General features: G+C 52.5%; 3 protein-coding genes across 9 annotated transcripts in view; 1 reads left to right on the top strand and 2 right to left on the bottom strand.

The window, feature by feature from the left end:
* Positions 1–3,236, bottom strand: part of BANF2 (BANF family member 2) — a 4,330-nt gene extending 1,094 nt beyond the window's left edge. The window contains exons 1-2 of one of the 2 annotated variants that reach the window (XM_075925750.2): positions 3,099–3,236; positions 1,580–1,708 (exon numbers count right to left, since the gene is read on the bottom strand). In XM_075925750.2, coding sequence (XP_075781865.1) covers positions 1,580–1,705 — 126 coding nt within the window. In that variant the 5' untranslated portion in view covers positions 1,706–1,708; positions 3,099–3,236. Of the gene's footprint in view, positions 1–1,579; positions 1,709–3,029 lie in introns of both variants that reach the window. The other variant, XM_075925751.2, reaches the window with a different exon arrangement.
* Positions 3,237–18,794: 15,558 nt separating this feature from the next.
* RRBP1 (ribosome binding protein 1) lies at positions 18,795–84,593 on the top strand. 6 transcript variants are annotated; one of them, XM_075925745.2, is made up of 26 exons: positions 18,796–19,121; positions 20,854–20,968; positions 33,313–33,993; positions 44,291–44,436; positions 47,473–47,595; positions 50,399–50,551; positions 51,945–52,063; positions 55,533–55,686; positions 59,758–59,896; positions 60,872–61,059; positions 61,233–61,270; positions 62,894–62,984; positions 63,681–63,776; positions 65,310–65,402; positions 65,519–65,599; positions 66,199–66,288; positions 67,214–67,306; positions 70,045–70,116; positions 70,321–70,416; positions 72,596–72,679; positions 76,559–76,651; positions 78,368–78,451; positions 80,196–80,294; positions 81,758–81,901; positions 83,900–84,002; positions 84,106–84,593. In XM_075925745.2, exons 3-25 carry the CDS (start codon positions 33,333–33,335, stop codon positions 83,978–83,980), a joined length of 3,018 nt encoding a protein of 1,005 aa, XP_075781860.2. In that variant the 5' UTR covers positions 18,796–19,121; positions 20,854–20,968; positions 33,313–33,332; the 3' UTR covers positions 83,981–84,002; positions 84,106–84,593. The 6 variants fall into 6 exon arrangements, with proteins under 6 accessions (XP_075781864.2, XP_075781860.2, XP_075781859.2 ...); XM_075925744.2 differs by lacking the exon at positions 20,854–20,968 and having other exon boundaries at positions 18,797–19,121; XM_075925746.2 differs by lacking the exon at positions 20,854–20,968 and having other exon boundaries at positions 18,799–19,121; positions 63,684–63,776.
* An 8,512-nt stretch (positions 84,594–93,105) lies between these two features.
* On the bottom strand, positions 93,106–108,980 carry DSTN (destrin, actin depolymerizing factor). Its single transcript, XM_075925742.2, has 4 exons — positions 108,822–108,980; positions 96,457–96,764; positions 96,015–96,091; positions 93,106–93,401 (listed from the first exon to the last, which is right to left on the bottom strand). Exons 1-4 carry the CDS (start codon positions 108,822–108,824, stop codon positions 93,292–93,294), a joined length of 498 nt encoding a protein of 165 aa, XP_075781857.1. The 5' UTR covers positions 108,825–108,980; the 3' UTR covers positions 93,106–93,291.
* Between the last annotated feature and the right edge of the window lie 30,785 nt (positions 108,981–139,765).

Here is a 139,765-nt window from a genome sequence, read left to right as displayed (position 1 = left end):
TTCGCAGGGTGTGAACCATTCGACCCCCGCTTCAATTCACGCTGTCAGTTTTGGGTTGCAACTTGGATTTTTAGCGACTGTACAGAGCCAGGACAGGCTCAGGGGTGTTGGGCCTAACGGGTGACCTGCCTTGCCAGTCACGGCCTGCTGAAAGAGTCAGCAGCGGCGTTTGCTCACAACTTCTCTAAGGGTACGTCTAAACTACATGGCTCCGTCGACGGAGCCATGTAGATTTGTTTTTTTGGCAAAGGGAAATGAAGCCGCGATTTAAATAATCGCGGCTTCATTTAAATTTACATGGCTGCCGCGTTGAGCCGACAAACAGCTGATCAGCTGTTTGTCGGCTCAGCGCGCTAGTCTGGATGCTCCCCTGCCGACATGAAAGCCCTTTATTGACCTCTCCGGTAAACCTCATCCTACGAGGCAAAACGGGGAGGTCGATAAAGGGCTTTCAGGTCGGCACGGGAGCGTCCAGACTAGCGCGCTGAGCCGACAAACAGCTGTTTGTCGGCCCAACGCGGCAGCCATGTAAATTTAAATGAAGCGACGATTATTTAAATCGCGGCTTCATTTCCCTTTGCCGATCAGCCTAATCTACATGGCTCCATCGATGGAGCCATGTAGTTTAGACACACCCTAGTTGTCCTATTAATACTCCCATAGGAAACGGAGTGGGCAGGAGGAAGTGCCCAAGACCCTAGATCAGCCGCAGATCTCACACCCCTGGTGCCGACCGTTTAACAAAATAAGATGGGGGACCCTGTTGCTGTCTGACTTGCTTCCTGTGCCGTGCCACGGTTACCACGGCAATGCCCGGGTTCAAGGAGGAGCGACGCCCATGTGTGCAGTGACCATAGAGTCTGTTCTCTGCTCACTACTTCACTTGCTTTGTGGAAATGCTACTGGTGATTTGTGACACCAAACTCCTCCCCAGCGCAGGCAGGTGGAACAGAGTTTGCTCTCCTTGAAATCTACACCAATCTCTTCCCACGTCCCTTCTGTTCGCTTCCTTTCAACCGCCCCGTACGAAAGGTTAACCGGCCTAGCAGCGGCATCATTTTTTCCCTTCGGGGTGGATGGTTCATTGGCAGGTAAGGAAGGTAGCAAGAAAGCAGAGGCATTAACGGAATTTTCCAAGCCTCCACTAGAAACTTAACAGCTCCGCTTTCTTTAGCTTTGCTGCCGCCAGTTTTATTACAATGAATGCATGATATATTTCTATATTTAATTCCATAGTCTCACCTTCCAACCAGTCCTTGCAGACTTTGTGGAAAAAAAGCCACAACTGGGGGAGAGAGACGGGGGAGGGGCGGGGGGGGGGTGGGGCGAGAAAGGGATTTAAAAACCTGAGGCCTGGTCTGAATGTTTCTGGTTGAACCGTAAAGAATTGTCAAGGTGCGTTCGTTTGAAGAGGGAAGAGATTTGGCCTTGCCCCTTTGAACACATTCGATCAATGTAGGGTGACTTTAGGAGAAGAAAAACTGTTCCCAGAGCAAAGTCACCAGAAGATGAGGTTCTTAAAAGATCCTGGCAGATCTGCTCCGTGGTTGGGAAGAGGGTGGGAGGAAAAGATGGTTACCTTGTCAAAACCCTTTGCAGCTAATTTTAGTCCAAGCTCGTCGTTCACGCCATCCACAGCGGTGACGTCCTTATCGCCCATCGGCTCAGACACAAACACTTCGAACTTTGGGGTTCTGGTCTCCATGATCTGTCACAGCAGCAGCAGTCGGGGTGATGAACGGGAGGCAAAGAACAAAGGCCAATGCGGAAATCGCCCTTGGGAGAGTGTCTTTCACCTAACCGTCCCTCCCTCCTCTTCATCCCAAAGATCTCTCCCCCCCGCCGTGCCACACAACTCAGCTCCCTCCCCCTGCCTCCAGCTTTGGCTGCTGAGGGTTAGTAACATCAGCAATAACTAAATTAGGAACAAAATACAGGACTATGTAGCACTTTAAAGACTAACAAGATGGTTTATTAGCTGATGAGCTTTCATGGGCCAGACCCACTTCTTCAGATCAAATAGTGGAAAAAAATAGTCACAACCATATATACCAAAGGATACAATTAAAAAAAAAAAGTGAACACATATGAAAAGGACAAATCACATTTCACAACAGAAGGTGAATGCAGGGGGAGGAGATTCTGAAATGTGATTTGTCCTTTTCATGTGTGTTCACTTTTTTTTTTAAATTGTATCCTTTGGTATATATGATTGTGACTATTTTCTTCCACTGTTTGATCTGAGGAAGTGGGTCTGGCCCACGAAAGCTCATCACCTAATAAACCATCTTGTTAGTCTTTAAAGTGCTACATAGTCCTGTATTTTGTTTCAGCTACACCAGACTAACACGGCTACATTTAAATCAGGAACCTAGGTTAGAGAGTTGGATGCTAACGCTGCATCGCGCAGAGACACCTGCGTGCTCCTCGTTTGGGTACCAGCGGAGCATGAAGAACGCCTCATACCCCTCTGGGATAAGACTCCCTGGTTCCCGTGCCATCTTTGTCTTGCATAAACGTCATGTTCTAGAATCGAGCCCATTAAAAAAAGACTCTCGTTTACACCTCGCGTGAGAGCCAAGTGGTAATAGCTTATTGCCCACGCGTCCGGCGCGGCAGATCTCTGAGATCAAGGCAGCCCACGCAGGGCCACGTTTGAGACTTTTGGCTTCCATCAAGACACAGCCTAATGTATCTACCCTAGGAAAACAAACACCTCTTTCCCAGCCACGATGCAGTAGCATTGCCGCCACCAGCGGTGTAGACAGGGCTTATGCATTTACACCACCCCCTCCCGAGAAGAGGCTGAGAGGCGGGTAACATCAGCGGAGCTGCACACGGCGGCTGATAAACTGGTACCGATTCCCGCCTCGCGCAGGCAAGTGCAACATCGAAGGAGCGGCAGAGAAGATGGCAGAGTCCTAGCCTCGCCCATGTCCCACGGCAGAACCAACACACCCACGGCAGTTGTTTTTCCCAGTCCATCAGTCCCCTCCCCCTGCCCAGCTGGTAGGAGGGAGATAAGCCACCTGCAGAAAGGGGATGGTGGAGAAAGCAAGCCAAGGAGACTGGGGCCACTTCTGTATCTTCTCACAGACCTGGGGCTTTGGAGGCCTCTAGGGGGAAGCAGCAACAGTGGGCGGTTCCCAGGCCTGCCTGGCGGGATCACACCCAAACGTCAGGCTGGTGCCTATGCCTCCTTCCCCACCATGGTCTGGGCTGGAAATGCTCTGGAGGACTTCAACTGCTGCCAGCTTCTGGAACCCCTTTCCCTGTGACATCACCGCCGCTCGCCGTGGGAAGCGGCCCCGTGGGAGGCTGGTGCATCAGCTGCCGGGCTAGGGCCTTCGAGCCTGCAAGTTTCTCCACTGAGAATGCATCGGGCGAAGGGGGGGTCTTTGCCCACGACAGCTGATGCCCTAATAAAGCTGTTGGTCTCTAAGTGCCACAGGGCTCTGTGTTTTTACAGATACAGACCGACACGGCTCCCCCCGGAGATACTTCCCCACCGAGAGAGTCCCCCGCGGGGTCTGGCAGGAAAAGTGGCTGTGGGTTCCCAGGTGGAAGCGCATCTGCTAGGAACGCTTCTGTAGTATAAACGTTGTGCAGTGCGCGCAATAGAAATCAAACCCATCCAGGCAGCTAGTGCAGGAGCCGTGCTGGTGCCTACCCACAGAAAGGGGCTGTTTTCAGGGAACAAAGTAGCCCATCCCTATTGTCATTCGCCCTCCAGGGCTGGACTGCAGTGTGTGCTCGGCACTTCAGAACATCAGGCACAGTTTCCAGCCAGCTGTGGCAGCTGCAGGCGGGGCGGGTTCTTGAGGGATTGCCAGTTAGGCTCCTCGGTCAGTTACAGTGCAGTGGCCACGCCCCCCTCCCTTGCAGTGCAGTAGCCACGCCCCCTCCCTTCCAGCATGGTGGGGGCCTGAGCAACGTGGAAAGTTGGGCTCCGACTGTGCCAATCCAGGGCTCTGTCTTACCCCCACTCACTCGCGTCGACCTCACGTGCAAGGCCAGGCCCAAATTCCCATGTGTCCAAGGGAACAAATGCAGGCCTGGAACAGAGGAGCAAGAGCCAGGTTGGAGAGCTAGGCCACCCTTAACAGCAGCTGGTAGGAGTTTCTACTGCCCTTGTGGAACAGCCACTTCTTAAACCAAAACCCATCAACCCCTTGCAAAACACACCAGGGCCGTGTCCAGACTCAGGGGTTTTTTCGGGAAAAGTAGCCTTTTCCCGAAAAAACTTCCCCTGCGTCCAGACTCAAGCCGCGTTCTTTCGAAATTATTTCGAAAGAACGCGGCTTTTCTTTCGATGGCGGTAAACCTTGTTTCACGAGGAAGAACGCCTTCTTTCGAAAGTTCCTCTTTCGAAAGAAGGCGTTCTTTGAAAGAGAGCATCCAGACTCGCTGGGTGCTCTCTTTCGAAAAAGCGGATTTCTCTTTCGAAAGATCCGCCTGCAGTCTAGACGCGATCTTTTGAAAGAGGCTCTTTCGAAAGATGCTTTCGAAAGAAGCCTGCAGTCTAGACATAGCCCAGGAGCCAGAGAGCAGATGGAGCAGCCAACCAGCAAGCATGGAAATGGCACTAATCCATAAGGGGCAGGGAGCACTGATAGGGTTGCCAGATGGAGTCACACAAAATACTGAACATCCCCTCCCCCCCCAAAAAAAACACCGTGAAAAAATTCTCTTGAGCAAAAAAAAGGGGGGGCGGAGACCAAAGTTACTGAGGAAAAAAAAAAAAAGGGGGGGGGCGCTGCACCTTTAAATGGTCCCTCACTTCTTACTCCCCTGCCCCTTCCAGATGTGGCAGGGGGAAATTGTCCCTGCCAGGCTTCAGTCTCTCAGTCTGAGGGAAACAGGAAATACCGGACATTTCACATGGCAACCCTAAGCACTGACTGGCTACAGGAGCGTCAAAGGACAAACCAGGGAAGTTAAGTGCAATAGGATGTATCCTTTCAACTCCTGTGCATTGTGCCTGTAGGATTATAGCCTTGTAGGTAATGGATCTGCCTGTCTCTGACTAAAACAGGCATTTGCATCCTACCAACGTTGCTTGTGTTAAAGTTTATGCTAAGTTTTATTAGCAATTATTTGTTTTATGAATGTATTTCTATAGTGGCCAAACCGTGGCCAGAGAGATTAATAGAGCTAGGCCCTTGCCCCAGGCAGGTCTCATTTTACACCCTGGCTGTGTCTAGACTGCATCCCTTTTGCGGAAAAGGGATGCAGATTAGACACAGCGCGATTGCAAATGAAGCGGGGATTTAAATCTCCCTCGCTTCATTTGCATGAACATGGCGGCCGCTTTCTTCCGGCTCGGGGCTTTGCCGGCAAAAAGCACCAGTCTAGACGGGGATCTTTCGGAAAATAAAGCCGTTTCCGAAAGATCCCTTATTCCTGATTTTAAGAGGAATAAGGGATCTTCCGGAAAAGGCTTTATTTTCTGAAAGATCCCCGTCTAGACTGGCGCTTTTTGCCAGCAAAGCCCCGAGCCGGAAAAAAGCGGCCGCCATGTTCATGCAAATGAAGCGAGGGAGATTTAAATCCCCGCTTCATTTGCAATCGCGCTGTGTCTAATCTGCATCCCTTTTCCGCAAAAGGGGTGCAGTCTAGACACAGCCCCTGTGTTCCAGGATTGCTCCAGATCTTTGCCATATTAAAACACAAGGTTTGTAAGACAGGCTCCCATGTGAGAAAAGAAACACCGAGGGGCTGGACTGGGCAGGATGCTGCTTCGTGTGTAACTCATGTGGGGTCCGCAGCCCCTATCCCACAACAAAACCCACCGGGGCAACCCCCCCAAATCTCCATAGAGCCTCCCTCATTGCAAGAGGAGGCCTAAAAGTACCTCCTTTGAGACCTGCATGGTTGGAAGTAAAAGAATCAATCCAGTGGAGAGAGCTGGAAATGCACCAGCACTAAAAGGGCTTGCCAAAGGCTTCCTTGCTAGCATCTTGAGACTATAAAATAATGTATCCTGCTTTAACTTCCTCATTGTGCAAAGCTGTATTTATTTACTCACCTGAGCCTATTCCTCCTTCCTTCCCTCCCCAGCTGCGTGGGGAAATGCAGAACAGCCGCCGCCTCCAAGGCAGCTGTTGACCACTCAACAGGGGCTGCTTTGAACATAGACGTGCAGTTGTGTGGTTGATGCCTGTGCGAGGCGGACGAAATAATCTCCGGGGTATGTCGGAGGGTGAGTTCACTCCCTGGGGTATCTGCGACCCGATTTTAGCTCTTTGCTTGAAGTCCCATTGCAGCTTTCAAGGGAGCATCCATCCCCCATGAGGGCAGGGGACTGGACTTGACCTCTCGTGGTCCCTTCCAGTTCTAGTGCTCTATGGTTCCTCCCTGCCCCAGGATCTGGGTCCGGGTGGGAGTTACTGCCCCATCCTGCAGGGATCCTTGACTCTTCAGAGGCCCAGAGTACTGAGATGGAAAGAAAGCTGGACTCTTCGGCTAGGTCTACACTACGGCTGCGTCTACACTGGCATGGATGCTTTTGCGCAAAATATATCTTGCCAGTGTAGACGCTCTCTTGCGCAAGACAGCTCCAATGGCCATTTTAGCCATCGGGCTTTCTTGCGCAGGAAATTAACGTGGCTGTCTACACTGGCCCTCTTGTGCAGGAATACTAGGCGGGTGTGTTGGAGTATTTACGCAAGAACCACTGATTTTGTACATTACAAAGTCGGTGTTCTTGTGCAAATTCTCATGGCCAGTGTAGACAGGCAGCAAGATTTTGCGCAAAAGCAGCTGCTTTTGTGCAAAATCTTGCCAATGTAGACACAACCTACAAATTTTCTTGGCAAAAAATATGCTAATGATGGGCTCATTTGCATGAGTTGCGATCTCATTTGCATATTTTCTGCCGATCCATTTTTGCGCTAGGGGTTTTTGCACAAAAACAAGCAGTGCAGACATTTTCTTTTTGCGCAAAACCCTCTAGGCAAGATCCCTATGCCTCAGGTATACCGAGTGTGTGGAAAAAGGGGGTTTTGAGCAAAAAGAAAACATCCACGCTGCTTGTTTTTGCACAAAAAAACCCAGCGCAAAAGCAGATCAGCAGAAAATATGCAAATGAGATTGCAACTCATGCAAATAAGTCCCTCATTAGCATATTTTTTGCCGAGAAAACTCTCAGTGTAGAGGTAGCCTTCTGGTCAGTGTCCCTATTGCCAGAGCTATGCCTGAGGGAGGCATAGACGGACTGCTGGTCATTTGCTAAGGCCACCATGGGTACGTCTAAACTACATGCCTCCGTCGACGGAGGCATGTAGATTAGCCAGATCGGCAGAGGGAAATGAAGCCGCGATTAAAATAATCGCGGCTTCATTTAAATTTAAATGGCTGCCCCGCTCTGCCGATCTGCTGTTTGTCGGCAGATCAGGGCAGTCTGGACGCGCCGCGCCGACAAAGAAGCCTTTCTTGATCGGCACAGGTAAACCTGGTTTCACGAGGCATACCTGTGCCAATCAAGAAAGGCTTCTTTGTCGACGCAGCGCGTCCAGACTGCCCCGATCTGCCGACAAACAGCTGATCGGCAGAGCGGGGCAGCCATTTAAATTTAAATGTAGCCGTGATTATTTTAATCGCGGCTTCATTTCCCTCAGCCGATCTGGCTAATCTACATGCCTCTGTCGATGGAGGCATGTAGTCTAGACACACCCCATCTGACCACGATCCCATAGCCCCCAGGGGTTCCCCCAGAGGCATGGATCTGCTTGTATTAATGGGACCTAACCTTTTGCTGCCTTCTCATGCGGCGTCTGATGCTGTCGGCTCAGGTGCCTTGGCTCTAATGACTGGATCTGACATCTCTGCAAGGACATTGATTTCTACTCTCCACATTTCCTAACTACCCAGGTGCACCCAGCTCTGACACCTTTCATTTCCTCCTCCGATGCCGCAAACCTCCCCCTCATGCCATCGCGTCAGGCGCCCAGCGCGGGGGCGTGCCATCGCCGCCGCTTGGTTACACACCAGGGTTGGTTTTCTGCCCACTTTTTCAGGGGTCTGGCTGGGAGCGTTCAGTGCCACTTTTCCCATGGAGAAATATCTCCTCCCTTTCACTCTTCTTCTTTGGTTGAGCTGCGGAGCTGCATGACTTCACAGATCAGGGCCCTTCTCTGGTCTGCTAGGTCTGTTTTCACAGGCCTGAGGCTGAATTCTTTTCCCTTGACGTTGTTGTCCTAGGTACAGGAACAAACATTGTCGGCTGGCAGCAGCGTCAGCCTTAAGCCATTTGGGCACTCCACCTCTCTAGCTTGCTGCCAGTTAAATCTTCTTCGGGGATAATTCTGGGGTAGCTTAATGAGAGTGTCACTCGCAAAATACAGCGATATAAACATATTTCATCCTACACCCTCGAAAGGTTGTATGTGTAAGCTGCTTGTTCTGTGTTTGTACAGCACCTTGCACAATGGAGCCATGGCGGGGGCTCCTAGATGCTACCACAGTGCAGATGAATAACAATAATATAATCATTAATGAATGTCACGCAGTTTCAGACTAGAGGGCCATCTAATACAAACTGCTTCCAGGGAAGGTCCAAGAAATCCTGCAGGAGATAGTAATGGGATAATTTGCCCCCAGAGAAAGTTTCCTCCTGACTCCCATTAGCTAGAGGTTGGGTAAGCCCTGAAGCAAGAGGGTTTATAGTCAGCCAAAATTCTTGAGTTTTTGGTTATGAATTGTTATAACCCTATTCTTTTTAATCCTATAATAATAATAATAATAATAATAATAATAACAACAACACTTATCAAATGTTTTTCATTCACAGATCTCAAAGTGTGTCACATAAGAGGTCAGTAACATTATTACCATTTTACAGATGGGGAAACTGAGGCACTTGCAAAGGCAGTGACTTGCCCAAAGTCACCTAGCAGGCCAGTGTTAAAGCTAGAAACATTGTCCAGTTCTTCTGTGTTCCAGTCCAGTGCTCTATGCACTAGTCAACACTGCCTTTCCAATCCCTTTTTCGTCCCTTTCTTGGTTTCAACAATATCTTGTGGCAGTGAGTTCCCCAGGCTAGTTATGCATTATGTGAAAGAAGTATTTCTCTCTTGGCACTGATCCATGTTTGGGACAACCGATTGGAGACTATTATCACTATCACGGGGGACTTGTCTGATAATGGAGAGCATCAAGAAACTCTTGGTAGGGATTTATTTGTCCAGACCCTTAAAGAAAGTGAAACATCAAATGAAAATTCAGTCTGTGCATGTTGCTGTCCTGGGGCAGCAGGTGGGATGTACAGGTCACATGTGCCAAGAGGACAGGGAAAAGGTTCCTGCAGGGCAGGAGTGGCAGTGAGGGTGTGTGTGGGTGGGTGGGGGAGGGGAGGGGAGGGGCTCAGTTAAACCTATGGCCAGGGACCTGGGCATTAAATTAAATCAGGATCTTACATGGGGTGAACAACGGGAGAAAATCAATCTCCCCTTTTGACCCTCCCCCCCATCAAGGTGTTTTTTAAAGGGACAGCATGAAGTGCTGGGAGTCTGCCACAAGATGCAGCTTTCATGCAGTGTCCTGAAGGCGATAGCCTGATCTATCCCCGTGAGTGTTAACCAGCTAGTTTCCTCGATGCTCCGCCGGAGCGAACCTGATTTACACCGGGGGTGTCCTTGCATCCAGCTTGGAACAGCCCTGCTGCCGTGGCTGAGTGACGGCAACGATTCACTTTGCTGGCCATGGTCCCAGAGCAGCTCATGTTGGGTCTGGCTCCTATTTGAACAACGGGCCAGCTGATAGGGACGAACGTGCCAAAGGTAATTAGCGCAATCAAGCCGGAGCGTGGTGCTCTGCCAGCAGGGAAATGGAACCGAAGAGGAGCTGGTGGAGGATGTGATGGCCCAGAGCGCCCCAGGAGATACCTTCCAGAGGGAGCCGGGTTAGTCAGCAAAAACAACAAGGAGTCCGGTAGCACCTTAGACACACACAATGTGAGTAGGGCATAAGTTGCAACTCCCGAAAGCTGATGCCAAAATAAAATTGTTGGCCTTTAAGGTGCCCCTGGACTCCTTGTTGTATTTGCAGCGAGAGACCCGGAAGAGAAAGGAAACAGAGATGAGAAGCAACAGAGGTGTAGAGAAAAGCAGAGGGATGTTAATGTAACAGTGTGAAAATAACCCCACAGTGGGAGCTTTCTGTAGTGGAATGGGATAGGGGTCCTCTTCCTCTGGCCCGCCAGAGATCAAACACCGTGTGGCGAGGGGAAGGCTTCTGCCTGAGAACTCTGGCCCTGCCATGCTACGAGCGTTGGTTTATAGATGAGGTGTAAATCAGAGGCCTGGACAACTTGTGGCTAATATAGATCTCAGGACATTTTTGTTATGCAAAATCAGGAGGTGGCCTGGCAGCATGCAAGGAGAGTTAATGCTACATATCTGCAGGTTCTCCGCTGGGGTCAGGGAACGCAGTGTTCTGCCTGCTGGGCACAGTTGTATGGTGTTGCTGCCCGCTGCTTCCGGGGAAACTGCACTGCAGTGTTGAGTGAAGAGATGTTTTATGCCTTAGGGGTCCCTTACTTCTGTGATATCAGTATGCTGCCTAGGCATAGCCTAACATAGAACATGCCCAATGTTCCCTCTAATTTTTTCCCAGTTATGTGGAATAAATTTTGTTGCGTGCACCAAGGCCTGTGCAGATGTGCACCACCAGTAGAAACACATGCTGCCGGCTGTGGGCGCTTGGCTAATCAGCTGGGTGGCACCCTTACTTCTCTGTGCCCAAGCGCTCAGGGCACAGGGAACACTGTGACCTGGGGTAGAGCAATTTCTGTAGGTGAAAGGCACTAAGCTAGGGTGGCCACCTGCCCAGTTTTCACCCCGACAGTCCGGGTTTTGGCTTATACGTCCGCATGCCATTTGACAAGCCTTGGTGTCCAAGATTTTTTATTTGGAGGGCAAAGGGTGATTTAGCTGCAGGTCTCCCAGCTAAATGGGTTACCAGCCATTATTATTACTTTGCAAAGCTGGGAGAATATTCAGGGCAGGGCAAAAGGATTGAACCGTTTACAATCCACTACTATTAATGGGTGAGCTGCAGCTAGATCACCTGCCACTGTCCTGGACGTGAGATTTGTTAATACTTGCATGATTGTAGCATCTAGGGGTAGTAGGCACCGTACGAAATCACAGGCAGCCCATGCTCCCAACTTGCTTCCAGTCTGAGCCCACTGACCGGTCCCATCTCACTGAGGGGAAACTGAGGCACACACAGGTTAAGGGACTTGCTCAAGGTCACACAGGAATCTTATTGCAGAGGCAGCCATGGAACCCAGCTCACCTTCATCCCAAGGAGATGGGCTACATGTAAGACCTGGTTTTCTCTCCACTTTTTCTTTATGATTGTGCCTGGACATTACAGCCTGGGGGAGTGTATGGTGGGAGAGTGGGGGAAGAACAGGTCCGGTGTGGTTCTCTATATGGCCCAGCATTCGTACCCGCTAAAGCTCTGGGGGAAGCAGATTTCCAACTCCCCTGGACTGGATGGGGCGTTAACATTTACTGTAGTGATCAGGCAACCAAAATGATGAGGGAGATGTAGGAGATGTAATGATGTAGGAGAGGCTGAGGGATTTGGGTTTGTTTAGTCTGCAGAAGAGAAGAGGGAGGAGGGATTTGATAGCAGCCTTCAACTATCTGAAGGGGGGTTCCAATGGAGAGAGGCTGTTCTCAGTGGTGGCAGATGGCAGAGCGAGGAGCATTGGGCTCAAGTTGCAGTGGGGAAGGTCTAGGTTGGATACTAGGACAAACTATTTCACTAGGCGGGTGGGGAAGCGCTGGGATGGGCTCCCTAGGGAGGTGGTGGAGTCTCCATCCCTGGAGGTTTTCAAGTCCCAGCTGACAAAGCCCTGGCTGGGATGATTGAGTTGGGTTGGTCCTGCCTTGGGCAGGGGGCTGGACTCGATGACCCTAAGGTCTCTTCCAGCCCCAGGATTCTAGGAACGTGACGTCCAGTCTGGGAGAGTCGGCAACCTGGAACAGGGCTGGGGGGGAGGCGCGGGCCGGAAGAGCAGCAATCGGCCGCATAGCCAGCCGGAGAAAGCAGCTGCCCCCCTGCTCAGTCCTCCAGCGCACAAGGGCCGCTCGCCTCCACCTGGTGAGCAGGGGCTGGGACCTGAGTGGTGGGAAGGGGTGGTCGGGGTAGGATGGGGGGCTGCATAGACTGGTACTGAGTGGGAATGGGGCGGCCAGAGTCCATAGGCAGCACGTGGCTGCATAAGACACCGTGAAATATGGGGCAATTTGATGCCCCAGATTTTGCGGTGCCCAACTCTGCTGTGTGTTTTGCTTATCAGTAAGGACAGCCCCGGGGGAGAGCAGCCCCAGTCTCATAAGGCCCTGGTGTCCAGGCTGGCTGGGGTATCCAGGGAAAACATGAAAGCCCTGGAGTCTTTTGCAGGCACTGAGAATAGAGCGACTATTTTGGGACACCAGGCAGAGGCAGCATTACCATAATTAGCAGAAAGTGTTCTCCATTAGCATATTTTTTTCACTTCTTTCATCGCATCTGTTGGTGCAAAACAGCCGCTCATTCCCCTCTCCCCGGCAGTGAGATGGGCCAGGCAATCACAGAGACCCCCTGACCTTTGTCAGCACCACTTCAATAGCAGGGCTTGTTGGCTCAGCCCTAAGGCAAAGCGGTCTGGCCAGATCCTCAACTGGTGTAAACCAGTGTAATGCCACTGACATCACTGCGGATTTACATCTGCTGAGGATTTGCCCTCCCCCTCCCAAATGGCCACGACGTTTACAAATTATTTTTCTTCCCCAAGAGCTGCCCTGAAATCTTGACATCGGTTCTGCAAAAATATTGAATTTGCCGCCTCGCCAATCGTAGCTCAACCAAAAGCAGCATGACTGAAAACTCGGGAAGGGACAGGTCCTGCCGTTCCCCATCTGTTTCTCAATCTCATTTCCTCCCCGGCGGTTTGATAAGGAAGGAGCATTTTCTCCCCGTTCAACGTCCAGCTGGCTGGTTGCTTTGTGAGGTGGCTATGAACAGCAACCGGTGAAGAGGTTTGTGAGGTGGCTATGAACAGCAACTGGTGAAGAGGTTTGTGAGGTGGCTAGGAACAGCAACCGGTGAAGAGGTTTGTGAGGTGGCTATGAACAGCAACTGGTGAAGAGGTTTGTGAGGTGGCTATGAACAGCAACCGGTGAAGAGGTTTGTGAGGTGGCTATGAACAGCAACTGGTGAAGAGGTTTGTGAGGTGGCTAGGAACAGCAACCGGTGAAGAGGTTTGTGAGGTGGCTAGGAACAGCAACCGGTGAAGAGGTTTGTGAGGTGGCTAGGAACAGCAACCGGTGAAGAGGTTTGTGAGGTGGCTATGAACAGCAACCGGTGAAGAGGTTTGTGAGGTGGCTATGAACAGCAGCCGGTGAAGAGGTTTGTGAGGTGGCTATGAACAGCAACCGGTGAAGAGGTTTGTGAGGTGGCTATGAACAGCAACTGGTGAAGAGGTTTGTGAGGTGGCTATGAACAGCAGCCGGTGAAGAGGTTTGTGAGGTGGCTATGAACAGCAACCGGTGAAGAGGTTTGTGAGGTGGCTATGAACAGCAACTGGTGAAGAGGTTTGTGAGGTGGCTAGGAACAGCAACCGGTGAAGAGGTTTTTGGCAGAAAAGCAAGAGAAAGCAGGGTTTTGGGGTTAGGACACAATTCTTCAGTTCTTACCTCTGCATAGACCTTCTATGCACAAGGCAGGTAACCACTGTGGGCCCCATTGGGCGGATAGCACCTTCTTTCTGTCCCATCTGTTTAAACTGTAATCCAGGATTGGGCAATAATTTTCACGGGAGGCCACTTAATACATTTTGCTACATGGTCACGGGCTGGCACCATGCCCAGAAGGGGCGGAGCCTGGACAGAAGGGGCGGGGCTAGGGCCTAGTCTTCCCCCAGAGTTGCCTGGGGCTGGAGGTTTTGACTTAAAAACACAGAAAAGGGCAGGCAGCTCTTGGCCCTGCCGCTACCATATTGCCTGGCAACCGCCCCGAGTTGCCGCAGCTATTGAAACGCTTGGTCATGTCTCTGGCCCCTGCCAGTAGCACCATGACCATGAGCCAGCTGCCAATTTAATAGGATCCTGCTGCCTGAGCCACCACCTGGAAATTTGGTGGCACAGGCAGCAGGATATTAATAGAAAGTGGCCAGATGCAGCCTGCAGGCCGGAGCAAAGTGTTAAGCAGGCCGGACGTGGCCCCCGGGCTGCCTCTTGCTCGGTCCTGCTGTAATTTCACCGGGAGGGACCGTCTCTCATGATGAGTTTACAGAGCACCGACGGCCACGGAGCCTCATCGCTAACTGCTCCTGTGAAACAAACGGTCGTACTGGAACATGTGTGGACGTAGCCGTCAGCGACTCACTATCAAAACTGCTTTTTCTCTTTGATCTCAGACAGTAAATGCTGCCAGGAGCTAACCCAGTTACGAGACTGTGAGCGAACCGTTGCCTCTCAGGCTTTACTCTGGTGAGATGCTACAGCGCTGATTGGAGAGGTGTGTCATGCTCCTTAGGCCATTCTGGTTCATGGAGGTTAGGTCCATCAATGGCAATTAGCCAGGATGGGTAGGAATGGTCCCTTGCCTCTGTTTGTCAGGGGCTGGAAATGGATGACAGGAGAGGGATCACGTGATGCTGCCCTGTTGTGTTCCCTCCCTCTGGGGCCTCTGGCATTGACCACTGTCGGCAGACAGGACACTGGACTCGATGGACCTTTGGTCTGCCCCTGTACGGCTGTTCTTATGTTATGTTCTTATGCCTGAAGGTTTAACCGAGCATTTAGTTAGAAGCGTATTTTTCCAGCCCCGTGACAGGACGTGACCGCAGCTGGGCATTGGGTCCACAAGTCAAGAAGAGTGTTGATAACTTGGAGAGAGTTCAGAGAAGAGCCACGTGAAGGGTTCAAATTTAGGAAACCTGCCTTATACTGGTGGGCTCAGGGAGCTAAATCTATGGAGCTTGACAAAGAGAAGGTCCGGGGCGACTGGATCACAGCCGGTAAAGAGGAACAGATCCGTGGGAATGGACTCTTCGGGCTAGCAAAGAAAGATCTAACACAGCGGGCTGGACGCTGACAGGTTATGACAGGAAAGAAGGCAGAAGGTTTTACCAGCGAGGGCAACTGGCTTTTGGAACAGTTCGGCCAGGGTCGTGGTGGAGTCTCCATCACCGACCACTTCTAAATCCAGAGGAGACGGTCCGGGTGATTGGCTCTAGGGATTATTTTGGGGAAGCTCTCTGGCCCGGGTTATGCAGCGGGCCAGATGATGAAATCAAGAGTGAATTTCTGAGGAAGAGCAGGGGGTTGGAAGAGAGAGAAGAGTCTTGTTGCAAGGTGAGTTTTCAACCAAAAAACCTGGACAGCAGTTGGAAACTCCTAAATAAAAAAGTCTAGTAAGCTGTTTCACAGGACGAAATGCAAGCACAAAAGGACACTTGAAGAAATGGGAAATCATGCGCATTGTGAAACAGATCAAAGGCAGCACTCTTCACACAATGCACAATTAGACTGTGGAACTCATTGCCCCATGATATCACACAGGCCAAGAGCAGGATTCACAAAAGGTCTAGACATGGGTAACAATATGGAGAATTATCACAGGAAAAAGTGTGTGTGTGTGGGGGGGGGGGAGATATTTTGGAAGAGGTACAAATTGGCTTTGAAAAATTAGATTTTTATTGGTAAATGTTGATAAATGTCAATTTAACTATACACGTGTAAGCCAGTGAAACAATATTTCCATCTATAGTCATCAAAATGTAGACAGATAAAACAAGAAAACTGTTGCTTTGCGAACTTTTTGAAGTTTATTTAAGGCTATTTGCTTTGTCGGCATCATACGTCAAAATAACCATCTTGGAACATGGCATGGTTCCAACGTTTTATCTTTGGGAACATCAGCATCTACTGTCATTAAATAATTATTGCCCAACACCCACCTCCCAAGGTCTAGCCCAGCATAAGTTTGTGCAACTGTGGAAATTTAAAGTGATAAAAACTGGGGAAAAGAGCTTTAGAATAAACATGGAGCTCCTCTCTCAACGTGGTACAAAAAATCAATCAAATTCTGGCCATGCGTAGAGATAAATGCTTACCTGCCAGAAATGCTAAGGGTACGCCTACCCTGCATATGGAGGTGTGAATTGCAGCTTACTAAGTTAGTGCCCCAGCAACAGCTGTGTAATCAGGAGGGTTGGGGGAACCACTCAGTATCTTGGATTCCTTGGTGGGCTTGTATTCAAGGGGGCTAGCCCATCCTGCTGCCTTCACAGCTGTGCCTGCACTACTATTTATAGCAGCTACATTGATCAAAGCTGGCCTGCATGAGGGAGTGTCGATGTTTCCTAAGAGACAATTACCAGGCAATGGAAGGAGAAGGAAGGACATGGGTATTTGGAGGGGGGCAGGGAGTGGGAAAGGGGGAACATTGCAGGGAGAAAGGGAGGCGGAATGCTGAAAACAAGCATTTCAGGGCTTGTCATTCATTCTCCCATGCTGAAGGGCTGAGAGATGGAACATTATGAAGGTCCACCCGAGGGCTTCAGCCCACAAACCGGCACGTCAGCTGGGTCCCAAAGCCTCGTGCTCTTTTTGGGCGCTGCATGGGATTGTTTTCTACTGGCCTTTCAGGGGAAAATGCCTTTTCAAGCCTTCCAGCGCATCACCAGGCGCACACAACCACATCATTTGCGTCAACGGGTATGTCCAGGAGAGCGGCTGCCTGTGTCTGCCCGTTTCATCCAGGAGATGCTTTGCCTTCTGCCTTGAGCTCGGTTGTTTTACATTGCTTGCAATCGAGTGATGAAAAGGACAGTGTGCTGCTGGGAATCAAACAACAGCCATGTTTCCTAGAGAAGGTCCACAGACCACAAGTGGTCCACGACGCCATTTGTACCGAGATTTGTGGGCAGGAAAGGAGGCAGAGTCTTTTATGCCATGCTCCCCACCTCCTGGCCAAATTGGAGAATGGCTGTTGCAAAGGAATATGCTGAGGTATCCCACCACAGCCTCCAGCTGCTGCAGGAGGTGCTAACTTTCCTGCTGTGCACTTGTATCAACTTGTTGGGACATACACAGCCCAGGGAATGGAAGGGCAGTGCTGAGTTGAGAGTGGGAGATCTCTCTCCCTGCAGGAGTTTTTGTGTCCTGCTGAGCATGTCTGCTGAAGAGCAGAGGGTGGAGCTGCAGGAGAAGAGCAGTTTCCTGCACCAGGCTGGGGAAATTCAATTTTTTTCCAGTTGGCTTCTCTTCTTCCTCTGTCTCTGCCCCCAATGTGAACAGGCTGCCAGGGTAGTGATGTCATCCAGCTAGAGTGCCCCGTGTCCTTCCATTCCTTCACTGTAGTGTTCTGTTTCTTTGGTACTCGAGTTCTTAAAATGCTGGGCCTCTAGGGCAGGGAACCTGCTATTTGCCCACCACGGTTCTCCCATTGCACAGGCTGGCCCTACGGTGCTAACCACTCAGTGCCACTGCTAGCCAGCTCTTCCCCACCAGGCCCCACTGGGAATGTAAGCAGTCTTTGAGACTCCTGACTAAGCACCCACTGAAATCAATGGTCATCTTCCCATTGACTTCAATGGGCCCTTCCTCAGGGTATCTCCTGCTCCCCCTAGACATTAAATGTTATGGCCAAATTGTCAGCTCAAAAGGTAGGTCGGCCCCTCCCTCTCTTTGGTCCTGATTCAGCAAGGTTCTTAAGCAGATGCATCACTTTCAACGCATGAGGAGTCCCATTGGCTCCGGTAGACTCATGTGCTTGCTAAACCAGGCACACACTTCCAGAGTCCATGGCAGGGCAGAATTCACTGCAGGCTCAGGGCTTTAGAGGGTTCATACTGGAAGGTCTCACTGTATTCTGAATCAGTCACAACAGCTGGAGGGCTGTGGGAGGATTTGAACCTATACACAGTATTTTGCAAACATTTTAATGAACTGTGACAATGCATAGTTGAGTTTTGGGGGTTTGGGAAGCATTAGGGAAATTAAAGCAGACAGGTCAAAGTCAAATTTTTAAGTGTCCAATAATTTTGGGTGACCGACTTGAGAAACCAGGTCTGATCTTTCAGAGCAGCCGGGTCTGAACAGAAAGCCCTTAACTTTCTCAGAGAAGTAGCCTCTCCTTGTGAATAGATATGACTTGTGGGCAAGTCTGACAAGTCTACTTATTACCGTAATGAGGAATGTTTCACTATTTACCTTGCTCTACCTCCAGTTGTTTGTTTTATCCACCTGCTGTCTTGCTGTATACAAGTACAGACTTTAAATACTCAGGATGATTTATAATACGTGTGCACAGAGCTTAATAGTGACGTGCCTTGATCCCCAAACAGGACCTAATGGCACTTCTGAAGTAGTGTTCCAGTGTTTGACCAAATTGAACATTCCAGACAAAATAACGCCTATGATCCCAAACTTTCAGCCCTTTTTTAGATCCTAGCTATGCCACCATTTAAGCACATGCTTATCTTGATCAAGCACTTAGGGTATGTCTACACTACAATGTTAATTTGAAATAACAGCAGTTATTTGGAATTAACTTTAATAGCATCTACACAGCCAAACCGCTATTTTGAAATAAATTCGAAATAGTGGAGCACTTATTTCCAATTTGGTAAACCTCATTCTAGGAGGAGTAACACCAAATTCGAAATAGCTAATCTCCCAGCCAAAGCCTGCAGCTGGCAAACTACAACTCCCACAATTCCACTCGCCTCCAGCTGCTCTATTGGTCTCCCCGCTCATCCACTCGCAGGAGTCCTGGAGCCCTCCCCCCAGCTGTCTCCTCTCTCACTGGGCTGCCTCAGGCTTGACTGGCGGGCCTGGCACCAACCGCAGCAGGCTCATGCTGCGCCGCGGGGGCGGAGTGGAGGGAAGCCTTGGGAAAGGCTCCGTGCCAGCGTAGAGGAAAAAGTGCCACGACTCCACAGAGGCGGCGAGCGGCGGAGGGGTGCTGGGGGGCTGCGGGCATCGGTCGGGGCAAGGGCAGCAGGACGCATCCGCCAGCCAGCGGCGCTGTCTCCTCCAGCCGGGGCTCGTGGACGTTGCATTGGCCGCTGTAGAGCTTGGACGGGGCGCGAGAGCGAAGTCTGAGGATCCAGGCAGGTGAGGAACTGGAGCCCCCAAAGCCAGCTCCCTCCCCCCCCCCCCCCAGCTCCGGCTTGCAGCGGGGCCGATCGCAGGGAACCTCCGCCTTCCAGCGCCAGCGGCAGCCTTCCGAACGTCGGGGCGCCCCGCGTTCCACCGCGCCCGGGCCAGCGTTCCAAAGGGTCCCGCAGCGTTCCGAAAAGTTCCTCCAGCGTTCCAAAGAACGCCGGGCGGGGACACCCCAGGGGGGTGGCGGGGACGGAGGGGAGCGGTACCGTCCCGCCTGCGGATCTCAGGGAATCTCCCTCTCGGCTGTGGAAAGCGCGCTGCCCTCCGTGCCTGCAGCATCCCTCTGCCCCTCTCGGTCGCGAGCGCTCCGTTTCCCCGGGGATGCGCCGGGCGACTCCGGCCACGTTCCCAGCTGGAGCAGGAAAAGGTTACGCGGCAGCCCAGCTGACGTTGCTCGGCTGGAAGGCTCCAGGGGCTGAAATGCCTCGCGGAAGCCTTACGCCAGGGCTGGATCGTTGCATGGAGCGGGTTGGGGGGGAGCCGCGGGGAGGCGGCCCCCTGGAGGAGGGCGCTGGACGGTGGGCACTGGTGCGGCTGCTGGCTGTCAGGCGGGGAGAGGACGTGCCCCGGCCCAGCGTGCACGCCTCCCCCTGTCGTGGGCTCCCGGGGGGAGGCGGCCGGCCGGGCATTAAAACGTGGCGGGGGAGTTTGCAGAGCAATTGAAGGCGGAGTTTTCGCCTCCCTCCCCGGGGCGATCCGTGCCCGGGCTGCGGAGCCGCCGCTTTCCTACGCGGTTGGGTCTGGGACGAGATCGCGGGGTGGGGGGCAGTCCCTGGGACCGTGCTGCGCCCCGGGCGGTGCGGAATGGCGACGTGTGCAGTCGGGCCGGGGAGAGGCGCAGTGGTCCGGACCCAGGGCACGGCGGACGGAGCCTCCTCCATCCTCTGCCTGCCCGGGGGCAGCCTCCTGCTCGCTCCCCCGTCTCTGGGCTGCTGGGGAGCTGCTCCCGCCACGCCTTGGGCTCCCACTCGTGTCCCTCGTTGGGGAACCCGCTGGAGGCTGCTGCCCAGATCCGGGGGAGCGCTGAGTAGCAATCGCCGCTGGCTTTGGCTGCAGCTTCCGGATGGATTAGTGTTTGACCCAGCTGGGAAAGGGGAAGGGGGGGCATGTGCGGGCCCTACGGCTGCCGAGCCCTGGCCGCAGCTCGCTCTTAATGCACTCAAGGCTGCAGCAAGCAAAGACCTAAGTATATCTTCGGGGAAACTGAGGCACGCCTGCATTTCGCGCAGACGGAAGCTTAACGGGGGGAGGGAGGGGGGGATCAGGGTTATTCCCAGGGAGCAGTCCCACCAAAACCAATCTTTGCTTATCAGCTAGGGGTTAGCTAGGATGTGTGTCAGTTCTGGGTTGCCTCTCCTGCAGCTGGTTTTATGAAATCCGGGCAGGGGGTGGTGGATGGGGAGTGTTCTCTTTCTCTGTCACACCCAACAAGGAGTTACCACTGGACATCCGGCTGTCCTCCCTGCCAGGGCTGGCTCTGAAATAGTTTGTCCTCAGACCTACCCACCTCCCCCCACCGCCACAGTAACGGCAAACTTTTCACGGGCCCATCTGTTGCAAATATTTGGAACAAATTCCTTTGACCATAGTTGGAGCTGGTCTGGTGGAATTCTGTAATCTGATTAAATACAGTTATAAGGGGTCACAACCATGACAGGATTTCTTCTTTTTCTTTTCAAAGCCTTCCTTACAGCTGTGTTAACCCATACACTGAGTCATTGACTGGTGCAGAATTGAAGGCTCCCAGCCAGACAGAGATGGTGCTAGAGATGTGAAAGCTGGGGAAATTATACACGGTAAAATAACCACTACGTCTCTGAGTCGGTTACTGACGGCATGAGCAGACCGAGGTTTGCCTTGCACGCTGTCAGTTGTGTGATTGGACAAGGCAGGAAACTGGACTGAAGCACAGATCTGTGTTTTCTTCCTACCTCTCTTAGTAGCCTGCTCGGGTGACCGGGGGTAAGCGGGGTCACTTTTCTGCCTCAGTTTCCACATGCCATAAAATATGTATGATACCCCTTGTAACGTGCGTGGAAAGGAAAGTGCTGAAGAGGAGTTGGGTGGTAGGTGCGCCCAATGCATCTGGGTGGTGGCGAGGAAGAACCAAGTCTACAGGAAGGAGCAAAGTTCTAGTGACAGGCCGGAGAGAGGGGACGGTATCTCTGAGCTTAGAGTGAGAGGTCCCTTTGGAGTAGGTATACACAGAACTCTCATATCCATAGGATGGTTCAGGGCCCACGGCAACCACCCCAATTGTCCTATGGAGGAGACAGACCCCCATATTTGATATTAGCCAGTGGGGCCCACGGCAGCCTGGGGATTACCTGGGCAGTGTTTCCCAAATAGTGCCCCACGGAACCCCCGGGTTCTGCGAAGTGAAAGTAAGGGTTCTGCGAGAACCTGATCGCTCCCCCACCCCCGCGATCTGGTCTTAGGGGCAAGCCAGCTTGCTTGCTGCTTTTTTTTTTTTTTGCTTGACAGCCCCCCCCCTTTTTTTCTTTTCTTTGGGTCGACCATTTTTCCCCTGCTTTTTTTTTTTTTTTTAAAGGGTTCCATGGCTAAATAAAATTGGGAAACACTGACCTAGGGGCCTGGCACGGGGCAGCAGCAGAGTTCTCCCCCCTTCTCCAGCACTCGTAGTGACAGGAGCTGCAGCAAACAGAGGCACGCAGCAGCGTGCTTCCCCCCACGATCATCTGCCAGCTGGATCGCTCCACTTCCCTATGGCAATGGGAAGCAGGGGAGGGCTCCTGAAGCAGAGGGGGGGTTGCCCCAGGCCCCGCACCCCGCCTGGGGCCGGCCCTGGGTATACATAACGTAGAAGCAAAATAAGACTCGCACCAGGCAGCTCTGGTGTAACTCCTGGCGTATGGGTCTCTTCTGAAATAAGGTGACCAGAACTGATCTCTTCAAATCAGAACAAGATAAAAAAAAAAGGCAGGTAGAAGTGGAGCATAAAACCTTCATAACCCTTATCTGGAACACCCTGCAAGTCACCTGAAGCTACCAATGCATGAAGGGCCTAGCCTAGAAGGAGGGAGATGGATAATGTAGGCTAGTCCCAGGCTGTGTATTAGAGGACTTTAGGCGACTAGAGCAAACTTTTTAACAGTATCTACTGGGAGAGTCCTACCCAGGGAGACATGGAAAATTCCATTGCTTGGTGTCCTTAACTGTGGACCAGTGGTTTTCAACCTGTGGTATGTGGGCCTCTGGAAGCCTGCAGACTGTGTCTAACATTTCCAGAGGCCTCTGTATCCCCATCTGAATTGTTTTTAGGAATCTGCAAATGAGAAAAGGTTGAAAACCACTGTGCCAGACTCAGCAAAACTCTCCCAGGTATGTAAGGGGGGAAGTGTCCGGCCTTGACAGAGAGGAGTCTAGATCTAAGTCGCTTTGTAACCCTCAACTTCCACGGCTGTTTGAAATCTAAACTTTTACTTGTACAAATCCTGTTGCTAAGTACACTACAGTCTTTGGAACTCCTTCCAGTGAATGCTTAGGCAAACCTCCTGTCCTTGTAACACCCAGAGACGAACGCAAGTACAGCTTGCTGAAACAAACACAGCAAAGGGATATTTTTGCAACTGGATTGCAGACTGTTTTCTTGCCAAAAATCATTTGCTTAAGACAGTGGAGGGGCTGCCTGTGGGAGCCACCATTGAAACACTATCTTTTTTTGGAGGGGGGGGGGGGCGGATATCAAGGACTCTGTAAACGTGACAAAAATAGGCAACATTTTAAGCCCCTAACAGTGGCCTCTTAAACTCCTTTTAGTAAAAGTTCCAAAAATCTATCCAGGGAAAATACAGTGTAAAGATCCTACTGTACAGCTGCCCAGCCTTGTGATGGCTCATTACAAGTGCCTACGCAAGCTTAAATAACTTATAACCATGGTACGGGGGTGGGGTGTCTTGCCTCAAAGACAATTGTCTCATTGTCAATACTGAACAATATTAAGTACCTCTGTGGAATGTTAGCGCTGAACAATGGAGGAGACGGGAGAGAAGTGCCCGCTCTTCTCAAACCCTGGCACGACTCCCTTCCGGAAGGCTGTGCAGCGGGGTAAGGCGCTGTCAGAGGCAACATCTGGGCCTTACGAAATCACTGCGGCCTCGTTTTCTGGCGTATGGTGCAGTCAGAATCCCCCGGAAGTACCTGCCTGCAGGATCAGCCCCTAACGTCGTAATTCCATCGCGCCCACTTCTCTTCTTTGAAGAGGCTCCGTGATGTTAATGGGACAATGGTAAAAGACGAGGGCTAGAGCGACGGCCCTTTTGAATGCTGGAGGCTTGGGCTTTTTGAACCATATCCCTGCCTCCTTTGTTTGGTGTCCTGTGGGAGTCCGCAATGGGGTAGAAATTGCTGTGCGGACTTGGGTGTTCGCTCGGCATCCGCTTCCAGGGATCTGCGTGAAATGCGTTTTCTAAGCCGTGTGGCTGACGGAGCCAACTTACAGGAGCCTCTGTTGCCTGCAGTCATGCGTGGCTGTGGAGCGGGACAGAGTTACTCTGGTAGCTCAAGTGTAACTTCTCTTTTTTTTTTTCCCTTGCGTACTTTAACTTCAAAAGCTTTTGCGGGAGGAGGCTGCATCCTCGCCCAACGGAGGGGGAGAATAAAGCGAAGCATGGAGGGTGTGCTCTAGGAGATGTGACTTTCTCTGCAGTGAAGATCCCTCCTCACCCCTTGTGCTGATTAAGTGGATTTTGCTCACGAAAGCATTTGCCCTAATTCATCTGTTAGTCTCTAAAGGACTGCAGGACTCCTCATTGTTTTTTCAAAATGTGGGTTGTTTTAAATTGACCAGGCTAGGCAGCTTCTATTTCAAAAACTAATAGAACAGGGTTGGAGTTAAGGATGGTAAATATTGACTATTTGATTAGTGGATGGGTGCCTCTGCCTTTGAAGTGTAGGCAGCCCTAGGGCTGTTGCTACACTTCAAAGGTGAAAGCACGGTGTGGAGCCCAGGGTCACCTGTGGACTCCCCTGCTGACCCTGGGCTCCATGTGTTGCTACTGCTTTGAAATGCCATGAGGAGCCTGACACTGGGACTCCCCAGCTGATCCCGGACTCCATGTGGCGCTGCCACTTTGAAACGCCACATGTAGCCTGGGGACACCCCAGCTGGCCCTGCGCTGCACGTGGTGTTTCAGAGCAGCAGTGCTGTGTGGAGCCTGGGGTCTGGCTCCAAGCAGCCCCGGGCTCCAAGAAGCACTGCCCCTTTGAAGTACCCCCTACTTTCCACCCACCCCTTGCTGCCTCTTTCTGACAGTCGACTAGCCTGTTGACTATCCAATAAGCATTCGCTTACTGGATAGTCGACTAGTTCTCCGCATCCCTCGTTGGCGTTCAGTCGCGCTTCTTGTTGTGGAAGTTGGTGTAGCTGTTTGCTTCTTGTTCTGGAGTTGTCGGTTTTCTCACGAATCGCTGTTGTCCTGCTACTGCAAACTCACTCGCACAAAGGGGTTTACCTCTTGTGTGCATTCTCCGCAGGCTTTAATGGACCGACTCTCGTCAGCCCCGGCTACCATTGTGAGCACAGTTCTGCAGGGCCAGGTCCTAGGCTAAGTCAACACTGGCACTTGACAGCGCTGTAACTTTCTGGTGCGGGGGTATGAGCAAATACCTCCCCCTAAGCACAGCAAGTTACAGCGTTGTGAAAGCACCAGGTGACCCAGGCTGCAGCGCTGGGAGCACAGATCTGCACCTCTATAAATCGGGACTCTTTGGTCTGGCAATATCCGTGGTCCAGCAGGATTATGGATGTTCCGAGATCAGAGAGTCCTGGTGCATTGCTGGCGTAGGGGCACAGAGCCTGGCGTGATGCGGGGTGGGATGGCAGGAGCCCGGCACATGGCCCAGCTGGGCTGCGGGATGGGGGAGAAGGGGCAGGAACTAGGAAGCTTGGAAGTGGGGTGACCGAGCAAGGGGTGGGGCTGGCAGCCGTGGGGCTAGAAACTACCTCCCCTGGTTTGGCAAAACCCCACATCTGGGACCAGTCAGGCCCTGAGGGTGCCGGACCAGGGAGGTCCGACCTGTCGCTCGGAAGGCTCCATCTGGAATTTTTGTGTCTTACTTTCTGGTGTCACTAGAACTCTGTGAATTCTGGCTCCATCTGTGCTATTACAAAGCAGCTCCTTCATCATGGGTGTTCGTGCATCAGCCCCCGCCTCCCATGCTGCGATACTGGAGACTGTATCGGCTCCCGCTCCCACTCCAGGGAATAGCGGCCGTCTCACAACTACGGCTCTCGGGGAGCCATGGATCACGTCACCCAGAATTTGTGTATTTGTGTGATAGTTATGAAAGTCGGTTACTCCTGGAAACTTACCTTGTTCTGTATTAAAAAGCCATGGAGCTTTTCACCGTGACCGAGGGATCTTCAGAAAGGCAAAGACAATGCTTCCAAATTCACACCGGTCTTTGAAAGAGCTGGTATTGGGATAAGCCCAGTGGTCCTGAGGTCACCATCATCAGGTAGGTAGAATCCTGGTGCCTTTCCTAAAACTATAGGTCCTAGAGACTCGATGGTTCAGTGGGGATGGTAGATTTCCTGCACTGAATTACATTAAGTCCTCGGAAACGCTTATTAAGGGTTTAATGCACATGTTGAATGCTAACGTCTTAATATTAAAACCATCTCCTTTTTTGTAACTAGAAATCATACCTGCTAGGCTAGTTCTTACTCAGGCAAATCTTCTCTGTGCACTAAAATAATTTTTGTAGGTACACTCAACAATACGTACCAAAAAATCCTTCCCAAGAAGAAAATAGATAGGTGAAATTCTAGCACTCGATGTGTGGCTGTGATCTTGGGCCGGAGTTGTACGCGTTTTGGGGAGAAAAGTGATGTAGCTGTGCTCGTGTGTAGGGATATGGACGGTTGTGAATTTGTGTAAATGTGTAACCGCTAGAAATATTTGTGGTTACACGTTCACATGGGGGGGGTGGAGTTGGCTTTTAAGATGGTTCTTCCCTAGCACCACTCCCTTCTGCCCCCCCACTTCTTCGCAGGGGCGGGGGAGACAGGCATCTCCTGTGCATATCGGTTCTCACCTTCCCCCCCCCTTTCTTGCTACCTCTGATACAGAGGCAGCAAGGGTGGGGGCGGTACATGTAGTCATTAGGATTAACCAATAAGCCCAGGCTTATTGGTTAATCGTGTAATTGACTACACACTAATATCCCTACTCTGGTGTGGTAGATGTGAAACTAGTCTCTCACAAATCTAGTATCAGTCCTATCCATCTTGATGCCCATGTGTTCTCTCTCTTCCACAAGAACACACGTTATGTTGTTTAATATTAAAATAAACATGGCTCTTGAGGAGCATGGAAGTCACTTTTATGGCTCAAATTGCCATGTGAAATAAAAGCTTGAAGTTTATACTGTTGAGAGAACCTTTGTTATTGCTTGACTTGTTCTTAGTCATGCAACCTTCAGAGTATCCACGGTTTTATCCCAGCCCCCTTGCAATAATCTTAATTATGCCGTTTCAGCCTACCTGCTCACGCTAGGGTACCGTGCAGTTTTGCTCAGATGAATCCGTAGCATCGATTTTAACAGTCATAATAGCACAGCACATCTGTACTGGCTCAGGGCCAGGTTTTGCAAAGCCTTCTCCAAAGTTACTCGTGAGATTATGTCTACACCCTGCAATAAAACTCCTGTGGCCACAAGAGTCGGAGCCCGGGCTCCCTGGGCAGTGGTGGAAAAAGGACCCCAAAAAGTTACTTGAGTAAAAGTACTGCTACTTTGAAAAAGTCCTTCGAAGTCTCTGCTGGACTTGGTCCATTGCCTTTGTGTGCTGGAGAGAACAAACCGTAAGGCTGGCATTTGTAATACTCCCTAGTCAACAGCCGTATATCTGTCTTCTCAAGGAGCCGGTCTGGCCTCCGTGGGGGTATCCGTGTAACTCAGCTGGCTGTGTGTAAGTATCTTACGTGTTCTGCAGCAAGGCAGCAGCAGCTTCCTAATTAAGGTTGCCTCTGACTAGCTTAAAGCAGGAGTAAAATGTGTGTGTTCAACTCTACGGGCTGGTTTATCTTGGTAACGCTTGTGACAAAAGTTTTCCTTTCTACCCCCTTGGGCCTGTCTTTCCAATGAAAAGGTTCCCTCCTCCCAAACTTATCTTGCAAATGTCTGTGCGTCAAAGTCACTGCAAAATCCCAGTTAAACTGTTTGTAGAATTAGAGGAGATGACCCTTCTGGGCTTTTTTAACCATTTGATCCCACGGGAGACAGAGCGGGACTATTATATTGCAGTGACATCAGGACAGCGCTCTGTTGTGCTAGGCACTGTACGCGTGGGCTATGTTCTTATGGGTGGTTAGCAGATGTGGTTTTTAAATAGCAAGATAACTAGTGCCTATTTAGAGTCAGGTCTGCCCACCCCACACTAGGCCTGGGGGGGTAACGACAGCCCATGGGGGCAGTCAGCCATGTCCTTGTAGGTGTCAGGCTGGGTAGGAGTTCAAAGAGCAGAACTTGGCTCTGTGAGGCCCCGACCAGCCCGGTCTCGTTCTGTTGGGGGGTGAGGGAGAAGCGTGGCTTGGGTCAGGGAGCTGAAGTGGGCGAGAGCCGGGGTGGAGAAACGTATCCTGGCAGTCGGGAAGCAAAGTGGCAGGAAGTGAGCCTGCCCCCTGCTGGACGGGGCCTGCAGGGAGACTCCTGCTGAGTCAGGGACTGCTCTGAGGGGAAAGGGAAGAAATGCTACCGCCACAGAGCCAGCTGGGTGGCAGATGGCACCGTAGGAAGCCTGGGGAAGAGGCTGCCAGTGGGGCTGATGTGCTGGAAGTCCCGGAAGAAGCTGGAGCAAAGGCCCAAGAAAGGGCAAGGAAGACCGTGGTCCTGGGAAGGCAGCAACACGCCTGCGACCCAGGGAGGGCTTGGCTTCTCCTACAAGCCCTGCAAACCCGTTTTGGTAATGAAGACTTTGCTGTGTAGCAAGAGGTTCTTGCCCTCGAGAGTTTATGACCTAAATAGACAAGGCACAGGGCTGTGAGGGAAACTGAGGCCCGGGGAGGTGGGAAGTGATTCGTGCTGGGTCACCTAGCCGTAGGGTTGCCAGATGGTTGAAACAAAAATACCGAACACCCCGCCCCCCTCAAAAAAAACAAAAAAAAAAAGGGGAAAAATTCTGTTGAAGAAAAAAAAAGGGGGGGAGACCAAAGTTGTTGGCAAAAAACCCCAAAAGACTTATTAAGCAAACAAAAATACAAAAAAACCAACAAAAAATTAAAATAAAACAGCATTAAAACAGCATGTCCCCTTTAAGAGTGAGTGCAGGGATAGGAACAGGGGAGCGGTTGAGCACTAAGACCCAGGGGAGCCATTGCTTCCCCTTGGTCTTTTTGCCAGCAGCCATTTGGTTTTGCTGACAGCCTTGTTGAACCAGGTAAGCATGGGGTCGGGGGGCTGGGTGTGTTGGGGACTCGAGGGAGGCTGGGCACTGAGTGTCTGTAGGGTTGCCAGGTGCCTGGCATTTTCACCTCCTGGACGGGGAAAAAAATCAGAAAATACCGGACATCTTAGGTGTCTGGTATTTTCTGAATTTTTTTTTTACCAGACAGGAGGTGAAAATACCGGACTGTCTGGGTTAATACCAGACGCCTGGCAACCCTAACTAGTCGGTTGCTAGCAGAAGCTGTGAAATGAAGAGATTCTAACCAAACAGTTGCCCATCCGCTTCCCCACGAGAACTGTCATGAGCTTTGACCCAGTCCAAGCAGGATGGAAAATAACTCCCCCCCCACTCCCAAAGATGTAAAGCACAATGGCTGTGCGGTGTTTATACACATCTCTCCCTCATGGGTATCCTAGCTTGTTCTGTCCGGAACCAAATCTGTTATATCTTGAAGGCACAGAAGGTTTCAAGTGGTCTCGATTGGATATTAGGACAAACTATTTCCCTAGGAGGATGGGGAAGCACTGGGACGGGTTCCCTAGGGAGGTGGTGGAGTCTCCATCCCTAGAGACTTTGAAGTCTCGGCTGGACAAAGCCCTGGCTGGGATGATTGAGTTGGGATCGGTCCTGCCTTGGGCAGGGGGCTGGACTCCGTGACCTCTGAGGTCTTGTCCAGCCCTAGGATTCTAGGAAAATGCATTTGATGAACTCTGAGTTACCCACCTAACCAACCTGCTGGATAGGGAAAGACTGCCAGGTTTTATTTAAATAAATGAAAAGTAAGTATTTTAAAAATCATAACATGAATATCTAGTAACCAGGGTATCTATGCAACACGGTACTAAACAATACAGTGGACTGATTTTTTTTTTTTAAACCATCAAGGAAGAAACCTTGACTGAGATACTGCGCTTGTATGTTCTAGTTATTTTCCAAAAAGGAGTCCCATTCTCATTGGTTTGACAAATATAATTTGGTCTAATCACAACCGGATATATCCTTTATACAAAGTGTGTTACTTCTGCTTGCTAGCAGTGTGGTTACACTGTACAACTGCTTAAATGTGCGTGGAAATAGTGTCACGCCCACTTCTTCTGGTTTCTTTGGTTAAAGACTGGTGAATGGCACACTTGTTTGACTAGATTGCTTGGTTTGGGTCAGGCTGCACTGGAATGGAAGTTGGAATTCATTTAAAAAATGTAGCAAAATGATTTAAAATGTTGTTGTTTTTTTTTTTTAAGCCTATCCCAAACCGGGACTTTAAACTGGACAGATGGGTACAGGATGTCCAGTGTCACTGTCATGTCGGTATCACTGCCCTGTGGGGCACTGGGGACACCCTTTTTAGGGGGTGTGGTTTAGTCCCCACCGGTATGACTTTGCATGCACCATGTGAACACGGTCATGCTGGCGGAGGTGGAGCTGCGGGCTCTGAAAAATGGCCGCCTCTATGCAGGTCCCAGGAGTCTTGCAATGTCCGTTTTTCTGGGGGTGCGGGCGTGGCCATTCTAATCAGGGTGGTCTCTGTGCTCCTTCGTAATGCTCTGTAGTGACTCAAATGGAGAATGATTCAGTGACTGGAATGCTGGGGTCGGTGCTTTAGAAAGGGTACTGAGAACATAAGAACGACCATACTGAGTCAAAGCAAAAGTCCATCTAGCCCAGTATCCTGTCTGCTGACAGAGCCCAATGCCAGATGCCTCAGAGGGAGGGAACACAACAAGTAATCCTCATATGATCCCTCTCCTGTCACCCATTTCCAGACAAACAGAGGCCAGGGACACCATTCCTACCCATCCTGGCTAATAGCCATCGATGGACCTAAACTCCATGGCTGTGTCTACACTGGGCCACTTATTCCGGAAAATCAGTCGCTTTTCCGGAATAAGCTGCGAGCTGTCTACACTGGCCCTTGAATTTCCGGAAAAGCAATGATGCTCTACTGTACAAAATCAGCCGCTATTCCGGAAAAATATTCTGCTCCCGCTCGGGGATAAGTCCTTATTCCGGAACACTGTTCCGGAAAAGGACCAGTGTAGACAGCCCAGTAGTCTTTTCCGGAAAAAAGCCCCGATCGCGAAAATGGCGATCGGGGCTCTTTTCTGGAAAAGCGTGTCTACATTGGCCACAGATGCTTTTCCGGAAAAAGGGCTTTTCCGGAAAAGCAGCCTGCCAATGTAGATGCTCCTTTTCCAGAAAAACTGAAAACGGAATAGTGTTCCGTTTTAAGCATTTACGGAAATTCATGCCAGTGTAGACACAGCCCATGAATTTATCTAGCTCTTTTTTGAACCCTGTTAAAGTCCTGGTCTTCATAACATCCTTTGGCAAGGAGTTCCACAGGTTGACAGTGTGCTGCATGAAGAAAAGGCTAATCCTAGTGAACTGTGTTCGGCTCATGGGTGGTTATTGTCCACAGTTGTGCTCGAGAAATTGAATAAACTAACATATTATGGCAGAGGGGTGTTGATATGTCCCTTATTTTAAAAAAAGATTGGGTTGGAGAGAGGTAGAGTAATAAGCAAGAATATGGGCTGGTGTCTCCGCTTTGCACTGATAGACTTGGTAAGTTTGGAGTCAGATGTCTATTTTATACGCATGCGGTTTCATGCCTGTAGACTGGCTCTATCCACAGAGAAAACATGGTCTCGAATAACTCGGACTTGCACTGTATTTTTTTTGTCTAATACAAGTGTCAAGCATCAGATTGTCATGGAAGGACAAGCTCTGATGTGCATAGTGTGCAGGCAATAATTTTTGCTGTATGCTGTGACTACCCACTTGGCTGTAACAGGGAGCATGAAGAAGTCTTCATATTGGTGTGTTATCAAGTAATGTCAGTGTCATCACATGCATTAAGGGCTGTAAGAAGGGGGACAGCGATCAATTGTTCTCCACGTCTACAGGAGGTAGGACAGGAAGAAAATGGCTTAATCTGAAGCGAGGGAGGTTTATGTTAGATAATAGAAAGCTTCCCTCACTATAAGGCTAGTTAAGCCCTGGAACAGGTTCCAAAGCGGGGTTGTGAAACCCACTCCAATTCATCTGATGAGTGGGTTTTGCCCACAGAAGCTTGATTCTGTATATTTTTTCTTAGTCTCTTAAGGTGTCACTGGACTACTCATTGCTTTTTATCATTGGAGGCGTTTAAGAACAGGCTGGACTAGGGATGTTAAATTTAGTTTAATCAACTAATCGACTAGTCGATGGATTTTCCATCGACTAGTCGATAAGCGGGGAAGCCGCAGCGGGGTTAGCTCCTGGCCCTGTCCGCTTTTAATACACTTAAAAGACTGAATTGCAACAGGAGGGATCCAACGAGAGCAGAGACAGCTGACTCCTGGCTTGCACAGGGCCCCCTCCTGCTGTGCACCAGCCTTTTAAAAAGCAGAGGTGCCATGTCTGAGACTGGGTGTCAGCTGGGAATCAGCTGATTCCTAGCTCGCGCCCGGTCTTTCTACCCCCGCCATCCCTGTACCCTGCAGAGACGGGGCTGGGGGGAACCAGCTTTTAAGCCAGCTCCCCCCCCCCGCAGCACCAGCTTCTGTTTTCCCCCCCCACCCACCCACCCACCCACCCATTGCCTCTGATAGATGTAAAAGCTTTTGCTTTTGCTTATCAGATAGTTGACTGGTCGCTTACATCTTTAGGCTGGACAAACGGTTCTCGGGAATGACCTAATCAACTTAGCACTGCCTCAGAAGAGAGATGTGTCTGTGTGAAGGGAGGGAAGGAAGGGGTGGTGGTGGAATGGACTAGAAATGACATCCAGAGGTCTCGTCCCACCCCACGTGTCTATGAGTACGTATGTTCATACGGTCCCATTCCATTGCTAAAGTATGACGTGAAAAAAAAAATTACCTGGTTGCAAATGGGTATTTCCCTTGAGCATCTGAAATGATGAACATGTTTCTGGGCTCGCCAGAGCTGGAAGGGAAAGAATCCAAGACTCAAGGTGACTCATGTCCTGGTTTTATCTTGTTATACACCCTCTGGGATTCTGGAGAATGAATGAGCTTCTCTAAAACTTCTAGCTCCAGTGACTGGCTTTAGCCTAAGAAATCAACTCCTTTCTGCTGTTCCTCACCACATCCTTTCCAGTCCGGTACGCACCTTGTGGTGGCTAGTTTGTGGCTTGCTTGGATATGGGTTTTCTTTTGTACAGTGCCTAGAAGGGTGTGTCTAGACTACATGCCTCCGTCGACGGAGGCATGTAGATTAGCCAGATCGGCAGAGGGAAATGAAGCCGCGATTAAAATAATCGCGACTTCATTTAAATTTAAATGGCTGCCCCGCTCTGCCGAGCAGCTGTTTGTCGGCAGATCGGGGCAGTCTGGACGCGCCGCGCCGACAAAGAAGACTTTCTTGATCGGCACAGGCAAACCTGGTTTCACGAGGCATACCTGTGCCGATCAAAAAAGGCTTCTTTGTCGGCGCGGCGCGTCCAGACTGCCCCGATCTGCCGACAAACAGCTGATCGGCAGAGCGGGGCAGCCATTTAAATTTAAACGAAGCCGCGATTATTTTAATCGCGGCTTCATTTCCCTCTGCCGATCTGGCTAATCTACATGCCTCCGTCGACGGAGGCATGTAGTCTAGACGTACCCGAATAATGGAGCCCTTCTGCAATAAAAGCAAGTGTTAATTGTGCGCATCTAGCCCTCCCACTGCAACAGATGCAGTGCTGCAAGACTGTATCTTGGCACTAACTCTTGTTCCGGTGTCTTGCAGGTAGCGAAAAGTGAGCCAGCATGGATTTGTACGACCCGCAGACGCTGGGGGTTATGGTCTTTGGAGGCTTCATGGTGATTTCAGCAATTGGGATCTTCCTGGTGTCTACCTTCTCCATGAAGGAGACTTCTTACGAGGAAGCCCTGGCGAAGCAACGCAAGGAGCTCGAGAGAACCCAGCAGCACAAAGCGGAGAAGAAGAAGAAAGAGAAACCCGTTGAGAAGAAAGGAAAGGCCAAGAAAAAGGAGGAGAAGCCGAATGGGAAAATTCCAGAGCAGGAGCTGGTTCTAGAGGACGTCGACCTTGAACCTGTTGCATTGTCTGAGCCAGTGATTATCGAGTCTTCCATTCCGGCGGTTTCCGCTCTCCCTCAGGAGAAGGAGAAACCTGCCCCCTCCCCTAAAGACAAGAAGAAGAAGGAAAAGAAAGTGGCCAAGGTGGAGCCAGCTCCCCCGCTTGCGGCTGCCCTGTCGGTCGTGGTCTCGAAATCTTCTCCCGTCTTGGAGGTCGCTGCCAAGGAAGTGCCTGTTGTGGCCGTCCCGCCGGTCGGCACGCTACAGAGCGCCCCAGTCGTTAATGCCGCTGCTGTCAAAAAAGCAGAGGCGCCGGTTGGCCTAGAGGAGCCCAAGCACGACGGGGCTGCCAAGAAGAAGGCCGTGTCCAAGAAGAAGAGTGAGCTAAGTAAGTCTTTCTCTCCGGCGTGTGTCCTTGTGGCACGTCCCCGGGGCCACCAACTGGGTTATGTTTGAGCATTGGTGTGTGGCATGAGGAGCAGAGGGGGGAACCCCCCTTCTGTGCTGTGGACTTGCCTAGAAATGCCCCAGGAGGGGGTCTTTTCAAGGGCTGATTACATGGGTGTGGCTCTTGTTGGACTGGGAGAGCTTCAGAGGCGTGGGGTCCTTTCTGTGAGACTCGACCGCAGCCCCCCTCTTGGATTCAGCCCCCTCTTTGATATGTTGCCTCGTGTGCCGGGTGCGTCTGGGAGCCTAGCGCTGGCTTCTCACCCGGATTGGGTTTTTCCTGTTTGTTTGGGCGGGTGCTCAGGCCAGGAGGTTCAGGGAAGGAGGCTGGGGGGTTAGGCAGGGACTTACTGGGGCCACGCATGGTGGCAAATGTGGTGTTGCTGCAATGGTGGCTTCTCCTGAAGGGGGGGACTGTGGCTATGCTGCCCCAGCAGCTCCTCACAAGGGGGGCTGCCTACCTCCTTGCAGGGGGGGCAGGAGCTTCTGTCTGGCGGGTCGGGGGCGGGGCTTGGAGGTATGGAGGCCAATGAACCTGGGCCGGTGTCCAGCAATATGGAGAGCTCCAACCCCAGCTGGCCACTCTCTTCCTGGGCCACTCTCTTCCACAGGACCATTAAGGGAGGAGATGACGGAACACACCAAGTGTCTAAGTTTTAACGCTTTATTGATAAAATAATAAAACAACAGCGGAGAGTGATGGGTGCTTCCCACGTCACTCAGAGGAAGGAAGAAAGCGTTCGTGCCCCGAGCCCTAACCCGCTTTCATACTCACACGCTCACTGCCCGAGGCTGGCCAGGCCTGGGTGTAACGTAAGAAGAGGGGGAAGGGAGTTCGGTCCTATGCGCACAGGTCATCCAGGGTCCGCTGTGATCTCTCAATTGCTCCAGCTCTCAGGAGGGTTTTACGTCCTGGGCTCCTTTGGGGGTGTCCCATCTGCGACCTCTGTTCCTGGCGCTCTTTGTGCCAGTCCAAACCGGCTTTCTGTGGTCTCCTTGATTTTTCCCAAAACACACCGGCGAGACTCTGTTATTCTCTTTGCTTTCCTCCGTGCTGGTTTGCTTGTCTTGCTTGTTATGGGCTGGCTGTGCAGATCGGTTCAGCTGAATGTCTCTCTGATGGCTGGTTGGTGGATTCCGGGCCCCCCTCTTTCTTGGCCGGCAGCCGAGAGTCAGATGTGTGCTGTGGCCTTGAGCTGGCGGGAGCCAACGTCTTATCTTTGGGTCTAGCAGAAGTGTGGAGTTAACCCGTTCTCTGCTCTCTTCATCCCTCCTCCCCGCTTTTGGCCTCTCACGACCTGTAAGGGAATCCTTCATTCGTTCCACACTCACACCTTTGACCCTTCCCAAAATGCCCTGCGATGCATGCAACAGCGTTAGCAATATACAATGCTGACCTGCCTCCCCAGGGGGACACCTTCAGGGAGGGGCCATTGGGGTGTGACAGCACGCTGCCCCCTGTGGTCATTGCAGAACATAACTGTCCCTCCTATCAGCCCCCTCCCTGTCCATGTTATGGAAACCAATTACATTCTAGGCACGTCCCATTGTCCTGGCACAACCAAACCCTGGACAATGGGATGTGCTATTGTCCAGGGTTTGGTTGTGCTTTACGTTAAATTTGGGCGACCTAACTCTTACTGGTAGGAGGAGTTCTTGGGCAAATGGACTCAGATGCACAAACTCTCTAATATCTAGGTAGATTTCCTTGGTTCTGAATATCTGAATCTTTCACCTTAAGACAGCGATGGGCAACCCAGGCTAGTGAGTGGGCTGCATGAGTGGGCGTCCTTCATCTCCATGGACTGCAACCGACACAGTCTTCTGGGACAGGGTAGTTTTGCTCACTATGCTTGCGCACCTAGAATGTGCAGACTGTGCCGACTAAACTGTAGCAGCGCTGTGATTGTGCGAGCCATACGTTCCCTCTGCATCCAATGTTGTGCCCTATCAACGTGCATCTCCTGTCCGTGCCCTCGCTGGATGTGCGTGTCACTTAGTGATACCGGTAAGAAAAAAACCGATATGGGTAAAAACCAGCAGAATCTGGCCACCCTGCATGTGGGCGGCAGGCAACGAAACGTCTTGCGGGCCCGCACATAGAGCCCTGATGGACCGCAGGTTGCCCACCACTGGCTTAAGTCACCTTATTATTTGTAACCTGCTTATCACAGGTCTCTGAGCAGTGGTTAAGGGTGTGTCTAGACTACCTAGTTTTGTCGACAAATTGGACTTTTGTCGACAAAACTATACCAGCGTCTACACTACCGCTGAGTTCTGTCGACATAACGTCGACAGAACTCAGCAGTTTTGTCGACGCTGGTAAACCTCATTTTACGAGGCATAACACCGTCTGTCGACAGAGTTCTGTCGACAGAAGGTGTTATTGCCTTTAGGGTTGTGTCTAGACTACAGCTTGCTTTGTCGACAGAACTCAATGTGTCTGGACGCTGTATGTCGACAGAAGTTTTGTCGACAGTATCTGTCGACAAAACTTCTGTCGACAAAACCCGGTAGTCTAGACGTACCCTAAGGCAGTGCTTGAAGGGTAGACTTGTAGTTTCTCTTCTGTCTATCCCAGGAAAGGGGGAGACCGCTGTCTAAACACTGAGCCATCTTGGCGGAATCACGCATAAAGGTAGAGCGCACGCATGGATTGCTTCTGACTGGTCCTCGTCGGGGAAAGATGGCAGTGGAATTTTTTATCCTGAAAGTGACCAGGAGTAGTTGGTTGTCAGCCTCTTCAATGAAAGCGACCCTACTAAAGTGGACCTGCCCCCATGACAGCGGAGTGCCGCTCGCAGCCTGCTAGATGTAGCTAAAGGAGAAGCACCGTATCCTTCTGCCTCCCGAAAGCAAGCTAGTTGTCATAGAGGACCAGTGCCTTGCATTTGGTTACCATTCAGCTAGTCAGGTGCTCTGCAGATCTCCTCTAAATAAGCTGTAATGAGAGGGAAGAAAACGTGCGGGTGCTTTGGAGAGGCAGGACGTTAGAACTTCTAGAAATCCTTATTGGATTACTGCTTTGCCTTCAGATTATTTTGGCGTCTCCTGAGCCTGCTCCGGGAAGGATAGCTTGGAGAATTCTGTCTCCCGAGGATGGTGACTGCAGTAAGCGTTCAGGAATGCTTGTCTTGAGGAAGGACCGAAGAAGAAATACACCAGAGACTAGGAGCAAAGTGCGCTCGTGTTGCATGCACACAGATAGTTTTGTTTCCCTTTTTCTGGTTTAGCCAGTAAGAAATTGCACCCAAAGCAGACTAAAGGCTCGTGCACACGCCCAGCATAACAGTTTGGCTGTTGGAATCTTAACGTTGATGCTTCCCGACTTCCTCTGAAACCGAAGATTGATGCTATATTTGGGTGCATCTGCTAGTCTGACGTGTAAGACGGCTGCGAAACTACGGGGAGGGGAAAAATCACGTCTTCTGTGTCTGAGAACCAGGCTTGTGGCAAATCGAATACACAAAGATGTCTCTCTGTCGTAGGCATCTTCTCCCTCTCTTGCGGCCACGGAGGGCGCCTTTCTCAGCTGAGTGGCTGGTCTGCAGAGACTCTTACCCCATGGTGGCCACACCAAAGCCAGGATTCCAGGTCTGTGCCCTAAGCACATGGAAACCCGGCAGCTTTCTCTAGAAATACAAGCCTGGAAGGTTGCAGGTGGCAGCAGAGTTTGCGATTGCGTCCATGTTACTCTCCCACAAAGGAGTCTCCAGGAAATCTGCATATAAACTAGGGATGTGAAATCCCTTTAATTGGTTAGCTGGTGGCTAAGCATTCTGTTTAACCAATTAAAGGGGGCGCAGGCCCCGACCACCGGAGCAGCCCCTCTCCGTGGTGGCTGTCTTGAAACCTTTCCCCAGCTCTGTGGAACGCCGGGGCTTTGTCTAAGAACAGTCAGCGTCAGTTCCTTGGGTGGGGAGGCTACTGGTGAGGATCCCTCTGTCCCGTGCAGACTTCGGCATGGGTGTCTCCCCGGCCTTAAAGCCGAAAATGAACAAAAGCCGCGCGCTCGGCTCCAGCGAGGCTGCGTGCCCGAAGGAGTAGCCACGCGCAGGAGGATCCCGGTGGACAGAGGATGGTCCCGTCTTCCCGCCGCCTTGTAAAAGAAGATTTCCGCAGGCTGCCAAGGGTGCGTTGCGAAGTGACGCCGAAAGTGGAAGAGTTGGAAGGGGCCTGAGCTCGCCGGCTTGAAGCAAAGCGGGGAGGGTCAAGAACCGTCGCTCGCCAGTGCGAGGGGAAGAAGAGATGTTACGGGCTAGTCCGAGGGTTTTAAAATGATTTGAGTTAAATTTAAAGCTGGGGGGAGGCAGGGAAAATGGAGAGAGGGTGGCCCAGGGATTAGTGCACTGGCATAAGACGTAAGACCTGGGTGCCAATCCCTCCTCTGCCACAGGTTTCTTGTGGGACCTTGGGTGCATCACATAAGCCTGATCTGCAACTACCACTTAGGCTGAGCGAGCTGCAAGGCTCGAGGCTGTGAGATTTCACAGCCGGCCAGGTCTGCTTTGTGTGCAACACACCCATGCCGAGCCAGTGATTACAGGAGGTCATGCTGAGCTCCCCCCGGCCTTCCCCGGAATGCGTGTCTGCCTGGATCCTTGCGCTCTCCCTTCCCAGCAGGTGCTTGTGCTGGCTGGGGCTCTGCTGTGGGGGTCACCGGTTAATTTCCGTGCTCCTGGTGGGGCTGACATGTCCTGTGGGGGATCTCTGCAGGCATCCCTGCCTCTGGCTCCCACGGCCCTCCTGCCCCAGCTGCTCCAAGCTCTGCCGGGAGGGCTCAGGGGAGAGAGAGCGTGGCAGGGAACGAGACCAGCTGCACAGAGCCGGGGCAACTCACGTTTCAGGAGTCAGGGGAGAAGAGCATCCAAACGAGAGCTCAGGGGAGGGCTGGCTCACTCTGGTCAGGATAATGCCCTGCCTCTGGCTCCTTCCCATCCTCTCTTCCCAAGTCCCCGCCAATGTCCCCTCTAACTTTTTTACATCCACGTGCAGAATAAATTTGTATGCACGGAAGCACATGCAGATGTGCACCACATCAGAGCGCCCCCTGCATGTGTTTCTAATCAGCTGGGTGGCATTGGAATCACTCCTGGGTGACTGCCCAAGCGCTCAGCTTACAGGGACCATTGTCAATGCTTGTGTCTCTTCCCCCTCCCCCCGCCCTCCCACCCTGCAGATGACCCTTGGGGCCCAACACTACCTTTTTTTTGCTCCCACCATTCCTGCATCCATGGGCATCCCAACCCCAGCACCCCCATCCTGTGCTCCCTCCACCACTCCCCCTGCATTGTGCCCCTCTGCCCCCCTCATCTGCACAGCTCCCCCTTCGTCCCAACCCCGGCCCAATCCCATCAAAAAGTGTAGTAATTTGTAAAGCATAAAAAAATGAACATGTTCTCCCTCCCCGTTGGCTCATTCTGCCGGTGCAAGCTAATGACATTCCGAAAACGAATTCAGGGATAATCACCAGAAAATTGCAACCTGCTCTTTCTTCTTTTTTCACATTACTACACGGTGCCTAGTGCATAAGCTAATGATTGGTTCTATTTCTTACAATAGCTGCAAGCTTTCGACCCTCTGTGAATCCTAGAAAAGTCCCTTTTCATATGTCGTCCTCAACAGCCTATGGGTTTAGCATCAATACAAAAGAATCGATATTCATTGAGAAATGTTTGTTGCCGATACGCTGGGCAAATTTTGAGTTGTGTGTGAGTGAGCGAAATTCTGTATTTGTGCATTTGGTTTTCTTCCTTGAAGGTGGCACCTTGCACTTGTCCTTGCTGACTTTCTGATCGCTACCCCCGTTCTCGAATGTATCAAGATTCCTTTGCATTTGAGTTCTGACCTTCACGGTATTTGCAACCCCGGCCAGCTTTGTATCCATTGCACATTTGATCAATGTGCTCTCATGCCTACATCCAGGGCATGGCTAAAGGTAATAAACACCCCTTAGCCCCAGAACCTCACTAGAGACTTCCTTCTAATCTGACATTGTCCCATTAATAGCTACGTTTGCCAAACTCTAGGGCTGTGTCTACACTGGCAAGTTATTCTGGAAAATCAGCCGCTTTTCCGGAAAAACTTGCCAGCTGTCTACACTGGCTGCTTGAATTTCCGGAAAAGCACTGACGATCTCATGTAAAATCATCACTGCTTTTCTGGAAAAACTATGCTGCTCCCGTTTGGGCAAAAGTCATTTTACGGAAAACTGTCCCGGAAAAGGGCCAGTGTAGACAGCGCAATAGTGTTTTCCACAAAAAAGCCCCGATCGCGAAAATGACGATCGGGGCTTTTTTGTGGAAAAGCGCGTCTAGATTGGCCATGGACGCTTTTCCGGAAAAGCGTCCTGCCAATCTAGACACGCTTCTCCGAAAATGCTTTTAATGGAAAACTTTTCTGTTAAAAGCATTTCCGGAAAATCATGCTAGTGTAGACGTAGCCTAGCACGTTCCGCAGTTCCTATCAGTTGGCACATGGTGTTACCTGTTCTAGCGCCGTCATCTCATGCCCATGGGTAACCTACGGCAAACATTGTTTTTTTTTTTAAACGGGGACCATTGTAACAGAGACGAGAGCCATGTCTTCTCCACCAAGAGCGACGAAGGGCATGAGGCTGCCGACAGAAAGCGCCGCTTGCTACACAACTGCAGACTCCCGCCCGCGGCTGGTGAAGTAAATTGGGATCTCATCCAAGGGAACGAACCAGAGCACCGTGTTCTGTAGTCGATGCTTCTGCCAAGAGGGGTCCTGGTTGGGGTTTTAAGTGCTTGAGGGGCCCAGTTCTGGTGGCTTGGTGGGTTGGCTCTTGCTCCTAGGCTAGAGGCTCTCTGTGGTGTTCCTGAACCTCACCTTTCATTCAAAAATACAAAAGCTCTTGCCTCCATTATTGCCAAGAGACCCTTCCAAAATAAACCACATGTTGAACCTCCCTGGTCTGGCGCCCTTGGGACCTGAGTGGACCTGGACCAGGGAATTTGCCGGGCCAGGGGAGGTCAATGCAGCCAGGTCTACTCATTTCCTTCTGGCTGCCCACTGCTGCCTGGGGCTCTACTCTCCCCTCCCCATGGGATTACGGTTAGGCTCTGCTACCCCCCGTCCTCCCATGGCTCCACTGTCACCCAGGGCTTCGCTTTCCCCCTGGCTCTGCTGTTGCCTGGGAGGGCTCCACCACACGCCACCAGGACCTCTCCCCAGCAGCCCTGCTGCAGCCCAGGACTCCCACGCTCTGCCTGACTGTGTGAGCACCTGCACCGTGGCCCCGGCTGCCATCTTGGAACACTGGTCAGCCACCCGCCACACGGCCCGCCCTCAGGAGCAGCTGGGGTCGTGGCTGCTGGGGCCGGGACCGCAGTACTAAAAGTAGCACCTCGGCCCTGGTCCCAGCACCTGCCGTGCAGCCGTGGCTCTAGCTGTTCCCGGGGGCATGGCCGCATGGCCGGCAGCTGCCCCAGATGCTGGGACTGAAGCTAGGGGCGTGGCCTGTGGCAGGACTGCAGCCACCCACCACATGGCCCCGACCCGAAGTGCAGCTGCGGCTCTGCTGAGGAAGTGGGAGGGGCTGAAATTTTTGGTGTGCAGGCGTGCACCTTCGAGGGAACCCTGGCTGTGACTGAAATGGGCGAGTGGCCTTCTCCCAGGGACACCTGTCCCATCGTACCAACTGGCGTTCCTGCTGGCGTGGCAAGGCAATTCTGTCACCTTCCTAACTGCTCACGGGGGCAGCATTGTAACTTTCTGTACTCTCGCCTGGCCCGGGAAGCAAGTTGCTGACACTAACATTCGCGTTCCGTTTCCGGTGCCCAGTTGCTTGAGATGACCAGGCACCATCTCTACAAGACGTCGGAGCCACCGTTCACCTCCACTGTAGGCGCGAGTGGGGATTGTGCCTGACACAGGACTCCCCCTTTGGGCTCCCCCAAATTGCTTTTTGAAACCCCTAAGGAACTGGCAGGGAGTGACTAACTCTGCGGTCCCTCTCCTTATGAAAGGCTTCGGGGCTGTGGTCATTCTGCTGCAATTAAACACTTGGATCCCAAGCTGTTTGCTGCCACACTCCTGTCTAAAAAAAGTCTCCAGTGCTTTCCCAGCTGAACTAGTGGTGTGGCTCCAACGCTTGGTGAAGGCCCTTCCTTTGATCCAACTGCATCAACAAAATATCAAGCCAAAAAACCCCTTTGTTTGTCTGCTAACCCGTCAGGCCAGAATCAGTTTCGCTTGCCCCATTGGTTAGATGCTTGTGTGATGCCGAGAGGCGGAACCGAACCGGGGATCTCAGGATCTTCATGCAGGAGCCGTTACAGCTTGAGCTAAAAGCCAGCAAGCTGCCCGCAGAAGTTGTAGAGCAAACTCCTCCTTTCTCTCTGTGAGGGGTCTCCGTGCCACTGCATGGGACAGAACCACACCGGAAGGTGTGTGGGTTACACGTACGTTTTCAGAACAAGTGAATGCAGGCAAAGTACAACAAGTCGGCACTTTAGCTGGGGGTGTGGTGGGGGTGCAATGCCAGCCAGTTCAAGCAATAAACATGGCCTCATACAGTCCCTGGTGCTTGCTAGGGTGCTAACCCTGCTGGAGTCCTGAGCCCCCCAGGACCTAAAACTGAAGGCCAATGGAAGCAGTCTGAGACCCTCACCCCTTGCAGCGGGAATCAGCCGCTGTGGGGATGAACAGAGCCGTATTTCTCTTGGCGGCGCTTACATACACCCCAGAATCTAGTCCTTGTGGCAGCACTGAACTTGGAAAACGGGACTGGTGTGTAAACCCGTGCAGCGATGCAAGAGATGAACTGCCCCAGCTCTTCACGGTTCTGAAACATAAAGCGAATGGGCAGAGGTTCGTTCACACTGGAGAATTGAATGGAGCAGCTATTCCAGAACGTCTAGCCGGGGAGTTATTCCGGACAAGCTGTTGTGCTTTACATTTGCACCCTGCCTTATTCTGGAGTAACTTCCCGCGTGTAGACAAATCCGTGAGGTGCCTATTGAAACCATGGAGGCAACGTTAAAATATGCTCTCTAACCGTATAGGTCCTGCTCTGACTATTATTCCTTACACTAGTTAATCCTCTGAAAACCTTTGTTCTTGAAACTTACATAAGATTGCTCCGGCTCTTCAGAGCGAGGTTTCTGCAGGATACAAGACAGGGCGGCAATAGCTGGTTATCTTAATCTGTCTAAACTAGAGTCCAACCCCCTAACAGACTTATAAACCGTGATTTCCTCCACGCCCTGCAGACCTCTGTCACAACAGGGTTATACAACTGGTTGCTACACCACTGGAATGATGCTGAAACAGCTGACTCCGGAAGTGAGGCTGCTCCAGATGGAGCTTGAGAACTGGTGGGGGTTTTTTTTTTCACAATGTAGTTTTTCCATCTCTGCTATGTCTGAAAAATCGTGCGCCAGCATTATTCCTGGAGAAAACCGTGTGTCTGAAATTCCAGCGCTCTGGCACACAAGACTGTCCCTGGAAATAGCCCACTCTTGGTGACTTTGCCATGCGTTATGTGCAGACGAGTTGAAAGTGCTGATTTCCAGATGGTTTCTAAATGATTAAGTCGCACTCGAATCCCAGACCTGCAGTAAAACTAACTTAGATTGGGTGTGTCCAAAATGCATTCAATTCTAATCGATGAACCTTCACTTTATAAAATTGTGGTCAGTGAGGTTTGGACTAGAAAAATGTGTCCTCAAGAAAGAAGACCATGCACCAAAGACGACTGTTACGCTTTGTGCTATCAGGTAATATTCTATATGGTGCATGGGCACTCTGATGAACCAGTTTAACAGTATATTGAGAAATGCATGTGCCGTCGGTCTTCCTGGTTGCTAATTTTCACTGTAACGTGAAGCGATTTTGTTTTTAATTAGAAAAAACGTAGTTAAACCCATGCAAAAAGCTGGTGCATGGAGATGAAGACAGACTTACTTTGGTGGAGCTGAAGAAGAGGTTTCAGCTAGTGAAATAGGAGACTCTTGAATCAAAATACGTGATGTAAGATCTGGTTTAATTGGTTAACCGGTTACACGTATTTAACTAGTTAACCGATTAAACAGAGCAGGCGCGTCTGCTCCAACCCCCATAGATTAACTATAATCGGTAAGCATAACCGGTTAAGCAGTCACATCCCTAGTCGGCTCAGGGACTCACACCCGTTTAGCTAAATCAGTGCAAGTTTGCATGTGAGATCCCCCTAGTGCCCAGCCATGGATAATGACGCCCTTCTCCCTCTCTAGTTCCTACAGATGCTGATGGCCCCCTGTACTTGCCCTACAAGAGCCTGGTATCCACCATCAGCAGCATGGTTTTCAGCGAGGGGGAGGCGCAGCAGCTCCTCGAGATCCTGACGGACAAATCAGGCACTCAGGACACCTGGCACACGGTACCGTACCGCTAAGGCGGGCTGCTGGCGCGTGAAGGGAGACCCAGCGGGCGCAGCCTGGCTCTGCGCGTCTCGACCTCCGTTCCCCGGACGCGTTACACTCTCGTGGGGGTGGCCGGTGGCTCACAGCGGGCGCGAGGAACGGAGCCGCGGTGGCTGACGCCGGCGGAGGAGCAGGCCTCCGGCTGTGAATCAGTCGGGTGCCACTCGCAGGCAGAGCAGAGTGCGTTTCTCAGCATTGGCTGGCGCTGGCTGCTCGGAGCACCCGTCTGTTCCAGACACTGGCTGGGGGGGTCCCTGATCTCCAGGGTGACGTAGCATTAAAGCCTCGGTCTCGTGAAGACTCCTGCATTAGCACAGACCCCGCCCTGGGCCGAGGCGACAGACTCCTGGGTTCCAGAGGAACCGCACTGGGAGAACTCCTCATGTCCCTCAGCCCTGCCCACGTGCCTGGAGATCTTCTGGCGAAAAGTGCGCCGGCAGCGCCGGGTTTGATTCCCGCTTGCCTTGGTGCCTGCAGTTCTAAAGTCCTGCCGGAAAATCCAGCGTGTAGGGCGGGCTCTCTAGCACCCTGCGGGTGACTTCAGCGGAGTCTCGCCAGCCGAGGACCTGGCTCTTGGTTTTCGGCTGTGCGGTGTGGCTGTCCAAATGACCAGCCTTCTGGAAGGGTGAGAAGATGAAGCGAGGGTCCTCTATAAACCACTTTCTGCATGCTCTGCCCACCCAAGTGTTTGCATTAAGAACATAAGAACGGCCAGACTGGGTCAGACTAAAGGTCCATCCAGCCCAGTATCCTGTCTGCCGACAGTGGCCAGCACCAGGTGCCTCAGAAGGAGTGAACAGAACAGAGAATCAAGTGATCCCTCCCCTGTCACCCATGCCCATCCTCTGACAGAGGCTAGGGACCATTCCTACCCATCCTGGCTAATAGCCATTGAGGGACTTAACCTCCATGCATTTATCTAGCTCTGTTTTAAACCCTGTCCAAGTCCTGGTCTTTGCAACATCCTCTGGCAAGGAGTTCCACAGGTTGACTATGTGCTGCATGAAGAAAAACTTCCTTTTGTTTGTGTTACCTGTTAATTTCATTTGGTGACCCCTAGTTCTTATGGGAACAAGTAAATAACTTAGGGTATGTCTACACTAGCCCCCTAGGTTGAACTAGGGAGGCTAATGTAGGCATTTGAAGTTGCAAATGAAGCCCGGGATTTAAATATCCTGGGATTTATTTGCATTTTCCCGTCTGGTCGCCATTTTTAAATGCCACTAGTCCAGACTAACTGCCCGTGGCTACACGCGGCAATCAAACGTTAACTCAAACTAAGTCCTTAGTTTGAGTTAACTGTTACACCTCGTGGAATGAGGAGTAACAGTAGTTCGAATTAGGATCTTTAATTTGAACTACCTACTTTGTGCCACGTGTAGCCGCGGGCACAGAGTTTGGACTAAGGGGGATTTTAAAATGACGGCACCCGGGAACATGCAAATGAAGCCCGGGATATTTAAATCCCGGGTTTCATTTGCAACTCCGCTTGCCCTAATTACCCTACCTAGCTCAAACTAACGAGCTAGTGTAGACGTACCCTAAGATAGTCTCTGTCTCATTCTCTATCCCTTTTTTAATGATTCCTAACACTGTTTGCTTTTTTGACTGCCGCTGTGCGTTCTTACTGTGTCTGCTTCTCCACGGTTGCACTTGGCAGTTTGGGCCCAAATTCCTGCTAATCTTTCCTGTGCTGAGGGAAGATCATAGAATCATAGAGTACTAGGACTGGAAGGGACCTCGAGAGGTCATTGAGTCCAGTCCCCTGCCCTCATGGCAGGACTAAATACTGTCTAGACCATCCCTGATAGACATTTATCTAACCTACTCTTAAATATCTCCACAGATGGGGATTCCACAACCTCCCTGGGCAATTCATTCCAGTGTTTGACCACCCTGACAGGAACTTTTTCCTATCGTCCAACCTAAACCTCCCTTGCTGCAGTTTAAGCCCATTGCTTCTTGTTCTATCCTCAGAGGCCAAGATGAACAAGTTTTCTCCCTCCTCCTTATGACACCCTTTTCGATACCTGAAAACTGCCATCATGTTCCCCCTCAATCTTCTCTTTTCCAAACTAAACAAACCCAATTCTTTCAGCCTTCCCTCATAGGTCATGTTCTCTAGACCTTTCATCATTCTCGTTGCTCTTCTCTGGACCCTCTCCAATTTCTCCACATCCTTCTTGAAATGCGGCATCCAGAACTGGACACAATCCTCCAACTGAGGCCTAACCAGCGCAGAGTAGAGTGGAAGAATGACTTCTCGTGTCTTGCTCACGACACTCCTGTTAATGCCTCCCAGAATCATGTTTGCTTTTTTTGCAACAGCATCACACTGCTGACTCATATTCAGCTTGTGGTCCACTATAACCCCTAGGTCCCTTTCTGCAGTACTCCTTCCTAGACCGTCGCTTCCCATTCTGTATGTGTGAAACTGATTGTTCCTTCCTAAGTGGAGTACTTTGCATTTGTCCTTATTAAACTTCATCCTGTTTACCTCAAACCATTTCTCCAATTTGTCCAGATCATTTTGAATTATGACCCTATCCTCCAACCCCGCCCAGCTTAATATCATCCTCAAACTTAATAAGTGTACTTTTTATACCAATATCTAAATCATTGATGAAGATATTGAACAGAGCCGGTCCCAATACAGACCCCTGTGGAACCCCACTTGTTATACCTTTCCAGCAGGATTGTGAACCATTAATAATTACTCTCTGAGTATGGTTTTCCAGACAGTTATGCACTCACCTTATAGTAGCCCCAGCTAAGTTGTATTTGCCTAGTTTATTGATAAGAATATCATGCGAGACCGTATCAAACGCCTTACTAAAGTCTAGGTATACCACATCCACCACTTACCGCTTCTCCCTTATCCACAAGACTCATTATCCTATCAAAGAAAGCGATCAGATTGGTTTGACATGATTTGACATGAGATAGGCTTACGAGGTGGCTCGTATCGCTGACACGTGGTCTCTTCTTCACAGGCCACTCAGAAAGGGGACCCAGTTACTGCTTTGAAGCGTCAGTTGGAAGAGAGAGAGAAGCAACTTGCTGCGGAACAAGAGGATGCATCTGCTGCCAAAAACAAACTGAGGGAGCTAAGTAAGGTGAGGACAGGTCAGTCTCCTACCCTCCCTGGGCCTGGACTGCTGGCTTTCTCCAGCTTCCTCTGTAGGGCTCCCCTGCTGCCTGAGTTCCACGGCAGGATCGCAGATTCTTCAGAGCTTGTTTCTGGTGTCGACGCGGCTTCTGTGCGAGGCACGTGGCTGGGGTGGATGCTGCTTCTGTGCGAGGCACGTGGCTGGTGTGGACGCTGCTTCTGTGCGAGGCACATGGCTGGTGTGGACGCTGCTTCTGTGCGAGGCACGTGGCTGGGGTGGACGCTGCTTCTGTGCGAGGCACGTGGCTGGGGTGGATGCTGGTTCTGTGCGAGGCACGTGGCTGGTGTGGATGCTGCTTCTGTGCGAGGCACATGGCTGGTGTGGACGCTGCTTCTGTGCGAGGCACGTGGCTGGGGTGGACGCTGCTTCTGTGCGAGGCACGTGGCTGGTGTGGATGCTGCTTCTGTGCGAGGCACGTGGCTGGTGTGGACGCTGCTTCTGTGCGAGGCACGTGGCTGGGGTGGATGCTGGTTCTGTGCGAGGCACGTGGCTGGTGTGGATTCTGGTTCTGTGCGAGGCACGTGGCTGGTTTGGATGCTGGTTCTGTGTGAGGTACGTGGCTGGTGTGGATGCTGCTTCTGTGCGAGGCACGTGGCTGGGGTGGATGCTGCTCCTGTGCGAGGCACGTTTCTGAGCTGCACTGTGGTAGTGCCAAGGGAAAGGGAGTGGGATCCCATTGTGCTCGGTGCTGTACAAGCCGAACAAAAACACGTTCACCGTGGAAGTCTGTGTAACGGAGCTCTGGGGAGCCAGAAAAAGGCCGTCTGCAAAATTCCCATCGATGTTGTGGGGAAATTCTTCCGTGGATCCAAGGCCGCTTTGTGAATGATCAGTGTAAAACTACTGAGTGCACCCTTGGCCTTTTTCCCTGGAGGGAGGCTGCTTTTTAAATCCAAGTGAGTTGAAGTCATTTGGTTAAGCTGACTTGCATGGAAGCCTCCCTCCGCAATCCAGCCGTGATCGAAAATTCTAGCGGTGGCTTTTGATGCAGATATTTTCCGAGGCTGTGCAGTTGATGGGGACCAGAACACGTCCAATCCGGTCACCTCTCCTAGGCTCTAAAAGTTGCACTATGTAATAGCAAGGCAGGTTATTGGCCAGAAGGGGAAAAGGGTGTGTGTGGGGGTTGGGGGGAATGGAACACGTCTGTGTCCATCTTAATCTCTTTTTTGGCAAAAGGTGCACATGAGAATTTCAGTGAGTGTCTTCATTGTCATGTGCTGGGGGGAAGGGGGAAGTGTCCCTCTGATGTCACGCTACCCTCACTGGGACTAAACACCAACTCCTCCTGCCCCAATTCATGCTGACAGCCGTTGAGTGACCCTTTACACCCCGTCTGCAGGCTAAAACGTGATCTGGAGCTGGCTTAAGTGTGGGGAACTCCAGAAATCACATGAGCGACAATTCTCCTCTTTGGTTGTCCTTCATTAGCTGCTCACCATGCAAAGACTCTCTTATCCCATCCTAGATGAGGTCATTCATCTGACTGTCACCTGTGTGAATTAATGGAGCACAATGTTAGGCCTCAGTTGGAGTGTTGTGTCCGGTTCTGAGCACCACTTTGCAAGAAAGATGTGGAGAAATTGGAGACGGTCCAGAGAAGAGCAACAAAAATGATCTACGAAACATGAGTTGTGAGGCAAGGCTGAAAGCAGTGGGCTTGTTTAGTTTACAAAAGAGAAGACTGAGAGGGAACATGAGCAGTTTTCAAGTATCTAAAAGGGTGTTCCAAGGAAGAGAGAGAAACATTTGTTCTCCTTGGCCTCTGAGGATAGGACAAGAAGCAAAGGGCTTTTGCAGAAAGGGAGGTTCAGGTTGGACATTAGGAAAAACTTCCTAACTGCCAGGGTGGTTAAACACTGGAATAAATTTCCCAGGGAGGTTGTGGAATCTCCATCCCTGGAGATATTTAAGAGCAGGTTGGACAGGCATCTATCAGGGATGATATAGATGGTGCTTGGTCCTGCCATGAGGGCAGGGGACTGGACTCGATGACCTCTCGAGGTCCCTTCCTGTTCTAGTGTTCTATGATTCTATGACAATGGTGTATTGAAATAACAAAAGAACACTTGTGCTGTCTTCTGGCGTGGCTTTCCTGCTCTCTCTCTCTCTCTCTCTCTCTCTCTCTCTCTGTGTGTGTGTGTGTGTGTGTGTGTGTGTGTGTGTGTGTGTGTGTGTGTGTGTGTGTGTGTGTGTGTTCTGGAAAAATTCTAGGGTGTCTTACTCCTCTCTCTTAGCTGATCAAATGCTGAACAATAGTGTTATCCAGCGGCCACAGCACTCAAAACAAAAATCAGAATCAAATGTTAAGTTTTTGTTGGAGCTGAATAATTCAGATCGGCCATGCTGGCGAGGGCTGTGTTAGCACGGAAATGCTCTGTCCTTTCACAATATAATTGTGGAATGTGGGACTTGTCGACACTACATGGGGGATCGATACTGCAGCGATCGATCCACCAGCTGTCGATTGATTATGTCTGCTTAGACGCGATAAATCGACTTCCGAGCGCTCTCCCGTCGACACTGATGCTCCACCCTGACGAGAAGGGTAGCCGGCATCAACGGGAGAGCACCCCCCGCAGCCCTGACCGCACTCAAGACGCTGCAGGAAGTCTGCTAGCCCCCACCGTCGCTCGAGTCTACGTGACTTCCGCTGCGATGGCAGGGGTCAGAATAGACCATGGTTGGGACGGATCTTTGAAACAAACAAAAAGTTGCCGATCATGAAAAGCGTCTCCTCTTCCTGAAGGAGCTTGCGGCGGAGAAGGCGAAGACCGTGGCTGTTGAAACCAAGTGGAAAGAGCAGCTGCTGGTGCGTGACCAAGAGATGATCGCCGTGCAAGCCCGCATGCAGACGAGTTACCAGGACCATGTGAATGAAACCCAGCAGTTGCAAGGGAAGGTAGGAGACTGCCGTTTATGCTTCTGAACGCAGATGCCTAGTGGATGTAGTCTGGCAGCACCGGGAGCAGAGCTGGGCTTGCAGGGCTGTTTCCTTGGCGGCGTAAAGTAAACTTAATTCCAAACCCCAGAGGGACCCGACTCCCTGGGCGGTGGGCAGTGTAGGCAAAGGAAGGCACAGCCTTCCCAAAACTGTCTGCATGCCCCGGCCACCGGGGGGGATGGGGCAGTGGTGCGGCAGCCCTGCTCCCTGGCTGCTGGGGAGTGCTGGAGGTGGGGATCACAAAATGGCAGCCCCAGCCCTCTAGGTGGCCAGGAAGGATCGGGCTGGAAGTGGGCGGGGTTTGGCTCCAGGGGCGGAGCCTCAGGTGGAAGGGGCGGGGCTGGGGCTTGCCTTCCCCCGCCAGCCACGCCCAACTCCACCTCCTTCGGTGTGGCTGAAGCGGTGACCGCGTTGTGCGCCAGGCTTAGAGGGAGCGACCAGCTGAGCGTTGTCGGGAATGTGCTTCGAGGGGAGTGCCCTGCCGCTCCCTCGTGGATTTCGGGATGAACCGATTTGGAGGCCGGAAGGGACCAACGTAACTTTATAAAGCTCTGAAGCTGGAGAAAGTGGCGTCCCGTTGTCCCTCCTGCCACCTCCAAAAATAGCCTTCCCCGTCAATGAATGGGGGCGGAGAGGTGACTCGCAGGGACTGTCTAAGAGGGGGATCTGGTCATGGCATTTCCCCCTCCTCCATGGTGTCGGGGCATGTCCCCCGCTTTCTCAGATGCTGCCTTTTGGGCTCTGCGTTGGGTTCTAAGCCGTCTGGTGCAAGGTGCAATACAAAGGGAAGTCTCTTTAAGAGGGCCGGGTGTAGCGGTGGGGAGAGGGCACGTCTGCATGAAGCCAGGCTTTTGCCATAGTGTGCAAGGGGGAAAAAATCATGTGTGTGACTTTAAATAAAGGACAGTTGTTGCTGGAGCCTTGCTGGAGCCTGCCTGCCCTGCAGACCAGGGGTGGGCATTAATTTTTGCAGGGGGGCCACTTCATAAATTGTGGAGTGGTCGATGGCCAGCTCCGCCCCCAGAAAGGGCGGAGCCTTGGGCAGGAGGGGCGGGACCTTGGCAGAAGAGGGGGTTCCCTCTAGGCACTGTGTGCCCTTGGTGGGGGAAGGAGACTTGGCGTGCTCCCCCACCCCCAGACCAGTTGGCATGTGACACCTAGAGGGAGCCGCCAGCTGTTTTAAACAACGAATGACTTGGTGAGCTCCCCCGCCCTCAGGGCTCCATTGGCCTGGGGACGGGGGCGTGGCAGGGCAGCCGTGGGCCGGGTCAAACGGTGTGGCGGGCCGGATCCAGCCCGTGAGCCGTATCTTGCCCACCCCTGCCGTAGACTGACTCTCTCACTCTTCCAGATACGGACTCTTCAGGAGCAGCTCGAGAACGGCCCCAGCACCCAGCTCGCTCGCTTGCAGCAGGAGAACTCCATCCTACGGGACGCTCTGAACCAAGCCACCAGCCAGACGGAGAGCAAGTAAGAGCATGTGTGTTGGTGACTCCACGGGTCGTTCCAGGTAGCTTTTCTACACCGTCTTCCTCCTCGCTCCCAAAAACCCACCCCTCCACCACCCCACGGCACAGCCAGTTCCCAGGAAAGTAAGGCACGCTCCAAGCTCCCCCTTCCCCCTTTGCAGATGATACCAAACTGGGTGGGGTTGCGACTTCTTTGGAGGATAGGGACATAATTCAAAATGACCTTAGCAAGTTAGAGAAATGGTCAGAGGTAAACAGGATGAGGTTTAATAAAGAGAAATGCAAAGTGCTCCACTTAGGAAGGAACAATCAGTTCCATACATACAAGATGGGAAGCAACTGTCTAGGAAGGAGCATGGCGGAAAGGGATCTAGGGGTCATAGTGGACCACAAGTTGAATATGAGTCAACAGTGTGATGCTGTTGCAAAAAAAGCAAATATGATTCTAGGTTGTATCAACAGATGTGTTGTAAGCAAAACTCGTGAAGTCATTCTGCCGCTCTACTCTGCACTAGTTAGGCCTCAGCTGGAGTACTGTGTCCAGTTCTGGGCGCCACATTTCAAGAAAGATGTGGAGAAATTGGAAAGGGTACAGAGAAGAGCGACAAGAATGATTAAAGGTTTAGAGAACATGACCTATGAAGCCAGGCTTCATGAACTGGGCTTGTTTAGTTTGGAAAAAAGAAGATTAAGAGGGGACATGATAGCGGTTTTCAAATATCTAAAAGGGTGTCACAAGGAGGAAGGAGAAAATTTGTTCCTCTTGGTTTCTGAGGACAGGACAAGGAGTAATGGGCTTAAAGTGCAGCAGGGGAGGTTTAGATTGGACATTAGGAAAAAATTCCTAACTGTCAGGGTGGTCAAATATTGGAATAAATTGCCAAGGGAGGTGGTGGAATCTCCCTCTCTGGAGATATTTAAGAACAGGTTAGATAGACATCTGTCAGGGATGGTGTAGGTGGAGCTTGGTCCTGCCTTGAGGGCGGGGGGCTGGACTCGATGACCTCTCGAGGTCCCTTCCAGTCCTATCATTCTATGATTCTATGATTCTATGATTCCCTCTGCCAATTGGACCTGGCTGCAAGCTTCCTGTTGAATCATCATCTGTCTGGGACAATCCAGGTTTTTTTTTTAGATGACTCCGTTTTCCTGAGAAAAGTGTTAGTTTGGGGGGTGTGCCGAGCGGTGTGGTTTGGGGGTGTTCAGTCAGTGTTTTCAGCATGTGATCACTGTGGAACTTCATGAGAATTGTAGTTCAGGCAACCCTGCTCACGCACAACCTCCTCTTGTTGGGAAGTGAAATTGACACCGCAGACAATGAAGGGAGCATGGCCGAGGCTGGAAAACGTGAACGTGGAGTATCTAAACTACAACTTCCATGAGGCACCAGAGCAGCATTTCAGAATCTAAACATTTTTTTTTAATCAACCCCCTTCAGCCTTCTGTAGGTGGGAACCCATTTTGCACCCAGCTTTATTACTGTCATGTTGCAAAATCCATGCCTGCATGAACCCCGTTCTAGTTCTGGAACAGATTGCTAATTCTGAATTATGGGGCAGTTCAACGGTGATGTAAAGGGTAGAACTCCTTTGCCTGATCTATCCAGGTCTTTATTTGAGCCTATCTATATAGCACTCAAGAATTGTGACGGGGCTCTTTGTGTTTGCGGGGCTAAGAATAGCTGGGGATAGAAAAATTATCCAGAGTCAAGCTTTATAGTTTCACATAAGAACATAAGAACAGCCATACTGGGTCAGACCAAAGGTCCATCTAGCCCAGTATCCTCTCTGCCGACACTGGACACCACCAGGTGCCCCAGAGAGGGTGGACCAAAGACGATGATCAAGCGATTTGTCTCCTGCCATCCCTCTCCAGCCTCTGACAAACAGAGGCCAGAGACATCATTTCTATCCCCTGGCTAATAGCCTTTTATGGACCTAACCTCCATGAAATTATCTAGCTTCTCTTTAAACTCTGTTATAGTCCTAGCCTTCATAGCCTCATCTGGCAAGGAGTTCCACAGGTTGACTACACGCTGTGTGAAGAAGAACTTCAAGTCCGGAAGGGATACTGGTTTGGCAAACTACATGTTTTGTTTAGTGCCTATATACTAAATTACACCGTTCAGTTTCACTCTTTGCTCTGCAGTATCTGTCTAACCTAGAGCAAACCTACTCTAGTTAATGATCTACCCTAATTTAAAATAACATTGCATACATGATTGATGGAAAATCTTGTCCTTCCGCATTTAGTTTAAAAAACTTCCACATTTTGTTTGGCTGTGGAATAAGAGAAAACAAAGAGCCAGTATAGAGAAACAAGAACTAGCCAGTGTGTAGGAAACAAATATCTATTTAAAGAGATTATTGAATATTTTGTTTTATATAAAAAAGCTTTAAAGTCATTGGAGACAGAACTCCAAATGTTCAGAGAACTTCCTTTTTCTGTCTGGACGCATAAATCCTCAGATTTTTACAGTCTAAAAATGAAAGATATTTTGGCCTTGGAAAGGGTTCAGAAAAGGGCAACTAAAATGATTAGGGGTTTGGAACGGGTCCCATATGAGGAGAGGTTAAAGCGACTGGGACTTTTCAGTTTAGAAAAGAGGAGACTGAGGGGGGATATGGTAGAGGTCTATAAAATCATGAGTGGTGTGAAGAGGGCGGATAAAGAAAAGTTATTTATTAGTTCCCTAAATATAAGAACTAGAGGACACCAAATGAAATTAATGGGTAGCAGGTTTAAAACTAATAAAAGGAAGTTCTACTTCACACAGCGTGTAGTCAACCTGTGGAACTCCTTGCCAGAGGAGGCTGTGAAGGCTAGGACTATAACAGAGTTTAAAGAGAAGTTAGATAATTTCATGGAGGTTAGGTCCATAAAAGGCTATTAGCCAGGGGATAAAATGGTGTCCTTGGCCTCTGTTTGTCAGCGGCTGGAGAGGGATGGCAGGAGACAAATCGCTTGATCATTGTCTTCGGTCCACCCTCTCTGGGGCACCTGGTGCTGGCCACTGTCGGCAGACAGGATAGTGGGCTAGATGGACCTTTGGTCTGACCCAGTAATTCTTATGTTCTTATGTTGAAACCCCATCTTTTGACCAGTTGATTTTTAATTTTACTGAGTCTCCAGTGCAAAAGTGCTGCTGCTAAAGAGTTGTTGTCCTGTGTAGGAAATTGCTTATTTGGGGAAGCAGGAAAATGACACCTCTCTAAATATTTGCCTCTTATGTAATGCAGTAAAAATGTGTTTTGAGTATATGGGGGACTGGAACCATTTTTATAGTGGGAGTGCTGAGAGCCACTTAAACCAAACTATAATCCCTGTCTATAATGGAACCCACTTCAACTCCTAGGTTCCAGCACCTAAGCAAATGTAGGGCTAAGGCGTATGAAATAACTCGGGTCCTGCTAAGCTGGAATTGTATGAGAGTCGGTACACAAATGTCATTGGTCGGTCTGTCTGTCTAGGCAAAATGCGGAGCTAGCCAAGCTGAGGCAAGAATGCAGTAAACTCACCAAAGAGCTGTCTGAAAAATCTGAGACGCTGCAGCAGGAGGAGCAACAGAAAAAGAACCTGGAACTAAAGGCTGCCGCGTACGAAAAACAAATCAACCAGCTACAGGTCAGCACTGTGCCGACAAGCTGCCCTTTCGTTTGGCTGCTAATCATGTCGCTTTCTTCGTTGACGCATCTGGCTTTATTGTAGCCACTGCTTGCTCAGGTGATCTGGTCATCAGGCATCAGATTGGGTGTCCGGAGAGCTAGCTGTTTGACCTTGAGCAAGTCGTGTAAAGCTCTGTGCCTCAGTTTCCCCTCTGTAAAGCAGGGATAAAACTTAGGCAAAAGATGGCATCTGTTCAGAACCCAGTCTGGTTGGGCAGCACATGGCACCACAGGGTCCCAATGAGGTTGTGCAGCCGTGGGAGCTATTCCATGTGGAGCTCGTTGGAAGTGTGTTGATGGAATGTCTGTCAGTCGAAATATCGATTAGCCAAATGGAAATTTGGGGAAAAGGATGTTGAGTTTTTTTCCACTGAGGTGGGGGGTGGGGACACGGTCCAAACTTTGTTACGTTTTAGAGATGAAACATTTCGAGGTCCAAATGGCTGGTTTGAAATGTAAGCTAATGGACCTTAAAAAACAAAGAAACCAACCCAAAAGCAAAACAAAACACGTCAATGGACATGAATATTTTGGATTTTCAGCTCCTGAAAATGTGGGGCTGATTTTTTATTTCTTTGTCATAGTTCGGGACAGAAACCTGTTCTCTGACTGCAGGTTTGTGCGGGACGGGGAACCGTTTCCTGCCCAGCTGTCACTGCCGAACACCTCGCTAATAACATGGAATGTTCAGACTATGTATTAATTAAAGGCGTCTTAATACTAGGGAGTGTCATGCTGAGCCCATTGCTTGCTGAAAAAACAACCTCTTCGCATCCCTGGCTGTCCCAATGTTAGCCCACGCGGCATATGCTTACAACATACAGGATATATTGCCTCCTCAACAGATGCTCAAAAGGCTTTACAAAGCAGGAAATTGGCCTCCATGGAAAATTCCTTCCTGATCTCATTGCCCCAGAGGCTGGCTCACACCCTGAAGCATGAGGGTTTATAACCCTGCCTAATCTCTTGCTTGGTTTTTAAAATAACGCTGCGTCTTCTCAGCCGCATAAATGTCTAACCCAGCTGTGCGGCTGCCAACTGCGGCTTCAGCACAGAGCAGGTGAAAGTGACACACGGCTCGGGCGCTCTAGGCTTGCCCCCGGCTTGATAACAGGCGCATCATAAAAATAGTTCAGCCCTGAAACTTACTGGCAACGGGAGTCTGGTGTGAGGAGGTTCATGATAGGAAATGCCCCAGATGCTCCCACAACAGGGACCTTGCCCCCTCCCTCTGCTCTGTTATTGCGTGTTTACCTGCAGATCAGCAAAAGGTGCTTTTCCATGATGGAGGGGCAATGGGATTTTTTTGGTTCTGTTGGCTGGATTTTTTTTTTTTTTAATTTTCAGGTGGTTTGTTTTCATAGGCACCCTGTGGTAGCACCCACTGTCTCTCTGTGCCCCAGCCCAGCTGTGGGTTGCTAATTGAGGTGCTCCGTCATACTCCTTCCCTGTTTCTCTGCGTGGCCCCCGCATCCCAACCTCTCAGAGGTACTAGTGGCTTATGTTTGTATGTGTTACCCCTTGAGAGGTGCTTATCCCTTGAGAGGTTACCACTGCGGTGCTGGGTGTCCACGTAGGAGCTATGGTCCGTGGCCCACAGCTGTGGACCCGGTGGGCAACCAAGGAAGCAAGCTTGGTGGAGTTGGATTAAGTGGGAGACTTGCGGTACCTCTGCGTCCTCAAATGTCTCGATGGCCTGGGAGGGAGTGAGGCCGAGCATCCTGATGAGGCTGTTGCTGTCTCCTGCAGTGATGGTGGCAGGCGTTCAGCGAGAGCAGGCAAACCCAGCTCCGTGGCATCGGAGAGCCGTGTCGCGTCCCCGCGCTTGCAGTGCCCTCTGATGCTCAGTCGAGAGGAGGCCGGGCAGGGTCATTCTGTCTCCCAAAAAGGCTCCTCCTAGGACACGTACAAAGCGCGTGCGCGTACGTTGAGCTGGGCGTTCCCGGGGCTGTGGCCTGATGGATGGAGACAGGGAGAGGGTCAGGCCGCAGGCGTGCCGGGCTGAGGGCCAAGCAGTTGCCAGAGAAACGCAGGCCTCTTGGCCTGTAGCATGGTCGAGACAGAGCGTGGCTACGACTCTACCTCCTCCTGCGCCCGTTAATGAACTAATGGGCACCTGGCTGAAATATTTGAAATATTTCCATGGCCATCAACCTGCATCACCAGGTAGCCTTCAATGAGGGTCTCTATAGGGAAAGAGCACTGGTTGTGAACAGGGCTGCGTGTATGGATGGTGTGTAGGGATGTAAAATGTAACCGGTTAACTGATAGGCTAGTGCTTATCGGTAACGGTGAATGGTTGAACTTGGCCTATGGTGGCTGAAGGCCAGTGGGGCCAGGAGCTGGTGAAGCTGGAAGCCCGTGGGGGCTGAAGGCCAGTGGGGCCAAGAGCCGGCGGGGCTGTCAGCTTGCAGAGTTGCAGTCCCACCGAGCTCTTTTACCGGTGTAACCGATTTAAATTTTAATCGGTTACACAGTTAATATTTTTAGAAGATTTTCACATCCCTGATGGGGGGTGTGTGTGTGTGTGTGTGTGTATGTTGTTCTTCTCTTAGAGACTTAGATGCGCAAGTGACTTAGGAACTTCTGAAAGTGTTGCCCAATAACCAAGTGAAGTGTGTGTGTGTGTGTGTGTGTGTGTGTGTGTGTGTGTGTGTGTGTGTGTGTGCGCGCGCGCGTATGTTTATCTTCTCTTGGAGACTTAGATGCGCAAGTGACTTAGGAACGTTTGAAAGTGTTGCCCAATAACCAAGTGAAGTGTGTGTGTGTGTGTGCGCGCGCGCGTATGTTTATCTTCTCTTGGAGACTTAGATGCGCAAGTGACTTAGATGCGCAAGTGACTTAGGAACGTCTGAAAGTGTTGCCCAATAACCAAGTGAAGCGTGTGTGTGTGTGTGTGTGTGTGTGCGCATGTATGTTTATCTTCTCTTGGAGACTTAGATGCGCAAGTGACTTAGATGCGCAAGTGACTTAGGAACGTCTGAAAGTGTTGCCCAATAACCAAGTGAAGTTTGTGTGTGTGTGTGTGTGTGTGTGTGTGTGTGTGTTGATCTTCTCTTGGAGACTTAGATGCGCAAGTGACTTAGGAACGTCTGAAAGTGTTGCCCAATAACCAAGTGAAGTTTGAGTGCTGTACAATATTGTCATCCCTCTAAAAACATGCAGAGTTTGTGAAAGGTACTTTACAATCTGCCTCCCTGCCAGCTGTAAGAACAGGACCGATGAAAGGGAGATAGCTTTATGCCCTCTGGGGGCTCTAGTGTGAGGGAGTGGGGGAGCAGAAATGGATCTTTTAGCATGATCCTCCCATTCTGGGCCCTGGCCTCTCCGTGAAGGGCTGGCCACCACGTGCTCTTTCCCTGCTACGTTTGGTCGCAGAAGGATCGTACTCCATCCAAACCACACGGAAAATTCCACTGCGCCTCACACACTTAACCAGAATCCTATTCCAAGCAACCCAGCTCCTAACTGGCTGAGTTCTATGCCAGCTGGGTGCTTCAGCGACTCAATTCGCATGTGCCTTTGGCAAGCAAAATCAGCAGGACTGCCCCGCCGAGGGGTGCAAATGGCCTTCCCTGGGAACCCGACTCCTGAAGGGGCAGGAGTGGAACCTTTGATCCCATTTTAATTTTTCTGGACCAGCCCGAAGTAGCAGGCGTGCAAACTGGGCACAGCGAACTTGGCCGTGGAATTACTGTGCCCGCATGGCGAGATGCACGTGCCTTCCTAGCTCCTGGGCTTGTGCGGTGTGGGCAATGCAAAACCTCGCCTTAGGAATATACAGTAAGCATCACGGCCCCAAACCAGGGAGGCCGCATGTGGGAGGGAGGGGTGATGCACAGACCGTCTTTGCTGCCAGTTGAGAGCAGGAGATGGTTGTGGAGCTCCAGGCGCTGTGCCGGTGGAGAATGCCGAGGGGAGACTGGGTTTTGAATCCCAGCGTAGACCGGGCTGGAACTGGCACGCGACAGGACTGCTCTCTCCAGACCGGCCTTAACATCCAGCGCTTTGTTTCCCCCCCTTGGGGCAGACGTCTCAGAAAGAAACGGAGGCGACGCTGCAGAAGAGGCTGGACGAAGTCAGTGACGAGCTCCGTAAGTCCCAGGCCAGCTACGCGACCCTGCTGGTGGACGCGGAGAAGGCGAAGGGCCAGCAGCAGAGCATTGCGGGTGAGGGAAGCGGCGGAGACGCCCGGGAGTGCGCGCCCTGAGGCCCAGAGCTCCCCTCGGGCCCTCTCGCTGCCTGAGCATCTCAGAGGCCGCCACGGGCCTTCCTGTGGTGGAGGCCAGGCCTCTGTATCTGAGTCCGGCCCTTCCTCAGGGGCCCGGCGGGAGCTGGGAGGAGCAGATGGGGATTGGTTGGTGGCCTGCGGGTGAAGTGGGGAGCAGGAGTGGGGCGCATGTGGGGAAAGGGGATTAGGAGCCCTGGGAGCGTGGTCGGGAGAGGGGCAGCTGCTCTAGGCATCGGGAATCCACGAGAAGTCAGGAGGTTCCCAAATTTCGCCTCCCTAAGGGCTCCGCTCTGCTTGGCGCGGGAGGGTCGTGCGAAGGGTCGAACTCCCAAAGCTGAAGCACTGGTGAGCTCAAAGCTTCACGCGGGGTCCTGCCGCGCACTTGCCACTTCTCCTGCTTCAGGACGGCAGGCGAGTCGGAGAGGCAGGCGAGTGACTCCGCGGCCTGCCTGTAAACCCGCATCTCAGCCGGGCCTCTCCTCCACCCACAGCCTGGGCCTTCCGCAAGCCCAGCTGTGGGGGTGATAGAGCCCCAGCTCCCTTGCAGGAGAGGACAACAAGCGTGTGCTCCCTGCTGTATTACACACACGGGCTTGCAGGATAAAGCTTGGGGTGTTGTTTTTTTTTGCCAGCTCTGTTGTGAAAAATCCGTCAACCTCTCGTTGAAGTGAGAGTGACGGTGTCACACGAGCATTGTGACCGGTGAGCCAGTAAATAACCGTCCGTAGCGCCTGTCCTCTCTGCACGTGATCTTCACCTGTCTGCCCGGCACCTGGCCCTCTGAAACGCGCGGTTCGAAGCCCAGGTGTCCGTGCGGCTCACAGCTGCTCAAGCCGCCCGGGTCCTCCCTCCCTCTTGGCGGTGGTGCGCATCTCACCTGTCTCTTTCTCCTCTACCCACCGGCCTGGGGCAGAGTTCGAAGCCAAGCTGCTGTCCTGCGACGCCGAGGCTAAAAGGAAATCGGAGGAGCTGAGCACCCTGCAAGGGAAGCTGCTGGCAGCCAGCGCTGAGAACGAGCAGCTCGCGGAGCGGATCCAATCCATCGAAGCTCTCTTGGAAGCGGGTCGCGCGAGGGACGCGGAGAAAGACACAGACTTGCAGGTCAGTGGCTGTTCGGGCGTCCTCGCTCCGGGGTGGGGGTCCCTACCTCGGAAAGGGGGGGCAGGCCTGATGGGCGGCTTACCGCGTCGCATGCACCGGGCGCGTCCTGGCTGGGGGGGCGGGGGTGACTGTCCTGTGCGGTGTTTCTAAGGCAGCCTCTGTCTAACTTTCAGGCAGCAACTCAAGCAGAAGTGAGCCAGCTGCAGTTACGGTAAGACCCAGCGATCGCGCCCCTCTCTCCATCGGTGCTAAAAGGCTGCAGCAATGGAGTTAGGGTGGGAATTCCCTTCCCCTCCGCTTTCCTGTGCTGATGCCACCTGGGCCCGGGCATGCGGGCTGCCCTCACTAGAAGGCGAAGTGCCACCGTGGAGCCGGGCTGTAGGTGGTCTCCGGCGGGCAGAGACGGTGTACACGGCGATTCCAGCGCTGGCCCCGAACAACGGCGCGTCCGTGTCCAATAGGGGTGTAACCACGTGGCTAAAAATGTCAGCGTGTAACCGCTGAAAATCCACCGCCCCTCTCGGTGAACCTTTTACCTCCCTGCTTTTGAAGTGACGCTTCCGGCCCCCCGCTGAGCCCTTAACGCATTTTTAAGATTCGCTTCACGTGAAGGCCTTGGCAGAACGTCCTTGGGCGCAGCTGTCTGGTAACCGACACGGTAGAACTCCCGGTGCGCTTGCCCTCAGGCCTGCTGATGAGGGGAGGGCCCCAGAGCCTGGTGATTCAAAGGGCCTTGGGGTTCCTAGAGGCCACCGCTGCTACTGCAGGAACGGCAGCTCTGGGCCCTTTAAATCTCCACCGGAGTGCAGAGCGGCGCGCTCTGGGCAGCTCTGAGGGCTGCTCAGGAGACAGCTGGTGGGGGCACGTGGCATGGTCTGGGCAGCTCTAAGGGCTGGGAGGGGGCACTCCGGGAAGGCCCCAGCCCCGGCCCTTCCACCTGAGGCCCCAACCCTTTCAGAAGCACAGAGCTGGGCCTCTCCGCCGCCTTGCCCAGGACCCCAGCAACTCTCTTGTCCCCTCTCCCTTCCCCACCTGACCTGCAGCGGAAGCCGTTGCAACTGGAGGGTTTATGGCATTCACGTGAGCTGAAATGGGTCTTTCCAAGCCCCCGTCTTGACATCTGATTGGTTGGCAGAGATTGCGCGAAGGGGAAGAGTCTATTTGGCGCGTAGGCCGAGGGGCGCGAAGTCAAATCAGCCCTGTCACAAACTGACGGCAGTGGGAGCTGCCCGTACCTCCGCCGCTCACCTGCGTGTCTCCAGACAGCCGTAGGTTCCTGGGCCCAGAGATGTGACTCAGCAGTGACTCGTGATTTGAGTGCTTCCGTTTTTGGGTGGTCATGAGACACCCCTTAAAAGGAACCTAATGGTGGGTGTCGGATGTGGCTGGGAAAACCAGGCGGATGGACAGAAACCAAGGCGGCCACATTTCTGAAGATTTGGGCCCTTAACGCTCGGTAGCCATTTTTGAAAACTCTTGGCCTAGTTCCGTTTGAGACAGAGGTGAGCTAAGAGCGGTTTCAAGTCCCACAGCTCACCTTAGAGTTCCTGGCTCGAAGCACCTCACTCTAGTTTGGAATGGTTTTCCTTTCCGGGTGCCATTTTGAAGACCCACTGAGACCGTTTCTGCTGTCTGGTTAGCTGACTGCACACCGGAAACAAGACCGGTAACTACTCAGCAAACTAGTTCTAAGTTAGGCAATGGCGTTCTGTCTCCTCCTCCCCCCCAAATCTGCCTGCTCTTTGAGCAAAGATCTTTGTTTTGGTTTTTAAGAAGTCTCAGCGTGGCCACCCAAAGAGGGAAGCTCCAAACCCTTCCGCTTGTTCCCTTGCAGACTTCAAGAGAAGGCCGACCAAGTCTCCTTGCTCGAAAAGGAAGGTGTGGAGCTGAGAGAGATAATCGAGCAGCAGAAAACGAAAAACAACGTGAGTGACTGGCCGAACCGAGCTCTCCTTCCGCCAGCCCCAACTGGAACAAAACACTGATTAGCATTTGACTGACAATTGGGTTTTAAAAGTCACCCAGTAAAGTAGCATCGGGCAAGTCAAAGATCTAATTTCTCTGTGCCCCGAGGGACGCTTGTTGCTAGCCTGAGCATCTCGGCTGCTCTTGGTGGCATTTGCTCTCTTGTACCCTGGCGAGGAGAGGAGCTGGTTGACTCCCAAGGGCAGAAAGCAAAGACTTCAGGGGAGGGTGTGGGGACGTTTGACCAAGGAAAAAACAAAGCCGCAGCCTGGGCTGGCTGGGTGGCCGTGGGGAAGGGATTCCAGCTAGCTGAGCTGCCGTTGTGGGATTTGGTATCGTCTCCGTCCCGTGAAGGGAGTCTAAGAACAAGGGCTGGAGTTCACAAGGTAGATCTTTCAGGGATGCTCCTAGCCTCCGACAATGGGAATACTGTTCTGATGAGCTGGCTGATGGACCTCTTCCTTCCCACCTTGCCAGAGACTTGAGGTTAATCCTTGATCCTCCTGAGGCCACTGCTGTAACTTAATAGGTGGCCCACCTGTGTAGCTCAAGATTTAGGAGCCGAAGCAAAATCGGGTTGCCTAAGTGGGGTGGTCTGATCCCTTCCCACCTCGGTGGTGGTCTCCATGGCTCACCCCTGCTTGTGTCTGTCCCAGCAGGACCTCCGTGAGAAGAACTGGGAAGCCATGGAAGCGCTGGCGTCGGCCGAGAGAGCGCGCGACGAAAAGCTGCTTTCTTCCATGAAAGCAAAGGTGAGTCGCGCTTCCCTCGGCGCCAAAAGGGGCCTGTGCTTTGGAGCGGCTGGGGAGCGAGAGGTCTGTTCGCGGCTCAGCTAAACCTTCCCAGTGGCCCTGGTTCCGTGTTAAAGCTGATGATGACGCTGCGCGTTGACCCCGTAGGACTCCTCCGAGAAAACGTTGCCACAGTGGCTTACTCGTAGGGCGTGGCCCTGCAGTTTCCACGCATGACGAAGGACCAGTGCAGAGAAACTATCCAGTGCTGCAGTGACACCCTAGGCGTCTCCCACCTCTTAGCCGCCCGAACGTCTTTGAAAACAAACTTTGTACAGAGGGGTTGGTTTCTCCTCTCCGTGTATTTTTGTGGGTGGTGACTGTTGGCGTCTCCATGGCGATGGCGTGGCCAGGCAGCCGTGTCGTAACGCGCTGTGAGTGTTACGATGAAGGGAAGGTGACGCAAACGGCCCTTCAGTATTGCCACACGTCTCACTGCAAGTGATGCTGGGCTGAGCTGATGTACGTACAGGCATCTCAGAATGGGAGCTTGACTCCGTTCGGGCTTTAATTAGCCACATGGAGATCGGTGCGCGTTTTGATTCTGCCCACCCCCATTATAGTGCAGCATCGACTGCAAAATAAAGACCAGACCCGCAATGTTGTATAACTCTGCCTAATGCCCCGACCTCTGCGGGCGATAGTTGGGCTCTGTCCCCAAGTCATAGAATCATAGAGCACTAGAACTGGAAGGGACCTCGAGAGGTGATCGAGTCTAGTCCCCTGCCCTCATGGCAGGACCAAATACTGTTTAGATCATCCCTGATGTCTATACATCCTGCTTTTAAATATCTCCAGGGATGGAGATTCCACAGCCTCCCTAGGCAACTTATTCCAGGGTTTGACCACCCTAGTTTTTCCCAATGTTCAACCTAAACCTCCCTTGCTGCAGTTTAAGCCCTTTGCTTCTTGTCCTATATCAGAGGCCAACATGAACAATTTCTCCCCCCCCCCATAACACCCTTTTAGATACCTGAAAACCGCTATCATGTCCCCCTCGGTCTTCTCCTTTCCAAACTAAACAAACCCAATTCCTTCAGCCTTGCCTCATAGCTCATGCTCTCTTGACCTTTAATCATTTTTGTTGCTCTTCTCTGGACCCTCTCCAATTTCTCCACATCTTTCTTGAAATGCGGTGCCCAGAACTGGACACAACACTCCAACTGAGGCCTAACCAGCGCAGAGTAGAGTGGAAGAATGACTTCTCGTGTCTTGCTCACAACGCGTCTATTAATGCATCCCAGAATGAAGTTGGCTTGTTTTGCAACAGTGTCACACTATTGACTCATATTTAGCTTGTGGTCCACTATGACCCCTAGATCCCTTTCTGCCGTACTCCTTCCTAGACCGTCGCTTCCCATTCTGTATGTGTGAAACTGATTGTTCCTTCCTAAGTGGAGTCCTTTGCATTTGTCCTTATTAAACTTCATCCTGTTTACCTCAAGGGGCCTGGCGAAAAGGGTTTCACGAACTAAACGTCCGTTCCTCTTTCAGGAAGATTTGGAGCAGCAGCTCAGTGTGGTTCAGACGCAAACGAAGCAGGTGCTGCTTTCTCTCTTCCCCCAGGTCACGGTAGCATCACGAGAGGTAGGCACTAAGCGTCTCGGATGCTTGGCACGTGGTCGCTAGCGCTGCGGCTGAGGGAAGGAATGGGATAGATCAACTGATCCCCCACCCCTTTGTGTGTGTGTTTTAACTGTCAGGCGTATGAGGAGTGGCTGCACGAGTTTAAGGAGAAAAGTCTGGCGACGCTAACGCAGCAGACGGCTCAAACCGAAAGTCTTGTGAGTGCTCTCGAGTGCTGGACAGCCACCCCCCGAACCTCTCGCTCGCTGTGGGCGTCGGGGGAAATAAGGCTTCGTAGCAACGAGCATCAGACCCGTTTTTGGGTCGGGGGCCACTGACCCACAGACACGTCAGTCGGGGGCTGCACAAAAGTGAGGAGCAAAACAAAGAAAACCCCCGAGTGAGAAGGAAAAAGACACTCCCCACTTTCCCCTTGCACACCAGAGCCTGCCGCGGCCCAGGCTAGTGGAGTGCGTGGGCCCCCCTACGTTCTGGGGGGGTGCCAGAAGTGAGGCGTTCAGTGTAGGGGCGGGGGACTGCCAGGAAGCAGGTTTGGGGGGTGGGGTCTGGGTGGGAGGGAAGGCGGGTTGGGAGCTGGTGGGTTTGGGAGGAAGGTGGGGTTCAGGAGCAGGCTAGGGATGGGTGGTCCGGGCAGGACGTAGGGTGGAGGTGCGCAGTCTGAGCTGGAGCACCAACCTGGCTCCCCAGTGCTGGTGGGGAGGAACGCTAAGCCTCGGGCCAGATCCAGGCAAGCCAGGGGCCAGCTCCAGACCATAGGTTCTCCACCCCTGCTCTGCAGCTCCTTTTTTCCCTTCAGGATTCAGCACTGAAATTAAAAGACGCGGAAGAGGCGCAGAGCACTTTACAAGCCGAGTGTGAGCAGTACCGAACTATTCTAGCCGAGACGGTAGGTTAAGCCCTTCGGGCCCTTTCTCCTCCTCACCGAATCTCTCGCCATGTACGGAGCTAGCTGGCTTGGTCACAGCCACACCCAGCCTAGCGTCTCTGAAGACATTGCCCAGGCGGGCTGCCAGGGTATCTTGCAGCCCAGGTTGGGAGGCTGTGGCAGAGCTTGGTTAGAAATATCCCTCTCCGGGTTACCGCTAGCGTTCCTGTTGCTTAGTATTTCCGGTAGAACTGCCTTTGGAGTTCTGCTCTGTTCCCACTTGTCCGAGGACAGGCTCTGAATGGGGTGGAGCCCAGGAGAGGCAGTGTGGTGTAGTGGGTAAGGAGCTCGCCCCAACCAGGTCTACCCACGTTTATGGGTATTAGTACGCCCCTCAGGGGCAGGAAAACACCTCATCCCCTGAGCAGGGCGGCTCCACCCACCGGCCCTGTAGCCAGCGCTGTCGACAGGAGAGCGTCTCTGTCCGACGGAGCTACCGCCTCTTGGGGGCGTGGCTTCACTGCGCCGACCGGAGATGCTCTCCCATTGGCCTCGTAGGGTCATCACACACGCAGGTAGGGACGACCAGCCCTGAGCGGCGGGGGAGCAGGGTTCTGTTCCTGACCTACTGTGACCTTGGCAAGTCTCTCCCCACTTTTGTGCCTCTGTTCCTCACACCCCCATCGCCAGGCGGCGTGAGAACATGCCCAGCTGTCCCTCCATGCTGGTGGGGCCCGTCCTCCCCCAGCTTTGCAGAGACAGGTCAGTGCTGAATGGGGCAGGAGGCGGCTTCGTTAGCGGATGCACCACTCCTGGAACAGCCTGCCTTGAACGCAGCTTGAATGCCTGGGCGCTCAGTCGCCGGGGGAGACTTGCTCCACCCCCAGGAGCCGTCCCCTCTTCTCCTGCCACCAGCCTCACCCTCCCTTCCCTTCTCCGTTGGCAGGAAAGGATGCTCAAGGACCTGCAGAAGAGCGTGGAGGAGGAGGAGCTGGTGTGGAAAGCCAAGCTAACGACGTCGGAAGAGGAGCTGCAAAAGGTGCGTCCTAAATATTCTCAGGGGTGTGTGAGCGGGAGTCCCTGGGGCACCGGTGTCTGCGGGGACCGAAGCCACGTCTGAAATACCCAGGGAATGGGATCCCCTTTGCCCTCGATCTGTGACTTGCAAGGCCCTGGGGGGTCCCTCGCCAGGGAGGGGCCCATCTTGCAAAGGCTCTAGGGTTGAACGTGGTGTAAAAACCCATCTTCCGAAATGAGCCAAAGGTCGGTGCCACTTCCCTGGCCCTCTGCAGGAGTGAGGGGAGCCTGTGTACACACAGGGCAGTGAGAGGGAAAGGGATCCAGAGGTCACACGCTAAATGCGAGTCCACAGGGTGACGCTGTTGCAAAACAAGCCAACATGCTTCTGGGTTGGCAGGAGTGTCGTGAGCCAGACACGAGAAGGCATTCTTACGCTATACCCTGAGCTGGTTAGGCCTCAGTTGGAGGATTGTGTCCATTTCTGGGCACCGCATTTCAGGAAAGATGTGGAGAAATTGGAGAAGGTCCAGAGAAGAGCAACAAGAATGCTGAAAGGCCTAGAAAACATGAGCTCTGAGGGAAGGCTGAAAGAACTGGGCTTGTTGAGTTGGGAAAAGAGAAGACTGAGAGGGGACATGATAGCAGCTTTAAGCACCTAAAAGGATGTTACAAGGAGGAGGGAGAAAAATAGTTCACCTCGGCCTCTGATGCTAGGATAAGAAGCAATGGGCTTAAATTGCAGCAAGGGTAGTTTAGGTTGGACATTAGGAAAAAAGTCCTACTTGTCAGGGTGGTTAAACACTGGAATAAATTGTTCAGGGAGGTTGTGGAAACTCCATCCCTGGAGATATTTAAGAGCAGGTTAGATGGACAGACATCAGGGATGGTCTAGACGGTGCTGGGTCCTGCCGCGAGGGCAGGGGACTGGCCCTGATGACCTCTCGAGGTCCCTCCCAGTCCTAGATTCAGTGGAAGAAATCTTCAGAATAAGCCTCTTGCCTCCCTGAGATCCAGACAAGCCCGTTTTGCCGTGGCGCTGGGGAGAGAATTCCATTACTTACCTTGCCCCAGGCACATCCGAGCATGGTCTCCCTCCTGCTTCTGAACCGAACCCCAGCCCCTCCACTGCAGGCCAGGGAACCTGGAAAGCCTTCTGGTGCACGTTCCAGGAGCGGGCACTGGCGGAGCAGGGCGGGCGCTGGCGGAGTGGGGCGGGCGCTGGCGGAGCGGGGCGCACCCGACGCTCTTTGCCCGGCTACTCCTGGGACGCTCGGCTTTAGAGGACGTTGGCTGCCTCTACCGGTCGGGCTCGGTGCCGGGGTTGGAGCGTGCGCGGGTAACCACGTCCAGGCCACAACGTGTGCAGAGCGCTCCGGCGGTCTGCCTCGCTGCAGGCCAGAGCCGTACAGGGCGGGGTGGGGCACGAAGGCCGAGCGAGAGGCCGCCCTCTGGAGAGGATGTCCCGTAGTGAGCGTGGGTCGGAAGAACTGTGGCAGGTTTCACTTGTTTTTCTCCCGACCCAGTTGAGGAAAATTGTCGATGCCACGGCCCCACATAAGGTGATGAGGGTGTGGGCTCTGGGGTGGGGCCGAGGAGAGGAGCTTTGGGGCGGAGGAGGGGGCTCCGGCTTTGGGGGTGTCAGGGCTGGGGCAGGAAGGGTTTACCTTGAGCGGCTCCCGCTCAGTAGGGCAGTGGGGGGGCTAAGGCAGCTTCCTGGCACCACATGAAGCAGTCAGCGGCAGGCTCCCAGCCAATGAGAGTGCAGAGCTAGTGCCCGGGGCAGGAACCGTGCACAGAGCCCTGTGCGTTTCCCCCCCATCCCCGTCCTCCCCCGCCCCCACCGCTGCCACCTGGGAGCCAGGCCTGGTACTGGCTGCTTCTCAGGCACAGCACAGTCTGCCTTAGCCCCCCGCACTGTCCACCAAGTCCCTCGCCCCTGGCAGCCAGGACACCCAGTGCCAAACATTCCACCACCCAGTCCTGGGGCGCAACCTGCCGTTTGAAAACCACTGGCCAGCCGGTCGAAGAGACTCTGCCTGGACACTCTAAATTTATAATGGACTTTAAAATATCCCTATAAAATTCGAACGTGACTTTTACTCGGCCCAGGTGCCTGACGGCAGCGTTGTGGCATTCCGTGTCGGTGTCCTGTAGATAGCGGTAACCTCCCTACGGTTACCCAAGGTGCATCTCTTTCCCACTCAACAGAGAGAAGCTGGCTCCCGGCCGTGGGCGGCTGGGCAGGAAGTCGGGAGGCTGTTGGCCGTGTGGTGCTCTGGCTTGCCTGGGTGTGGAAAGTGGCGTTGCGTGAATGTAGCTGAGCATAGTGTGGCCAGCAGCTTTGTCGTGGCTAGTCACTGGAGTTGCTCAGGAAATGATTTTCCTGCCAGAAAGCAAACGGGGAGGGCGTTGTGGCTGACTTTCCTTTGAGGAGCTCGTTGAAAAACCCGAACCTCAAAAACGTTCTGTTTTCAAACCAAACAAAGTTTTTGATTCTTCAGCCAACATTTCAAAGTCCTCCGAAAGCCGTTTCTTCCTTCCGCTGCGGCCATCAGAAACCGTTCTGTTGACTTCGGCGGTGACTTGTTAAGCAGGAGGAACCCAGCTTGTGTCTGAGATCCTCGGCTTAGTTGGCAAGAGGACTGTCCCAGCATCCTCCTCTGGATGCTGTTAGTAATGAGGAGAATCCGGCTGGGAAATAGCGCTTGCTAACACTTCCTTTATGTCCATTCTCTCTGGGGTCGACGCTTGGCTTAGGCACAAGTCCAAGTGAAGTCTCTTGCAGAGGCGTTGGACCAGCTGAAGGCAGAGCTCCAGAACACGGATCAGGTATGGACATCCTCACGTACCCCAAAAGGAAAGGAGACCCATCGCTGCTGGAACCCCCCTTTCATGTTGCGAAGAGAGATGCGGTTATCATTTCTTCTAAACCCCGCCCGGGGCAGGTTGGGAGAATTGGTCTTGCTGTTCTAGGGACGCTTCTGATGCAAACGGAGACCCATCCAATCGCTGTGTTTTTCTCGTTCTAATCAGCTGAAGGAATATACCTCTCTCCTGGAAGCTCAGCTGGAAAATCACTTGGTAACTGCCAGTTCAGAACGCCAGAACTACACAAAAGAAGTTGAAGCCGTGAGTGGTGATTGTGTGTGTGTGTGTGGGAGGGGGAGACGGGGGGACGGGGACGACGAATGTTCCCGCTAATCTTTTCCATCCATGTTCAAAAGTTTGAGGGGCAGCCGAGTGAGTCTGTAACAGGAAAAACATAAACAACAACCAATAGTCTAGTAGCACCTTAGGGTATGTCTACACTACCCCCCTAGTTCGAACTAGGGGGGTAATGTAGTCATACGAAGTTGCAAATGAAGCCCGGGATTTGAATTTCCCGGGCTTCATTTGCATGATCCCGGCCGGCGCCATTTTTAAATGCCGGCTAGTTCGGACTGCGTGCGGCACGGCTACACGCGGCACGAACTAGCTAGTTCGGATTAGGCTTCCTAATCCGAACTAGCTGTACAGCTAGTGGAACGAGGCGTATAGCTAGTCGGATTAGGAAGCCTAATCCGAATTAGCTAGTTCGTGCCACGTGTAGCCGCGCGGCACGCAGTCCGAACTAGCTGGCATTTAAAAATGGCGCCGGCTGGGATCATGCAAATGAAGCCCGGGAAATTCAAATCCCGGGCTTCATTTGCAACTTCGTATGGCTACATTACCCCCCCTAGTTCGAACTAGGGGGGTAGTGTAGACATACCCTTACAGACTAACACAGCATGTCGATGGGATCATGAGCTATCGTGGGCACAGCCCACTTCTTCTGGCATTATTGTAATGTGGCCTATTCCGGGGCTGTGTGCTGGGCCTCGCTTTCAGATGCCTTGAGTTGGGAGCTGGGTTCACTTGGGGCAATCAGTTGATAAATACAAACAAATGCTTATTGGAAACCATAATCCCAGTTAGTCATACAAACTAGGGGTCTCTAAATTAGCCGTCACCACTCAAGATCTGGGAGTCACCCGAGATAATTCTCTGACGAACTCTCCTCTGGGCAGCACCTGTCAGAAATGTCAACAGATTGATAAGCACCATTAAGGAAAAAGCTAGTTAATAAAACAGAAAATACCCTAACGCTACCACATAAATCCACGGTGGGCCCACCCCCAGAGCACGGTATGCAGTTTTGGTTGCTGCATCTCAGAAAAGACCTATTTGCATGGGGAAAGGCACAGAGAAGCAGTGAAAATAGGATGGGACTGTTTATACACGAGGAGACAATGAAAAGTCTGGGACCACTGAGAAGAGACGGCGGGGACAGGATATGGCAGAGGTCTATAAAATCATGATTGGGGTTGAGAGAGTGAGTCAAGAAGTGTTCCTTACCCCATGATGTGCCACGAGTTCTCAACCTGTGGAACTCCTTGCCAGAGGATGCGGTGAAGGCTAGAACTTGAACAGGGTTCAAGAAAGAGCTAGCTAGATTCATGGAGGTTAGGTCCATCCATGGCTTTTAGCCAGGATGGGTAGGAAGGATGTCCCTAGCCTCTGTTTCTCTGGAAGTGGGAGACAGGGGAGTGATCATGTGAGGATTCCCTGTTGTGATCCCTTGGTATTGACCACTGTGGGCAGACAGGATACTGGGCTAGATGGACCTTTGGTCTGACCCCGTAGGGCCGTTCTTGTGTTCTTAAGAATGCGGTTGCCCAATTAAATGAACAGGCAGCTGGTTTAAAAGAGCCCTCCGACCGCTCAGAGCCGCTTGTGGGACTCTCGCCGGAGGAGGTTGTGTCGGTGAAAGGGAGAACGGGGTTCAAGCCAGAATTAGGTAAGTTCAGGGAGGACAGGCCCCTTAATGGCTGTTAGACAAGGTGGGCAGGGATGCAGCTCCATGCTCCGGTTGTCCCTAAACTTCTTATTAGCAGAAGCTGGGACTGGACGTCAGGGTCAACCCAATGGGAAGTTGACATGGTGGCCAGTTTGCTCATGGGACAGCAGGTCAACCCATAGGAATCAATGGGAGGGTTGCTTGGCGTCCTCTTTGCTCGGTGGCCACCAGGTGAACCTCTGGGGGCGAGGAAAGTGGGGTGGGGGGTAGGGCAGAATCACTCGCTAATTGCCCTGTTCTATTCCTTCCCTCTGAAGTACCTGGGCCTTCTTGCAGTCAGACGACAGGACGCTGGGCTAGATGGGCCTTTAGTCTGACCCAGTCCATCCATTCTTATGTAACCAATGCATGTCGTCTTCACTCTGCCACTCCAAACCCTCAGCTGCCTCTAGACCCGAACACGGCTGCTGACTCCCCTCTTCTTTTTCCCAGTTGAGGCAGCTCCTCTCTGAATCCCAAGAACGGCTGGATGCAGCAAAAGCAGAAGCAGAGAAGCAAAGCCAGGAGCTTGCACTGGTAAGAGCGAATTGCTAGATAACCTCTAATCTAACATCAGGTTTAGGCTTAAAAGTTGTCTCAGTAGAACTATTCTGGCTAGGGGTGTAGTTATTTGTAATGATATTCCACTACAATCTGTAGGGTAGATGCAGCTTTACCAATATAAAGGTGCTTGGACCTACGTCTCTGTAGAGGTTGTCTACATGGGAACATTCAAAACTGATCTGAATTCAGTTTATAAACTGGATTAAGGTCTCCTTTGTGTTCAGGAATCGCTATTCTGATGTAAAGCACTCTAGTGTGGATGAGAGGGAATGGTAGCACTTCAGATACACCAGTACCTCTTTAACTTCACAGCTTTCTAGTGTAGATGAGACCTAATATAGAGACGCTCTAAGGTAGAGTTCAGCAGACTGGGAAGCTGTGATGCTATGGTTGGCCAGAGGAGAAATAGGACTCTGTGACATTGGTGAATTTCCCAGATCGCCATTAAACTCAGCATGGAGTCTGACTTCACCTATGTCCAACCCTAATGTCCATGGAGCTAGCTTACAGGTGGATTTGTATTTTGGAAATGCTGGAGAAGATAGCGAAGGGTTTCCCACCATGCTGTCATGGTTAGCCAGATTTTTCAGGGTTCCAGCTGTGCCAAATGATTCCCAGGCAGGAGCATGACTCTAAGCGGCTTTAAATATATACAGCCCAGACAGGACTTAAAACACATTGTGAAGATGTCCCAATGCCAAGGAGTTACCATGCTAAGTGATTCTCTGGGCAGACGGTTCAAAATTATGCGCACACCCAAAGGAATGTTAGAAGAATGTTCAGGTTGCAAAGTCTAGTGCTTGAATTAGGAAATGCCGCTGTCATCTTCCCATTGACTTACTGGGTAAAACTGATCAAGGTAGCTTTAATTCTGGCATTTCCTGGGTTAAGAGTGCTTGATTCTACAACCGGAATTCTGGCATTTCCTGGGTTAATAGTGCTTGATTCTACAACCGGAATTCTGGCATTTCCTGGGTTAATAGTGTTTGATTCTGCAACTTTAATGTTATTTAAAAGTAGCGTGTCCATCTGTCGAATACCTATGTTCACACGTTCCTTTAGTTCAGGGGTGGGTGCAGGAGCAAAGTGGGAGGTGCGGGGGTCTGGGTGGCATGGGGGAGGCACAAGGCTGGAGTGCCAACACCAGCTTCCCAATCCTGGTGCGGACTCCCAACCTTAGGGACTGGATCAAGGCACGCTGGGTTCCCCACCCCTGCTTTAGTGGTTCCAATTGGATTTGAAGTGGGCTTGCTTCTGGGAGGGATCATGAAGGCATCTGGGGTCACTTAGCTGTCCTTCTGGATCATCTACTGGTGGGAGAAACCTTACTTTGGGTTCTTTTTGGAACTGGTTTTTCTGTAGGTAGGAATTAGTCCTAGATGTCTACAGAGGCTGCCTTGCCTGTCTTGGAACCCATTTGAACAGTGTGATGTGACTCCCCTCTAAGAGGGGGAAATGTTAAGAATTTACATGTTAAGTCTTACCACGCGTAAGTGTTAAGAAATCATGAATTTGGCTTCAAAATGCCGGACTCTTCTATGCTAGATGGTTGGTTGCGCTCTGGGATTGGAAACTGTGAGCTCGCAGATTCAAGTGTTTCCCTCCAAACACGAGGGCTGGAAGCCGAGTCTTTGTCAAATGAAAGCCGTGGGTCTCCCGCAGCTGTGTACCTCCAGGGACTGGAGCTTTCGGAAACCGTCTTCGCTATTGCGATAAGATCTTGAGGGTTGGTTATGCTCTTTAAATAGACAAGAGCCAGGCTGTTCAGTATCGCTCCACAGTCGCTTCTTCTGAATGCTCCCGCACACTGTAAGGTATAATCCTTTGGCTCATGAAGATAGCGGTCACAGACCTGTATCTGCTGAGAGATAATGACACCAATTAACCAGCGAAGCAGTTGCAGGTATTTGACGACTCACCGTGCGGCTCTTATCCCAGTACAAGCCTGGTTGTAAAACTTCAAACTCCTGTCTCCATACAAGGCCCCCGTGCAACGTTGCAAATGAGCCACCGTGGAACTCGTGCGCAGAGTGAGCAGAAAAACATGCCGCTTCTCCTGGTAGTAGCCGCAGCACTCGTTGGAAATTTGTTCTGCGGCGCAGAAGTGGAGACCACGTAAAAAATGAACGTGGCTAAACAAAGCCAGGCAAGGGGGCTGCGTCCCTGCTCAGATCCACGTTTTGGCCGACGGGGCTTAGAAAAAAGTTGTAGAAAGACCCCATTTAGGACACTCCCCCCCTCCCATCACTGAAAACCAAGGAGCTGTGCCCCATCCCCTGCGTTGTAGGCGGTTAATAGTGTGTTTGATGCTGTTTCTCTGCCCTTCCGTTGCTATTGTGCTGTGAATGTCACAGCTCCCCGGAGAAGTAAACACCTTACGTGGGATCTGACTGCCAACTCGAGTGTCTTCCCGATCCATTACAAAATCAGCTGAGCTTGGGAATCGGTCGTTGCACAGATGACTTGTTGGGAGGGCAACATGGAATTTATCAGCCCCGCGCCCTCCCTGTAATGTTACCAACTGTCCATTTACTACCTGCTGTGCTCCAAAAGCATGGACGGGGCCAGGGTCCCAACCCTCCAGCTGGCTCCCCCAGCTCCGATCCTTGTGTTGTCGGAGGAACTCCAGGAAGGGACAGGAATGTGGAAATTCCCCTGCAGGGTCGGGCTCTGTGCATGTGACTCTTCCAGCGGGCTGCGTTAGCAGCAGTGAACATCCCTGCTGGTGGTTCCTGGTGCGGCTTCATCCATGCCAGCGAGGCTGCAGCTGTTCTTGGGTCCCTGACTCCGCTCAGATGAACGTGGAACCGTTACTTTTGGGCCGTTTCCGGACGACGTTCTGGGTTTGATCTTTGTGGATCCCTTCTGGGGTTTCCGAAGGAGCACGGTGGACCTGGGGTGTCTCACACCCTGAGGCAGCTCCGTGAATCTCTCTCCCCAGTCGCTCTGTCGCCCTTCTGTTGACTTCAAAAACCGACGAGTGATCCTGTGGCACCTGAGGGCGTGGCTACACTAGGAAACAATTTCGAAACAACCGAACTTGAAATAATAACTCCCGAAATAACAAAATCGAAATAGCGTGTTCCCACGACGGGGGAGCCTCGGAATTAGTCCGAGGCCGGCTCTGTTAATGTGGACGTGCTACCTTGACTTAGAGCTCCAGGAAACACCGGGGAGTAATTACTTCGAATGACTCTGGAGGGAAGTTGGACATGTCTACACTGGGGAGCTATTTTGAAATAACAAGGTGAGCGTCCCCACTACCAAACCCTTTATTTCAAAATAATCACTCCTGCTTGTAAAGAGGAATAAGCTTATTTCAAAATAGGTCTTTTGGGAGGAATTATTTTGAAATCACTTATTTCAAAACAACCGGAGAGTGTAGACGAAGCCGGGAGTAGTTATTTTGAAATAGCCAGCCTGTTATTTCAAAGTAACGATCTTAGTAGTGTGGATGCTTTGCTTCTTATTTCAAAATAGACCAGGGCTTAGAGACTAATCAAAATAAATAGACTCATGAGCTTTTGTGGGTAAAACCCACTTCACCAGATGAATCGGCGTGGAACTAAGAGACCAGCTGATGGATTCCCGCTTCATACGGCTAAATGCTGTGCCTTGCATGTTAAAAAGAAATCTCAGAGGGTTATTAGCCGTGTCAGTCTGTAACTTTAAAAACTGTGAAAAGCTTTTTCAGCCCCCTCTGAGACATCTGTTGGCTTGCTCAGGCCGCAGACCAAGTCGGATTGCAGCGAGGAGCATTTTCCATTGGCCTCCCTCTCTGCCTCGACGCTTCTCCCGCCCTTTGACAGCCACGGGGTGTGACTGAGCCAGGCTTGCTGGTCCTTGTTTCAGGTCAGGCAGCAGTTGAGGGAAATGAAGAGCCAAGTGCCCGATGGAGAAGCAGCTGGGTCGCAGGCTGACCCAAGCGAGCGCGAGCCCCTCGAGGTTAGGGCGGTGAGACCCCTGCATGCTAAGGCACCGATTTAACACCTGTTGGCACCTGCATGATCATTGTAGCATCACTGATGCCTGTGGATGTGTGTGTTCTGCTGTCGCTGTCGGGCTTCTCTCCAGGGGGGAATTTCCTGAGCTAGAGGAGGGAGGGGAACAAGCATCACGTAACCAATACTTTCACCATGGCCTATTTGTTAGAGAGGCTTAAAAAACACCCACTTCCTTTTGGGAGTTCTAGTGGGCCCCGTTACGCTAGGTGCTGTACAGAAACCTAGTAAGCCATTTGCCCTCGTTTTTTTTTATCCAAGTGCAGAATAAATGTGACGTGCACCGATGCGTGTGCAGATGTGTACCACCAGGAGAAACTCGTGCCGCCGGCAGTGGGTGCTCTGCTAATCCGCTGGGCGGCACTGGAGTCTCTCCTGGGTGGCTCGCCAAGCACTCCTCTAGTAAGAGACACCACACAGGGTGAGCAGATGCGGGGGGAGTGGTGAGGTGACTTGCCCAGGTCCTACGGGAAGTCTGTGGCAGGGCCGGCAGTTCAGCCCTGGTCTCTGGAGTCCAAGCCCCCAGTGCCTTCCCTGGGAGACCATCCCCTGATGGGTCCGAGGAGGGGTGAGATCTGGCTTGGATTAGTGCTGTCTGCTCCTGACCCCTCTTGTTAGGTGAGAGTGGACTGGCCCCTGGCTGAGCAGCAGCACGGTCTGCTTCTGGCACCCAGGGGTTCTCCGGCATCACTGCACCACCAGCCCCTCCCAGCGATGACAAACTCCTGCACGACCCCAGGAGGGGGCCGAAGCCTGAGCCAGCCTGAGCTGGGGGTGTGGGGCCCTAAGGCCCCAGCCTAGTTGGGGGCCTGTAACTTGAGCCCCGCTACCCAAGGTTGAAACCCTCAGTATCAGCCTAGGGCTTGGGCTCTGACCCCAGGCCCTGCAAGTCTAAAGCCAGCCCCAGTGACCCCATTAAAATGCGGTCGTGACCCACTTCGGGGGCCCGACCCACAGCTGGAGAGCCACTGCCTGAAGGGATCCGGGCTCAGAAGCTGGACGGGCAGGACGTCCTGCAGCGTCGATGCGTTGGGGCCTCGAAGAGAGGGAATCCATCCCGCTGCCTTCCATAGCCTGTCCCCGGCCGGCTTCCCGGGGAGCTGCCTTGCCTACTCGCGGGGAGGGCTGTCCGCACGGGAGGCCTTCGAGGATGGAGAGAAGCGAACTTGTTGGGCTCAGGCTCAGTGTGCCCGGAGGGGGAAGGACTTTGGGCAGAACCGAGTTGCTAAATCACTAACCTGCGTTGGGTTCCAGGAATTAACCAGGCGTCTTTCAGCCTCCTGTGTCTCTGCTCAGTCGCTTACTGCGGGCTGCGTTCTCTGCTCTTTGGGCCCTAACCCTCTCGGGTGGAGCTTTCCCCAAGGTGCTGGGTGATGGGGGCGTCACTTTACTCGTGGCCTTTGCCTCCGGCTCCAGATCAGGTAGCTGGGGCTGGAACCGGGGTGGGATCTAGCGCCCAACCGGCAGACACAGGACGTGTCAGTCGGCTGGCTAGAGATTTCCTTGGGCTTGATCTTGGAAGGGGTTCGAGGCTAGAAGCAGGGCCCGGCGGCTCCCTTTGGGGAAAGCTCTAGGGTCTGTCTCCGTGTAGCAGGCTTCAGCGTCCTTGTCCGGGCCAGTTGGCCTTTCCGACGTGACTGATTCACTTTGCTTTTGGCAGCTGAAGGCGCAGCTGGAGCAGACGGAAGCCAACTTGGAGAGCGAGCAGGCCCGGCGGCAGAAGCTAGCGCTGGAATTCGAAGAAGTGAGTGCAGATCTGCGCGGGCAGGGGCCCTGCTGTCTGCGGCAAGGCCTCGGTGGCTTCGCTTCCCTGCAGACGGGAGGCCTGGGTGTCTCCACCCCTGGCGGAGGAAAGGCGCGTCGATCGCCGCGATCACTACAGAGGGGCATTCAGGACGCTGCCTCTTCCGAGCTGGGAATAGGGGTGGGATTGCAGGAGGGCCAAGTAGATGGTCATAATCCCTTTTGGCCTTGTGTCTGTCCCTATTATTGACTAAAACTGAAAGCCACAAGCTTGGCCCTTTAATTACCTTTTGCCTGTTGTCAATAGGGTTGCCAGGTGTCTGGTATTTGCGGCTTCTGTCCGGTTAAAAAAACCAGAAAATAGCAGACATGTAAAATGTGAGGTATTTTCTGTTTTTCTTGGAAGGCCAGTTGGAACATTCTTCCTCTGCTGTGCCTGGTAGGGCCAGGGGGATTTAAAGGTGCTTTTTCCTTGTGTGCGCATGCGTGTGCAGGTTTTTTCCCCCCTCAACTTTGGAAGAAGTGTGTTTTTTTTTTTTTTCTTTTTTTTTGGAGGGTGGGAGGCTCAACCAGGTTCAGTATTTTTTGTGAAACTATCTGGCAACCCTCGTTGTCAAATGCTGGGAGCAACCCAATGAAAGTTACTTTAAATAATGACGTGCTGTCTCCTCTCCCCTCTCCTCCCCTCCCCTCCCCTCCCCTCCCGCTTTGGGTTTTGCCTCTGTAGCAGGGCTCACTGGTTTTGAACCTAACCGCAGCGGCTTGCGCCTGCAGGACTAGACTGTAGCAAAAAGGCGACGTTTCCCAAACATGCCTCCCTGCACTTGTTGCCAAGTGTCCTGGGAACCCCGACAGGAAAGTGACAATGCCAAAGAGCTCGCAGGTGCCACTTGCTAATGGCCAGTCGTGGTCTTGGTTGGCAAACGTGAAGGGCCTGACGCTGCAGTAGCAAACGCTGAGGCATGTTGGGGTGCTGGCCAGTGCTTGTTCTGGAGATGCCTTTTTGCCTCCAGGTGGGAGCTGGCCGGTGTTCTCCAAGCGACAGGCCTTTCATCTTGGGGTCCCCAAGCCGGACATTTTAAAGGGGCGGGTGCTTGGCGCTCTGACAGTTTGGGGGTCCCTTTGGACGGTTTCACGTTAGGCCCCAGAGTCACTAGTCACTCCCGAAAATTTCAGCCAGCTTGGCCTGCTTCGCAGGACTGAACTCTGTCCGCAGGGTTTTGCTAGCCGGCTTCGCCACGTGCGTTGGGTCTTTTTCTCCTCGCTAAAATCTTTGGGACTCCCTCTGTGCACGGGTAACGGGTACTTACTGGGTAACAGTTAACCTCTAGCCTGCTTTTGTTGGGGTTCCCTACAGGACTCCCCCAATCTGCTGGGGGGTGGGCTCTCCTAGGAGAGGCGTGTGTATTTATTTTAAAGCAGTGCTACAGAAAAGTGCAGAACCAGCTTGAATGTAGCCACTGGGAGCCGGGTCTGTGAATGGGCTGAGAGCTGGGGCAGGCCGGCTGATTCATGCGCCGTTGCTACCGGGGAAGATGCTGCAATGGCCGGCGCGTGGGCTGGTTGAGGGGCAGGATGCAGGACTGCGGCGGGAGCCGATGCTCGCTGGTCCGTGCTGGCGTGAAAGGAGGGCTCTCTGGAAAGGCGGCCACTTTCCGAGCGGCACCCCAACATGGCTGCCGAGGGGTCTTTAAAACTTCCGGAGCCTGGGGGGGACCTGACCTCTGCAATTCCCCAACCCGCAGGCCCAGGCCTCAGTGTGCAGCCTGCAGGCCGAACTGGAGTCGCTGAGAGCGGCGGGCCACGCGGCGTCCTCGGACATGGAGGAGGCTCAGCAGCTGAGGGTGAGTCCCCGCCCCGCCCGCCGTGGCCAGGAGGGCGAAGGGCGCTCAAAGCCAGACTCGGGGCTGGTCCCTCTGCGACGCCGGTGGCAGCGTGGGGCCAGCGCAGGCGGGCGGGAGTTCTCCAGCAGCCCTTTGGGGGCCTGGCCTTGTGAGCGAGGCCGCTGCGGGGCCGGCTGGGATCCACGAAGTGGGTGTCTTGGTCCCCATGGCAACCCCAGCCTCTGAAGCAGCCCAGAGCCGGTCCCAGCCCTCGGCCCAAGCCGTGCAGCGTTCGCTGTGCCTGGAGGGGGCACGTTCGCCCCGCTAGGGGAGGGAAGCCAGGCATGGGGTAGTCGCTGGGGCATCAGGCCCTGTGGCCTGGAATGGGAGAGCGAATCAGACTCCAGGCCGGCTTTTCCTCTCAACCCTGGCAACAGGCGTGGCAGGTTTGGGGGTGAGTCCAGCCCCGTCTTGCCCCTTGCCAACGGACCATGGCACGAGTGGGGAAGGGAAACCGGCAGGGAAGGCGCAGCTTTGCCGTTGGTGGCTAGTGATGAATCACTTCTAGGGAAGTGATTATTCCCCTTTATTCGGCGCTGGTGAGGCCACATCTGGAGAACTGCATCCAGTTCTGGGCCCCCCCTACAGAAAGGATGTGGACGCATTGGAGAGGGTCCAGCGGAGGGCAACCAAAATGATGAGGGGGCTGGAGCACATGACACGCGAGGAGAGGCTGAGGGATTTGAGCTTATTTAGTCTGCAGAAGAGAAGAGCGAGGGGGGATTTGATAGCAGCCTCCAACTTCCTGAAGGGGGGTTCCAAAGAGGCTGGAGAGAGGCTGTTCTCAGTGAGGGCAGAACGAGGAGCAATGGTCTCAAGTTACAGTGGGGAAGGTCTAGGTTGGATATTAGGAAAAACTATTTCCCTAGGAGGGTGGGAAGCGCTGGAGGTTCCCTAGGGAGCTGGTGGAATCTCCATCCCTAGAGGTTTTGAAGTCTCGGCTTGACAAAGCCCTGGCTGGGTTGATTGAGTTGGGGTTGGTCCTGCTTTGGGCAGGAGGCTGGACTTGATCTTCTGAGGTCTCTTCCAGCCCTCGGATCCTAGTGACTGACAACCAGCGTGTCCTCCTCACACACCAGTCAGATTCACACGGGAAGGAACGGGGCCTTTGACTGTGCTGGACGGGGCCAGCCAATGCTTTCGCCCCATCACAGAAGGTGGCGAGGCAATTGGTGGGGAGACAAAGGGATCGTAAGATTGATTCCATGTCCCTACATAGAGACTGTCATGAAGGGCACCTGGCCTGCGATGAGGTGGGGAGGAAGGAGGAGAAAGCAAAGCTATGGCACCATCCCACTGCAAACACCTCACCGGCGTGGGAAGGGGGGTCTGTGGGAGTGGCTTATGAACGCTGTGGCCCACGTGCCCCGTAAACGGTTGTGATCCAACGATGGCAAATCCTAGTCGACTTGGCTTGTGCGCAGGAAAGGCTCGAAAAGGAGAAGAAGCTAACGAAGGACTTGGGACAGGCCGCTACCAAACTGCAAGAGCTACTGAAGATCACCCAGGGACAACTGGCCAAGGAAAGAGAGGCAGCGAAGAAATTGAAAGGACAGCTTCAAGAAACGGTATCGCGTCTCGCTCTTCCAGTGGAACGGAAAGGGGGGAGGTGAAATGCCCCCTGGCAGAACCGAACCGGGCACCTCGGTACAGGAGCTGCTACAGCTTGAGCTAGAAAGGCAGCTAGAGCTCAGCTAAGGCTGTAGAGCAGCGGTTCCCAACCTCTTCCAGACGGGGATCCATTTTGACAATTCAGGAAGACTTGGTGACCCAAGGCAATTCAAAGACGGGAGAAGAGGGGGCAGAGCTACTTGGGGGGGACAGCTGGCGACCCTTTTGAAATGTAATGGTGACCCATATTTGGGTCCCGACCCATAGGTTGGGAAACCCTGTTGTAGAGCTATCTCTCTCTCTCTCTCTCTCTTTCTCTCTCTGAGGTCTAAGAGCCACTACACCACACCCAGCAGGTGTGTGGGTGACACAGGTAGAGCCAGAAAGTGTAACCAAAACCCTGCCTCAGTGGCTACGCGCTGCATAGACGAAGGAAGGGACAGTCCTGGCCCCGGACACCTTCCCTTTGAATAGTCAACTCAACAGGTGGGGAGCAGAGACGCTGAGATGCAGTGACCCAGATTTCCTCAGTCCCACCCCAGTGCTTTAACCATTGGTCCGCCCTGCCTCCGTGATGCTTGCAGAAGTCTTGCAAGCATGCGCGTGATGTACAAAACTGGGAGCTTGTCGAGAGGCGCTCTCCAGACGCTGCCCGAGCTGATCTTAGCTGTGGCAGAGCCTAGAGCAGAGACGTCCCACATCCCCTTCCCAGCTTTGTCCGCCCAATGCTGGCCAAGGTGACCGTGGTGTCTGCTGTGGTGGAGTAGCCATGCAGGTTCCAGGAGATGAGAGACCGCGGGTGAGGTAACTTCTCTTATTGGACCGACTCCGGCGAGTGAACGAGAAGAGCCCCTGAGCTCCACAGAGCAGCTCTCCAGGGCTAAGGATCAGAGGGGGAGCCGTGTTAGTCTGGATCTGAAAAAGCGACAAGGGGTCCTGTGGCACTTTATAGATTAGCAGGTTTATTGGAGCATAAGCTTTCGTGGGCAAAGACCCACTTCGTCAGATGCATGCAGTGGAAATTCCAGAGGCAGGTATAAATATACAGGCGAAAGAATAAGGCTCAGAGAAACTGCTGAGCTACCGTTCATCTGCAAATTTGACCCCGTCAGTTCAGGATTAAAGAAAGACTGTGACTGGCTAGCCAAGTACAAAAGCAGTTTCTCCTCTCTTGGTGTTCACACCTCCACACCAGCTGCTAGAAGTGGGCCTCATCCTCCCTGACTGAATTAACCTCGTTATCTCTAGCCTTATTCTTGACTACTAGCCAATAGCCCGTCATAAGATGGGATTTTCGGGGCTCTCTTCCACGTCCGTCTCTCTCTCTTTCTTTCTTCCTCCTACTGCCTCCCCATCTCTCTCTCAGCTCTCCTCCACCTCCTGCCTCTCTCTCCATCTCTTTCTCTTCTCCTGCCTCTCACTTTCTCTTCTCCTCCCCCTCCTGTCTCTCATTCGGGGGACCATGGAGCCCAAATGGCTGGTTGGGCTCCGCGCACACGCAAGCGGCCATTTGGGCACCGTGCTGCCTGGGGAGCGCGGAGTCCAAACAGCTGCTTGCGCCTCTCGCTCCCCGTACAGCCGCCCGATTGAGCAGCACAGAAGTTAGCGGCGGGAGGCAAAGGACGTGACTGAGGCAACAGCGCCGCCCAGAGGGAACAGCCAGCATTTCGGCGTCAGAGTCACAGACATTGGGCTACTATATAGATGATAACGGACCCCCATGCAGGGTTGCCGGCTCTCGGTCCAGGCCAGCTGGGAAAGTGGCTGGCTTCCACTTCTGGCCCTGCACAGGCTGGGAGCAGCTGGCTGGAACGGCCCTGGCCCGTGGGGGTGGGAGGAGAAGCACCCCACCCCCCATCATTTAACCGGTTAACTAATTAAACAGGATTTTACATTCCCAGTTTCTTGCAACGTGTTAAATCCTTACGCTTAATCCATTCCACCTTGTTATTTAGCTGCGCCACGGTTCCTTTCCGAGCCGCGAGGAGGAGCTCTGTGGAACTCAAAAGCTCGTCTCTTTCACCAACAACAGTTAATCTGATCTGGCCTATAGGGCAGGTGTGTCATCGCTGGATCAGGGTTCTTTGAGTCCAACGCTGAATCCCCTCTACCGCATTTTGTATACAGTCCGGTAACCTGCTCTGTTCTTTCTCTCTCCTAGGGGGAAGACAATGGGTCAAAGGAAGGAACTTCTGTTTGACTCTAGAATTTACTGTTCCACTTACCAAAATGCCTTACACCTTCCTAAAATATATGCTCAAATTCTTTGTAGATACAGTCACACAAGCCATTAGGGACTCCAAACCTCCTAGTTTGAGACTGAAAAGGACACAAGTGCACCCTGCAAGCGTCCGTCTGTCAAGGAATTTTCATACTGTTGTTTTTGTAAGATGGTGTTCCCTTGGGGACAGCCTGACCGTGTCAGCCGCTGCTCCCCAGCCTTTCCCTTCTGTAGCAGCAGAATCTGTGAATGTGTGAAAAGGGAAGAGACTCTGTGCGAGTTCATCTATCGGTGCAATTTTTATCGTTTTTGGAGCGAATGACGCATGGAAGGTGCCCGGCGCCCCTGTTTGTCGGGTCAGGCAGCTGTTGGCAAGTGTCCTTGGGAAGTTCTGGATGTTAATGCAATTAAACCAATGGTGTAGCTAACGACGGGGTGTGCCGGTCTTATTTTGAGGGGCTTGCAGCAAAGCGCCCCTCCTGCCGGGAGTGATGTGGGCGGAGCCTGGGAGTCGGCAATGCAAATTGCCAGGAATAGCCCCGCCCACAATCCACCCCCAGAATGTCTGCTCTAGGCATTCTGGGGGTGGAACGTTGCTGCCCTCCCGTGCCCACCCTCCTGCTGCTAGAGAGGCTGGGCAGCCCGGTGCATCTTCCCCTAGGGCCACACTGCGCGCCCTCCGCCCTCCTCTTCCCTCACGGCAGGACCAAGCACCCTCTAGACCATCCCTGCCAGAGGTCTAGCTACTCTCCCGGTAACTATCTCCAATGAGGGCGTTTCCACAACCTCCTCAGGCAATTTTTTCCAGCGCTTAAGCGCCCTGACAGGAAGTTTTTCAGACTGTCCAACCTGAACCCCCCTTGCAGCAATTTAAGCCCATCACTGCTTGTCTGACCGTACTAGGAGCTGTAAATGGGAGAGCCGGCGCGAAGGGTTTGTAGCAGGAGTGGCAGCTGCGTGGAAGGCCGCTGTGCCCGGCTCATCTCGGGGCCCCGGGAAGTTTCCCCGCTGTGGGTAGGCTGCATCGTTCAGTCTGCATCCCCCATGAGCCTCGGACCCGGAGACCCGCAGGAAGGGAAGAGCCGAGTGGAGGACTCCGGCCAAGCTGTGACGTCCGTCTCCTGCCAGCTTTTCTGCATGCAGCCCCGCGCTCCGGGTGTCAAAGCACTGGCTACCAGCCCGTCTCTGCTGGCGTTCGACCTGGCAGCGAAACATCTGTTGACGTGGGTTGGGCAGGCCCTGGGTTGGGTTGACGCGTCCCGCTTTCGGGGGATCCAGTTTCTCCCCCCTACATATTCCATGTGAGAGGAGGGGAAAACACAGCCGCGGGGGCCAGTGTGATGCTGTGGGGACAGGTAGGCGGCTGGAGGGGAGGGAGCCAAGGCAGCGCCGGCCTGCTCTGCTGAAGGGCGGTGTTCACTGGGGCATGTTCTGGTTCTTTTGACCTACTTTGACTGGCTGGTGCGAAACGAGTCCTTGAGCGCCCCCTGCTGGCTAAGCACTAGTGCTGTGCCTGGCACTGTCCCGGCGTTCGTGTGCAAAGCGTGGCCTGGAGGGAGAGCCCGGCTCTCTGTGGCGCTAGTCAGGGGCAGGCTCTGGGTCTGTCAGCAGGGGGAAGAGAGACTCTTCTCTTTGCTTCCAGGGGCCCTGGGGGAGCTTCCACACTGGGGCACAGAGAGCCCCCAGCTCTCACATTTGCCTCCTGTGGTCCCCTCCCTTCTCCTGTGCTTACACCAGATTCCTGCCTCCGGCTCGGGCTGCCCCTCCCATCATGGCACAAGGAAATCCCAGCAGCAATTCAGTCAGTCCTGGCTGCCTCACGTCCTGCCGAAACGGGCCCCTCCACAGCCTCCCTCCCACTCCTTCCGGGCTGGGGCCGGTGCCGCCTCAGCCTGCTAGGATGGGGGGCGCTTGCAGCCTGCCGGGAAGGTGCCTCGGTTGCTCCCGGGGTGAAGAAAGGAGCATCCTGCAGAGCCCTCTCGGCTCGGCCTGGCCTGGCTGAGAGGCCTGACTACAGGAGCGGGGGTCAGGGCTGTGCAGCCCAAATGGAGGCAAGGCCCTAGGTCACACGTACCCCCCCCCCCCCCCCACTCCCTCCCTTGGCATTCCCTAGGGCAGTGGGCCTCAAGGTGTGGTCCGTGGACCACCAATGGTCTGCAGTCATCTTGCAGGTGGGCCGCGGGGTTGGGGCTCCTCCCCCAGCAGGGAGCCTGGGCTGGCGCTCCAGCTCTACCCCCCAGGCTGGAGCGCCAGCCCCAGCTTCCCACTGCAGGCTGGGAGGGGGCAGGAAGCCTTTTGGGCTGGATCCGGCTTGCGGGGGAAAAGTGGCTCCCCCTGCCACTGCGCCCTCTCTCCCCAGCTCGGGGGGAATAGCAGTGCAGGAAACTACCTGCCTGGGGCTTTCCCTGCTGCTCCCATTGGCTGGAATCAAGGCCAATGGGAGCAGCGGGAGGGGCGGAGTCAGGAAAGTGCCCCTCCTCCCCTGACCCCATCTCCCTCCCACCCAGTCCCCCCCACCCTCAACCAACTCCTGCCCCCAACCTCCCACCCAGCCTTCACAACCCCACCCACTCATTTGTCATCCTGGGCGGGGCGGGGCGGGGCGGGCCCAGGACCGAAAGCTGGGGAACCGCTGCCCTGTAGGTTAGTTCCAGCGGCTCCTGGCTTCTGTAAAGGCCACTGGCAGGCCGCTCGTCCCGCCGGGCCCCACGCAGCATTGCACTGCCCAGGCTGGCTCCTGCCTCTGGCCCCAGCAGCCGACTCGCTGATGACCTGGCTGCATCTGCTCTTACGGAGGGCGGGTTGGGTGGCCCATTCAGTGGGTGGCAGGCTCCTAACTCCCGTCCTAGCAACGCAGGGACTAGTGCTACAGCAGCCTGCGTGGTGCGTCACTGCTCGGCAGCATGCAGCGGCTCTGGCCACGCTTTGCTGTGCTGCCCCAGAGCCGTGCCGAGGGGGGGAGACCTGATCCCACCTAATGCTGAGCTGGAGCCATGCCCGGTGCTCAGTGGGCCTGGCCCTGGGGTCCCCGTTAGACAGCTGACAAGGGCTGCACTGAGCGTGGGCAGCAGAACCCAGCTTCTGCTCACAGGGAGCACCAGCCAGTGACGATGGAAGAAGCTCCAGTCGGCTCTTGTCCCTCTGCTCCGGAGAGATGGCTGCAGGTTTTCCATCTGGTCTGGGGGGGAGCTTTTTTGGCCCATGAAGTTTGGGGCAGGGGTTATCCTGGGCTCCTTTTTTTTTTTTTGCTTGACCAAAATACCCCGTGTCTGGTATTTTGGGGGGGACCATCTGGCACCCCTATTCTGCGTCCACCCATCCAGATCTGTTTTCCCTCCCGCCGTGCGGCTGCTCCCGCCCTTCGTTCCGGGTCCAACGTGGGGAAAACTTCTCCCCCAACCTGGACGGGTGAGAGGACAAAGAAAATCGGCCCCTGGCCTGGCGGAATCGCTTCTGGCAGCCGCCCCAAGGCCGAGTCCGTGGGGCTGTCTACACTGCAAGGGAGCAGGGCTCCCAGTTAGACCTCGGCTCGGCCCTTCCAGCCTGTGGGGGCCTGGGTCCCCGTGTGCGTGTGTAGACAGAAGGAGGGAGTGAGGGTTTGAAGCCCGGGGCTCACAGTGCAGTGTAGACATGCCCTGCGGGCCTGGTTGAAGCCCAGGTCTTCTGGGCCTGCTGGGGGAGCGAGGCGCCGACCCGTACTGAGGGGCACTGTGTTGTGACGCTCCCTCCCCGGCACAACACCGTCCCTGCTGCCTGGTTCCTGGGGATGGGGCTTTACTCACCCCCCGTCCTCTGGGCAGAAGCAGCCACGTCCGTGAGGGCTCACCATGGGGCAGGGGGCGGGAAGGGGGTGTGGGGCAGCCCCATCACGTGACACAGCTTCTCCCCCCTTCTCCCTTTCCGCTCCTACCCAGACACAAGCAGAAGTGTGTGGGGGAGGTGTGCAGCGAGGGGCTGCTGTGCAGGGGTGGCGCTACCTGGGGCAGCCGGGTGGGGGAGGGGGCCAAGCGCATGGTGCGGCTGGCGTGGCAATGGGGGGGGCCAGGCCGGTGCCCTCTGGCGTATGCGCGCCCAAGCCCGTAGCAGCGGGTGGCCTGACACAGTGGGGGGGGGGGGGGTGTTGGGAGGACGAACCCCTGGGGTGTGTACTTGTAATTTCACCCGTTGGCCAGCAGCTGTTGGCATGCGGGGGGGTCAGCGCCCCGCCCCTCCCCTCCCCCTCGTGGGGAGCAGAATTTGCCCCCAGCTGCTGCAGTATAAAAACACCGAGCAGCTGTGCCCAGTATTGCCCGGGGGGGGGGGGGGGCCTTAACTGCAGTAATGGTGGGCTGGTTTTGGCACACAAAAGGCCCATGCTGTGGGTGCTGAGTGTCTAGGGCAGGGCGTTTGGGCGGAGGGGCTGGGGAGGCAGGAGGACAGCGGGAAGGGGGCAGGAGGCAGGGTAGTGGGGTGAGGGCTGAGGCGGGTGCTCATGGGGCCGGCAGTGGTGGTGAGGGTGGCGCTGCTCCGGTGAGGGCCTCTCCCTTGGGTGCCCAGGGCCTTGCTGCCTGGCCAGCAGGCCCTCCCTGGGGGAGGAGGGGCAGGGCTGCAGGGTCAGGCCCCAGCCACTGGCTCAGCCAGGAGAGGCGGGTTGCGGGTTGCACGGCCCGGGCCTGGCCCTGGTCGCCTCTGGAGGGTGGGGTGCCACCGGCTGGGGGAGAACCGCGCTGCCCAGCCCTGGGGGGCAGTGGTAGCGAGGTCATTGGCCAGCAGGGCACAGCCCCGTCCCACCGGGGCTTGGGGCCGGGGGGGGGGGGGGGGAGGAGATGGAGGGGGCATGTACCTGTGGCCGGCAATGGGGAGAGCCTGGCCCCCGCTGGCCTCTCTCTTCCTGGTGCAGCCTCCACCCCCATGGTCCCTCTGCAGGGTACCTGTCCCCTGTGCTCACTGCCCCCCCCCCCCCCCCCCAGTATCATGGCCCTGTGCTCAGTCCCCCCTTCTGTGCTACGGAAAACAATCCCACGTCGCGCTCTTCCCATTTGCCTGGCACAACCCACCCCCCCCCCCCCAACTGCGTGCCGCCTGTGCTCCCCTTGCAACACCCGAGGGTGCAGTCACACCCCTTGGCTGGGTGTCCTCTGTCCCAACAGCCCTCGTTTCGCTGCAGCGCGCGTTCCCGGGGCCTTGGCCGCCCATTCCCCCGCTTCGCGTGGCTGTGAGTGTGGTTCAGGCACCCCCCCTGCTTGCACCAGTAGCACGTGCTCCCCTGCTTTATGGCCTCCCGGCATCACTGGCCCCTTGGGGATGGGCTGGACTTCAGCCAGTGTAGCCGCTCTTGCAGGGCGAAGGCCTCCAGGGGCGGGCGAAAGCTCAGCCCGAGGGTCACCATGTAACATACCTCGGGTGCGCTTTGCGGGGCTCCCCTGCAGGCCTGCATTGGGGGAAATGCAGCAGCTGGCGCCTGGGACTCAGACTTTCCCATGCTGGGGCTTTGCCTCCCGCCAGCTCGCTCCCCCCCCCCCCCCCCCCCCCCCCCCCCCCCCCCGCCAAGCACAGGCAGTGTGAGCCCATGACCCCCCTCCCCCCACCAAACGACTGCACTGCTGTCCGCACAGCAGGGCTGCAGAGGAGGGTTAGGTAATCTCTGGCCCTAGGCCCAGGCCTGCAGCAGGCGCTGGGCTGCAGCCAGCACTGTACAGAGCCACTGGCCCCTCCTCTTTCTGCAGGGTTCCTGGGAGGGGCAGGCACGTCCCCAACCCGCTTCCCCTCTCCACGCCCTGCCCGGAGCAGAGGGCAGCTTGCACAGGAGCTGTATGAGCTTAGGGTTACACAGGCTGCCAGGGAATGAATGTTCCTATGACCTGGACCCCAAGGCACCCCCCTTCTGGCAGGAGCCCAATGCTGGCAGCTGCTTGTTTTAACCACCAGAGGACATCCAGGCTGATAGGAAGGGGGGGGGGGCATTTCCACCAGCCACATGGCCTGTTCAGGAAGCATCATGCCGTCCTGAGAATCCCCCCCCCCCCCGGCTCCTTCCCCCCCTCTCCCCCCACCATCCCCGGAAAGATCTCAGGCTTAGGACAGCAGCTCGGTTTCTTAGGCAAAGCTTTTCAAATTGGGGCAGCTTAGTTTAGGGTCCGGTTTTCAGATGCCTGCAGCCCCAGTCACCCCCTGCAGTTCATGGGAACAGCACCCCCTCAGCAGCTTTGGAAGTGACGTTTGAACCATTGGGCTTTTCAAATGTCTCAGCAGTGCCACCTGGAGGCCTGGGCCATGACCCACCCGGCCTCCTTTCGGAAGAAACCCACCGCAATCCATGCCAAAGCAAGAGCCATTTATGGAGAATTATTCCTCTTCCACCTCCAGCCACTCCCCTCGGGACACCAGCACATTGGTGCAAGACACGGGAAATTCTTCCTTTGTCTAGGGCCCAGAGGTGAGGCGCCCCCAGAAAAGCCAGGAAGCGGGGGCGACGATTAGCTACCACCCCCCTGAAGAAAGCCCATTGGCACGAAGCTCCCCTCCCCACGACCCTACAAGCAGAGGCAGATGTTGCACAGGGAAGGCTGAAGCTAGGGAACTCAGCCCAGGACTAGAGGGTGCGGTTAGTGCCTGGCATAGTTTGACCCTTGGCCAGCCTGGGAGTAGCTGCAGTCTCTCTTGCCAGGGAAGACTGCCAGCACCCAGAAGTCAATCTGGGCAGAGAAGGCAGTTACAGCCACTCCTAGCAGCTAGACCTGGGAAGAATGGGCATTACCCTTCCCAGCCCAGAGACAGGTTTTCAAGAGCTGCCAACCTGCCAGGCAAAGTCCTTCCAGTTGGTTTCCTCTGCATTTCACTTTAGCAGTGAATCCTGTTAGCAGGGAGTGAAATCCCAGGCCCACCCAGCCCCCGTTGACATGAATTTTGCAGGCACGTTCTCTAGAAATTTTCATCCGGCTCACGGCAACCTCTCCCGTCTCGCAGCGTAACTGTAGACACAGCCCACTGGATTTATAGCCACGTCTACGTGAGGAATGAGGAGTGGCACTTATCAGAGAGCAGACTTCAGACATTTACTTTGGGCACCCAAGAAAGCGGACCCGCCTAGCTGGCATTAGTCACATCAGTTAGCTGAGTGAGCTGGGGCAAATCCTCAGCAACATTTAAGTGGCCTTCCTTTGCTTGAGGTAAGGAAACATTTCTAATGCCGTGTGGAGACCTGGCCCCTGACATCTTCCTCCATTTCAATCACAAAGGCAGGTGTGCCAGGGTCACATGAAGAGCTGCTGTTAGTCAGAAAATGCAAGGGGGACATGACCTGTTTTTCCAGTTAAATGGAATTAAGTCAGTTGCATGTGGGGCCACCCAAGCACCAACCAACCTTCACTTTGTTTTCCCAGCTAAACAAAGCAATCCCTCTCCTTCTTAGTGCTGCCGTGACCTTGGAAAGCAGCAAGCCCACTTGCAGCTCATTAGAAACTCACCCATGAGATTCCTGGCACGTTCAACTGAGGGGCAGGCAAAGTACGTGCTAGCCAAGACAATTCTGGGCCGCTGGCTAGGTCCTAGTGAAAGCTTTAGAGCTCAACACATAGCAGCAGACACAGGCGTCCATAAGGAGCTGTGTATGGCAGCAGGACTGGGTAGGCAGAGTGGCAAACTTTGCTCTCCACGGATCATGAGAATCCTGTCAAAGTTTTGGTACCCGCAGTCCTTTTATTTGTACAGAAATGGAGGCGACTGATACAAGGTCACAGACCACAACACTCAGGGCTAAGCTCCACGCAAAGCTCTTTCCCCAGCTCAATCCTGGTTGGGAGGAGTCCATGGGTACAGATGGAGAGGAGCACTGGGTACTTAATCATCACCCCTCTTCCCCCACCAAATGCCCATTCCCCATCCATATGATGCTCTACTTCATGGGTAAGGGACATACCACCAGTTTACACTTATGGGCAATGCAGGGTTTTGGCTTGTACTGCTCTGCTCACAAGGTACATCTAATGCTGGGAGGAGTCTTGCCACTAAGCTAGACTCCCTGGTGGGGGAGTACTGGGATTGCCAGCCCAGAACACAGGGGCTACATCTAGACTGACAATTTTCCACAAATGCTTTTAACAGAAAAGTTTTTCCGTTAAAAGCATTTGTGGAAAAGAGCATCTACATTGACATGGACACTTTTCCGCAAAAGCACTTTTTGCGGAAAAGCGTCCGTGCCAATCTAGACGCAGTTTTGTGCAAGAAAACCCCAATCGCCAATTTTGCCATCGGGGCTTTTTTGCACAAAACAATACCACGTTGGCTACGCTGGCGCTCTTGCGCAAAAGCATTTGCACAAGAGGGCTTTTGCCCGAACGGGAGCAGCATAGCATTTCCGCAAGAAGCACTGACAATCTTACATGAGATCGCCAGTGTTCTTGCAGAAATTCAAGCGGCCAGTGTAGACAGCTGGCAGATATCCATCGAACTATACAAGTAACAGTGGCCGAAAGACTAGTTAAAAACCCTTCCTTTACACAGCTGATTCGCTGGTGGTAATAGGAGAAGTCTGATGGCATATTCAGGTGGAATGTCTGTGCATTTTTTGAAAAGCAGCTGCAAGTCACAGGCTTTGATGTCTGACTACAGATTTCTATGGAAACAGGGACTTTTAGGCAGGGTAGAGTTGTCTCCTCTCAAGTCAGTAGAAAGAAAATGGCTCAAGTTTGGGAAACACGAGATCGTTTCCATCCCTATTCCATTGGTCCAAGCCACCGATCAGAGACCCGAATTTGTCTGAAGACACTAGCAGGAAGAATAAAGCTTGGTGACTTGGCTGATGGTTAGAGAAAATTGAGATTGTGATGTTTCCTACAATGTAGACCAACAAGAAGGGGAACCACACTCTTCCCCCCATCCCACTATAGAGTGTTGAAGCCAGACTTCTAGAAACCTTTACTATTACACTTGTGTGTGACAAAATTGCTCAGCCAAGAGAAATCCTTACGACTTGATTTATTTTGGATCATTTGTACATATCTACTACATCTCCAAAGTCTACTGTATTCTACAAGACAGACAGCTTCCCTACCATTAATGAACCCCTGGTTTAGCATGTTTGCTTTACATAATTCATTGATATATTAAACAAGGAATGCTTGTCGAGTTGTGGCACTTGTATGGCATCTACACAGGAGAGCCTTCAAAAGCTACGATTAGGGAGCCTCCTAGCTTCTCGGCAATACAAGAGCGGTTAAGGTCCTCTTGTCCATTTGCTTGATGTTCGTGCTTTATGCCTAGAAGAAAGGCAAAAAATTCAGCGATTCAAGAGTTTCCTCCATACATCAGAAATTCTCATTAGAAACTTGTGTACGTAGCCAAGTGTGTTCGGGTGGATAATCCAGCAATTTGAGCACATGGCAGTCCTGCCTAGAATTCTAAGGGATTTGGGTGCTCAGATGCCATTGAATTCCAGCAGGAGTGGAGTACTTCGTGATGGGCAAGCAGAGATATTTGAAGTATCTGGACACATTGGGGAACTGGGTACTTGGACTTCACAATTTCAGATTCTGTCAGAGCAAAACTGGGAGTTTCAGAATTATAAAGAGCCATGGAAGTGGCAGGGGACTCTGAATGTGGGCAGCGGAAGAGGCATGGACTAGTTAACAGGGAAGCCATGCTCCCGGAGAGGGACTGGGGCAGGGATCTCAAAAGCAAGCTTAAGAAATAGCTAAAACAAAACACCAATTGAAAAGAGAGAGGCACAGACCAGTACAGTGAAGAGAAGAGTCAGTCCCCTCAGCGTATCAGCAAGGCCCGGTAGTTTGGGGAGGGGATTGTCATGATTATGAGGGTTAGCCAGCAGCCTAGGGATTAAGGGGTTAACTACACCTAGCCAGGTGGAGTGACCAATAGGAATGTAGGTGGGACTTTTCAAACTGGGACAAAGGAATTTGGGTTTTTTTCCTTTCTCCCTTTTGTCTCTGAGAGTGAGCTCTCTGCAGCTACAGAGAGGGACAAGCATGTCTCTCTCTCTCTCTCTCCAAGACACCATTCTTCATTTTCTGTAAGTAGGGTAAAGTTTAGGCAGTTTCGTTAGGTTTTATTGTTTTAAGGATTGGGTATGGGATCCGAGATCTGGCACTGCTTAAAAGATGTTTTGGCTTTTCTTTGTAACTAAGTTCTAGGCCCATGGAGTTTCTCCATGAGTATATTTTGTTACCTCCCTATCTAGTCATTATGTTTGCAACACGAATATTGTTGTAAGAATAAAGGTTCTTTCTTTTCTTTTATTAACCTGGCAGTGGTTAATTGTGTGCCTTGATTTTTATTTTAGGGGTGAGATTTCCCAAATGATCTTTTCCCTGATTTCTTTATCAACATTTGGGTGGTGGCAGCGGAAGTTTTATTCCCAAGATCTAGGTTTTTAAGATCTTGAGGGGAAGTTTCATACCAAAGCCTGGTAGATAAGGCTTTGGGGTACACTTGCTGGCCCCCACTTCTGCATTTATCATGCCAGAGTGGGGAAGGAGCCATGACAGGGATGCCTGCAAAAGGCAATACCTGCCCCTTCTGATGGAGGGAGGCCTGAACTCCTGCATGTACCACACACACAGGACCACTCCCTGGCTGAGAGCATTTCACTTTTGGGGCTCTGTACTAGGGATGGTAAATATCAGTTAACTGAATAGTCGAGCAACCTCATGAATTCTTATCAGTTGTCGACTATTCTATAGTCCCCGTGGGTGGGGCTGGCAGCCAGTGCGCTCTGGCCCCCCTCCCGAGGACCCTCTGCCACTCTGCGCTGCTGTCTCTGTATGGGGCAGCAGTGTGGAGTGCCAGGAGGGAGCTGGTCCATGTGGGGAGCCTGCCACCCTGTGCTTCTGCCTCTGATAAAGGGGCAGCAACAGCCCCTGTTTAGGGGAGGGTCTGAGCTCCTGGAACCAGCACGAGCCGGAACAGAGCCAGGCTGCCTGCCTGCCCAGCTCCTAATTCACTCTAAATGCAGAGCTGCAGTGGGGTAGGTCCCAGACCCAGCACAAGCCAGCACTGAGCCGGGCTGCTGGCCAGCCTGCTTTGAAACATTTACTGCCGGGGGTGGGAAATAGCATTAACCTATAAGCTATTACATCCTTACTCTGCAGGCCACCTGCCAACCGCAACTGGTTGTTCTACACTGCTGCATCCTTGTCCCCTGCTGTGCCACTGCAGACTAATGTCAGTCAGGAGCAAGTTTAGGCGTAAGGTGCCAATATCTGTTTAATACTAAACTCACTATGATGGATTGGAGTTTAGTATTCATCAGCTGAAAAATGTAGGAAGTGTGAAGGTTAAAGTCGAGGGGTCATAAGACAGCAATAAGCAGTGGGGTATGCAGACCTGGTCCACTGGCGAGTACAGCTGCTGACTCTCCTTTAGCAACCCAGGCATGCATCCTGGTTGCTTACTTGCTACCTTAGACCCCCTGAAGAGCAACATACTAAGGGAGGATATTGAAGGTTCAGTATCTCACAACATGCAGGACTGAAATATCCTGAGCTACACGGACAGCTGCCAATCAGATCCAATTTAGTAGTAAAAACCCCTTCCCCCCCATTCCCATGTTGGGCCACTGACACTTGTCAAAACAGTAGTTATACTTAGATTTTATATTTTGAAAGATCTGCTCTGACATGGCCTAATGGGGTCTTGCCTCATACTCCAATGCATGAGCAATTCAAACACTTTTTTGCCGTTGTGTTTTAATCGGGTCTCATGAAGTTTCACTTGCTAAATAAATACTCCACGTCTACCAGCATTTCTTAATAAACATCAGTCAATTAGCAGCACATAAGTCCGGTGTCAGCAGTTCGATGGTGTACGACTGACTGAATTGGACCAAGTTGGGACATGCTGCCTGTATTACATACCTGGAAACTTCTTTTTGATTGCATCCTTAGAGCTTGCATAGATCATCTTACTTTTGAGAGGTGCCTGGTCTGGTGCCCTGGTTGAACATACCAAGAGGAAAACAGTTGAGACAATGTCGTTTAACATCCAACATGTATCACAATGACAAGATCTACAGACTTGGGTGACTGAAGCAATAGCCCTGCTTGTTTAGAAGAGATGTCAAATGTTCACAAACGCATGCAGTGTATTGGTCTGGGAAGAGTGTGTCACCATTTTGTACACTTCAGTGGCAGGTTTACTCAGCCAGCTAACTGGTATGTGTTATTTCACCTCTTATACATTAACGGAGTCCCTGAGAAAAGGCCAGGGATGGCAGATAGGTATGTACTGGTGTAAGCCATGTACTGGTGTAAGCCAAGAGACCAAGTCTCACACACACAAGCCACATTTCTAGCTTACCACATGAAGAACATCAACTCCTCTTTTTTCGATTCCTTTGTTTCAAAGCTTGCATCGTACAAGGCGTAACGACAATCCTTTTCAGGAAGCATCTGCACAAAGTGCTTGAAAGGATCAGAAATCGTTACACCAATATCTCCCACTAGGATTTCTTTGCCTTCTTCCACAACAATGCACTTTTTGTCGTCACTGAGACAGAAGAGAACCGCCTTCTTTCTTTTTTTGATTTCCTCAGGCGTGGAACATCTCCGAACTTTCATGTCATAGAAGATACGGCATACTTCATCAGCCACTTGTACTCCTGATGCCTATGACAAAAAAAGAGCTCTAAGTTAATTTCAGGCCTGGACTATGTACTTTACGTAACTCCTGTATAATTTCGCCATAGTGCATGCGGTTGACAAGAGTGGAGGACAAGCAATACTGGCTTGAGTATCAGAGGTTTGAGTGGCAGATAACTGCTTTAAATTTCTGGTGTGACAGAAAGCCTGTATAGGAAAGTCTCTCCCATTCTGGCTTAAGTTACCTTTTAAGATAGTAGTTCCTAATGTACATAAGTTAAATTTTTTTAAAAGCAACTGATGGGAAGGTCCTACTTGCGCTGAAGGCTTTACACCAAGGACAGGAACTTGGAGCTCCAGACCTCTGTTTGACAGTCTTGAAGTGGATGACTAAGTCTGATCTTTTGGAAACACCACAAGTCACTCATTTTGAGACAGCATTCTTTAGCTACCTGACAAGTCTTAACTTGCCACTAGTTCGACTAAGCACATCTAGCACACAGGAACATTAAACTGCACTATGAAACTCTATAGAGATAGACACGTGTGTGTGGTTCAGGTTCAGAAGCAGTCTGCTGGAGCAAAAACACAGTTAGATTGCAATAGCGCCCCATGTGGTTTGTGAATAGGGATGTAAGAGTTTAACGGATAAGCTCATACTTCTGTTAACTGTTAAACTTGGCTGCCAGGAGAGGGATGGAACTGGTTACTGTAAGTCCAAAAGATGGGCAGCACATGAGAACCCAGGGATGGGGGAGCCCCTCCAGCACCCTTCCCTCCTTACTGCTACATCCCTGATAAAACATTTAACCAATAGAATTTTGATCTGCTACACTGTTACTGGCTTTGTATATTTTTGAACATAAGGTAGCAATGGGCAGCCTAAACTAGTGACACATTCGGAACTAGGGGTCACCAAATGAAATCGATAGAGGTTTAAAACAAACAAAGGATGCGTTTCTTCACACAACAGACTCAACCTGTGGAACTCCTTGACAGAGGATGTTGTGAAGTCCAAGATCATAAAAGAACTAGATAAATTTATGGAGGATAGGCCCATCGATGGCTATTAGCCAAAAAGGGTAGGGATGGTGTTCCTGTTAATGATTACCTGTTCTGTTCATTCCCTCTGGGGCACCCGGGGTATGTCTAGACTACATGGCTCCATTGATAGAGCCATGTAGATGAGTTTACTAGACACAGGAAAATGAAGCAGCGATTTAAATAATCGCCGCTTCATTTATATCAAAATGGTCACCATGCTGTGCTGATCAGCTGTTTGGTGGCACAGCGGGGCAGTCTGGACACGCCGCGGCCGATAAGCAAAACGTGTCCTGTAAAACCTCAATGCCCCACATGCGGCCCATGCACTGCATGCTGCCCACCCCTGACTAAGAGGTTACCACTCAGGTGCAGCTAGTGTTACATAGCAGGGGATTAACATTGAAGGCTGATGTTAGAGGCGTCTGTGTGCACGGGAGTGCCCTGTACAGTACTGTCAATTGTCTGCAGGGCTTTCACAGACACGGGAGAGAAAATATTTTAAAGGGACAGAAGAGTTTGATTGTGGCACTATGGAAGTCACAAGGCCAATCCAGGTGTGTTGTTTAAAGCCACTGTTGCCAGCTTAGACTGATTTCAGTTTGGTACCCGTTTAAAAGTCTGATGTGACTGAAGTGGAACGTTCTTACTCATGTCAGTGTCGGGTGTGTGCGTCAAGTCATTTCATGAGGCGTCCGTGCAAAGCCACAGACAGCGTGGCTCTTCTCCTTCCTGTGCAAGAAGATTTGTTCGCACTTCTAATCTGTTAGCGTGCTCCTCTGCAGGCCTACTGATGAAGTGGAGTTGCGTAGTTGATACCAAGTGCACTATTGGTGATGAAGTCTGCAGAACTTTTATTGCTGCACTGAAGTATGAGAATGTTTGCCTTTCAGATGCAGGTAGAAGCTAACAGTGAGAAACACAAGACAGAGATGGAAAAAAGCCCTGCTTCCGTGAGCAGAGCAGCCTTTAAGGATTAGGGATGTAAAATTCTGTTTAATCAGTTAACCGGGATCCTTTGGGAAGGGGAGGCTGGGGGAGGGGGGGCAGCCCTCCACCTGTGGTGTGGTGGGCCAGACTGGGTTGGAGCAGCCTCCCACCTGCGGGATCCCCATTAAAGCATAGGCAGGGGCTGCTCAGGCTGGGACAGGCCCACTGCAGGCGGGGAGCAGCCCCCCCACCTGTGCCACGACTAGGGATATCAGTGGTTAACATCACCCTTATCGGGTGACGCTAACCAGTGGCCCAGTGGGACCCACAGGACCCCATTCAAATGATTAACCAGTTAAACGTAATATTTAACTGATTAAACAGGATTTTGCATCTTGTGTCATGGGGCTGTGGGCCCAGCCAGTCTGGAGAAGCCTGGTTAACTGGTTATATCCCTATTAAGGGCATAACTTTACTCTCCCCTCCTCCTCCCTGACAGAGGCACACAAAAAAAAGACAACTCAAGCTACTCAGTTACAAACTGTAGTCACACAATGGGCATTAGATAGCGGGTAACAGAATAGTTGGCTAACCACAAGGTTTCTTAGTGATTAACCCCTGTCCATGGGGAGCTTGGACCGCTCGCGAGCAGGGGATGCAGCCATGAAGCAGCCTCTGCCCATGGCAAGCCTTCACAGCAGCCTCCCCCCTTCCCTCACTGCTGCCTCATACAGAAATGCAAGTGGTCGACTAGATAGGCCTAGGTCTATCAGTTAATCATCTAGTCGACTACTCACAATGCATGTTAACTCCCTTGTCCAGAGACACCTGCCAGTGTGTCTAGAGCTGGATTTCAGGATTTCTTAGGTGAAATACCTCCTAAGTGCCATTCTGAAAGCACCATTTATAAGCCACCTAGAAGAAGTGGGCAATAGAATCTGTTTCAGGAATCTACCATGTTAACATTACAGTTGACACTTGCATCTTTCAACTTTACCCGATACAATATTTTGAACTTACAGCCTATGAAATTTGAACTAGACAGACTGTACTCTACCTTCTACATTACATATGCAAGTGGCAAAAGCCATATGGCTTTATGGACTCTCAACCTTTGCTCCATCTCCTATATGGATCTACTTTCCTAAATCCAGACCTACTAGTGATATTACTGCACTACTCTGGATTAAAGCACACAAATTTAGAAGACCAGAGAAAAGCTATAGTAGAGCTATTAGCCTATCAACAAAACAGCCAAGAGCAGAAGGTTCTCATTTATACACAGAGCTGGAATTCACCTTGAGGCAAGAAACTGCTTGTTTTCTTACAAACAAATCTGACATTGCAGGCATATTATTTAAGATTCAAAAAAGGGCAAGCGTGTTCAATTTGGGAACGCAGGTTGATTGTTTAACAGTGGATCTTGAAAGGATCTCTGCTAGAGGATGTAAACTTTGCACCAGCAAGTGCTCTTTCAAGACAACGGCCAGTTTTAGCTGCAGTATGAAACTACAGTTCAACCTGCATGTGCTTTCACAGGTCGCTTCAGTAGGGCTTTACTACTGCTTTGAGAGACTGGGAAAACTCAGTTACATCTTTTCAGTAATTAAAAGATGTGCAAAGATCCGACTGTTGCCAGACACTGGATTTCTCGGAGAAGACTTTCACCTCCTCGTATGAAGTTACTGGTACTTAACCCCGCCCAGCACGTGGAACACTGGAGAGGAGCACATACTCACCTTGCTATTCATGCTGGCTTGACATGGCAAGCAAGATGCAGCAATACCACTGTTAACACTGCAGGACTAGAACAGAAGCATATTCCGTTTTACTACATCCTGAGCGTCGACATTGTTAGCCAAACTTTAGAAGTATGGCTGCTTATTTAAAGTGCTGACTTTATGGGGGCAAGCCAAGCCACAGCTGGAAAGTGTTCCGATTTAGCATATACAGTGAGGCAAACACTGACTGATTCCCAGAACAAAGAAGCATGTGACCAGCCTGATCTGCTTCTACAGATGCCCGCTGCAACAGCCCACACCTTGGGTGGCTGGTGAATTCCCAGCTGTGGAAGGCTAACACCCGGCTATCCCCTTCCCCAAGAGCCCACTTCCCTTTCCTTGCTGGTGCTTTGCCTTCCCACAGCCACCAGCTCCCCCTGCTTCCAGTGGCCCCCAAGCCCTCTCCTTTTAACTTAAAGACCTGCCACCTGCCTCTGCTGCCACAGGGGCCCACTGCCCAGCACAGCCGGCTGCCTCTGGAGTTAACATCCCAACCGTGAGCACTGGGCAGTGTGGCCCCTGTGGCTGTCTTGCCATGTTGGGTAGCCCCAGACCTCTTCCCTGGGGAGCTGCCTGCCTGTGACCAAGAGGAGGAGGAATGTGCGTGGACCCATGCCAGGCTGTCTAGGAAGCACAGCCTTCCCCTGCCTATTGCACATGCCTCCCATTGCCCACACACCTGTTAAAACTCCCCCTCCCCATCTTACTACCAGGAGGAGGAAAGGAAAGAAACCGTCTCCCATTTTGAGGGCAGAAGAACATAGGAGAGAAGGGGCCAGGTGGTAAAAATGCAGCAAGAGCAGAGTTTATTAAAAAGGCTAAAGTTCTACATTAGTTCAGAATGGATCCCCAAAACTATTTCCCATGCAACTCCAGGGATGTTACATAATGGAACGTGTGAAGGGATGCATGTTTCATGGACTGCTGTTAAGCCTGCAAGTTGGAGTGCGGGGGGGGGGGGGGGGGAGTGAGGGTCATGAGAGGAGGAAGAAAAAGCAAGCAAGCATCAGAGTAAAGAGCTCTCACTGCAGCCAGTTACTACTGGCTCAACAAAGCACTCACAGCTGGCCAGGGAGGCAGCAACTGCTGCCAGCCCAAGAGAAGTGCTCTCCCAGAAGCATGCCTTTGACGGCCAGCAGCAGATCACACAAGCGGAGGTGCAGGCGCAACATGCTGAAATGGAGGGGGTGGAGACAGACAATACTTCCCTTCCGGCACCCAGGGGAGCAGACCAAATTAAGAAATTGACAAACCGAATGTGGCTCTAAAGCCAGGAGCGGCCCATCCCTTTTTTGGTCTAGAGCCCCACCACAGACGTGAGCCTTGTGCGAGTGCGCTAAGCTCACGCTGGTTAATCCAGGCTTGGCTACCCCTACACAGTTTTCAAAGTAGACAGTTAAAACTGAGTGTTCGGTTGTGCAAAACCAACCCTAATACAGAGTTCCAGAAGCGAGCCCAGAGCGAGTTGTGTGACATGAAAGTTTGCACTCTTGCAACACCAGCCTGTACATGTGTCTAAACTTCTGCAGGCACAAATTATGCTAAGATAGCAATAAGAATGCTTGACATTGACAGCCAATTTCTCAGCTCTTTTCCCACACTTTGCACTCTGATGCCTTGTGCTAGACTCTAGAGGAATGCTTTAGCTAAATACCCCTAGACTGAAAGCAAGAGACCTTTCCTATTAAAAAGTCTCCCTCCATCCCCCACATCCCATGTTTCTGGCTGCAGATAGAGTTTGTACATGAGCTATGGCAGCTTCCCACATTCTGCTGTAATTCTGTTCAACAAGTGCACTAAAACCTTACACAAAACCTAGAGTTAGTCCTTTCGTACAGAGTTTTGAAGGGAGAGAGGCTCTGCAAATGGCCACTAAAATCTACAAATTTCTGCAAGGTATCACATTTGGGGAAGAAAGTTTGCATTTGAAAAGCAAGTTCAAGATAGGATGCACATGCGACATCTGGTAGACAGGATTTATAGGACATAGTTCTGCATTCCACTGCAACTTTGGAAACAATGAAGTTAGCACTTCCCAACAAAGCCCTGAGCTCCAAACTGAAGAGGTTTTTTTAATATTTCATTTTTATACGGTTAAAAAAAAGCTAAAGTTCTCTCTCACCATCCTCAACTGCAGAGTAGCCAACAAAAAACCTTTAAGCTACTCCATGCACAAACTCCAAGACAGCTTTGGAAGGGGAAGGTTGAATCCCAACAAGGATGGTAATCCCAACAAGCATGGTAATATATAGGTTCTCTTCCTCCAGGGTCAGCACAGTCTGGAACCAAAAACCATAATACCAGTGTTTAGTTTCCATATGGGAATCAATTCAATTGGTTATTCTTGACAACTGGGTCTTGATGTAATGTTCTGCTGTGTTTGGGAGCTACATCAATTCTATGCATGTGTTCTAAGCAATGTGGACTATCCATATCCACTTAACTGAGAAAAAACATATGCTGTTTGGGGAAAAAAAAAAAAAAAAAAGATTCAGCTCTTACATAAATTCAGTATGCAGTGCTTGAAAGCTACATTCCACAAGCATGCCTAGCCAAATATAGAAGGGAGGAGTAGGGACTCTAGAATTTTGTGCTCTTTCAGTCTAATAGAAGGATTGCCAGTCAGATTACCACAATGCACTTAATTTTCAGTTTGAGCAACAATGTTCAGCTTCAACCTGGCATCCTCTACTTCTGCACAAAACTGGGGACCCACCCCCAGTAAAAACAGATGTCTTTTTGTAGCTGTGTGGCACCTACCTCAGACCCAGTAATTGATTTGTCACAGTACATCTTTCTGAGAAATGTCAAATTCTCCTTAGTTACCATGTGGCAGAAATGAACATTCTTGTTAGAAGAACCATGCAGCTGTCCTGGATTTACTTATTTCGAGTATGCTTCTGTGCAACATCCTGATCTAGAGGATGTCCTTTGCACTGAAAGCTAGCAGGCAGGAGCTATGGCCAAACAAGCTGATGGAGAGGTCTTAATTTGGATGTGATCAGCTGATTTGGGGAATAAAATGGTCTGATGTGACACAAGGTTGAAAAATTAGAAAATGCTTACCATATTGTGTGCACACTTCTTTCACTAACTGGTTATAAACTCTCAGAACTGGTTTCACAGGCAAGACCTTAAATAGGTACCAGTATCTCCTACACTGTAGGCACAGTCATCTGAAAGCTAAATGTCTGCAAACCAATGCCTAAGATCGATTCTTATCTTAAATGTGATATGCAAATAATTGCCCTTTACTGCAATTGTGTAAGATCCTTATTTACAAACCATAAACCAGTAGGAAGGACAAAGTTTTTCTACATATCACATCCTAGCTTAGCTAGCATGATTTGCCTATTGAGTAAGTCACTTTGCATTAACCTAGTTTTTTTTTTTTTAAACCAGAGCCAAACTCCATCCAGTCTTTTGTCTACCAATAAGAGACCTTACTAGTTAGACACAGGCAGAGGAAGTTTAGAGAATAGCAGGAATAAAACCCCTTCTCTCTGAATCCTTGAGACACCTCCACCAGTGTTCAGCTGGTGGCTGGGAGGTAGTGCAGGGCTAGGTGAGGGTGGTAGGGCAGGCACTGGGGGGGGACTAAAAGGCTGGCACTGGGGAGGTTGGGTGCAGGGACTCTGGGGTCAGTGGCTGGTGCCAGGGGGTGGAGTAGTGGGGGGGCACTCTGTGGATTAGGGCTGGCATTTGGGGTTCAGGAGGCTGGGGTGCCACCCATCACGTGGTGACTGCTGGAGCTGAAGCCAGCTGTTTGTAGTGGTTCTGGAGGCCTGGGCTTTTGGCAGACCAACAACATTTTATTCTCTTATTTGCATAATGAATAGGCAAATAAAGGAATACCAGTATAAAAAAGGTTGGAAACCACTGCTATACAAGATGACCACTACCTTTAAAGCAGGTTTGTCTTGCTAGGGCATCTCTACACTAGAATCTATTTCAAAATAACTAAAATAAATTTGATAAATCCCAAAATAACAAAATCGAAGTAGTGTGTCCTCACTACGGGAAAGCCTCAAAATTAGTCCGAGGCAGGCTCCTTTGATGTGGACGCGCTACCTTGACTTAAAAGTCTCAGGAAGCACTGGGGAGTGATTAGTTTGAATTACTCTGGGAAGTAGTTATTTTGAAATAACTATTTCAGAATTAGCAATATTCCTTGTGGAAAGCAAAAGGAGATTACAAAATAAGCGGCCTGTTATTTTGAAATAATGGGTTTGGTAATGTGGACGCTCCGCTTATTAATTTGACCTAAGGGGGGGGAGGCATATTTTGAACTAAAGCCCTAGAATACAGCAGGGCTTAGAGGCATTTTTAAAACTGTACCTTGCTCCAACATGGAGGCTGCCCCCATTATGAAAATTAGTGGGACCTTGTCACAACTCTCAATCACACATTGCTAGGTTAGAAGCAAAGATGAAGCTTGAACGGAGACTAAAATACATTTCAAGATCTTCATCCAGTAATCTTAGACTGGCATTTCCATGCTGAAGTAGGATATGAAAGGTTAACTGGTAAGCATCACTCTTAATGGGTGATGTGTTCCAGTTCTGGTTAACTGGCGAAGGGCTGGAGCAGCTGTTGTCTGTGGCAGGTACAGGAATTTCTCAGGCAGGAGATTCTCTGGCTGCCTGAAGCAGCTCCTGTCCTTAGCAGGCCCAGGCTGGAGTAGCCCTAGCTGACAGCTGGGGGGAAATGGAGGGGTTGGATACACTCCAGCCCAGCTGCAGTGGATGGGGGCAGGGGAAGCCCCAATGCCCTTTAATCAGTTAACTGGTTAAACATTACGTTTAGCCAGTCAACCAATGAAATGGGATTTTACATCCCCACAATGAAGTACAGATAAAGACTTGATTGAACAAGTTCCTTTTCCAGCATTTTCCACAAGAGGACAAGAACCAACAGATTTGCACTTTAAGTTCCTTAAGGAAACCTCAATGTTTAACATCAAGTTTAGACAAATGAGACTGTATGAAGAGATGACTGCATATTCTTAAAATGGACTGAAGAGTTTAAATTTTTTAGTTTCTGAAAGCAACTCTGCCAATTGTAGTTCCTTCCTACAGTATTCCCACTAGAAGAGTCTCTACAACACAGGATATTGCTAGAGAAAGATTTATTCCATAACTAGTTCTTACAAGAGGCAGTGAAATAACAGTACAGGCAGTCCCTGGGTTACATGGATCCGACTTACCCCGTTTGTAAGTAGGGATCCGATGTGAGGCAACCCTGCACTAGCTGCTTCCCCCCAGCAGACCAGGGAGACGCGAAGTTAGCGCCCCCCGCCTCCCCCAGCAGACCAGGGAGATGCGGAGGGGCTTTTCTCAGCAGACACCTCAGCTTGAGAATAAAGGACTGAGGGAAGTGAGGTGTGGGAGAATAAAACTGAGCTCTGGAGAAATGTTTGGCTAGAGTTTCCCCTACAATATGTACCAGTTCCAACTTACATACAAATTCAACTTAAGAACAAACCTACAGTCCCTATCTTGTACATAACTGGGGGACTGCCTGTAGTACACTTCTTCTCTGTGCAGAAGTGGAGTATTTTATTTGCTATATAGACAGAAGTGTCTGGGAAGCTACTATTATAGGTTTTGTAGCTGTTTTTTGGCAAACTAGTTAACACTTGTAAATACTGTTCTAGACAGTTCAAGTATTTGTTCCAGGACAAGTGTTTGTGGTTTATCCTAGGCTCAGCCTAGGATAGTATTTATCAACACTGCAGTTAAGTTAATTGCCAACCTCAGAGAAGCCAACAAACTGAACTAAGCCCAAATGATAATTCCAACTCTATCCAGTTCCACACTCAGAAAAACCTTCCTGATTTACAAGTTATTCCCAGAACAGATGAGACATACTGAAAGAAGCAAGTGAATATTTATTCAGCACATTCCTATATTTACTTCAGTTTTTATTTTCAGCACTATATCGTAAAGTTGCACAACACAGGCCAATAAAGTAAGGCAACACAATCTTTGCCTAGAACCATGGTGTTCAACTTGCTAGCCACATGTGGCAACTGGTTGGGCACCAGGGTCTAGAAAGTACATCTGTTAACAGCTTTAAGGCTGCCATACCAGTGAAGTTTCAAAGAGCTTATGTTTGAGAGTTTAGACCAGTTAAAAGTTTGTTTCACACAAGAAGACTGATTCGTTAGAACAAATGAGGCTTGACCACACCATCCTCACCTACTACACTGGAATACATAGTAATTGTCATAAAAACAGAGTTAAGTATTAGAAGTAGTCAGCTACAGACATGAGAAAACATTCTCTGGTGAGTCATAGTTCTGGTTTTGAGACAGTCATTTCTATGACAACACAACATGCACACAGATTTCTATCTTCACTGTAATATCAAATGAGACGAGAAGCCAAGCTTTGAAAATGAATGCTGTTTAAACAGATGTAATAAGTTACAGACTAGAAACTGCTTGGTTAAATGTGGGCAAGCATTCATTTAGACATCCCCCAAAGAAATCATTTTTAAAAAGAAAACTAGCATCTAACTACAAAAAGATTTCATCAGACCAATGAGATCAAGTTTCATAGTGAGTTGTAAACTAACTATATTTAGCTGACACAGCAAATTGAGTTCTCCATTCAAATTACCATCCTAACAAATGTCTCCCACTAGCCTTTTCAGTATGAGCCTACTAGTGTTGGGCAAGTCACAGCCTAGAACTTTTTAAAGGTCTTCAGAATAGCCTTGTAAACCTCTTAGCTAATTACAAGGGGAGCAAATATTTGTTTTTAATTGACAAGTAGGGTATTAGTTAACCCACCCCATTACACGATTAGACGGCCTACAGAGCTTAAGAATTTCAAGATCAAGTTGTACAAGCTAACATTGTGCAATGAACGTTGCCCTCGTGGGAAAACCAAAAAATGAAGAACTTATGTTGTGAAAGCTTGACCAGAGTAGATAGCTAAAAGCAAGTAAGCCACTGGATTCTTCCCCCCTCAGCCACTGTTTGAAAGGGACTGGAGAAGTTCCAGCTTTCGATGTACAAACACCCCCAGAGCAACGCTGGGGATGTACAAATGCACTAAAATAGTTAACCGGCTAACCGCTGGGGTGGGGAGCTGCTCCACCTGGGCCCATCGCCGCCCAGCCGACGGGGCAACTAGTTCCCTTGTGAACAGGCAGATAAGCCGACTGCTACCAGGTAACGCCCTGACACCCCTCGCCAGCAGCCGGCCCGGGTCTGCCAAGGCACCGCCATGCAGGGAGGGGACCTGTGGGGAACCTGTGGCACTAGCGAGCCCCCCCCAGCCTGCTCTGGGATGCAGAGCACCGCCCCCCCCCCCCCAGCCTGCTCTGGGATGCAGAGCACCGCCCCCCCCCCCCCAGCCTGCTCTGGGATGCAGAGCACCGCCCCCCCCCCCAGCCTGCTCTGGGATGCAGAGCACCGCCCCCCCCCCCAGCCTGCTCTGGGATGCAGAGCGCCGCCCCCCCCCCCCAGCCTGCTCTGGGATGCAGAGCACCGCCCCCCCCCCCCCCCCAGCCTGCTCTGGGATGCAGAGCGCCGCCCCCCCCCCCCCCCCAGCCTGCTCTGGGATGCAGAGCACCGCCCCCCCCCCCCAGCCTGCTCTGGGATGCAGAGCGCCGCCCCCCCCCCCCCCAGCCTGCCCCGCCGCCCCCCCCCCCCCAGCCTGCTCTGGGATGCAGAGCGCCGCCCCCCCCCCCCCCCTCTGCCACCGCCCCCCCCCCGTCACAGCCTCTGCCGCCTCCCCACGTGCTGCGTGGGCAGGCCCCGCCCCGGAGAGGCGGCTACCGGGGGGGGGGGGGGCGCACACACCTAAGCGCCCCCCCATCACCCCGCCATGGGGGGGGGTCACCGGGCTAGGCCAGGCCGCCCCCCACCTCACCCCCCCGCCCGGGGAGGCATCGCGCGGGCCCGGGAGAGGCGGCTGCGGGGGGGGGGGGGCGCACACACCTAAGCGCCCCTCAGGCTTCTCCCCCCCCCCGAGCTGGGGGAGGGGCGCGGCTCACCCGCGGCGCCTCGCCCTGCGCGGCGGGGAGGGGAGGAAGCCTGACGAGCCACGCGGGGCGGCAGTGAGAAGACGCTTCCCCCCCCCCCCAGCCGCGATGGACGCACCGGCGCCAGCGCGTATAAACGGGGAGAGGGCGGGACCATCGCCTGAAGAGGGGGTCGCCGGGCCAAGCACAGTAGCGTCTATCGGGCGATACCATCGGCTCATGGGGGGGGGGGGCGCGGAAGCGATAGAGGGGCCGGGATGCGGCGGGCGGTGCTGTCGCTGATGCGGGGGGAGCAGCACAGCCCGGGACCCCCGCCGGGCGGCGCTCGGATCCTCACCATGGTCTCGGCGGGGCTCGGTGTCCGGGGCTGGGAGCGGCTGTCTCACTCGCTGCTGCTGCTCCTGGGCGAGGCGCGGGAACAGGAAGGAGCTAGCGAGGCGCGAGCTGTGCGGAAGCGCTGCCTACGTCATGCCGCCGGGCCTGTAGGAAGCGGTTGCTAGGAGTGGGCGGGGAGAAGCGCTGGAAGCTCAGCGTCGCGCACTGACTTCCGCCTCCCGGGGGGGCGGGGCCGCGCGACTGCCCAATCACACAGGGCGCTGCCCAGTGGGCTCACGTGCCCGCCAGCCAATGGCAGGGCCCTGAGAGGGGGCTACGTGCCCCAGGTGAGGCGGAGGCAGCAAGGCGATGGGTGGTGGCTGAAGGGGCGTGACGTGGAGCGGGGGGCGGAGTAAGCAGATGGGGAGACAGGTTGGGGGTAGAGGTGGAGCTGGTGGGGGAGGGGAAAGCAGGCGGGGGGGGGTAGAGGTGGAGCTGGTGGGGGAGGGGAAAGCAGGAGGGGGGCGGGGGGGTAGAGTTGGAGCTGGTGGGGGAGGGGAAAGCAGGGGGGGGGGGGGGGTAGAGTTGGAGCTGGTGGGGGAGGGGAAAGCGGGAGGGGGGGGGGTGGGGGTGGAGCTGGGCTGGGGGAGGGGAAAGCAGGAGGGGGGGGTGGGGGAGGTGGAGCTGGGGGGGGAGGGGAAAGCAGGCGGGGGGGGGTAGGGGGTAGAGTTGGAGCTGGTGGGGGAGGGGAAAGCAGGCAGGGGGGGGGGGGGGTAGAGTTGGAGCTGGTGGGGGAGGGGAAAGCAGGGGGGGGGGGGGTAGAGTTGGAGCTGGTGGGGGAGGGGAAAGCAGGCAGGAGGGGGGGGGGGGTAGAGGTGGAGCTGGGGGGCAGGGGAAAGCAGGCAGGAGGGGGGCAGGTTGGGGGTAGAGTTGGAGCTGGGGGAGGGGAAAGCAGGCAGGAGGGGGGCAGGTTGGGGGTAGAGTTGGAGCTGGGGGGAGGGGAAAGCAGGCAGGAGGGGGGCAGGTTGGGGGTAGAGTTGGAGCTGGGGGGGAGGGGAAAGCAGGCAGGAGGGGGGCAGGTTGGGGGGGTAGAGTTGGAGCTGGTGGGGGAGGGGAAAGCAGGGGGGGCAGGGGGTAGAGTTGGAGCTGGTGGGGGAGGGGAAAGCAGGCAGGAGGGGGGCAGGTTGGGGGGGTAGAGTTGGAGCTGGTGGGGGAGGGGAAAGCAGGCAGGAGGGGGGCAGGTTGGGGGGTAGAGTTGGAGCTGGTGGGGGAGGGGAAAGCAGGCAGGAGGGGAGGCATGGGGAGAAAGGGGGAGACATGTTGGGGAGGTAGAATTGGAGCTGGTGGGGAGGCAGGCAGGTTAGAAGCAGTCAGGGACAGGGCAAGGAGAGGGCGCAGGCAGGAGGGAAAAAGAAAGGAGGGGAGGATCAGAGAAAAGATGAGGGAAGGAGCTATCGTTTTTACCTACTTTGGTGTGATTATACATAACCACTCCCTATTGGTTCAATCCACCAGATTTGCTGTGTGCTATAGGAAACCCTGTGTACTTCTTCCCAGAGGCTGTTCATGAAGCAGTAGCTCCACTGTGTATGAGTCAGACTTGGTCAGAGTCCTTTCTGTTTCAGGTTTCCAAAACAATGCACAGTTTGTTTTTGAGTCAGGGGAAGTGAGAAATGGCAGAAAGGAGTGTCAGAAAAAGCAGAAGAAACTGCCCTTCCCTTCTTCCTGTAGTGTGTTTCTGATAAGGCAGCGTCTGAAATTTCTATCTGAAGGAAATTGATTTCCCCAATGTTTCTGTGCAAGGAAGAAGGAAGGATTTCTATAACGAGAGTGCAAGCTTAGTTCAAGAGTCAGTAACTTTAAAAGAAATTAAAAATACTGCAATATTATACAGCTAATGGATCAGAAGAATATGGCTGACATTTCTACCCCTGATGCAGAGACTCCTCTCAATCCAGGAGTACCAGCCACCTAAAAGGAAAGTCATTCCTTCAGAATTCTGAGTCCCGTGAGATCACATACATGGGTGGACCCCTGTGCCTGCAGATTCCCATAAATACTCATGAGCATAGTGTTAGACACTGATCCTGCAAACACTGTGCTTAAGATAATACATCATGCCAAATCACAGTTCTTTGTCACAAGCAGTTAAGAAAAATTCTACTGCTAAGGTTGTTTACACTGCAGGGTTTTTGAGCAGGAAGCTTTTTGCAGAAGAGATCTTCCACAAAAACTTCTTGCACAAAAGCGCATCCACATCTCAAAAGCACATCGTAAGAGCGCGTCCACACTGCATAGACACTCTTGCGCAAGAAAGTTCTGATGGCCATTCACAGAATGGCCATCAGAGCATCTGTGCTTTTTGTGATAGGCTCTTTTTGCACATGAAACCCCTGTTGAGCGTCTGCACGCACCTTTTTGCGCAAGAACACTTCAAAAAGCCCTCTGTTCTGTCAATTGTAGATTTTCTTAAGCAAAAATGCACTTGAGGTGTGGACGCACCACGGTTTTTCGTGCAAAAACCCTGTAGTGTAGACATAGCCTTAAAGTATTACTGGCATAGCTGTATGTCATGTAGAGGTCTGATTCTTTTACCAATCTAGATGTGCTGATAAAAGCCTCATTGTAGAAGCAGTATATCAGAGTAAGGCCTTGAACAGATTTGCTAATATAGCTATGTTGGCAAACCCTCCCTGAGCGAATGTAGCTTTTATTGGCGAAACTATGCTTTTGTCCGTATAGTTTATACCAGGTCCCCAAATAAAATACTTTATATCAGCAAAGGGGTTTTTTACTAGCATAACTGCAACTCCGTTATAGCCTTTGCTAGCATAACAGTTGGGGTGTGATTTTTTTTTTTCAAACAAATAGCTAATGTGGTTATGCTAGCAAAACAAGTGTAAACTAGGCTTAAGATAATTTAATGCTTTTAAAAATGGGGAAAGCGTCTCTGATCAGATCTATGTATGATTTCCAGAAATACAGCCCTAAAACAAGTGAGACTTAGGTTTGTTAGTTTATCTGACAGGTCTTTGAGTGAATAATTCATTATCTTTCTAGACTTCCAAAATAAATCCCTCTCTCCTTCTGCCTGTCTGTTCCTACTGCCTTGCCTCTTTATCCATTTTCCTTAGCAACTGAACTGGAAGCTTTTACTCAGGCCCCTAAATTAAATGTATCTTAAATGCTGCTCTACAGACCATTTCTCCCCTGCAGGAGCTTGGTTGGGCAAAACATAAGCTGCATTTCCCCAGTGCTAGTGGTTATCACAAGGAGCATGCCAACCTGGCTGAAGCAGTGGTGAAAGAAACATTCTGATTGGCCTGTGGTGCACAGCTGGTACCTCATGAACTACACAGAATTTGATTCTATGCTCATTGAAGTCAATAGAAGTTATTGACTTCACTGGACGCTGGAGCTGACGGAGAAAATCACTGTGCCCATCAATGTTCCCTCTAATTTTTTCCATCTGTGTGCAGAATAAATTTTTACGTGCACCGAGGGACGTGCACCACCACTAGAAACAAAAAAATCTCTTACTGAGGGCACTTTGCTAATCAGTGGGGCAGCCTCAGAACTTTTCCTGAGCAGCTGCACAAGTGCCCAGCTTACAGGGAACACTGCTGCCTGTTATACCGTGGAGGAAAGGGAGCACAGAGATCATAAGACATCATTTGGGGTTGGGGCTGAAGTGAGGCAGTTGGAGTGAGGAAGGAGAAAAAGCAATAATGTCAACTGTTTTCCTGTCCCCACTAAATACAAGGCATCGGTGGCTCATTTAGACTTTTGATCTCACACTCCACTGAAGAAGCCAGACGGGCTGGTTTTATAGTGTGTATTTTGATAAAAGAAAATGAATTGAAGCTGGCATCTGAGCAACAAAGGAGATTCTGAGGGGACTGCATTTGGGAAGAAGGGATCCAAGTAACCCCAAGAACTTGGGAATGATTTTAAAAAAATAACACGTGTAGTCAAAACAGTTACCCTTCCACATTACTTTCTCTTATCTTTGATAGGACTATTTTTCACACTGGAAGGACACGCTAACTGATGCCCATAAACTGTTTTTTAAGGTTTTGTTCAAAAATGAAATGCAAAAGGGCAAATAACTCTAGTGTGTGCAACCTAGCAAGCCATACATATGCTTTTCAGGTGAGGGGGGTAATTTGAGACATGTCTACACTGGGAATTTGACCAGCATAGCTACAGCAGAATAACTATCGAACTATAGCGAATTTATTATTATTTGCATTATAGGAGTGCCCACGAGCACTAATCATGGACCACGACCCAGTTCTGTGAGGTGCCGTACAAACAGAACAAAAAGATGGTTCTTTCCTCAAAAAGCTGACTGGGTATAATTCTCTTGTGTGGACACTGTTCCAGAATAAAAGTGATTTTATTTGGCATAATTACTCTCCATCCAAAACTCAGTCCCATCACCATTTCCCTGACACTAGTTGCACCAGAGACCTCAAAAGGCAAGTTGTCTTCCACAGCGTTTGTAATGGAAGAATCCTCGTCTGCCTCGGGTGCACCTTTCCCCTTTTATGTGGGGTAAAGGGGTCAGAGCACAGGTGAGGATGTCCCCCCCACCATCATAGCTTATTGCTGTTTCTTTATGCATCTCCTGATGGCTTATTGTTACACTGATGCACACCCTGCCATGGCTTATTTTAAGAAATGAAGACAAAAAACTCAGGTGTCAGTAGGTTGGGATTTCTATCCGGGATTTAGGTGCAATACTAAGGGGTTGCTTGGGCCTAGGATTGTGCAGCGAAAAACCAAAGATTAAATAAATGGCTCGCTTTGGCATCCACAAAATGGCATTTCGGACCATGTTTTCTGTCCTAATAATCTCCAGCATTCCACCCAGCACCATTAAAGAAGCCAGTGCATTAGTACACAGGATAAATACAGCTAGGAAACTAAAATGAAGTGTGTAAATTGAACCATTTTGAGATATGCATCTCCAAAGGTGAAACCCCACACTTTTTCAGTCTCATGAGTTAAAAGTGGCACGTCTAATTAACCTGAAACTTCCTTCTCTTCCCCCTTTTGGTCCTCATCTTCAGGGAAGATCTGTCCATCAATGGCCACTGGCCAAGATGGCCAGGCAGGCAACCCCATGCTCTGGATGTCCCTAAATCTTTGACTGCCAGAGCTGGGACTTGATGACAGGGTGTGGTTCACTCCGTAGTTGCCCTGTTGGTTCTGAAGTACCTGCACAGTGGTCAGATGCTGAGCTAGAATCAGACGAACCCTTGGTTCAACCCAGTCTGGCCTTGCTGATCTGCGAAGGAGTTGGAGAAATGTGAGACCAAACGTGCTTCCTTCAGGAAGTTAAAAGGGTTGTGTGTCAAAATGCAGCTTACAACACCAATGGTCTCACGGCTTTGACACCGCTCGCTGCTACTTTGGTTTTAATTCCAGCTGTTGGGCTTTGTCAGGCAGAGGCTGCTCCAAAACCCAGTGACTTTGTGTCTCTGGAGCAGGTTCTAAATTAAGAAGTTTCTAACCCTTTCCCTGCCTTCTTGCATTGCAGGAGGGGACGCTTGCTCACTGCATATGCCTTAGCTAGTATCCTCTCAGCCACTGACTCATTTCCTCTCTTTAAACTTTCTTTTTTTAGACGCTCACTATAAAATATTTCACCGGGTTCTGGGCTGCATGCTCCATGCCCTGCCCAAATTCCTGCATGACAATAAATTGCCTTGCATGCGCCGCTTTTGTGCCATGGAAATCCTGCCGGTTTATTTTAAAATACTTCCAGTATAGCAGGGCCATTTCAAACATGGTCTCTGCTCCTAGGCAAATAGCTAGCATGCTCTTGTCACTGCTAATCAGCATTGGCTCCCTGATGCTCTGGGCTCCCCCAACCATCCACCTGCTCTCTTGTCCTATTTTTACAGCCTAATACTAAAATTCCTGGCAGTAGGTGACCACAGAGATCCGTATTCACTTCAAATACCTTTATATGGGCTCAGCAGCATATCTACATATGTGTTTCATGGGGGTGGGCAATATATTTGGATGGGGGGGCACGCCAAAGATTTTGGTAAGTGGTCAAGGGCTGCACTTTTCTCTGGAAGGGATGTGGGGTCTGGAGGAGGAGAGGGTGTGGGGTCAGAAAGGGAATTTGGTTGAAGGATGGGGATTGTGACCTGGAGCTGGGGATTAGGGTTCAGGAGGGGGTGCAGAATCTGGGAGGGAGAGAATTCTGACCTAGGGGAGGGATGTAGGAGTGGGTGCAGGATCCGGGAGGGGGTTGTGATCAGAGGCAAGGATCCGGGAAGGAATTGCAGAGGGTTTGGGTTGTGACTGAGAGCAGGGAGTTGGGGAAGGGGGGATGGGGTGCCAGGTGCAGACTCTGGTTGGGAAGCACTTAACCTATGCAGCTTCTGGCTAGGAGGACCCTCGGGCAGGCTCCCTGCCTGCTGCGCCCCTGCATGCTTCTCAGAGTGGCCAGCTGCTGGAGCCATGTGCATCGCTGCACAGTCCGCCATGGGGAGGGGGCTCCACTAGCTGCTTGTGTCCACAAGCCCAGCCCAGGTGACTCCCATTGGCTGGTTTCCAGCCAATGGGAGCTGCACGGATTGTGCTGGGGGCGGGGGCAGAGGCAGTGTGCGGAGCCCTCCCCTGCTGGAATGTGCGTTGTGCAGAGAGCGGCAGGTGGAGCACAGCAGGTAGGGAGTTTGCCCAAGGGTCCTGGTGGGCTGCAGGACACTGGTGGCCCAGAGGATCATGGCGGGCCATATCCAAAACTCTGGCAGGCCAGATCTGGCCCACAGGCCGTATTTTGCCTGCCTGTGAGTTGCAGGATTAGAACCTTTGTAAGTTCGTTGGGGCGCAAACTCTTTTCATTACATGGGTTTCTGGCAGCTAGCCCAAGGGGCTGGGCTTTCTGACTGGCACTGCTCTGTAATGACAACAGTGTAACGACACCGTGCACTCGAACGAAGGAGTTTGTTTGGTTTGTTCTGGCTCAAGGGGGATTGGCCCAGCCGTTTTCCTGGCTCAGGGAGGCTTCTCTGACATGTATGGAAAAGACTGTTAAAGCTCACAAAGAGGAAGAGCCACTGGCTAGTGGGATGCTAACGAGAGTGATAGCACATCCACTCAGAGAGGTTGTTGACTCTCCAACAACATTTCACTGGACAATCGTCCCAGAGGGGGAGCTGTGTTAGTCTGTAACTTTAAAACAATGACCGTGCACGGGTGGTGGCTGCAGCAGGGGATGGAGGAAGCAGGCCCCCAGCCCCAGTGCCCCCTCCGCTGAGGCCCCGTCTCAACATGGGGAGGGGAGGAGGTGGGACAGCGTACCAAGTGCACATGTGCTCCCCACTACCACCATGGGGGGGGGGAAGAACACGCAGGCCTGAGCCTCCCCGGAGTACTGGGGAGGGAGGAGGCTGCGTGACCCGAGCCACCCTGGAGCACCAGAGAGGGAGGAGGTCTGAGCTGGCCCAAGCCTCCCCAGCCTCCAGAGCACAGGAAGGGCGGGTGGCACGTGGCCCCAACTTCCCCAGCACGGGGAGGGCGGGTGGCACGCGTCTCCAACTTCCCCAGCCTCCGGAGCACAGGAAGGGCGGGTGGCCCGTGGCCCCAACTTCCTCAGCCTGGAGCACGGGGCGGGCGGGTGGCACGCGTTCTCCAACGTCCCCAGCCTGGAGCACAGAGAGGGTGGGTACTGGGGGCAGCAACACTCCACCCCCAGAATGCCTACAGGAGGAGTATGTGGGGGCCATGCCTGGGCGGATTGCAAAGGCAAAGCCTCCCCCCGCCGTGGCTACGGGACTCCCACGGTCCAGTGGCATCTTAGAACAGGGCTAGGGTTGCCAGGTGTCCGGTGTTCTACCCGACAGTCCGGTTTTTGGGACCTCTGTCTGGTAACAAAATTCAGAAAATGCTGGACATGTGCAATATTGCTGGTTGCGTCCGAGGAGGAGGGGAAGCCCTGTCTCTGCTCCTGAGCGCTGGTCAAGCGCGTGGTGGAGCCGCAGCCGGACTCGCTCCGCCGGGACCTTGTGTGAGACAGGCAGCGCCCTGGGATCTGCTCCCTGCCAGCCAATTCGCTCCCCCTCCTGCTCCCCTCCCGGCAGGCCACTTCCTCCCAGCCAGCCCCTCTCCCCTTCGCCCTCCCCACCCCCAATCAAGTGTGTCTGGTATTTTTTTTTTTGAGACTACCTGGTAACTCTAAACCGGGCTGGACAAAATACGGCCAGGGGCCACCCTGCCACGGTTTAAAGCAGGAGGGGGAGGCTTTGTGTGATCTCCCGGCCCCCACCCCACTCCTCAGCTCCTATTGGCTGGAAACAACCAACCAATAGGTATTGACCCCAGCCAATCTATCAGCTCCTATTGGCTCATTGTTTCCAGCCAATAGGAGCTGAGAGATTGGGCTGGGGGATGGGGAAACCACAAGACTCTTTCCCTTCTGGGAGCTGAGAGCCACCTTATCACCTCTGTAATTGGATGATAAAATTATTTTGTAGAACAATGGATACTTGGGGGGGGGGGGCAATGCTGCCACTCTTCCCTAGCCCCCCATGGGTGCATCCCTGGGAGGACGGGGTGCAATGGGAGGCAGAGGGCAGGGGCGGGAAGGGGCAGAGCTTGGGGGATGGGTACAGGCACACACACCTTACCCCAGGTCTCCCAGGCCAGCTTGCAAACACGCTGGCCCCCAGCTGACCTGTGGGTTTGAGACCCCTGATCTATGTATTCTTTAGAAATAAGCCACTTTTTGCAGCCTGTTCCGAATTGCCGGAGATCAATGCCAGCACCAAGCGTTCTTATAAAACAGCTTTTGGCTTCCCTCGATACTGCAGGCTGCAGTTTGTCACTTTGCATCCCGCTCGCACCGGGCCAGAATCACTCCACCATCCCCACCCCCTACAGATCTCTCACCCCATCTTGCCACTCCACTTCCGGCTTCTCACCTCTAAGCAGATGGTTGATTTCCTTTTCCTTTTCTATTTCCTCAGGCCATCGAGCCCTTTCCTCTGTCCAGGGTACCTCGTGCCATCCGGAGGCACCAGAAAAGGCCCGGCTGAATAAAAAAGCGCTGGTTTTATCGTCACTGGTATGGCCAGAGCTGGGGATCGATCCAGAACAGGGCTCAGGAACAGAGACGACACAGACACAGGGCTACAGCTAGCAATGTGATCGCTGCAGCTCCCTTTTCTTGGGGGTGTGTGTGTCAGGGTTAATAGGCAGGGATTGGGGACACTAGCAGGGAGAGGACAGGAAGGGCAGGGTATGAAGGGAGGTGCAGTATAAAGCCAAGGTGAAGACTCTGTGAGAGGCAGGCAGGAGGGGTCAAGCCAACAAGTGCCAAGTGTTAGTAACTCAGGGTATGTCTACACTACCCTCCTAGTTCGAACTAGCGGGGTAGTGTAGACATACCCTTGGTCATCTGAAGAAGTGGGCTGTGCCCACGAAAGCTCATGATCCCATCGACATGTCTTGTTGGTCTATAAAGTGCTGCCAGGCCATTTGTTGGTTTTTTCTGTAACAGACCAATTCGGCTACCCCTGAAACGTCTCAGCAGCGTTAGTGTTCTGCATTTCCTGCTGCTCCGGGGCAGGCAGGGGCTTTGCCCTGAGCCGTACCTCTGGGGGAGCGGGATTGCTGCGTGGGTCCCCACAGGGGCCTCTCCTGGAAAGGAATTTGATTCTGCTCTGATCAGGATACATCCTTTCATGGTTCCGCGTCCCCAGGTCCCTCAGGCTCCCTTCAGGTCTGGTCCTAACGGGCAGGTAGGTGGGACTGGTCTGCCCTCTGGCAAGGCAAGACTGGGGCCAAAGATCTTCAGGCAGGACAGAGAAGAAATGAGGACGTGTTACCGGGGCAGATCCACGACAAGGGAATCTACCCCAGTGGTGGCTCTGCCCCTTTGTTCTGAATTCTACAATCTCCGGGCCTGGGCCTGCTCCCCTTTGTCGTCAGTGGCAACCCCCTCTCTGAGCAGGACCAGTTTTCTTTTCTCTGCAGAACCGTCAGGTGACTGCGTCCTTCCAGACACCCTGCTGCCTCCAGACCCCCCTCCCGTTTCATCCCCGCGCCAGCTTCCTTGGAAAGGGCCCGCTGCTTTTGCCGATCGCGTGTTACATTTGAGATCTGTAACCTGGGGCTTGCCTGGTTTGTAGAGCTAATTTCCTTTGTGAAAGGGGGGTCTTGTGCAGGTCTAATTAACAGCAGCGGTCAAGGGCCTGATTTCCAGCGCCAGGAGGGGCTGGGCGGATCTCTGAACATCAGGCCTTGAGCTTTTCCATGTCGAGCAGTGATTCTCAAAAGGGTGCGTGAAACCACTCTGAGAAGCCTGTTAACTCGTCGCTCCGGGGTGTTTATTTACCAGCTCTGCAGCCACAGAGTGTTTCACTGTGTGCAGCCAAGGGGAGCCCAGGAAGCGGTGTGGGCCAGGCTGCCACTAGGGTTACCAGATGGCTTCAAAAAAAAATACTGGACACACTTGATCTCAGATGGGGGAAGATGATGGGGAGGGATGGCTGGGGGAGGGGGAGAACTGACTGGCCAGGGGGTGGGACTGGGGGCAGCGGGGCTGGCTGGAGGAGATTGGGGAGGGGGGAACTGACCAGTGGGAAGCAGGGCTGGCTGGGAGGGGGGAGTCAGGGGCAGCGGGTCTGGCTGGGGGAGATCGTGGGGGGGCCGGCTGGTGGGAAGCAGGGCTAGCCGGGGTGGGGGACCGGGGGCAGCAGGGCTGGCTGGAGGAGATCGGGGAGGAGGGGAACCGACCAGCGGGAAGCAGGGCTGGCTGGGGGGGAGGAGTCGGGGCAGCGGGGCTGGCCGGGGGAGATCGTGGGGGGGCCGGCTGGTGGGAAGCAGGGCTGGCAGGGGTGGGGGGTCGGGGAGAGCGGGGCTGGCTGGAGGAGATCGGGGAGGAGGGGAACCGACCAGCGGGAAGCAGGGCTGGCTGGGAGGGGGGAGTCAGGGGCAGCGGGTCTGGCTGGGGGAGATCGTGGGGGGGCCGGCTGGTGGGAAGCAGGGCTGGCAGGGGTGGGGGGTCGGGGAGAGCGGGGCTGGCTGGCGGGGGGAGAGAATCGGCCGGCGGTGAGCGGGACTGAGCTGAGCACACGCAGATCGCGGGGCGCTGCCTGTCCCATGCACGGTCCCGGTGAAGCACGAGCGAGTGGGGATTCCCTCCTGCCCTGGCCCAGCCCCACCCCTCACCTCGCGGAGCTGCGTGTCGCCTGCCTGGTAGACACGCTCAGGGGAACGCCGGCGGTGAGCTCAGTCCATGTGCTCTCGGCCACTCCTGCGCGCTCAGCATGCGGTGCTGTCATGCGATGCGCATTGGAGAGGAATGGCTGCCCTCCCTCAGCCAGGTGCCGTTCTAGCTGCTTCCTACAACCCCTCCTGGCTCTTCCATATCCGGACTGAGCCTTCCCAGCCTGCCCTCCGCCAGCCCTCCATCTCCCCTCACTGCTGGCTCTAGCTGAGCCTGGGGAGTGCTTACCAGCTCTCCTGCCTGACACAGTTGCTAAGGTCAAGGGAAAAGGGAATCTGAGAACCGACAGGCAGCGCCAGAATGGGTTAGAGCAGCCTGGGGTTGCTCTAACTTGTGCCAGCTGGCAGTGGTCTCGCTAGGCACTACCTGGAATAGGCAGAGCACAGCGCGCTGCCGCTGCTCCCGACATCATCCCGTACAAGGAGCTATACTAGGAAGGAAACAGAGGAGCCAGCTACCTTGGCTCTACTACAACCATAGGGGACTTCCCCATGTGGGGGGTGGATCCCAAGCAGGGGACCTGAAGGTGGCATCTCCTCCCTTTGCGCTGTGTCAGCAGAACAGGGCAGGGACTCTGCCCCCAAGTATTAATTGTGACCCCAGCCCCGTTATTCTGTCTCCACAGGAGTAGCTCAGCTCAGCGCTACGTGCACCCAGTCCCCTCAGGGCTCACACATGATGGATGCACCTGGTTCCCTATAGCACTGTACTAGGAGACCTCCCGCACTGGTCACCGCGAGGACAGACGTATCACCGCTCCAATCCGCCTCTGCCTCCCGCCGAACACGATACCATGGTTGGGAACTACAGTCCAGCCGGCATTGAGCCGTGGGGGCGTAGCGCACTCATCCTCCTACCGAACCTGCATGCCACTTTTCATCACCGGGTCCCAGAGTCTGTCCTCACCACGCCCCGCAGCTCAGCAACGTGCGCCCAGGGCCAGGAAGAGACACGGGACAGTCCGTTTGCAAGAGGCACTGGAGGAATCTCTGAGGCTCGGGGCTTATTTCAGGAGTTCCAGTCTAAACAGGATCGCCCAGCCTTGGCAAAAATCACAGCTTGCATTCCTTCCATGCAGCACACAGCCCGCAGGCGCCAGAAGTAACCAGCTAACAGGCCTGCTCTCCCCAGCGCGCCTTGCCCTCGGCTCTGGGGAGCAGAACCCACCAGGCCGAGGAGGGTACGTCTACGCAGCCATGTTATTTCGGAATAACGATGCGAGCGTCTACGCAGCTAGCCCAGGATTTTGAAATTATTCCGAAACTAGCTGGAGTTACCTGGCGTTGCTGGGTCCTGCCCCCCGCCGGCTGATTCGCTTCCCCCCCACCCCCACCAGACCTACCTCCTTCCAGCCAGTTCTTCTCCTCCCAATCTCCCCTGGCCAGCCCTGCCCTCACCGGCTGCCCCCGCCCAATCTCCCCTGGCCAGCCCCGCTGCCCTCAACCCTCCCCCCACCAGCTCTGCTTCCTGCCGGTCGCCCCTCCTCTGATCTCCCCAGGCCAGCCTCTCTGCCCCCCACCAGCTCTGCTTCCCGCCGGTCGCCCCTCCTCCAATCTCCCCAGGCCAGCCCCTCTGCCCCCGACCCTCCCGACCAGCCCTGCTTCCTGCCAGCTGCCCCCCCGATCTCCCCTGGCCAGCCCCTCTGCCCCCGACTCCCCCTCCCTGACCAGCTCTGCTTCCTGCCGGCTGCCCCCCCGATCTCCCCTGGCCAGCCCCTCTGCCCCCGACTCCCCCTCCCTGACCAGCTCTGCTTCCTGCTGGCTGCCCCTCCTCCGATCTCCCCCGGCCAGCCCCGCTGTCCCCAACCCCCCAGACCAGCCCTGCTTCCTGCCGGCTGCCCCCCCGATCTCCCCTGGCCAGCCCCTCTGCCCCCGACTCCCCCTCCCCAACCAGCTCTGCTTCCCGCTGGCTGCCCCTCCCCCGATCTCCCCTGGCCAGCCCCGCTGCCCTCAACCCCCCCCGACAAGCCCTGCTTCCCGGCCCCCCCTTCCTCCCGGCCAGCCCCACTCCCCTCCCAGCCGATTCCTCCCCCACCTCCATCAAGTGTGGCCGTGGGGGTTTTTTTAGACTACCTGGGAACCGTAGCTGCGGGGGGCAGGGCAGGGCAGGGCAGATGCCCGAGCCGTTGTGCGCGTGGGGGTGGGGTGAGTCCCAAATGGTACTTTGGGGCTGCAGGCAGCGGGCACGTGACCTAGGGTGGGCGGGGCTGCTCCTGCAGCGCAGTGGGGCGGGTTATTTTTTATTTTTACAGGTTGAAATCGGGCTTGATCGGGTCCAAAAGTACCTTAAACCCTTCTCCTAGAGGAAAGGTTCTCCCATGCAAAGTTTGGCTGCGGTAGGTCTTATCGTGTCCCAGTTCTTAGAGCACAAACATACAAACATTCTCCTTTATGTATTAGATAACAGGCGGCTTATTTCGATCCACGAGGAGTAACACCTCTCCCGAAATAGCTATTTTGGAACAGTGGTATGTGGATGCTCCACGGCTGCTATTTTGAAATAGGCCATTCAAAGTAATTACTCCCCGGTGCCTTCTGGGGCTCTACATCGAGGTAGCACGTCCACATTAGGGGAGCCTGCCTCGGACTCATTTCCTGGCTTCCCTGCAGTGCGGACGCGCTATTTCGAAACAAGCTATTTCAGAGTATTTCTTCCGGAATAAGCTTTGTCTGAAATAACGGTGCCGTGGAGACGCAGCCGAAAAGAGCCGCCCCGGCGCAGCGATTCACAGCAGTGCTGCATTGAGCCTGATTCTCATTTACACTGAGGACCCCGGACAGCAGCACGGCGGCAGCTTGAAGGGGCTTGACAGTCACATCAATTATTTTTGTGTCCATTTAAGGCACCGTGGCTTTGCCGGAGCAGCCTGAAGGGGCCTTGCTGTAAACGAGGATCGGGCCCTTTGTGTCTGGTTCCTCTAATACAAATACAAGAAGAGGAGGAACAAAGGGAAGTTCCCTGCTTTTCAGTTTCTCCAGAAGCTTGTCTGCTGGTAAAATATTCCCCTCTGAGGCGAGAGGGAACCTTGCAGGCCTCCACCGGTACATTGGGACTTCGCCCAGAGGGAGGGGTAGCACAAAGGCCCAGAGCCAGTGCTCCAAAAGAAGGGGGCGGGGAGGACTCCATGCCAACGTTATACCTAGCACAGATTACTTCCCTGTTGTGCCAGAGCATCCGCGGGCATGCTGGGGAGGGCGAGCAGGGTTAAAGCTCAGCCCCCTATTCACTGGGGTAAGCTGGGCTCCGGTGTATGAATTAGTCACACCGCACAGTATCAACGGGCGGCCTCAAAACGTCTCTATAACCCCGTTCACTTCCACTACGTATCCCACGACGCCTGGCACGAGCTGAAGTAAGTTTTGGCTGGCGTAGGTCATAAAACCGTCAGGATCAGAACATATGGGCGCTTCCCCCAGCAATAGCGAGGGAGTTACCCTCCCAGACCAGCGCTGGAATGTCTCCTCTGGAGGGGGGCAGACGTATGACTGTTCGACCCTGGTCCCAACGTAGCCGGTGCCTTCGTGCCCCTTTGGCACATGGAACGCCTGAGTTCAGAACGCAGAGATAAGAGGGGCACAGGTCCAAAGCGGACAGGGTCAGTCCGGTCCCATTTGGTGCAAACAGTAGCTCTTCCTGGTAAACAGGTTGCATAGGAGAAGATGGCGCAGGGTGGGCTAACGTTGGGAGCACAGCTTCTGCGTCAGGTGAACTTACCAGTGCTGCACCTGACGGCTTCTCCGTAGCTTAGCACTTTGGCTCTCCCTGCGTGCGCAGTGCCTTGTCTTGACCGTTAGCAGTACACCAGGCTGACGGGGGTTATGTGGACTCGTGAATAGATTGCATGCCGAACCAAAGAGCCGCCAAGCAATTGGTCATGCGGCTGATCAGTATTACCTACCTTTGCCCACAGCTTTACCTGCATCTGCAGTGGCCCGAGGCGGGAGGGGTTGGTCTCTCTTGCTTGCCACTGCCCACAACGTGGGATGCCCAACACCAAGATGGTTTGATCTGGAAAAGGTAGAGGCCACACTGGGTCTCCTTAATCTCTTGTGCAAGCAGCATCACGATGTGCATGCACCCGCTTGTGCCACAGGGCAATGCTGCAGGGGATGTCTCCGGTGCCCCGGCGGGCTATTTCTGCACAATATTCATCCCTCTGGCTGGGAAGCAGATAACTCAAAAACCTCCCCGGGGTGACGACATGTCCAGCGGTAGCCCAGAGTGCCAAAGGATCGACTTATCCTCTGAGTCCTTGCTCACGCCCATTCCCGGGGTTCTGCCTTTCCCTGGCTCTGGTGTCGCAAGCTCTCGGGACCCGCTTACATCTACTTGACATCGCTGACAACTGTCCCTAGTGCAGCATAGCAGCCGGTCTCCGTGTGTGTCTCCCCTGACTGAGCTCCCTCTGGGTATTTCTAGGCCCAGGTGTCTCTGGGGTTATCACCTGTCCCGTTTAGTCCCGCCCTCTCTGGCCGAGAAGCACCAATGGAATTGCTTTCCTGCTGAAGTGAATGGGACCAAATTGGCCTTTCTAGCCCGCAATGGGGTTTCACCCCATCGCAGCAGGAGGCCAGAAGGTGGCCCTGGGGTGGTCCCTGACCCTCAGTCCTTGCAGAGCGATTCATTACGGCCGGTCACAGCTTTTCTGCCCAAACTGGTGTTTTGTGGTTGGAAAATTGGGTTTTCGAGCTGCACGCTGTCTCTGAGGCGCCGGGCCTGCTGCCTGCGGAACGTCTCCATTTTAAAAAGGGGATGCCCAGCACCAGCATGGTTTGATTTGGAAAAGGGACCTCAGGGAGCCTCCGGGGAGCCGTCGCTCGGTTGCCTCATGAAGAGCGGAGATGAAATCTGACTTGGGAGTCCAGCCTGTAGAGGCACCAGAACTGCAGCTGCGAGGAGGCTCGGCAGCACCATTTCTAAGTCTAACTATTTCAGTTTGGGGCCAAACGATTCTCATTTGGGCTGAAATGTCTATGTAGTTGAATGTCCACTGGGGAGGGGGGGGACGGGAATCACATTTTCCTGGAAAAAAGTTAAGATCAAATCTTTTTGTGTGTGGTTAGGTTGAGGAGCCCCGAATTCAAATCCCTGTTCCAATGAAACAAAAAACAGGACTATGTAGCACTTTAAAGACTAACAAGATAGTTTGTTAGATGATGAGCTTTCGTGGTTTATTCATGAAGTGACCGCACTAAAAAAATAGCAAAAGCCTCTTTGTTGCATGGGGGCATCGTTTTGCTCACCTGGATCTCGATGAATAAGCAGAAAGAGTCTTTTTCAGGCTGAATATCATGCGTGAGAACTGTGAAAGGAGGCAGTGACTCATTCACCGGGAGCTCAGCAGGCAAAGAGAGACAAGCGGCTACTAGGGCTTGCCTGAAGCTTGGAGCTGTTTGATGTCCTCCCAGCAGCCAGGCCCAGGTTTTCCTTGCACGTCTGGCTCTCACAGCTGCTCCCCTCCAGCTCAGCACTCACCCTAACAGCTGCATGTCCTTTGCCACGGGGAGGGAGGACATACTGCAGCTCCGGAGGCTGTCCCAAAGGCTCGTGGGCTGGTAGCAGTGTGTAGGCTGGCCCAGGGGGTGGCAGCATTGTCTAGCGCAAATGGCACACACCATGAGCCGGGAGATGTTGGCGCAAACCCCCACCCAAACCTGTCACACACCGGCAGTGAGAATTTGGGCAAGTGGCCTCCCTTTTCCACGCCTGTGTTCCCAGCCCCCTCTTTGCCGGTTGTAAGACCGGCGGGGCAGGGAGCATCTCGTTACATGTGCGGACTGGGCCTGGCTCAGCAGGGCGCTGATCTCCGGCGGGCTGCTAATGGTATCACCTCCGACCGATGGGAGCAGGTCGGGGCAGCGGTGTACACACACGCCAGCCAGCTCTACCGGCCAGCGGCAGCATCTGAGAAAGCAGCAGCAAAGACCTGGCTCGGGGCCAGCTAGTTCACTCCCAAAGCATCAACTTCCCAACCACTCGCCCGCCAAACAGGCGGCAAGTCCGTTCCTTCCATACGCCTGGCTGGCCCAAAGGCTGTGCCAAGGGTCCACACGCTGCAGGGGCACCTCCTGGTGGCTGGGTCGGGGACGTTGTCCAAATCTCTTAGCTCCTGGGCACTTTTCTTAGTGCTGGTAAGGGAACCCCACTTGTAACTCCAGGTTCCAGCCCAGGGAGCCTTCGGCTTTCCACCTAGCTCTGCTCGGTTTCAGACCCTGGTGCTGTGGTCCCTGCCTCCTTCCAATCTCATCTTTCTATCTCTGCCTATGCCTCAGTTTACCCCTGGAGCTCCCTCAGCTCCCTGATCTCCCTTCCTGGCTTATATTCCACTTCCACGTCCCCTTCAGCTGCCATTGGGCTGTACCAAGCCCGGTTTCCCCCAGGGACAGCATCTAAGCTTAACTGACCCCCACACTAACCCCCTCCGGGCTTGTGGGGGTGGACACCTCGTGTTGGGATCGGTGGGGTGGGGGTTACATTTTCGGCCACACAAGTATTCATGAAACGACCGTACTAAAAAAAAACGGCAAACGTCTCTTTGTTTCACTGGGGCATAATTTTGCTCGCCTGGTGGTGCGGGCTGTAACGCCAACATGGCAGTAAAGCTCTCAAGCAACACCGGGAAGGCAGCTGTACAGGCAGCGGATACACCGATCCGCAACAGCCGCACCTCTGATTTCCTACTGAGTCCTAGCCATGACTGCTCTGCGGTTGTTTCCCTGAGAGTTGTGACAGGCCCTTTCCCTTGCTGATGCTGCTAGGCTAACTGTGCATGATAACTCCTGTGCTTGCCTCGTTAGGAGCCAATGTCCCACCCTTGTCTGCGCAGGCAGTTGGTGCTAGCTCCACTCCTGAGTCCCACCCCCATGGGACCATGCAACCGCCCTCATGGGGGCTCAATTTCCACTATCCCCCGATCCCAGCCTAGGCCTGTTAGAAGCAGGCGCCATCGTGGTGCAGCGGGGTGCTGTTACGGCTCCTGGCACATGCCCAGAGAAGGTACGTAAGTATTCTGGCTGGAATGTTCAGCGGAACACGACTTCCTGTCTTAGAATTCCGAAGCGGAACTCTGAAAAGCCCGAATTCAAGGAGACAAAGAAGGAGTTAGAGGCTTCTTGCAGACTGACTCAGTGAACACTGCGCCCCCAAATGCCTTAGGTCCCTTTTAACCCCCCGAAATGTGCATCCATGATCTTTGATCTGTAGCTGTCCAGGACCATTACTGGCAACATCATGCCCTTCCTTCCTTCTCTCTTTCTCTCCTTCTTCCCATCCGTCTATCTCCTTTGCTCTTGCCTCTGCATTTCCTTAATCCTCACCTACCAATGGGCTTCCCTCCTCTCTGCCTACACCCTGTCCCATCCCAACCATTAAAATTACGAATGTTAACATCTTCAAGTGCCACCATCTGGCGGATTCATGAAGACAGCAGTGAGTCGGTGACAATCAGTTCACATCAGGAAGGTTTTCACTGCAGTCATGAACGCTAGAAACATTCCCTTCTGTTTCCAGCTTGCATCTGGCTTAGGGCAAGTCACAGAGTCTCAGTTTTTCCATCTGAAAAATGGGGATAATTATACTGCTCTCTACAAAGTGCTTTGAGATCTACTGATGAGCAACGCTATATGAGAGCTCGGTATTCTCTTTGACCTGTTGTCATGGTGTTGGCAGCCATCTAGCGATCTTATCACTGCAGTCTCTGAGGGTCTTTGGTTTGGGAGTCACCCCAGTTGGCTATACAGCCTTTTAGCTGTTCAGGAGCATTATTTCACAGGTGCTTGGCCTATAGCTGATGAGCATGTGGGGGATTTCACCACATGTTCCAAATGTTATACTCCCACACAGCCTAGGCTGGGCAACCTGGTTGGGGTCTTTTGGTTCAGTAGAAGAGGTGACTGGTTTGTTTTCAGAGTCCAGGAGAAAGAATACCGATATGACACATTTCAAGACTGGGGTTTTTAAAGATGTCTGATGGAGTTTTGGATCCTGCAATCCTATGGAATTGGGTGCCTGGATTTACAGGGTGGAATCCATCTGGTCAGGAATCATAGGGTGTGTCTAGATGACAGGGATTTGTCGACAAAAGTGGACTTTTGTCGACAAAACTATATCTGCGTCTACATTACCGCAGCGTTCTGTCGGCAGTAAGTCGACAGAACGCGGCAGTGTTGTGGACGGTGGTAAACTCATTCTACGAGGAATAACGCCTTTTGTCCACAGAGTTCTGTCGACAAAAGACACTATTGCATCCACACTGTGCTTTGTCAAAAGAGAGCATCTAGACTTGCTTTGTCGACAGAACTGGCTGCAGTCTAGATGCTCTTTGTCGACAGAAGCTTTGTCGCCAGTTTCTGTTGATAAAGCCTCTGTCGACAAAAGCCTGTAGTCTAAACGTACCCATATTTAGCAGCTCGGCTCATGCAGAGGGCCCCAGCCCATGCAGTTAAGCAACAACATGATAGACTCTGTTGCAGCTCGTCATTTCCTTGATGTGGAGTTGAAATCCGGGAGGGCCATGGGCCAGAAAAGCTGACGTGCGGGGTTCAGATTGAAGCTGCATTTCTACTCAAACCGTGGTAGCATTTGAACCCTGCTGTTTCAGGAGTCTGGCAAAACAAAACTGGCCCAGATGTGGTGCTGGGGACAGGGCAGGCAGAACATGAAACTGACAGACGTGCCCAGCTAAGAGCCAGACACTGGCTGATCTGATGCCCATGGAAGCCGGTGAAAGGTTTCCCAGTGAATAAAGCCTCTAATTTCCCAGAAATGTGGTAGCCAGAGCGGCAGAGATTTCTAGAGACATGTACAGCGTCTGTTGTGTGGGCTACTATCCACCAAGATTTCTCCCCCAGCTCTTCGATTTTGCAACAGAGTCCAGAATGGACCAGGGGCTATTTAGCTATGGAATGACTTGGTCTGACCACTCCTGCCTCTCTGGTTATTAACACAGCGGCTCCAAAAGGAAAACCTTAGCCACGGCCCATAGCATGATTGCTGACATTCCCCCCCCAGAGACATGGGGAGATGGCGTGGGTAAGAAATGGGATGGCTGGAGACGGGGTCAAGCGCAGACCGAGGGCGTGTGGGCGACCTTGCTTTGTTTTCACACGCTCGCCTCTCGTCTGAATCTGGCGCCGCTGGTCACCGAGTCACTGGCTGCGTCAGGACCATTTCGTCCTGTGGTGGAACCACTGACCCAGGCCGGGGGAGAACTTTGAATCCGTTCCAAAGGGACTGAGTGGGGCCAGTGCTCTTCCTGGGGCCGTGCGAATCCTTTGGCAGGGCCAGGCAGGGGCCGGCCTGTGTGTCAGGGCAGAGCCAGCAAGAGGGACAAGGAGGACAGAGGCAGCTGTGGAAAGTGTGAGCGCTGGGTGGGTGGAAAGTACCTGAGTTAGGGGGAAATGTTTCAGATTTCAGATCTGATGTCCCATTTCCAAAAGTGACTGTCAGTGGAATATAAGGGCTTTACTTTTGCCAGGGCTCAGCCGAGCACCCCTGGGTTTGGTAATCCATAGCCCGGCACCCCTGTGGTCCCAAATGGTAAAGCCCTGGGTGTGTAGGACACAAAACTGTCTGGTCTGCTGCCTCTTCTTTGCTCTGGAGACCCAGCACAGAATCAGGCCCATCATGGGAAAGGCGAGATCCTCCTGCCTTCATCACATGACTCCAGATCCTGGGGCCTATGCACCTGCCTACAGTGCTGGTGCCTGAATCCGGCTGCAGAGCGGGGACATCTCCTTCTCCGTCCTGGAATCCGGCTGGAACAGCTCACGTGCCTTTGGCAGTGGGGGAGAACCTGACGGGACAGCAGCTCACAAGGCTCAACCCAGCAGGGGTGTCCGTAAACTCGTCTCTGCGAAAGCCTGACCAACGGAAAGCAAAGGTTGTTGCCGCATGCCTGGCGGCATTAAAAGGGACATTGTTAATAATGAGGAATGCGGGATTAGTGACTGGTGTTAGCGCAGGAGAAAGGGATTATGGAATGAATGGCCATTAATGGCAATCAGTCAGAAAGTGCTCTGAATTTTCTTTTGGGTGCATTGACAGCCACCCACTGGGACGATTTTTGTCTGCCTAATAATGAAGGGAAATAGGCTCAGGTGAGAAAGAAAGATCAGCCGAATGAAGTGAGCAGGAAACCCTGGGTTTTCTGAGGACCCAAGTCAAAGCTCACTGAAGATCATCCACCCAACTGCACTCTGCTTTGGCTGACAGCCAGCCTCAGTCGTTCCTCTTTGGGGTGACCAGCTGATTATGTATTGGTTCAAAACCTTGAAAAATGTATCTTGGAATGAACAGCCTTCATCCATGGCATCTTATTGTAGCACTCCTCTTCACTTCCCAAAGGTGATGCCCAACCTCTTGACACGATGGACATTAGCACTGATGTTTCGGGGTGCGGAGACCTGTGCTGAACAATTTCAAATTATGCCACGCACATGAGATCCACTTCCCCAGTTTAGTAATTGGCTGTCTAAATTCTTCCCTGGTAGAGCAGGCAAAATCCAAGAGTTGTGCTCTCCTCTGAATGTCTCCTCTGAAGGTCATTTGAAATTAGCAACATCGGACACTGCAGCTGTATCAAAATGCAACTTGAATTTTCAACAGTGATCAGTGATTTTGGTAGAGCTTGTTGGACATTTGAAACCTGCAGATCTCATTGGTAATGGTTTTTGCAATCTATTGATGAAAACTGCTATTATGTGCTGTAATAATTAATGGATTTCTCTTCTTTGCAGCTGAATAAGTACAATGTTGATAAATATACTATTAGAATCACAGAACACTAGAACTGAAGGAACCTCAAGAGACCACCAAGTCCAGTCAACTGTCCTCATGGCAGGACCAAGCACTGTCTAGCTCATCCATGATAGATGCCTATTAACCTGCTCTTGTGATGGAGATTTCACAACCTCCCTAGTCTATTAGAAAACCCGTCTTACGGTGGTAGACCCGTTTTCTAATAGACAAAATTGACTCTGGTCACTTTGTTTCTTGAATTTTAGCAGGGAATAGCCGAGCTGTGATGGAATATTAACAAGAGACAGCGTGTGTGGGTGGAATTTCTGCCCTGGATTTTTCCTTTCAGATGGCACAAGAAGACCAAAAAAAAAAAAGTGGAAAGAAAATATTAACAACATAATGTGACTGATTTACTTCCGCATCCAGCTGTGAAACTTCTCTTTATTTCTTCTATAAATAACCCGTTTTAGAAAAGAGGAAGGATTGAAACCATAGTGTCTATGTATCATCAAAATGAGTCGGGCTGTTGAAATAAACAACTTTGTGTTAAGAGCTTTGATCCTGTAAGTACATAAGTCTGCAAATACGTGTATACACGTAAGAGGCCAAAATCCCCCGTTACATGTATACAAGACTTCATGGTGGGACTTCCTTGTTTATCTGGGGTCTTTTTTGTGTATGTTCGGTTTATCAGGGAAAGGAGGGACGGTATTAGGATATGGTAAAGGGAAAGCCTCTTCCGCACAAACAATTCGAAAAAGGTACGCAATTTGCATACCTTTTTCCGAAAAAGAAGTGTAGCTTAAAGATAGCCTATCACACTGTGCTACTCCTCCTCTTTCACATTATCGGCAAATACTAGACCTAATGAAATAGTCTTTAAAACAAAGCTTTTTGTAAAAATGGGGAATGGGCTTAGTACTCATAAAACTAACAACCTAACAGCGCCAGCTTAGATGGCGGCTAATTGTACATTTTCTAGCAAAGCGATGTCAAAACCTCTTAATGTTGACCTGGTATTATTATTCCAGCGGAGGGCGTTTTCGGAACACAGAGCTGCCCCCGTGCCAGATCTCTGCGGTGGGCTTGTGAAGTGGTCAGCACACCTGTCGGGGTCAGGATGAAGCCATCAAATTAATGCCACTGCAGGCGTTCAACTGATGTCTGAAGAGCTGACCCAGTGAGGGCTTAATCCAGCGCTAATGAGGGTCAATGGCAAAGCTCCCCTTGACTTCAGTGGGGCAGGATGAGGGTCCGGGCTACGCCTGGGCTGTGTAAGTGGGTGCTTGTCAGACCAGGTTGTTTCTGCCCCGCTGATTGGATGACTGAAGTTTTTCTCACTGGAGAAAAATGGCGAGGAATATCTCAGACTCTTGCTCAGGCGGGAGTCCTCTTGTTCTCAGGGAAGCAAGAAGATCGCTTTGGCCCAAACACTGGAATGTACCAAAACCCAGCTCCCCCAGGAATGTTTCGTTATCAAGAAATACCAAGCCCTTGACACCAGCCTTACCAACAAATTGCAGAGGCTGTCAAGACACGTATTCCGATTCATTAAGCAGAAACGTAATATTGATAATTGCTATTCACTCATCGGATAATATGATCGGTTACTCAGAAAGTCCCGTTCTGCGACTCATGGGCATGTAGGACTGGAAGGGACCTCAAGAAGGCATTAAGTCCAGCACCACTATGTGAGGAAGCACCAAGGAAACCTAGACTGTCCCTGATGTGTGTGTATCCAGCCTGTTCTCAAAGCCCTCCAGTGAGGGGGATTCCACAACTGCCCTTCGAAGCCTGTTCCAGAGCTTATCTGCTGACAGGAAGGGGGGCAAGGGGGCAGTTGCTCCTCCGAGGTCTGTTGATTTAAAAGGGCGACTGCTACTGTGGCAGCAATGGAAGCTGGAGCCCCATGTGGCGTGGTCCGGTGGCACTGAGGGCTGGCTGGGGAGTGTGACACAGTCTGGATGGCGCTGAGGGCTTGCTGCCCTAGCCCCGCCCCTTCCACACAAGGCTCCGCCCTTTCCATGGGCCTGGAGCTGAGCTGCCCCACATTACCCAAGGCTGGGTGAAGTCTGTCGCCACTCCAGCCCAGGTGTTTTTAATCCTGTGTTCTAAAGGACTTCCCAAGGATGTGTAACCCAGCGGGTGAATTTTCCTCTATGTTTTCATGCAGTTCCATTGTAGTTCAATAGTGGGGGGTGGAGTGGTGTGTGTGCGTGTGTGCAGTGTGTGTATGTGCATGTGTGTACGTGCGTGTGTGTGGTGTTTGTGTGTGCATGTAGTGTATGTGTGTGTACGTGATGTGTGTGTGTACATGCATGTCTGCAGTGTGTGTGTGTGTGCCTGTGTGTGTGGTGTGTGTACATATGTGTATGTGTGGTGTGAGTGTGGTGTTTGTGTGTGCATGTAGTGTATGTGTGTGTACGTGATGTGTGTGTGTACATGCATGTCTGCAGTGTGTGTGTGTGCCTGTGTGTGTGGTGTGTGTACATATGTGTTTGTGTGGTGTGTGTGTGTATGTACGTGCATGTGTGTGTGTGGTATGTGTACGTGCGTGTCTGTGCATGCAGTGTGTGTACATGTGTGTGTAGTCTGAGTGTGTAAATGCATGTGTGTGATGTGCATGTGTGTGTGTGTGCACATGTACACTTGCAACTTCATACCCTTCCCCCTAGGCAAAATAAATCTTTCTTTGAGGTAGAACCATTTCCAAATTGCAGCTGGCTCACAGGTTTGAATCTGGCCCACTGGGATCTGTCTGCAAACGACTGCGCTTTGCAAACCGACACCTGAAAAACATGTCACGTTCTCGGTTCCCCTCCCACCTCCCCGCACAGGGTATCAAAGGACCTAAGTCATTTCTAATGAGAAATAGCTGGGTGCCCAGTCCAGCCGCAGGAGAACATGCTGTTCCCAGCCCTGGAATGCTTCACAACACAGAGGGTTTCACTTCCCCAGAGGCAGGCAGAGCCTGGGGCGCACACATGTTGAGTTGGCAGAATGCGTGGCCCCCTCGGTTCGGGGCTGGCATGTCTGCTGTCAACAAGGCAAGTTACACGGACGGACGGACGGACATACCCAGACTGATTTCCGCCCACCGCCAGGCCAGCTGTTCCCACGAGGTCGAGGGCAGCCAACAGGGATCCCTCCAAAGAAAGGCTTAGCACAGCCATTGAGACGGCAGCCCCAGGCCAGAGATGAATGATCGATCCCCCCCCCCCATTATTGCTGAGGTGTTTAGTGACTCACATACTCCACACCCCCCAGGGCAGAGAATCCCCGCCCCCAAACTCCTCCAGTGAGCACAGCAGAAGTGCAGGCGTCTCCCTAACGGAGGAGGAAGGGGGCAGTTTGGGCTCATGTGGAGGGGAAAGGTGGCCTGACTAAGCCAGCAGCTTCTGGGAAGTCCACCTGGAACCATCTACCACACAAAGGGCCTTCTGGGAGTAGGGTTGCCAGATGGTTTCTGAATAAATACCAAACAAACAAACAAAAAAAGGACCCCGAGAGTTGTTAAGCAAAAAACAAAAAAAACAAAAACAAATGAGTGGTGGCCCCTTTAATAAATGCTTTTGGCCATAACAGGTTGCAGGTTGCTGGCAGCCATCTTGTCTCACGGCATGGGGCCAGACAGCACTAGGGTTGCCGGTAAGCACTAGGGTTGCCAGGCTGCCTCCGTATTGAGCTGGATAGCCTGGGATTTTCACCTCCTGGCTGGGAAAAAAAATCAGAAAATACTGGACAATTTAGGTGTCCGATATTTTCTGAATTTTTTTAGCAGACAGTAGGTGAAAAAAACAAACTGTCCAGTTCAATACCAGGCACCAGGCAAGAGTGTTCCTGGGCTTCCTGCCCATTAGCCGAACTGCCTAAACTTTGACTGCAGCCCTGATCCCTGCGCAAAGCCCCCTCTCTGGAGTGGTTCTCCTGGTGCAGGCAGGGGACCATGGAGCAGCGTGTGTGGGAGCCAGTGGCTGCTCACCAGCTCCGTTCCAGCGTTCACCCCACACTCCTGCAGAGCTTGTCCTGCCCAGGCCTCTCCAGGAGAGGTTTTTGCAGGGCCGCAGGAGAGCAAGCAATGCAGGCCTAGTGTCCCTCACGTCTGGAGGCGCCTCTGCTCCACTGAGCTTGCTACTCTCCACGAGGTGCAGCAGGTAGGAGGACAGAGCCCACAGCCAGCTCGGAGACTCGCTCTTATCTGTAGACACTGGCCTTTTTTATTTGACTGTTCATCACATTCTATGGAAACATCCGACTCTCTGGATCAGACTTTGGAATCCACTTTTGCGAGAGATAAGAACGGACCACGGACCAGGCCACGGCTAGCACTAGAGCCCTGATCCAGCAAAGCACTGATGCACGTGCTTCATTTTAAGGTCAAAAAAAGTTGGGACCACTTGGTTAGAGTTGAGGACGTGCTTAAGCCATTTGCTGGACCGGGGCGGGATGCAAAACTCATTTCCTCAATTTAGTTTAGTCCCAATTATTTCTTTGAAGACACTTAGTCAAAAGTAAACTGATAAGCCAAAAAAAAAAAAAAAGATAAGGAAGACAAATATTTGGAGATGGGCATGTCCTTAGAGACAGACACAGACAGGCCTGGATTTTTAATCCCCTGGACCCTAAAGCTCTTAAATTCAATCAATAAGGTCTAGTTTCATTCCGTGCCCTTTGTCTTCATTCCCTGAGGTCTGTCTGGGTTTTTGTCACTCTGCCACGCCTATGCTGTGATTTTACCCCCTGGGGTAGCCATCGCGGTGCAGCTGCACCAGTGCAAACCCTTTATCTTGATGATCAATGCGGGTGCAGCGTGATTCGCACCAGTGCAACTCACCCCAAAGGATGCTACGCCCGGGTAAACCAGGCCTGCACGGCGGTGTGCACTGGTGAAACACCAGTGCAGCCAAGTCCTGGGGTAGCATAATGTCTCCAACATCCTCCCTCCCCTCCAGGGCTGTTCAGCTCCACACTGCCCAAGTGCAGACTGTGTATTTAAGGCATGGCTGGGCCAGGCCTTCTGCAGTTATTTTAGGGGCCACAACTCACTGTGGCATCTAAAGGAGGAGGTGCAATTGCTTAGAGACTATGCATGGGTGGTGGTGGGTAATGCAGGCAAGGGAAGGCATTGCCTCTCCAAAAATGCCTACACTCCCCAGATGCTGGAGCCACAGCATGGCAGCCTGGGTCCCCGGCTGTAGGGGAAGGCTGGGGCTGGGGTGCAGCAGCTCCAGCCCTCCAGGTGGCCAGGAAGGATTGGACTTGGGTTGGGCGAGGCATGGCTACATGGGAGAGATGGGGGGAGAAGGATGCTGAAGGGGCGGGGCCTCAGGTGGAATGGGCGTGGCTTGGGCCTGCCTTCTTCAGCTGGGCCTTCACCAGCTGCCAATGAGACTATGGCTGAGATTTCATTAGAGCCAAAGGTAGATGAGATCGAACTAGAGAATGTAGAGAAGTTCACGTATCTTGGGAGCAACATGACATATGATCTAGACCAATGTTTCTTTTTAAGACCTAGGAAGTTATTGAGAGAGAAAAAAAAAAAGAAAAAAAAAGGGAGGGGTGAGGGGGAAAGTTATTGAGGGGAAAAAAAAAAGTCGTCAGCCCCTTTAAGGGCAGCCATTTTTTCTCTGCGGCACACCTCCAACTGCCTCACAGCACACCGGTGAGCCGTGGAACAGTTTAAGAAACACTGATCTAGACTGTAAGAAGGAAACAGGGACGAGAATAGCGAAAGCGAGAGTGAGTTTGAAGGCAATGGATAAGATCGAAGTGATTAGCTTAGGAACGAAGCTGAATGTCTTGAAAACGTGTATTTACAATGTTGTATGGATGTGAGACAAGGGTGATAACGAAAGATTCAAAGAGAAGAATATTGGCATTCGAGAGGAGTTGCTCTAGAAAGATCCTGAGAATAGGATGGATGCAGAAGGTCACCAAGGAGGAATGATATAGGACAGTGGTCCCCAACCTTTACGGGCTCCCGGGCGCCTGGGGGCGGGGCCACACACGCGCCGGGCGCCCGGGGGCGGGGCCGCGCGTCCTGGGGCACGTCAGGGCCAGGGCTACCCGAGCCCCTTGTGCCGTGGGCCCGGGGCTGGCGCCGCCGCCCGAGCTGCGTGCCTGGGGCCGGCACCGGTGCCGCGCGCCCGCATGTGCCCCGGGGCTGGGGCCGCCCGAGCGCCGCGCACCAGGCGCCGGTGAGTGTCGCGCGCCTGGGGCCGGCGCTTCCAGTGCGCCGTGCGCCGGGGGGCGGGGCCAGCCCGGGTTGTCGGCGGGCGCCTACAAGTGCCCCGGCGGGCGCCATGGCGCCCGCGGGCACCGCGTTGGGGACCACTGATATAGGAAGATACAGCTGAAAGAGAACCGACTGCAGAAGGTTATACAACGGAAGTTACAGCTGTTCGGGCATATCTGCAGAATGAACGATGAGCGAAAGGTTAAGACCCTGGTATTCGGCATAATGGATGGTCCGAATAGGAGAGGCAGACCCCGCAGAGAAAGGGGAGATGATACAGTAGATTGGTGCGGAGCTAGTCTGCAGAAACTAAGCCACTCTACACTGGACAGGGAAAGATGGAAGGAAATAGGGAGAAAGGCATCGGACACCAATGGGCGTTGAGTCCATGGTTGTTGATGATGATGAAAACATTTGGATCAGACTGAAATCTAATGGGACCTGGGTGAGGCCCAAAGGCTTTGAGGACCTAGGCCTGGCTGATTTACTTTCTTAGCCCATCCCGACCCATCTCTATAACATTTGCTAAGTTGTGCCTCATATTTAAATATATAAAGAGAGAGCTTTGCCCCTCCCCCCGCCCAGGGAATGCATGTTCTTGGGGAGAACCCAGCAAGGGGATTCATTGCATTCCTGTGTCCATCTGTCTGTCCCCTCCTACGAGCAACAGCCTTTTGCTCAGTTCCCTCCCTCCACTTCTGGGTCCCGAATAGAACTGGGCAGGAAATGGTTTTCCTCCTGCAGACTTTGTGAAGAATTTCAAACCGTGTCTCGATCCCATTGGGACGACACAGAGACCTTTTGAACGTTTGTTGCCCAAAATCAGAGCAAAGAGTGGGATTCTTCTCACCCGCACCGGGTCTCCCACATCCCCACAATGTTCCTAGCACGATACAACACCTGGGCAAGATTAGGGCTGTTCGAGTGTCACCAACTAACTGTTTATCAGTTAATGGTGTCAGTTACAGTCAGCCGGCACCCAGGACGTGGCTTCACGGGAGCAGGGCAGCAAAGCCTCCTCCCCGGGAACCGGGTAGACAAGAGCCGCCAGCTCCGTTGGAGGTGGCATCGTTATTGCCGGGACCATCAGCAGACTCATTAAACTGACCCATGGCATTGATTGCCGCAGTGCCGATTTAGCCCGTAACGTGGCCATGACCCTCATGTTACATTGTCTATTCCCATCTTGTATTTAACAGTAACGCTTCGTGTCAGTTCCCCTGCCCTAAAGAGGAGCTCTGTGTAGCTTCGGAAGCGCGTCTCTCTCACCAACAGAAGCTAGTCCAATTGAAAAAACCAGTTCCCTCACCCACCTTGTCTTTCTGCTATCCTGGGACAGACACGGCGACACCACCACTGCCTACAAAAGTCAGCATCAGTTACATGCTAGATTGTTCTCAAGGGACGTGTGTCGCCGCTGCCTTGCACCTATGTAAAGCAGGAGGAAAATACTCTGAACAGCTGACTAGGTGTGTTCTATTCTACTCCCAGCTGGTGGCATATTCCTGACTCCGTGCAGGGAGGGAGGCAGAGATGGTAGGAGCCTTGAGGGGCTCCCAAACTGCCTCTCCCACCCTGAGAAAGGCTGTCAAGAGGATCAGTCTGATGAAAAGGAACCCCAGGGGGCTGCAAATGTCCAAAGTGGAGCTGGGTGGGGCATTTTGAATGCCATGAACTGTCATGGAAAAGCTGATGCATCAAAGCCAAACCCTTTGGCAGGGGTGTCCTGGTTTCCACTCAGTTTTTGCGGAGCAGGGTTGTGAGGCCAAGGGCTTTCTGGTCGCCTCTGATCAGAGACCCAAATTGAAGCCTTGAGCTTTTCAATCCGTAAACAGCCATTTAGGGAGCACATGCAACAGGCCTTGGGTCCGTTCCAATGCAGAACAAAAAACAAAGTTCAAAGCCTCAGACTTTGTTGCGAAATGGAACCCTCGCCTCTGGCCAGCTCTAGTTGGAGGGCCCTGGGGGAGAGGGGATCCGTTTGCATTATTAAAGCAAAGCCAGCGGGCTAGTTTTCTCTAGGAAATTCAGGAGTGCAAGAGACCGACCTTGAGGAGTTGTATGAGCTGATGTGATGTTGCACACAGCTCTGCAAGCAGCGGGAAGTGCAAGTCTGCAAAGCACTCAGTCAAGAAGGGCCAAGTGAAAGAGGCCGGCAGAGCCTCCGCTCTGGTCTCTTGTGCGTCGGCATTACGGTACAGTTCTGAATTACATAATCGCCTACTATTTCTTCTGCAGAACCTCATTAATGCAGGGCAAGATTTCTTGCTCTGGAGACACCGTCTCTTAGATCTAGCCCACCCTAGACCGTGGAGTGGCAGTTTACACAAGCAAAAGTATGTTTGTTTGTTTTTGTCAGAAAACTTATGCCTCTTCTCTGACCACAATAAGTTATACCAGCAAAAGGACTTTTTTTTAAATTTTTGTGGGTATGAATGCAACTAGGCTGCGTCTAGACTGGCAAGCTTTTCCGCAAAATCAGCTGCTTTTGTGGAAAAACTTGCCAGCTGTCTACACTGGCCGCTTGAATTTCCGCAAGAGCACTGACTTCCTACTGTCTGAAATCAGTGCTTCTTGCGGAAATACTATGCTGCTCCCGTTCGGGCAAAAGTCCCTGAAGGGCCAGTGTAGACAGCTCAGATTTGTTTTGCGCAAAAAAGCCCCAATCGCGAAAATGGCGATCGGGGCTTTTTTGTAGAAAAGCATCCTGCCAATCTAGACGCTCTTTTCCACAAATGCT

Source organism: Pelodiscus sinensis, chromosome 3, assembly GCF_052426305.1.
Source record: "Pelodiscus sinensis isolate ZL-2025 chromosome 3, ASM5242630v1, whole genome shotgun sequence".
Taxonomy (NCBI): Eukaryota; Metazoa; Chordata; order Testudines; family Trionychidae; genus Pelodiscus; species Pelodiscus sinensis.
This window is presented reverse-complemented; position numbering and strand designations above follow the sequence as displayed.

Coding starts and splice junctions, on each gene's coding strand:
- DSTN (XM_075925742.2), bottom strand. Junction 96,092..96,456: donor GAGTTGATGTTCTTCATGTG/GTAAGCTAGAAA, acceptor ATGTTCAACCAG/GGCACCAGACCAGGCACCTC. Junction 93,402..96,014: donor AATCAAAAAGAAGTTTCCAG/GTATGTAATACA, acceptor CCTTTCTTCTAG/GCATAAAGCACGAACATCAA.
- RRBP1 (XM_075925745.2), top strand. CDS start 33,333: ATGGATTTGTACGACCCGCAGACGCTGGGGGTTATGGTCTTTGGAGGC. Junction 33,994..44,290: donor CAAGAAGAAGAGTGAGCTAA/GTAAGTCTTTCT, acceptor CTCCCTCTCTAG/TTCCTACAGATGCTGATGGC. Junction 80,295..81,757: donor AGGAGGCTCAGCAGCTGAGG/GTGAGTCCCCGC, acceptor GCTTGTGCGCAG/GAAAGGCTCGAAAAGGAGAA.